At 39.4% G+C, this 144179-nt stretch overlaps 2 protein-coding genes across 2 annotated transcripts; both read right to left on the bottom strand.

Annotated features, from left to right (window-relative positions):
* Positions 1-35117: 35117 nt before the first annotated feature.
* LOC120540150 (5-hydroxytryptamine receptor 3A-like) lies at positions 35118-53426 on the bottom strand. The gene is made up of 5 exons (XM_039770705.1): positions 53259-53426; positions 50394-50438; positions 40401-40510; positions 37890-38059; positions 35118-35344 (listed from the first exon to the last, which is right to left on the bottom strand). The coding sequence occupies exons 1-5, from the start codon at positions 53424-53426 to the stop codon at positions 35118-35120; spliced, it is 720 nt and encodes a 239-aa protein (XP_039626639.1).
* Positions 53427-70049: 16623 nt separating this feature from the next.
* LOC120518806 (5-hydroxytryptamine receptor 3A-like) lies at positions 70050-123191 on the bottom strand. The gene is made up of 7 exons (XM_039741788.1): positions 123110-123191; positions 118080-118189; positions 109340-109509; positions 90588-90748; positions 85271-85481; positions 84963-85193; positions 70050-70402 (listed from the first exon to the last, which is right to left on the bottom strand). The coding sequence occupies exons 1-7, from the start codon at positions 123185-123187 to the stop codon at positions 70158-70160; spliced, it is 1206 nt and encodes a 401-aa protein (XP_039597722.1). The 5' UTR covers positions 123188-123191; the 3' UTR covers positions 70050-70157.
* Between the last annotated feature and the right edge of the window lie 20988 nt (positions 123192-144179).

Here is a 144179-nt window from a genome sequence, read left to right as displayed (position 1 = left end):
GGCTGAATGCTGTGCTGGGGCCAGTTTTTCTTGGCAGTCCAGTTTGAAATGCTGCTGAGTGACAGTGGTGTTTTTTCTTTTTTTACAGCGTTTGAAGTGACACCTGTTAATGGTTAAATACTCACATCATTTTCTCCATTGTGGGTGTTGGGTGAACCATTATGTACATTTTCCACTTTTCAACAGTAATGGTCTTGATCGGTTGTTTTCCATATTGAATGCTGGCTATGAGAAGATGAGCAGCAAATACTTTATCACGCAAAAGCCATAACTTTTATGGATGCAAGAGATGCATCTCAGAAACTTGGACTGGAAAGAGGTTTCTCCAAATAAACCTTATTAAAGCATAATGATAGCAGACATCATTACTCTGTAAATGACCAGAAGTTCCTCAAAGTTGTGATGTTACTATCACAATCTCAACAGACACACAGTTGAGGTTGCCCTGCTTGAATAACAGACATCCAGAGAATAAGTTTCTGAGAAAGAAATGTCTGCCTCAAGAAATTCGAAAAAAGTAAATTACTGCAAAATGCCCTTCTGAGGCACTGCAGTAGCAAATTTCAAATTAATCACACAATGCCTTATTAATTTTAATTGATGTATGAAATGCATGGCAAGGTTTTTTGGGAAACCCTCATTCTTAGGAATGAAGTGCTACTTCCAACTGACGATGGAGATGAGTATAGTATGGTAGGATCAGCTAGACACATTTGCCGCATTTACACTCCCACTGTAATGGGATGTGATTCCAATTTTTCCAAATGTTGGTTTCCACCCCCAAAAACCACATGTTATCTGAGTTTTGAGAGCAGGCTGCTTTCTTATGTTTCCATTTCAATCTTCCATATCTGACCAACGTTTAAACACTAAGTTTGGACTTAATCTCAGTAATACAGCTTATTTACGTCATTTTTGTGGATCATGTGACAAACTAAAATCAGGAATGGGAAGACATAATTTCACAACTGTTACTTGTCTCATTTAAAAGATCTACAGTCATTTGGGATTTATAAAATCATTGAACATGCATTCCCTCCCTAAACCCCAGACACAACGTCCACAGACACAGTAAGGGTTTCAAACCCTTTTATTTAACAACCAAAGTGTACTTTGTACAGGTTTCTTGGTCACACTGCCACAACAGGTTCCAACACCCAAAAGTACAGCACAGCACTTTCGTCAGTACTTTATTCTCTCTGATCTCCGCCACTCCACCCAGGCGAGTGTTGTCCATTTCCTCTCCTCACTCCGTCCCTGAGCTGAGTGGAGGGCTCTTTTTTAACTCTGGACCTGGAAGTACTTCTCTTGCCTCAACTATTGCCTTTAGGAAGCACTTCCAGGTCAGGCAGGACCACAAGATTCTCTGTATCATCACTGTCATACAGCTCCCCCTAGCAGCCACCACATCAACCAATAGGGTGGGCCCATGGGACCACAACTATCATGCTGCCAAGCAGGCATCCATAGTGGGGGTTGCCAGACAGGATGCTACCACCCATTGTATGGCAATACACTCTATTCATAGCTGGCAGTCACCCACTCTGCTGTTCTTCCCAGTTCCAAGTCCATTCTGGGTGTCACTCAGTGGTTATTAGGAGGCCAGTCCCGATGTAGCCGATGTAATGTCCTTCCACATCCAGGTCCAGGCACATAAAGGAGATATTATCATTTCTTCCCTGATCTTCCAGTATTGTGGCCTCCTGGTCAGGTAAGGGAGCAGGAAGTCCATCTTGACTGGGACGCTGGTTTGTCCTTAACAAACTTTTAAGGTATATAATGCCATAACCCTTCTGTTCTGACTCACCACATTTAGAAAATATACTCTTTTTCTAAAATCTAGAAAACTGAAGAGCATTAGCATAAAATACACTGGTATCCATATTTATGCTTTGCCTGTGTCACTATGTTTTAATGCTTGTACAACACATACATTCGACAAAGGCTTAATGTATATGTAAATGCTCAGGCCACATCTAGACCTTATAATATAAACACTACAGATGTCAGATCAGATTTTGATTCAGGCATCCACACCTGGCAGTGCAATTGCAACCATTGTGATTCGCGTAATGCTCTCTATAACTCTTGATCTTTCCGTTCCTGATTAGAGAGAGCCTTAGTGTAAGGTAGGACAAATGCAAAACTAAATTATAAGTCTATTCCTCAGAGGACTCATGCTTACACACACACACACATATACCCAAAGAGTCACACTATCTGCCTGTGGGTTGTAAGATTAGTCTCTTAAATGGGACATGGAAGCAAACTCCCTTGAAGAAGACACCCCAGACTGGTGAACCAGGCTACTGCTACTGCTCTGTATCCTCCTACCTTCAAATTAATCAATCTTCAGTCACAATGAATATCATCCATTGGGACCAAGTACATTCTGAGTTGTAGTGTTTTCTTTCTCTGAGGTGAGTCCTGTGCTACCAGACTGCTAATGGCCCAATTTGGTAGCCATAAAATCCATGAAATGCAGAAAACTTCAGTCACACACCTCTTAACACATGATCCAATTCTACCTCATTTGAAACTGAACATTCAGAGATGCCTCTACATATTTGGGTACCCCGATACCCCACAATGGGACTTTTAGAGCCTGCCTCATATCTCCAGGTGCTGTTCGAGTGCTTTCCTGCACCGGAGTGAGATGAGCACCTGGAAAGGAGTGACAAACCCTTGGTCTGCAGCACAGGAGAGTGTCTGTCTTGTGGGGAACAAGCTAAGAAAAACAAATGATCCCCATTTTCCCCAGATGACACCATTGTCACTAATTTATTTTTATTTGAAGACTGGCCTTGTCAAGCCATTATCATGGCACAAGTGTCAGTTGGGAGGTATCCTAGCAACAGCCCCCTTTTCCATTAGAGTGTGCCAGCCACTATCTCCGTGTAATCCATGTAATCAAGAACTTGGTCCTTTCCTAGAAAAATCAGACCAGCACCCTTTAGTGTCTTAATTATTGCCTCTCATGCAAGTCTTGTCATTCATGAAGAGCATCACAAGCCTAAAGGTGTGTCAAGCGGTAGAGCTTCTCACATGCCAGTCACAGGAGGCATCTATCATTCACTAAAGAGTGTAAATTAAGTCACATGGTCGTCTTGTGCAGCTGCTCTGGAAAAACCATTAATCAAAAAAAGAAAAGAAACACAGCAGTCAGCTCAGATTGCAAAGGGGTCATCTTTGTATTAATTATAAACAGGGAGCTAGCCATGGATGATTTCAGATTAGAATTCCACTGCTGGGCCTCCCTCCACTTATGTTTGCTTACTTTTTGGGAGCGTTTTCCTTTTGCTTTCTTCTTGAGAGTATTGCCCACCCTGTTCACAGAGACAGCCCAAAGAAAGGAATAGTTACCCAGGTCATATTTATTCAAAGCTGTATTCACAGAACAGGAGCTGCTTTACCGTGTTTAGGAGTGTCGAAGAATCCCTTACACTTACAGAAAAGCTGCCAACTGTCCAAAGCTATTGAAATGGTCAATATGCAATTCTAACTTTCATTTTAAAAACTACTCAGAAGAACATACTTCCTTCTCTCTATTGTTTGTTGAATTGCATTGATTGATAATGAAAGTCTTGCAAGTGACATCTGCAAATAAAAGAACTTTCTACATTTCTTATAGATGTGATTTAGTGGTGAGGTTCACCATGGAACATAATCCTTATATCAAAGAATTACTGGGACAGATGTTTCTCACATTAAAAATGAAAGGTTCTGCCTAACTTCTTAAGGTCCTAAGAATTTTGTCTTTAAGTAGAATTACAATTTTATACTCATTAAAGCAATCCATACATTTGCTAATGTTGTAATTAACTGCACACAAATTCGCAAAATGGTGATATATCTCCAAAAAGGCTCACAAAACTAGGCCTGCACATTTATTGGCCTGCTTTCTGTTAGGCTTCACCCTCGGCAGGCTGACCTAAAGCTCCTGTAAAAGGCGATCAAAATACTTTAACCCTCCTAAAATACAGAAAAATGGCTCACAAGTGAGAGAAACCATCAAACCTCTAGCTTGGGAGACAAGTCCAAATGAAGTATCTTTCTTAAGGAAGACATTTATCTGGACAAACAAAAGAGAAACACAAAACTTGCAGAAAGGCAAAAACGAAGCACCGGGTTTGCCTAAAATGGTACCCTACAGCAAACAACTTCTAAGATAAATTCCAAAGAAAAACCCACATCTGAAGTTGAGTTTGCTTCAGTTGGCTTGCAATCATTGTGTGATACATGCTGTGGCCATCAGAGGGTTGTCCAGCTGGCCAAACCTCGACACAGACAGACGCAGACATGAGCTTTGCAACACAGCACATCTTCATTATAGCGGGGAAGCACTTTTTCCTCGTCCCCCACAGCAGCACAGTACAATAACAGTCCAAGCACCAACTTCTTTCTTCCCTTTCTCTTCCTTGTCCACTCCACTCCTCCTCTGGCAAGCTTCGTCCTCTTCCACCCGACTCTGGCTCTCAGAGTGAAGTGAGGTGGCTCCATTTTAGCCCCAGCCAGCAGTATTCCAGGTGGCTTGTTAGGGAGGTCTGGAATCACTCCCAGGTGTGGCAGAAGTCTCAAGTAGGGCTCTTTAGCTCCCCCACGGAACCCAACAGGAATGTGCCAAACTACAACTCCCAAGGAATTTTAGTCCCATGGAATCCTAGGTGCCGCTGCAACCCAGGGGGACTGCCATCTAGCACTGCGGATAAGGCAGTCCTTCCAATATATTGACCTACTGGTAGGGAAAGGGCCTTGGCTGTCCATCACAATGCATGGTGCTAATTTTGTGCGGTTTGCTGTTCTTGTTATTTGACTTTCCCTCTTTATTAATTTTTAATTCAGTTCCTATTAATTGCACACTTTTTAGTTTTCCACTTCTCTGAAGTAAACTGTTGGTTCCATTCACTTGTCTTGTTTCAATTGATATATTTCTTTTGATCTAAACTCTCCAAAGCTTTGTACAGTACAAGAGCAGCATATTATATTCAAATCTGACTGAAGCTACCACTTTTACAGGATTTGGCTACAAAGTGAAATAATATTTATACCTCAGATTCTTATTGTTCCTTCTAATTACCTGTTTCAAATCAATACAGTTTCTTGTAAAATTGTGTTTTGCAGTGGCCATTGACATAATCCAAGGTCAGCCACTAGAAAAAGGAGCTCAAGTGAGCTAATAAGCCCCATAGTTGAAATAAAATCAAATATATTTTATGTAGAAAAGTGCGTAGTTAGTTACATATTACTTCTGATACAGTGGATTAACAGTTAGCATTATAACTGAGGCCCATTTTCTTAGGAAATTCCTTGGGTGAAGCAATTGAACACAGCTAATAACCCTATAAACCCTCTAAACTCTGCCCTTTGTGCACCTAATACATGGACATCCTGCCTCCTAGTGGCCCCTGCCCTCCCACATTGCATGTTCAGCGATTCTCCTAAGTTTCAGAGAGTTATGTGTGGTTTCTCTCTGACACCTATTTGGTTGCCTTTTTAGGACTTTTTACTGCCCTGTAGACTACTAAGGGCATTATCCCTTCCAAAATACTTACCTAAGTTCATAGATGCACATACACATGTATATGCAAATTCATATTTATATATAAATAAAACAGCATGGCAGGAGAAAGGCAGACCTCACGGAAAAAAGCAATTTAGAGCTGACTGAGGAAATGTGTGCAGCCTAAGTGGCAGCAGTTAGCTTCAGTCCACCGATGAGATTCCTACAGCTGTTTAGGAAAACATAACAGAAAAAGTTACTTTTAAATATCTCTTTACCATAACATGAGTAATACAGACACACATACACTAGTTTTGTGCATATTTCTGTAGCCTATCACCATTTTCTCAATATTTAAGGATGGCACTCTCAGACATTATGCCTTTATCAACCAAAAATTGTGGAAGGGCAGATTTACACTGGTTATAAGGTTATAAGGGGGGCAGTTGTTGACTGAAGGAGGTAAAGGTTATTTTTGATTTCACTTCTGTCCCTTTGCCCAAAATGTATGTAAATACAGCAGCAAATATCCTTCCCATGCATTAGGTTCCTAAAAGGAGCTCGTCCCCTGGATGTGGTACTAGAGGCACCCCATTCTCATATGGTACCCTCAAGCATTTACTGATATCTTCCTCCTGTGGCCACAGCCTACACAATCTGACAAGCCTGAAGGAATACAAGCTTCATTTGTTCACCTCACATTTGTGTACACTTAATCCTGTGGGGGGTTTAATAATTTGTTTGAAACCTTGACATTCCAGATGGCAGCTATAAAGAGTACTGTAAATCATTCCAATGCATTCCCATGTAAAGCTAAGTCTAACTAATTTACAAATGAATTTTCAGTCGTGAAGTGCCAATGGAGTGGGGAGACCCCCAGCTGGATGCTTGCTTCCTTTACTAATGTAGCATGGCTGAGGTTAATAGAGAGCAACGTATTGCTGCCCTTTGAATAATGTGCTGCCTAGGAAATAAACCACCAGTTGCTGAGCTGAAAAAGAGACATTTAAGGAAAAGGACTCAGAGCAGTGTATGCATTAGGTACTTACTGCTACATAAACCAAGCAAAGCCTTTGTTAAGGTTGTGCTACACAGCAGTGGTGACTGACAGGTGGACTTAGGCAGGCTGAACTCACAAGTACCTATAAGTGTGACTTGGGCACCGCAACAAAACATTGCACAGGTTTATGTCAAAGCACTTGTGATTACATTATCTGAAGGAAGAGTCCTTGATTGATTGATACAACTTTCATGAAGAAATACTCCACCCAAAAATGTTTTTTTACATACCCCATGTAATTTGTAGTGGTGGCTGAAAAACATTTTTAATCTCATGTTTTTTTGGAGAAAGTACCAAACAATGATTCACATAGAATGGCACCCAATAGTGATCAACTATGGACAATGGCAAACAATGTGAAACCATCCATGGAAAAAGAAAACAAATTCGCATGTAACTCCTGTTGCATAATCCATATGTTCTTTATCCAGTTGTATGACTAAAATGTGCAGAATGCAGGCATTTTTTGATGAAATATTAATAATACAGTACTTCTGAAAAACTCACTGTGTACAATATAAACAAGACACACACATTCCCATACAGTAATACTTTGCTTTTGAATTGAAGATTTGCCTCTCCCCCCATTCATTGGTCAAGAATCCTGTCCTCCGTTCAAAAGCAAAGTATTATGGGGATGCAAATTTCTTACAGAAATTTTTTACAGAATTACATTAGATTAGGTTAAATAAACTTTAAATTTAGAAGTATGTAGTAGATAGTAACATAAAAACCAAAGGTACAGACCCACAGGATGAATAACAAAATCAATCAATCAATCAATCAATCAATCAATCAATCAATCAAGAAAGAATGTAAGTTTTAAGTCTGGGATATCAGAATGTAGCATTGAATTGCCTGAAAGCAGCAGATAGAAAAGATCTCCAGAGGCACTTCTTAGCACACTATAGTGGAATGAATCTGTGGCTAAACATGCTTCAGGAGCGTGCTTACTGTAAGGGATAGATGACATTTTTTATGATGGCATCCAATTTTGCCACAGTTGCTTTTTCCACACCAGATTCCAGTTTGTTGGCCTCCCTAATAAGTTTGTTAATGCATTTTGTGTCGATTTAACTCAGTTGTGCCCATAACAAACACCATTTTCAGGCATAGGGGTGTCCATATGTGCACCTGGCACCAGGACACCCTAGTCCTCAGTTCGATGATTGACTTTGTGGTCATGTCATCGGACTTGTGGCCACATGTCTTGGACACTCGGGTGAAGAGAGGGGTAGAGCTGCCAACTGATCACCAGATAGTGTTGAGTTGGCTTTGATGGTGGGGGAGGATGCCGGGCAGGTCTGGTAGGCCCAAACGTATTGTGAGGGTCTGCTGGGAACGTCTGACAGAGTTCCCTGTGAGAAGTAGCTTCAACTCCCACCTCCAGCAGAACTTTGACCACGTACCAAGGGAGGCGGGGAACATTGATTCCGAATGGGCAATGTGCCGTGCCTCTCTTGTTGACTGGAGCTGTGGCCTTAAGGTGTTTGGTGCCTGTCGTGGTGGCAATCCTCGAACCCGTTGGTAGGTGAGGGATGCCATCAAGCTGAAGAAGGAGTCTTACAGGACCTTTTTGTCCTGTGGGACTCCGGAGGCAGTTAATAGGTACCGGCAGGCCAAGCGGAATGTGGCTTTGGTGGTTGCTGATGCCAAAACTCGGGTGTGGGAGGAGTTTGGGGAGGCCATGGAGAATGACTTCCATATGGCTTAGAGGAGATTCTGGTCCACCATCCAGCATCTCAGGAGGGGGAAGCGGTGCAGTGTCAACACTGTGTATGGTGGGGATGGTGTGCAGATGACCTTGACTTGGGACGTTGTGGGTCGGTGGGGGGAGTACTTCGAAGACCTCCTCAATCCCACTAACATGCCTTCCAGTGAGGAAGCAGAGCCTGGGGACTCGGAGGTGGCCTCTCCCATCTTTGGGACTGAGTTCACTGAGGTGGCCAAAAAACTCCTTGGTGGCAGGGCCCCAAGGATGAATGAGATACGCCCGGAGTTCCTCAAGGCTCTGGAGGTTGTAGGACTGTCTTGGTTGACACGACTCTGCAACATTGCATGTACATCAGGGACAGTGCCTCTGGATTGGTAGACTGGGGTGGTGGTTCCCCCTCTTTAAGAAGAGGGACCGGAGGGTATGTTCCAACGACAGAGGGATCACACTCCTCAGCCTCCCTGGAAAAGTCTACTCGGGGGGGTCCTGGAGAGTAGGGTCTGTCAGATAGTCGAACCTCGGATTCAGGAGAAACAGTGTGGTTTTCATCCTGGCCGTGGAACAGTGGACCAGCTCTACACCCTTAGCAGGGTCCTGAAGGGTGCATGGGAGTTTGCCCAACCAGTCTACATGTGTTTTGCAGTCTTAGAAAAGGCGTTTGACCGTGTCCCTCGGGGAATGCTGTGGGGGGTGCTCCGGGAGTATGGGGTACCGGACCCCCTGATAAGGGCTGTTCGGTCCCTGTACAACCAGTGTCAGAGCTTGGTCCGCATTGCTGGTAGTAAGTCGAACCTGTTTCCGGTGAGAGTTGAACTCTGCCAGGGCTGCCCTTTGTCACCGATTCTGTTCATAACTTTTATGGACAGAAATTCTAGGTGCAGCCAGGGAGTTGAGGGGGTCTGGTTTGGTTGGCTCAGGATTGGGTTACTGCTTTTTGCAGATGATGTTGTCCTGTTTGCTTCATCAGGCCGTGATCTTCAGCTCTTTCTGGATCAGTGCGCAGCTGAGTGTGAAGTGGCTGGGATGGGAATCAGCACATCCAAGTCCAAAACCATGGTCCTCAGCCGGAAAAGGATGGAGTGCCAGCTCAGGGTTGGGAGTGAGATCCTGCCCCAAGTGGAGGAGTTTGAGTATCTTGGGGTCTTGTTCACAAGTGAGGGAAGAATGGAGCAGGAGATCAACAGGTGGAACTGAGCTGTAAGGCAAAGCTCTCAATTTACCGGTCGATCTACATTCCTACCCTCACCTATGGTCATGAGCTGTGGGTAGTGACCAAAAGAACGAGATTGTGAATACAAGCGGATGAAATGAGTTTCCTCCGCAGGGTGTCTGGGCTTACAGATAACGTAAGAAGCTCAGTCATCTGGGAAGAGCTCAGAGTAGAGCCATTGCTCCTCTGCATCGAGAGGATTCAGATGAGGTGGCACGGGCATCTGATGAGGATGCCTCCTGGATGCCTCCCTGGTGAGGTGTTCCGGGCACGTCTAACCAGGTGGAGACCCCGTGGAAGCCCCAGGACATGCTGGAGGGTCTATGTCTCTTGGCTGGGCTGGGAATGCCTCGGGATTCCCCTGGAAGAGCTAATAGAAGTGGCCAGGGAGAGGGAAGTTTGGGAATCTCTGCTGAAGCTGTTTCCCCTGCAACCTGTTCTCAGAAAAGCGGAAGAGGATTAACTCAATTTGCATCTCCAGGAAACTGCAGTGTAGAACAACACACTGGCTACCTGTGATGAAATCATTGAATTCTGAAAGCACAGCTGCCAAAAAAACACTTCCAAAGTTGCCCACTAAAAAGGGAAAACACCATCAAAAATGCCCAACTAAAAACCCAAAGGGCCAAGGCAAAACTTGCTAAAATTGAAGGTTTATTTTCACAAAAAAAGCATTAAGCTCCAAAGAGCACAAATAAGATATTTGAAATGCCAAGGCAGACATAGCAAACAAAGTCCCAATACAGATTCCCAAAAGTCATGGTTGAAAGCAAAGGTTCAAAAATAGGAAATACACAATCTCAATACAAAATCCAAAAATCGTAGTTAAAACGGAGCAGAGGTTAAAAAAATACTAAATACAGTTCTAAAACAGATCGTAAGAGTCAAAAACAAAGAACAAGGTCAAAAATCCAGGAAACACAAAGCAAAGCAATAGCCCAGCAACTTGCCAAAGCACTTGTCACTCCCTGCGCATTCCTCCCTTAAATAGAGTGGAGGGCTGTTCCTATCAGTGATGGGCAGGTGGCTCCACCCCTTGTGAGACCACCCACAAAGCACAAGAGACAAAACTAAGGCCCTTTTCTAACATACACACAGAAAAACATACATAATAAATAAAATAAACATTAATGCAATTAAATGATACAAAATTAAAGATGACAGACATGAAACTGTGAACAGCCAAGAGGAAAATGACACTACTATGGACTGATAGAACATTTTCAGCAGCTTGCTGCATACATCAATAGACCTGACTCTCCCTTGTAAGTACAGTCTGCTCTGATCCTTCTTACACAGCAGCAGTGTGTGATCAGACTAGTCCAGTTTGTTGTTTACGTGAACCCCCAGGCACTTGTAGCTCTGCGCAATTTCCATGTCCTCCCATTGAATGATAACAGATCTTGGAGGCTCTTTGGCATGCAAGAAGTCCAGCACCAACTCTTTTGTCTTTCTGATGTTATGCTCCCTACACCACAAGACTAAGTCCTACACAATTCTCCTGTACTCTGACTCGCCACCATTATTAATACAGTCTATGATGAAAGAGTCATCTAAGAATTTCTGCAGATGGCAAGTGCTGGCATTGTGCTGGAAATCTGCTGCATAGAGACAGGAAGGTAGACAGGAAGGGAGACAGGGACAGGTACACAAATATTACAAACCAGCATTTCTGACACACTGTCCCTTAGCCTGCTGGTCAGGTAGTCCATCATCCAGGAGAGTGTTGGGAAATCAAGATGCATAGCCTTAAACATTTTCCTTAGTTGATTATGCAGAAATTTGTTAAAGGCACTGTAAAGATCAAATGAACAGAGTCCTGCCTGGGTGCTGGCTTTGTCCATGTAGGACAAGTCTCTGTGGAGCATGAAGATGATGGTATCCTTCATACCTCTATATGTCTGATAGCCAAAATGCAGAGGTTCCAGATGTTCTGATGCCAGGGGTTGTGGCTGCTTCAGCACCAGGTACTCATGATATACAAAGTAATTATTAATAATATTTCAGCAAAATAAGTAACATAAGATTTTTTATTTATTTTTATTCACATTGCTATTGTTCAATATTGGTCACTTTTGGGTCCTGGTCTGTGAGAACATGAAATTAAAAGTGTTTTCCAGCCACCACTACAAAAGAGGAGGAGTTCCAAAAGAGTGTACCTTTTAATAATTAAAAACAGAAAACACTTGTGGCCAAAATAAAAGTTTGCATTTTATTCTCATTTCAAGTACATATTCTATGAAACTTCTGGATCTTGCATACACACAGCCAAATTAAGTTTGAGTGTTTTAGAAATCAATCCAGAGTGGGTTCCTGTTTTGTTTGAGGTGCTCTCTCCCTCCCCCCTGCCTCCCACTCTCATAATTTTATAATTGAATAAGCAGGTTTGGAAAAATGAATGAATAGAAGTTATTTTTTGTATAGCAACTCTCCTTACAATCAACTCTATGTCTCACGTTTCACTTGTGTAATTTGGGTTGGCTGAACACTGAATACTTGTTCTGGTACTATGTAATACACCAAAATTAGCTATGGCAAATGCTGCCAGGCAGGATGTACATTAGGAAGACAAATTGCATCATACTGATGTTAACCAGTCTGCTGGTGTTAGCATTCTCCATTACTTTCTGAAATCCACTGTCACACTCTTCAGCATCTCTAACCAGTACGTCTTCTCTCAAAGCATTTATTCTCTTCCTGAAATCCCCCTTGGGTCACTCTACAGTAGTATTAAGCCCTGCTCAGCCCACTCCCACTCAGTCATCTAGCTCTGCCCAGCCTCTGTCCAGGCTGTTGCCACTGTGAGTAGCTGTCTGCTGACCACTATATTTTCTCACAAACCCAGAAATGGTCACTGTGTAGTTATAATATCACTAGCCAAAGTTCCCGGTGTTGCCTGGGTATAAATAAATGTGCAAAAACTGCTTTTTGGCAATTTAACATGGCTAAATAAAACCCACAATGTGATAGAATATTCTTAAGGAAAGGCAATGAAATTGCTACCAAAATTAGCTGAAAAGAAAACATTGTACCTGTGATGAGATCACACACTTTGGGTACTACAACATTTTGTGCACACTGCAGGCATCCTCCACCACCCAGCCCTAGTGCATACCTGCTGCCTGATGGGATTTCTAGTCCCTGTGTTGGCACTGATTTTTTTGGGTTATCCCTTCTATTACAACCCCTCTCCCCAATACATCATATAGTCTGCATTTAACATTGGACCAATGGCAATACACATGCACAATTTCATGCAAGCAAACACCTAAAAAAACACATTCAATTTTATTTATATACATGGTAGTTTTTTTGGGAATTGGGACCTGCCACCATTTTTATTTTCAGAATTTCAAGATATCCAAAGGATTAGTAAGGGAGTCCTGGGACCCCACACCATTTATTGCACTTTGTTTATAACACAAGATGAGCTCCACATGGGAATTTTAGTCCACCCTGCAGGGCTGAGGTTTTTTATAAAGATTTTGCAAATCATTTAATTATATCAGTTTAAGCCCCTGGATTGCTCCTATAGATAATGATTTACTGGAATTACAAAGTGGGCTAGAGGGAGCATTGTGACTCAGTGATCAGCACTGATGCCTCACAGTTTGCACATTCTTCACCTGTCTGCATGGTATTTCCTCTGACATCTGTGTGTAATCTAATTTAGTAGCGCTGTAGTCTCAGTGACCCATTGTGCTGGGTTCATTTGTACCTACCCATTCATTGGCTGTAGGGTAAATGCATGTTTTTCTGTGTCTATGAGGTACTCCAGTTGTCTTCACGTGTCACCAAAGATATGAATGTTCATTTAATTGGTGATTTCAATTGTTGCACAGTGGGTGTCATGCAAGTTGGCTCTATAATGGAATAACTCCAGTCTACAGTTCCTTTTGCCATATTTAGGGCTTCAGGAATAGGCCCCAGCCCACCCAAGACCCTTTACTGAGAAAGTTGGAAAATGTAATATTATATAAAATGAGACACATGACCTTCAGCGTTTGTAGTGACTGTGCAAGTTGTTGTAGTATGGTATTGTAATGCCCTGTATCAGGCCTGCCTCCGGTGGGGGGAACAAACGGGACTCTCGTCCGGGGCACTAATGGAAGGGGGCCCCTTCATGCTTGATTTTTTTTATGCTGATGTTGTGCGCGTAGATATATATTCGGACAATTATTCAAGTTACATGTAATAGAAAAGTTAAATCATTTAGCTTACAACAGTACAAGAGAGTGTTTTAATAGCCGCACGCTCCATGCAAGTAGAGATCGTGCTCGTGTCATGTGAAGCACACTTGTCAAAGGGGGCCGGCAGCGGCACGCTTCTCAAAGACAAAGGAGAGCTGACGCCGACGTCCTTGAGCTTGATGTTGTGTAGTATGTTCGTTGTACAGAGTACGTTTATAATGGATTGACTTCGTCGCTGTAATTGAATACTTCCGTTTCACACACACAGGCGCTGTTCTGTCTCAGACAACAGCGATATTGTTGTGCACTATCGTGGATGTTGACGTGTATGGTGTAGCAGAAGTTCATCTCCGTAGTTTGATAATTCATTCGCTTGGGTGTTTATTGTTGCTTTTAAAGCAGTGACGAGCAAGTTACCATACTGATTGTACACCATGTAGATAACACTAATTGTTAGTATATATTAAAATGTTCAGATGTTACTCCTATTCATTGCATTGGTATAATTGTATTGTTACACGTTAGATAATACATAGGCCTATCTCATTAATGTATTGTTTCAATTCCGCTACGACCTTCCGTTAGCACTGGCTTTCCTTCTCGCAGTCAAACTTTGATGTGCGAGAAGGCTTAACTCATCAAGTATGGTATTCATAAATGCAGCATTGTCGCTGTTGGATAAACTACATTTGGATCATTTTGTATACGTATTTGAAGGTTTTGGCATGTGGGGACCCGGGGGAAGGCAGAGGGGCCCACACATACCCAGTTGTGTGGGGCCCAAATATTTCTGGTGGTGGGCCTGCCTGTATCCCTGTGTTTAGTGCTGCTAAATCCAAAGTCCAGGGATCAAACTTGCCCTGTTCACTGTCTTTATGAAGTGAGCACTTTCCATTTCTCCCACCCATCACCTTCCAAAGATACACAGGTTAGGTTGATCGCAACAACAACAACAACAACAACAACAACATTTATTTATACAGTATAGCATATTTTTATACAAACAGTAGCTCAAAGTGCTTTACATAATAAAGAATAGAAAAATAAAAGACACAATAAGAAAACAAAATAAATCAACATTAATTAACATAGAATAAGAGTAAGGTTCAATGGCCGGGGGGACAGAAAAACAAAAACTCCAGACGGCTGGAGAAAAATAAAATCTGTAGGGATTCCAGACCATGAGACTGCCCAGTCCCCTCTGGGCATTCTACCTAACATAAATGAAACAGTCCTCTTTGGATTTAGGGTTCTCACGGAAGGGCTTGATGATGATAATGGTCACGTAGACTTCTGCCTTTAAATCCATCCATTGTTGTTGGAGCATCATGAAGCTTTGAGTAGGTGGAGGTGGCGCAGGCCACCACCACAAAGAAACCAGAAAAAGAAACAGACTCTGAATTGTCCTTTTGTGAGGCATGGACTTGTATGTAATCCAAGTTTGGCTGCTATCTTGTGGCCAATGCAGTACAATCACACTCAGTCTGTCCACCAGCTTCAGGTGGGCTAACCATCTTAAGGAAATGGATGAATGGATACAAACTGTGGCAATTCTATCTCTTCAGATGTCACATTTTCAAGAAGAGATTCTCATTTGTCGAAAACTATTCATAAAGGATAAGGTCCACAAAAGGGTTATGCCAGGAATTAATTTGATGGGGGATGAGACAGTATATGAATTATAATTCCACTTTGGATCAGTCAGTATTTTTTCAGTCTCAAATCCACCCACCAGCTATGCCAATGGGATCATGCATACAAATATTGTTAAGAACTCATATGTGTATGACACATATTAGTTGTCATCGAGGTCTCTCAGGTGACAGTACAGCTATTTGACTGTGTTGCTACATGTGAACTCTTCACCCAGTGACCCATGTGCAGGTGTCTCTTCTGTGCCCCTGTTGACTTATAGAAAAATTATCAAATTACCAGCAAGGGATCTTCTTCCATATAATTTGTATTGGGACTTTCTGCTGTCCCGTACCATCCCTGGTGCCCCCAAACACACACGTCACCCTGTATTTGTTGTGTCTTTTTAGATAGTGCAGTAATTTTTGGTTTAGTAAAACCTGCCTTAGTGTAACCTTTTCAAACCTGCTTAATCCAGTTCAGGGTGTTTAATGTTAAATTTAAGACCTCAGAGATGCATGAGTTACTGTTGAAACAGTTGGGGTGCATATGTTAATTTTTTATGTGGTTTTATTGGTTTGGTAACACATGAGTTTGTTTGTGGTCTCCTCCCAGCATAACAAAATAATGGGAGGTGGATGCTGTTATTAAAGCTGAGATCATCCATCTTTATTTGGGTTATGACTATCCTATACAATATTTATGTTTATTATAGTAGCACGAAAGGGCAGACATAGTATGAAAGAATAGAGGAAAGAAAAGGCAAATACAGTCAGTGACATATAAAGGTATTGGACAGGCAACCTATGCCATATAAGCACCAGTATAACCTAATGTTATTTTTCTCTATAGTGCCTTGAACATAGAGCGAGATCACACAAATAAACCTTTTTTAAAAGAGTCACACGCTCAGCCTGGCTTCCTAGCAACAGTCCACCCCGCTGCAGCCGCACGCTTCACAAGACGTCTTCTGCTGGAAATGGCAGTTAAAAGGAGAAAGCAGAAGGTCACATTATCACAAACACATTGCAATAAACCAAAAGGTGCATTAAGTTATTAACTGTGACATTTTCAAAACTGACGTAGTGAGGTCATAAAGAACACTCACAAAACAAGCATAATAATAATAATGATAATAATGATAATAATGATAATAATAATAATAATAATAATAATAACATGCCAACATGTTAGCATAGTCTGATGAATTGAGTTTGTAAGCAAAACTGGATCCTTATATGTCCATCTCACCCCAGCAGCAAAAACCGTTCCTGATTAGCTGAACTGGATGTGTTTATTCAGAACACTCAAGGAAAGAAAAGCAAAGGGAGACATTAAAATGTAAAAGCACACATGGTTTTGGTGCAAAGAGCTTTTATACATCCTGACCAGGAGCACATCAATGGCTCCTCTTGTCCTTACTCCTCGGTACTGTCAAATGTACAGAGAGCAATGAAATTCTTATTCTAATTGACATGCAACACGTTGCCACTCTACGGCACCTAGTCAGTGTGTATGGAGTAATTACCTGAACTCCATCCAAACTCCTGCCTGTTAAATACTATCAAGGTTCTGTGTCTAAAGGTGTTTTATTAAATAAAACTCCATTTATGTTATATAGTGCCTTTCACTAGTAAGCACCATCTTGAGGTGATGCATATATAAAATTGTTCTAATTATGTTCATTTGCAGTACTGGCAAAGTAAGTGATTGACCTCTTTAGGCACACACAGTGAATAGTTGAAGAACAAAGCAGCCACAGGGACCATACAGAGTTGACTCACAAGTTAGCACACTACAAAAGAGATACGCTGTCACATATTGGGGTTGTCCCCTTGTAGCTGTTGTCACACACGTGCGCATGGGAGCCAACCACAGGAACCAAAAGAAAGGAATTCCATGCCCATCCAGGGGGTGGCATAGTGCACTCAACCCTCTTATTTTGTCCCTGCATACCAGACATGGGAAATTCTGCCTGAGTACGAGGATGTCACTTCTGTCTTGGCTCTGAGGACATCACTTTCTGTCCCAGCCCCGAAGACTACATCACTTCATGTCCTAGCCCAGAGGATGACATCACTTCCTTAAACCTCTCTATAAAACCCAACTTCCTTCCTCCATTGAACAGTTTTGTTTTGGACTCACTTTTGTAAACTATTGTACTAAAAACATTGCCTTTTTTGCAGCCAAGATCAAGCACACAGGTGGCTGCCCCAAAACTTTGTCTTGTGTCGAGGCTCATCATTTCACAGTGGTGCAGTTGGCAGGATGGTCTCTGTAAGGAAACGGGAGAGGAACCCAAAGAAAGCCTTGACACACCATCCAGACCTCCAGCTATTAAGGGCTCTGGTGAGAAAGTACCATTCCTGCATTGCTGGCTTGGAGTCAGCTGGTGTGGGTAAGGGGGACCCAAGGTGTGCTTTGACCCAAGGTTTTAATCTAGGACCCTGGCCAGTTGGATGAAGGGCCCACAGACTAGAGCCAGGCTCAGAAAGGAGAACATTGGGGACTGAGTATGGGCTCTCGGGAAAAGGGGCCACTGAACAGAACCCCACAAGGGGAGCCCCAGGTTGGCAGGCAAGGAGAATAGTTCAATGGGAATTTTATCCCAAACTGAATATGGCTTCCCAAGCCATGAGACTATAGGCCAAAGTCGGCTGGTCATGTTAAATAGTTGAACAGGTGGCATGTACATTATTGCTCAGAGCAGTTCCCAGCGAGCTTACTGAGCCAGCTTGGGGACAGCCGAATAAAAAAATGGCCTCTCTGATAGAGATCCTGGAGATAATATGAGTGTGATCCCAGACATGCAGGTGTCTCTATACCTGAGCTCCATAGCCACACTACGAAGCAAACCTTGGGACCTCCTTATACGCAGCGGCTGTCTCCGCACGGTGACAAAGTGGTCTGTAGTAAGACAGAGCGGGGGATGAGTGTGCTCTTGTTAATCCTCTGGTCTTCTCGCATATGGGAGAGGTGATATTAAACGGATTCAAAACACCAGCCCTCTTTGATTCAGGCAGTAATGTTTTAATTGTTGCTTGCCACTTGGTTTTACCGCGACAATGGCTTAAACTAAAGACGAGTCTAACCTGTATACAAGGGGACGTCTGCTGGTGTAAGTCCACCTCCTGCAATGTCAGACAAGAGGAGACAGTAAAAAAACTGGTGGTCATGGTCATGGAAAACCCTCCATTCCCAGTTATACTGGATCAAGACTGGTCAAACAGTAAAAGCAGTATAACCCTTACCACTCCTAAATGTTCACTGGGCCTAGTAATGGACACAGAGACTGCATCCTTGGCTGAATCCATGCCATGTTTACACCCGAAAGAGAGGTAGACAGTGACTTCTAACAATAACGTGGAGACTCCCAGACTGTCGATCGCTACTACATCATCTCTAGACACTGCTGCAGCACATGGGACCACACCCCTTGAGGTCACCTTCGATCTTCTCACAAGTCTGCATTTCAATTAAGGCATACTCTGTCCTTATTTAAACGGGAGCAGTGGAATTATGAATTCCACAAATTTCCTGAAAATGCAGTTGTTCTGATAGACAGCCATCATACAGAGCATCCTATGCCACAAGGTCCTCACTTTGTGCTGAATAATGATCTTTTATATCATGTAGCTGAACACGAGGGAGGTGCTAATCCCCAAGACTTACCGGTGTCAGGTCTGTGAATTGGGACATACCCACCTCCTGGGAGCCCATTTGGGCCCTGAAAAGAAACTTCAGCATATCAAGACCAGGGTCCTCATGTATAAACGGTGCGTATGCACAAAAATGTCACGTGCGAATGTTTCCAAATTCAAATCGCAATGTATAAAGCCTAAACTTGGCGTAAAGCCACGCACATTTTCATGGTGGCTCATACCCTGTCGTACGTAAGTTTACTGCTCGGTTTTGCAAACTGGTGGCACCCGGCATCAAAGCAGTGCTACTCTTCCAGTGTGGTTTCCCTTTCTTTTTTAGATCCACATCCCTGATGCGGCTTTATAAATACACTGAAATTAACCGCATACTGTTTATTAGTTTAATGCATCTGATTGTAATTAACCTGTAACAATATAATGGTCCACAGAATGGTCAAACTATTCTAAATACCGTAGCTGCTTTAACGTTGTTACTCTCACCGCACCTTTTTCTTCTTCTTCTTCTTTCAGCTGCTCCTATTAGGGGTACTCTCACTGCACCACTCGGAGTATTTATATCACTGTATCTGAATGGGGAATAACAGCTCAGCAGCTGATCGGAAAGAGAATTATCAGTATACAGCATGAAGCACACGCTGCCTCAGCCATGCTGTCTATTGAACTGCTCTCATATGGCAAGCGCTTCAGAGCCTTTCCTCGCGGCTCAGAAACAGTTTCATCCCGAGACCTATAAACGCACTCAATCATTCCATCAAGTGCTCCTTGTAGAACGCTTTGTTCTTATAAGTACAATTACCTCACTGTAAACTTGAGATACAGTTATAATATTGCACAACCTGAGCCACTTTATAATGCGCATATTTACATATGATGACTATATCATTTTTACGATGAAATAAAAAAAATATGTTTATTATATTATATAGATAAAACTTTAACTTAATTTAAATAATCTATATTGTTAATAATTAAACATGTGAGGACATGGAGCAGCAGCGCTAGCGAGGAGCTGGCGCTCCGTTCACGGATTGTTCCTGCCTGAGCTGTGTTCTTGCTGGTGCTGATGCAACACTGGAAGGATAGATGGATAGAATAAGTGCACATGTACTATGAAGATATTTCAATGGTCCTTAAAAGTTTTGAAGAATCGGTGTTCTAAGCTTACAGATGGCTTAATGTCTATTACAGAGCTGATTATGTGGTGATTGGGTATTTGGAGAAAGAAAAGTAAGGACAGGAATTGGAGGTTAGTATGTTTGAAAGAGACAGTACTGCTGCAATAAATTATTTCATCGAAGGTAGCACACGGCGCAGCAAGCATATTGCGTGAGACATGAATGATCACTGCGCCACCGTGTTCCCATGTTTAATAACATCCTTTAACTCCTATTATCATGAAAATGATATCACGTATACATCTCAGCATTTATCTGAGGACATCACTTCCTTTCCCGGCCCCAAGGATGACTTTACTTCCTTAAACTCCCTATATCACCTAACTTCCTTCCTCCATTGAGCAGTTCTGTTTTGGACTCACTTCTGTATACGATTCTACTGAAAAACTTTGGCTTTTTGCAGCCAAGGTCAAGTACACGGGGGGCTGCCGCAAACCTTTGTGTTGTGTCGAGGCTCACAATTTCACACTATCTTCTGTTTACATTGAGCACCATGATAACAAGGTAGATGACTAAATTATTCAACCGTACCTTAATAGCTGCATCTAAATGAGAAAAGAAACACTTTCTTGGGGTCACAAATCAGCAAAGGTATGCTTTTGAAAAAAAATCACTTAGCACCAAAGGCTTTCACATGTAGTCAACTGAAAGAAGAAACAGCATGAAAGAAGAGCATCCTGACACAGCTAGGAAGAAGTGGGCTGGTTGACTGACATAGCACTACCTAATAATATCCTCTTGGAGGTCTTCAGGGCTTAGGCAGGGATCTTTACTCATGGTCCTGAAGGGCTGCAGTGGTCGCAGGTTTACGTTCCAACCAGTTTCCTAATTAGAAGACAGTCCTTGCTGACAATGAAACTTAGTATTTAACGGTGTTGCTTGTTAGTGCTTTCATTCATCAGAAACAAATGTTAATTATATTATAAAGCAGAGATCCTCACTCACAGTCCTACAGGGCCACAATGGTTGCAGGTTTTCAATTCAACCAAGTTCTTAATTTACATCTAAAGCAATATGTTTTTTATGGGCTTAATTTTAGTTAACTCACTAACCCTTAATTGCCTATTTTAGTTTTAAGCAGCTGTATTTTGGTTTTATTTGTATCCTGTTTTCTTAACCAGCCATGGTAAATAACAAAAGGCAAACAACAAATAAACTGCCAGCTCTTTAGCTAACCCGGTTCTGTTTACAATGGTAAGTGTGTATCATAAATTATCTGTGTTAATAAAATGTCTAGAAGTAACTGAGAGAGAAAAGTGGAGGATCGTAAAGTGTAAATCTGTTCTGGTCCACAAAACATATGGATAATGTTTTCAGAAGAAGAAACTCTACAATGTAATTAAAACTTGTCTTGGATGAATGAAAGCACTAACAAGCAACACAGTTAAATATCAGTTTATTATCAGCAAGGACTGTCATCAAATTAACAAACTGGTTGCAGCATAATTCTGCAGCCCTCCAGGATTGTGAGTGAAGATCCCTGGGGCCTCAATTTTAAACCTTTGTGTGGATTTCAGTGTGAAAATATGTACTCACCAAAAATAAAACAGGAAAATGCTTACACCAAAAAAAAAAAATCAGATTTATAAAATCTGGCATACACATATTTCTATGCAATTTACCATTTATAAATCACAGTCACCATGTAAATATGCGATGTGGACAGTAGGGGGCGTTGCAGCTCCCCAAACTCAGCACAAACAGGCATGGACAGAGGCTAAAAGGCAAAGAGTCTTTTATTTTGGGGAAGCTTTTCTTTTATAAGGGTTTCTCACCACCTCAGCCACAAGTACAGCAAGCTCAATACAGCACATTCTTGGTCTTTTCCTCTCTTTGTCTCTCAATGCCTCCTATGCTCCTCTCGCAAGCTTTACCTTCCTCCTCCTGACTCAGGCTCTCTGATCTGAGGCAGGCAGCTCCTTTTATTTTAGCCTCCCCTGGAAGTGCTCCCAATCTTTCGCACACATGGTCTTTGAGCACTTCTGAGTGAGGTGGAATCCCCATGATGTAGTGACTCCCCAATCCTGCAGCTCCCCCTGGCGCCCTCCATGGTGACACAACAGGGTGGTTCTCCGGGACCACAATACCCAGCATGCCTTGCAGGCACCCATGTGGGAATTTGAGACTAGGGTTGCTGCCATCTAGCATCCAGGAGGAGATAAAGTCCTGTATAAATTGTCTTCCTCTGTCCTTCCATCTTGAGAGTATCCTTGCCAAGTAAAGATGCTGGTTGTTCTTCACAGCGTATGTGAGAATGTCTTAAATGAACCCTTGAAATTTCTATATGTGGAGTTTGCTGATAAACTTCAAACATATGCATTCATGAAGCTGCAGAACTTCACTGGCTGATAGAGTAGCCTCTCTTTCCTGACATGTCAAGAAACCGCCCTCTGCATTCAAGAGAATATAGTTGTGTTCCACAACTGAGAGTGCAAGATCATGTATGGCATTATAGAGCCTTCATCTGTGCTCTGGAGGCCCTGGAAAGATGTAAGGCACCATTTTCTAAGTGGGTAACAACTTACACCTGGCACATGTAATGATGCGATTGCTGTTATACTGAAATATTCACTTAACTTACTGATAAACTGGCTACCATGTATGGCATCATCATGTCTGTCAAAGCTACTTTGTCACAAAATAAATTAATTATGGATGATCCAGGCCACTGAGACTTGATGTTTGCCAGTCACATCTTTGATGATTTGTGCATTAATAGAATGTACCTGTTTACTGTTAACAAAAGCAGCTTCATTCTTACTAGGTACCTTTATTGTATTATGAGTGCAGTAAAATGCACCAATTACGTTAGGAGAACGGGACACTGGTGAGTTAAAGGCTTCCAATACATTGTGCATGACGGAGAAGAGCTAAGCTGAAATATTCCTGACCAGTCAGCCAGTTTACTGAGAAGGCAGTTGATATAAAATGATGAAAAAACAATTAAAGTTCTTCATTGCCAATGCATAGCATTGGCCCTTTTAATGTTTCCCCTGCCACCTAACCCATGTTTTAGAATAGTATTGTGAGTTGCACTTCAAAATTCATTGGTAGGAACATGTTAAAGTTGAAAGAATCTACTTTAACACTAAATGTGGTCATGGAGGGCCCGGTCAGTCTGACCTGATGCTGTGAAAAGGCAGTGAGAAACAGAGCTGCCACCCGCTGGACGACCACTTCAGCAGTACAATTATTGTGACGAGAGAAGTAATAATTCCATGGAACACAAACGTTAAACAAAGTCAAGGGATCTCCAGGAATAATGATGATGCAACAGATCAGGGGCCTCATGTGTAAACGGTGCGAACGCACAGAAATGTTGCATAAGAATGTTTCCACGTTCAAATTGCGATGTCTAAAACCTAAACTTGGTGTAAAGCCACGCACATTTCCACGGTACCTCATACCCTGTCGTATGTAAGTTCTCCGCTTGGTTTTGCAGACTGGCAGCACCCAGCGTCAAAGCAGAGCTACTGTTCCTGTGTGGTTATCCTTTCTTTTTCTGATGCGGCTTTATAAATACACTGAAACTAACTGCATATTGTTTATTAGTTTAATGCATCTGATAGTAATTAACCTGTAACAATATAATGGTCCACAGAATGGTCAAACTATTCCAAATACCATAACTGCTTTAGCGTTGTTACTCTCACTGCACTTTCTTTCTCTTCTTTCAGCTGCTCCCGTTAGGAGTTGCCAAATTGGATCATCTTTTTCCATATTACTCTCACTGCACCACTCGGAGTATTTATATCACTGTATCTGAGTGGGAATCACAGCAGCAGCTGATCGGAAAGAGAATTATTGGTATACAGCATCAAACACACGCTGCCTCAGCCATGCTTCCTATTTGAAATGTTTCTCACATGGCAAACGCTTCAAAACCTTTCCTGTACGGACCTCACGGTTCAGAAAGAGTTTCATCCCAAGAGCTCTAAACGCGCTCAATCAAGTGCTCCTTGTAGGAATGTTTGGGCTTATAAGTAGAATTACCTCACTGTAAACTTGCACTACAGTTATAATATCGCACAACCTGAGCCACTTTATAAAGCGCGTATTTACATATGATGATATCATTTTTAAGATGAAATACAGCAAAATATGTTTATTATATTATACAGATAAAACTTTAACTTCATTTAAATAATCTGTATTGTTAATAATTAAAGGTTGTTCCTGCCTCGCACTGTATTATTTTTGGAGGTTAGTACATTTGAAAGAGACAGTACTGCAGGGGCGGCCTTAGGCATGTGCAAACTGTGCACCTGCACAGGGCCGCCAAATCCCAGGGACCGCCACGCCAATATATATTGAATATAAAACAGAAAGAGAAAATAACGACACAGCTAAAAACGCAGCGGCAAATTTCGACAAAAGTTAAACGCTTGTGTCATGAGCACGAGGAGGCTATGCAGTGTCCGCAACGGGCGTGGCCATCCACTGTACTGTACATAAGATACCATATTGACATTGGCAGGCGAAGGGATCACAGATTCTTTCTCTGCCCAGGGCCGCCATGAGCCTAGAGCCACCCCTGAGTATTGCTGCAATAAATTATTTCATCAAAAGTCGCGCACAATCACTGCGCCACCGTGTTTCCATGTTTAATAACATGCTTTAACTCCTATCATCATGAAAATGATATCACGTATATATCTCAGTATTTTAGTTATTCAGAGAGCTGTAATATCATGAATGTAATGGATTCTGTGTCCAGTTGGAGGAAGAGAGCCGGTTTAAGAAGCACATAGTGATTCACACACATAGAGCACATACAGCATTTAACGTGCTACTTTAGTTACGATGGTATTTGAGAAACTAGTAGATTAAACGATTTTAAGATGAAGTTTATGATGTTCTACTTTAATGACAAAATAAACTACGTGATTAAAGTGGAAATTTTGAGATTGAAGTTGACATTTCGTGCTTTTTCCCCACTGTGCCTTTTTTTTTCTCTGTACCCTAATAAGCTTTCATATGACACTCAGATGGTGGGCTGCGACTTGCCATTTCATGCTGACTTTGATATCTGACAACTTCTTTTTTATTTCGGGCATTGTGCGACCTTGTGAACTTGAGATTTAGAGTTTCTCCTACACACTATGTCACTCGATCAGCTTCCTTTTGTTGATTATACTACGGTTTATTTGAACAAATAGTATGTTTTTCCCTTCCCTCCACTTGGTATTCACTGAAATTCTTATATTTTCCCCCGTGCTTTTCCCATTGTCTTTTCACAGAAGGCTGACCTTAAGGGCTTTTTGTATTGATTTGCATATTCAAAGTGGAGTAATTCTGGGAGGAGTTGGGGCAGGACAGCAGGCGCGTGCACGAGCATTGCTTTCACGGTGATCGGGATTTATGTAGCGGAAGAACGCGGAAGTTGGCGAACGCATAGATTCCTGCATCTAGATTTGTATGTGCGTAAGCATATTTCGGCTTTTGTGCTTACGTCATGTTATAGTGTGAGTTCTACGCGCGGCGTTATGCATGAGGCCCCAGGTAACTGCACCTAATTGGAACACTTTATACTTTTATCAGAACAAATCACTAATTCAAAAAATGCTTATCCATTTTCAGGACACTTTGACATATGTGAGAATGTCTTAAACCACTGATAACACAAATGAGACATAATAGAAAATAATAGCTTAATTCACTTGCCAGATTTGAACTTTATATAGTGCCTTGTTTATGTTATAGGGTGTTACAAACAGTTAAAACCTTTACTAGATACAGCCATAACATAAAAATCAGTGTTGGATATTAGCTGACATAATTGAGGAGTTGCCGTTGGTTTAAAACAGCCTAAGGCTGTGGAAGACCTTTCCTTTTATTTCTTTTCTTTATTGATTTATTTATTTTTATTTATAATAACTCAGTTCTGTTAGCAAAACAGTTGCTTATGTTCCGTGGTAATTCATGAGGTAATGGAGAAGCCGGATGCCAGCACCCACTGAATCATCCTGGCCTTATGCTCTGTGTGAGCTACAGATTCCTAATTGAGAGCTTGTTGCCATTCCTGGACCAAGAGGTTTTTTTTTATTAAAGATGTCAAGCTTTAGAACAGGAAAAATGGACCAGGGTGCCTCACAGTTGAAGTTAGAGAGAGCTGAAGGAAGTTAAGACATACTGGGTGAGACATTGTGCCCTCTGGTGGTGAATCCACCACACAGATAAATAGATAGATAGATAGCTCTGCTTTGCAGTTTTTGTGTGGTTTGAGCTTCACTCCTTGTATGAGAGGCATCATTAATACTTGCAGAAGAGCAGGATGAATGACACAATGACAAGAAAAGAATGCAAGTCTGTGTCAGTGGAATCAAACTCATGTTTTACATTAAAAAACTGTGCTGTATGTAGTCTGCGGCATCACCACAATGTGTCTGATAACCCCTCAGCCTGCAAGTCACTCATTTGTTAAAATGCACAGATGGAAAAAAGTCTGAGTGATAAGAGCTGGATGATAAAGTGCTATGGGAAAAGTGCTCCCTCTGGTGGTGAAGTCATGTTCTGCGTTGTCACTCATCAGCCAACACTAGCACTAGCTTTGCTCTGTCAGCTGCTGACAGAGGGAGTCTTTGCTGTTCATCACCTTGGACATCAGTTTTTTGAAACTAAGGGAATCCAAACTTTAACTCAACAGAGAGGGTGGGAACCATTTTCTTCTTTAAACTAAAATAAACCACACACAAAGAAAACAAAATATTTCAACAACATGATCTTTTGCAGAAGCTTAATATATTGGACCCAGATATAAATGTGTATCAGTGCTTTCAAAGAGAATTAAATAAAGAGAGAAAGAAGCAAAAATGCATCCATCCATCCATTTTCTAACCCGCTGAATCCGAATACAGGGTCACGGGGATCTGCTGGAGCCAATCCCAGCCAACACAGGGCACAAGGCACTAGGGCCAATGTAGAATCACCAATCCACCTAACCTGCATGTCTTTGGATTGTGGGAGGAAACCGGAGTGCCCGGAGGAAACCCACGCAGACACGGGGAGAACATGCAAACTCCACGCCCGCTATATCCTAACTACAGGGTCTGCTAGAGCCAATCCCAGCCAACGCGGGGCACATCTCTATGTACTTGAAAAGTATTTTAGGTACAGGAGAAAAGTAGACACTATATTTAATTAAGCATTAAGATGTAAGAGTTAGAATTAAAAAGACTTATGCCTACATATTTTTTTTATACTGTATGAGCTAGAAACCACTAATATTTTATTAAGCCAAAAGTCAGATGAGCAGGAGAGCTGGAGAAAAATGGGAACTTGGTTAGAGAGAGAATGTGAACTCTTTGGCCGTAAATTATTGTAGCAAGCAAGAATAGTCCTTATCACAGCGTTTCTCAACCTTTAAGTATTTGCGACCCGAGTTTTCATAACAGTTTTAATCGCGCCCCCCCCCCTAAAATTTTTTTGAAATGTAGATGCATATTTTATTATACCTACTTAACTTTTATCGACTTTTATCTAACTCTATATTTATTGTTCTAGTGTCAGAATGTATTTTAAGTTAATTTGTTTTGGTTTCAACAGATTTTGTTCATATTTTTGATTCTTGTTTTCTTTTTTTCACATCTTCGTACCCCTGTAGGGCCAGAGGTTGAGAACCACTGCCTTATCAAACAGATAAGATAGACAGATAGATAGACTGACACCCCCTAACTAAGAATTATTGGTGGAATCAATTAGAGGCAGGACTAGAGCAATGGAATGCTAGGAGTCAGATGAGGATGAATAATGATCTGTATGATAAGAATTGTAATAAATGTAAGAGTTGCTTTTAGTTGTTTGCTCATTGTTCCATCTTAAATGAGTCTGTATGCACCTCATACAATAAAGCTTAATTCTGCTGTCTGTTCTGAAGTCTCCGAGTTGCCTTCTTTGGGGCTGAGGACACCCGTGCTGCTAATCTGCTTCAATAGTATCTGCCTGAAAACTGCTGAGGACAAGACTTAAAGGTCTACTGTCAAATGTTTACAACTTGAACTAACTCATCATCTAAGCACTATGAAGCACCTGAGACTACAAATATAACAACAGGTCATGTCACTTGCTGGAATTCTCAGATGATTCTGCACTTAAACGGGGATGAGACAGATTCGGGTGGAGAAATTTGCTTTTCGGTGGGAAAAGAATTGTCAGCAGCTTAACATCACCAAAACTAAGGAACTGGTTAATTAACTTTTGATGCACTAAAGCACCTCTAGATAGATAGATAGATAGATAGATAGATAGATAGATAGATAGATAGATAGATAGATAGATAGATAGATAGATAGATAGATAGATAGATAGATAGATACTTTATTAATCCCAAGGGGAAATTCACATACTCTATGTATGGTCACTTTTCAAGGAGTGGATGTTGGGGGGTCAACATCAATTGCAGGCTGGACTTGTCTTGTGATTCAGAGGAACTATATAAGAAAGGTCAGAACAGGCTCTTTTTTTCATTAGAGACTGTACTTGTTTAATATGGATAGTGACATCCTTCACATCTTCTACCACTCTGTGATGGCTGTGTTGTGTTGGCCTGGTAGCATCATTTGAAGACTGAATCAACAAACTAATTAAATAGGCAAGCTCAGTTACAGGACACACTCTGGACCCCCTGGAGGTTGTATCAAAGGAGAGAATTAAAAGAAAACTGACTGGCATTCTGCACAATGCTGCACATCCTCCCCATGAAGCCCTAACACTGAGGACTTTCAACCAATGAATTGTTCAGCAGAAGTATGTCAAGAAGTGAAACTGGGGCTCCTTTATACCAACAGCAATACACCTGCATAATGTCTCACTGGGACTGTGACAGTCAGGTGAGGACATTTCTTTCTTTTAAATATGTGTGTCAGACCAAAGTGTGTGTGTGTGTATATTTATTTATTTAAAAACTCAAATTTCCCCTGGGACAAATGAAGTTCTATCAATATATGCATTTTCAAACCTGCATATTCAGTTCTAGAGAACTGTGGGGTTAGTCTACGACAGGGCACAGACACACACGGAGGCACACACACACACACACACACACACACACACACACACACACACACACACACACATACTCATACCAGCCCATTCACAGTCATGTAACATGTTTGTCCATTGAGATATCGGAGGAAAATGTACCCACAAGAACCAAAGCCATGCTTTGCAGAAATAGTGCAAATGGCCAAACTCTATGGGTTTGGACTAATGCAAGTGCTGTGTAACTGTGCCTCAGTTACTATTTTAGAAATAAATAATAATCCATTTGAATAACATCTATGTTTATTTATAATGGTGGGATAATCACAAATGAAGGTGGCTTGGCTGAACAGCTGTGCTGTTAGAGAGCTTCACTTTGTGAAAGTTGTCAGTTGTTTTATCCACCTGACTTCTAAGTATATAACTGTGAAAACCTTGAATCAGCAGGCACCATGGAAAAGTGTGATGTAAAATTAAATTTTCCTAGGTTGATTGAATTAAACATCTAGTCATGGCTCTGACTTTAATTTTGCACTGTGTATCTTCCTGCTCAGTGGTGCCCCAAAAAGATACATGAGTGACAGACTATGAAGACAACATTGGTGCAGAGAACAGAATAGGACAGCTGAGCTGCTTTCCAAGTGAGCTTGAAATCCTGCGGGTTGAACTCTGAATCACCCGCTCAGGCTGTGTACCACATGCACCAGGATACGATGATGACAACAGAGAACAGTACAAAGAACAGGAGGTACACACGGAAAAGAAAGCAGTCCCACAGAGAAGCCACCACAATCCACTCGCTTTGCATGAGCGCCTTCTTATTCTTGCTGTCCAAGTGAGTCCGAATGGCAAAGATGTCTTCAGAAAGCTTCTTCAAGAGCTTCTGTGTTAGTGGAGGACTCTTCAGGCTGTCAGGGATATCCAAAACTTAAAGAAAGAGTTTGTATGTGGTTAGTGATGACCTTAAGAAGCCTGCAGAAAAACAACCTGGCAGTAGATGTGACACTGGAGCAAGTGAGAGCATGGCTTCTTTACAGAAACTCTGCAAGGTGTAAGCAGCTGGACTTTTCCTTACAAACCTTATGAACTATGAGCTGTCTAATGTTAAGAAGATAACTGCAGGCTCTGTTTTCTTGTTGGTGGTGAGGTGCCCTCTAGTTACACAGTCAAGAATTTCAGGGTCTGTGAATGGTTGCTGCCAAGCCCCTCATCTTGTCCCAACTGCTTATTTCTTTATATTGAAAAAAAGAAAAAAGCTTAAATTCCACAGAATGAGGACTCAAGCCAGTAAATAGATAGAAGAGTGTGGCGGAAGGAACTCTCAATGGCAATACTTTCCAAGATCAGTCCTAGGGACCTCCAGGGTGCAAGTTTTTAACCAACAAAGTTTATAATCAGTGTGTCATTCTTTTAATTGATTTCATTATTTAGTTGTCTGACCTACAAATGTTTCTAAGAAATTCATAAATATTTGTGTTCCTTGCCAGATCATTAAATGCTTACCTTTCTGCTATTTTCTTTTTAATTTTCCTCCTTCTGTAGAGTGCACTCCTTTAATTCTATCCAGATGCTGATGAGTTGCAATGGGTGTCACAGGCCCAGCTGAATGGCTAAGGGGAGCAGTAGCAGTTACTTCACTGCCATTTTCACTTGAACAAATGTTATCCTCCTTTGGGTTAACCCCGGGTGTGACACATGCTAGGAATTCTATATAAATATGGTTAAACCTGATTCAGACTTGGGGTGACGTGTATTGATCCACTTTAGAGCCTTAAGTCTGTATAATTCTCAGAACAGTATTCTTCTGCTATATAGTAGATATAATGACGTCATGCTAGAAAAACTTATATTTTTATGCACACAGATACTTTATGGCAATTCATCAATATTCATGAGTAAGACGGAGTGTTCAACCAAAACACAATGGCGTTTAAAGGAGACGCTGTAAAGCCAGTTTTAGAAGAAAACGTAACCACTAGTTGAGTCAATTGATAGTGATGACAATGTGAATTAGTCATCAGACCTTGACATAGATAGTGAAACTGGTGCATACCGCACCGTACAAACAAACTGTGACATTCCCAGTGAATTTGGTCACCTGGATGTTCACCATGGTGCATACACGTGTGACCAAATGGCCAAATTATTGCAGTCAAGTAGAAGTACAAGAAGGACATTAGCCCCCTAAGCACTCTTCACTTTGCAGTAGCTGTCAATGGCTGTTTCAGGGGAAATGTGGAGGTCACTAAGCTGTTGTGCTGTGATAGCCCATAATAACACAAACGTCAATCAAGCGAATCAAGGCCTTGACATTGTACCCTTTCATGCTCAAGCAACAGAAAAACAGAGTACACAAAGAAACTTGCTTCTACTGTCCCAATTGTGTCAGGTTGTGCATTTGCGACAAAAGATAACTCAAGAAGGACATGTACTGTACAAGCAGTGGACACTAGACATACCTTTCCTATTGTATTTCTGTTGATATTTTGGTATTTACATGTTTCTGTAACACATAACATTTTTTTCTTCCATGCTTTTGGCTCGTTTTTCTGGTGGTAAACATAATGCTAAGGAGGCCACAAAATATTTCTTACAAATGAGGATGTCCATGGGCTTCTCCCCTTCAGCATTTGGAATCAATTAAGGGAGCACACTCAAAAAAGGTAAATTAAAAAAAAAGATGAAATATTTCAGAATTTTTAAAATAAGATCATAAAATAGGGCAGCTCACTAAACAATGAAATTGACTAAAAGTAATGATGCAGAGATTGTGAATTTTCTTGGAATAAAAACCCATAACCACAGCTTTTCCACCAGGACTGAACTTGAGACTTGCTGACTTTATGGTGCTCTGAATCAAGCCAACTGATGCAGCTCAAAGTCTAACCTGAGAGTCGTCTCCCCATTTTGTGTGCAGCTGGGACTCAGACATTAACAGTTGTGTCCAACTCCGGTCCTGGAGGGCCACAGCGTCTGCAATATTTCATTCTAACCATCTTCTTAATTAGTGACCAGTTTTTGCTGCTAATTGCCTTCTTTTGCCTTAGGTTAAATTAATTTGACTCAGACCCCTTAGTTGTTTCTTTTTCCTTAATCAACATCCAAACAATAATGAGACACAAAACAAGCTGCCACATGACGAGTTACCTGTGCCCATCACACAATACCTGAAAATCAAGAAAAATGAAAGTCTCAGTAAAACATTTTTACGGGGTTCTTAGAAAAAACAGAAAATCAACAGTTTTGGAAATGTTTGCTGTGGCAGCAACAAGCCATGGAATTAAATAACGGGTTTAAGTAACAAAAAAAGCCTATTTCTAATTAAGAAACTGGTTGGAGTGAGATTGGTTGGAGTTTGAAGTCCCAATTTAGCTGATCATGTTTGGCTCACTTCACATCTCATTTCTGTTTGGCTGCCATTTACTGAAGCAAAAAATAAATTCAGAAGTCTGAATCCTTAAAACAGGGCTATTAAAATAAAGGAAAAAGAAGTTAATTAGCAGCAAAACTGTTCACTGATTAGGAAAAGGGGTATAATGAAGACCTACAGACACTGCGGCCCTCCAGGACACCCCTACTGTAGGGGAACACTTGGCTGAACCTTTTAAAAAAGCGTAATGTTATCAAAGAACACCAGGGGGCAGTGTTACTCGTGGCCTAAAGTAGCCATATCCTACATAAACAAGGTCTTTTGTTTGTGGATGCTGAGAGATTTTTTTCCACTGGAGTTTTTTTCCTCTCCCCACTGACTATCTGATGCATAGCATAATTAGTTTGCTTGATTTTTTTTATCTTTCTTTCCACATACTACCATTTGTAAAGCACCTTGAATTATACTTTGTATTGAAAGGCACTATATAAATAAATATTGTTGTAGGTTCTTTTTTCTGTGAACCCTAAACACTTCCCACAGGTTTCTGTAGCCAGAAGCTAAGGCTATGAAAATAATAAATGTAAATATCTAGAAATTGTTAAAAAAAATTCTAAAGTAAGAAAGAAAGCTGAAGGCAATGCTAAAAAATGTCAATATAGCTAAAGTGTTCATCTTTCCTATTAAGCTTTCTAAGAATTAAGTGTCAGATGCACATTCGTTATTCTACAGCTCCATCTTCTTTGTCTGTCACCCGACAGCCCTCAGATGGCTGCGCTTCGATGGCAGTGGTTGTTGAATCCTTCTGTCACATGGAGTATCTCCTATTCCCAAAATTTTATTAGGGGAGCCTCACGTGGTAGAAGAGCACACAGTCACACAGACAGACATACAGACAAGAGCATATCATGTGAGACAAAGCTGAATGTACCTTGCTGGACCCCATTCTCCATACCGCCCTTTTCTATATCAGCGGGCTCAGAGCAGATGAGTTTTGCAATGATGCCAAAAGTCAGAGATCGAAGAAAAGGTGGCACTTCAAGCACATTGGACCGTGTCTGATGTAAAATATTCATGACAAAAATTGTCTCCATTAGGCTTATGACCATTAAGGCTAGGCATACAGAGAAATAGATACCTGAGGAGGGACAAAAAAATGTAAAATCACTAAATTTTCTTTGTCACTCTGGAGTGAGAATTGAGAAGGCACAACTGTACAATCTCTCAGTATACAGAATACAGGATTATGAACTGAGCATGTTGTGCTCCTGAGTAGTGCATGTTGGGCAAGTCAACTCAGTGGCACTCATTCTCACTGGTATAGCTTTCAATGCTCACCTGCTGCAAGTCTGATCATTCACTCATATCCACTTATAACAATTTATGGTCATGGGTGATTGCGAAATCTCCTTTACATTATCATATGTATGTGTTAATTGCAATCACTTATTCATATCTGAAACCGAGACTTTCAGCTAACAAGAGCCTGTTGTTATTTAAGGAAATTAAAGAACGGAACAAGGGCTGATTGTGTGACACCAGCCTTATTGAGAAAAGAGTCTTTCGTAGACCACTCAATAGTGGCCAGGTAAAAAGGTGGCACTTCCCCTTCACAATGTAAGTCTAACGATTATTTTACTTTGTGTTAAATGTTTGTGTAAGCACCTCCACTTTAAAATTTCTATTTATTAACTTGCGTCTTTTGATATCTGATAATTGACCATTCCAAGAGGTTATACTTTATGCGATACTATCACGTATGAAAACAAGTCTTTGGCTCCACCTCCACTATGGCACTGAATATCCACTACCCTTCATTTATAGCGTTCACTCTGTGGTCCCAGGCCACTGTCATTTCCCTGCTCTCTTTGTCTCTCTCTCTTTGTGTTTCTACCGTATTATCTCACTGTTCCAGTTGGAACTCTTACTTCTACTAACCAGAATTTTCCTGAGTTCTGGTCACAATAACTGGGTTGAGTTCTCCATGATAGTGCAAGACCTAGAAGAGGTAGGCAAGGAGGCAGTGATCTCTACCAAAGACTGACACTCACTCACCTATAATTGGAGTGCCACCAGCATTGTTGGGCAGAAGGTCATTCATGATGAGTAGGAACACTGTGTACCCAAGAAGGAGAGTCATTTTGAAAGCCCCACGATCCACTCTGTGTAAGGGCAAATAGAAGCTGAAAAGGTCGATCACCATGAGAAAGGCACTGGGAACAATGAGGTTGACTAAGTATAGCAGAGGCCTTCTTTTTATCCTCACCTGGTTGGGAAAAGAAGATGAGAGAAGATTTGAGTTTTACAGGGTGTCAGACTGGATTGAATCCTTGAAGAGGATGCCATTTTAATACCTTACAAAAGGAAAGCCATCTCTACAACTGGTAAAAGCAACTTTCAATTTTAGTGTGGCACTTGTGCCAAAAAGAAAATATTTTTGTTAGGATAGTGAAAATGAAAAAACAGATAAACTAAAACCATAGAAGCACACTTGTAAGATAAGATATGGATACCGGACCATGACATGGTTTTCCGAGTTATTTACTGAGATTGCTGCCTTGTGGCACACTTTCCATGTTATCTCCTCACTCATGAATTGTGTTGTAAATTTTCTAAACCTTTCATCTAAGAGCGAGGAACATAAAGGTTCCTGAACAAAATTCCCATAAGGCTAATAAAAGTAGGGTGTACCTTAAAGATGACTTTGGACCAGTTTTCACCTTGCAGCTGCCATGTTGTTGTGTGAGCCTCTATAAAAAGCAGTTCCCACTCTCCTTTGCTCTGGATATTGACTTTTGATTCGCGAGTGATTTCCTCCGGTGTTTGAAGCAGGTCCAGCACTATATCCTTTGCTGCATACACACCAAAACAGATTGGCTTATCATTGGTGCTTTTTGAAAGTGGAGGAGCACAACATTTGGACAGAAGAGAGATTGAACATAAAGAAGATTTCTTATATCCTGGATATTATTTAACTTGTTCTATTGTCTATTTCAAGCTAGCATGCGCAAGCTGAGCCATAAAATGTTATTTGAACAAATCTATTATAAGCTATCAAAGTTAAATACTAACCAGATTACCCTTAAAAATTGAACTCTAGTATTGCCCTTTAATAATGCTATTCTACAACTGCTGAATAGGTGGGTTAAGTGACTTGATCAGAGAACACAATGAGCCTTTGGTGGGATTTTGAAGTGCCAGCCTTAGCTATACAGCACTACATCTTGCAGTTCCTCAGCCAAGTGCTTCAGGATACCAGACTGTTTAATTAATCCCCTCAAACATTTACTCATTTTTTTTTTTGCAAAATTCATGTTTAATGTATTAACCTTATGTTGATAATGTACCTTTCATTGCAAAGGTAATTCAAAAAATGCATAAAAGGAACCTTCAACTAATTGTATTATTTTTTTCTTTTTTCAATTAATAGTCTTGTATTGCTCTGCTGCCAGAGTGTTTACATATAAAACAGTTTTTATAAAGATACCTCACCATTGCATTGATTTGTATTGTTGCACCATCCATTCAAGGCAGCTTAAGGCACACGGTCAGAATTTACTCTGAAATATGTGGCAGTCTATAGCAGGGCACACTCACAAACACACCCACACCACTCATTGTTTAAAAATGGCAGTTGAACTAACACTCACATACTTAGAATGTGGAAGGAGAAGTGAAGTCTGGAAACCTCTCCTATATCCATTTCATAATTTTAAACACAATGATTATGTCTCCTCTTAATCTCTGTTTTTGCTTAAATTGGAAAGATTCAGCTGCTTCAGTCTTTCTACATACTGTAGTACGTACCTTTCAGTCCTGGAATGAGTCTGTCTATTCTTCTTTGTGCTTTATCTAATGCTGCTTTGTCCTTCCTGTAGCCTGAAGACCAAAACTGTACTTTGTGATCCAGGTTAGGCTACACTAGTGTGTTATAAAACTCAAGTATAACCTCCTTTTACTTGTAATCTTCCCATCATGATATATCACCTAACATTCTATTACCTACTTGATCACTTCTGTATACACGGCCACAGGAACATTTTTTAATAAGGGGAGCTGCTGACTTCAAAGACTATATGGTATACATACATAATCCATCCATCCATCCATCCATCCTGTTCCGCTTATCCGAGGTCGGGTCGCGGGGGCAGCAGCTTGAGCAGAGAGGCCCAGACTTCCCTCTCCCCAGCCACTTCTTCTAGCTCTTCCGGGAGAATCCCAAGGCGTTCCCAGGCCAGCCGGGAGACATAGTCCCTCCAGCGTGTCCTGGGTCTTCCCCGGGGCCTTCTCCCGGTTGGACGTGCCTGGAACACCTCACCAGGGAGGCGTCCAGGAGGCATCCTGATCAGATGCCCGAGCCACCTCATCTGACTCCTCTCTGGGTGGTGGCCGAAGGTGGGGACCTTGACGGTCTGATCCTGGCTACAGAAGCTGGCTCTTGGGACATGGAATGTCACCTATCTACATAATCCACATAGGCCTAAATGACCTACGTACAATACATACATGATAAATTAATGTATGTTTCTGCAGAAGGGCAACCATTTAATTAATTATTTCAATTAAAAAATAAAATAAATTAAAAATACAAACACAGTAGATGTACATTTTTGCAAGTTTGCACACTCTTCTCTCAATCCTCCATACACAAGTGAAGCAAAATGACACCTTTTTTGGGGGGCCTGGGCTGCCTTGAAATTTTGGATATTGAAATTTATTCAGTTGTCCCCTTAGGAAGTCAATACTGGGGGGGCTGTCAAAAAAAGGGCCTTTTAAAGCCTATTGCGGCACTCCTTGTGTGATTTTGGGCTATACAAAAAACAAATTATTGTTGTTGTTCTTGTTGTAAGAGTTTTAAAACTGGGAAAAATACCACTAACTAAAACCAGTCATGATGCCCAATGTTCCATCTCCTTCTTTTACCACAGACTCCCAGCCAGGGTAAGGAATCATCTACTCTGGCTGGGGTGCCAGCCAACCTGTGAAATCTATGACAATGTCCACACCGGGCCAGTCTTGAACCACAAGCTCTTTCGGGTGAGACCACGCACTGTAAAACAATGTCTAAAAATAAAATAGCCAGGCAGGGCATTGAATTCAGGCCCCTGGAGCAAAATAGCGGTATCTCTAACTACTGTGCTAGCCTACCAGAAGCAAAACAAAGTTATTAAATGAGGCTGAGTTTCTATTTAGTGTTATTAACAGTGCCAAACAAGATAAAATTGAATTAAATTGTTGGGAACCATCAATAAAAGTTTTCATTTTTGGAATTTCTAGTGTTTTGGTAACATCAGTGTTTCTTATTTTTAATCGTCAAATATCTTCTTGCTTTCAATATAACCTGGCTCATATTACCTTTGGCTCTTATGCTGTCCAACTCCCCCCAGATGGCTGTACCTGTCTGCAAATAGGAACCCAAGGACAAAGTGCATGTCTGGATGTCAAACGGAAAGTAGAAGATATCCAAGTTGCAGGAGCTGATGATGCGTAAGGGCTTATCGTGAGTGATTCTGCCCGTGTTTCTCACATACAGGTATGGGATCTGCGGAGATAAGTCTTCTTCCACACTGTGGGACAAAATAAAAGCCATCATCTGTTATGAAACAGTTACTGTTTCTTGACCCAATAACGCAAAGTGTAAAGCTTACATCAGAATGATCAATAGAAAAACTCACAGAAAAAAGGCACTTCCTGGGAGTTTCCAGTGAATTATCACCCAGTCATATTAAACACAAGATATGAGCAAGTTGCCAGCTCATCACAGGACATACTCACACAAATGTGTAACGGGTCAATTTAGTGTTATCAATCAATCTTAACTGTGTGTCTTTGGGATGCTGAGTGGAAAAATGGAGAAAAGAAACCTAGAGACAAGGTAGGAGACTGTGCAAAATGTATAGAGAGTGACCAAGCCAGGAATCAAGCCTGAGTTTGTGAAACTGTGATACTCATCTGGAATAGTGTGTGCAGTTTTGGTCTCCATGTGACAAAAAGGACATAGCAGTGCTAGAAAAGGTCCAGAGAAGAGCGACGAGGCTGATTCCAGGGCAACAGGGGTTGAATTATGAGGAAAGATTAAAAGAGCTGAGCCTTTACAGTTTAAGCAAAAGAAGATTAAGAGGTGACATGATTGAAGTGTTTAAAATTATGAAGGGAATTAGTACAGTGGACCGAGACTTGTATTTTAAAATGAGTTCATCAAGAACACGGGGACACAGTTAGAAACTTGTTAAGGGTAAAATTTAGGACGTTTTTCTTTACAGAAAAAACAATTGACACTTGGAATAAGCTATCAAGTAGTGCGATAGACAGTGAGACTTTAGGGACTTTCAAAACTCGACTTGATGTTTTATTGGAAGAAATAAGTGGATAGGACTGGCAAGGTTTCTTGGGCTAAATGGTCTGTTGTCATATAAATTGTTCTAATGTTCTAAAGTAAATATTGCTGCTTTCCTGCCTTGGCATTGTTGGCAAGAAAATTCAATGGGGTGTAGTGTCTACAGACCATATGAGGGAGTAGAGCATGCCTGAGAATCTGGCCATAAATGGAGTGATGTAGAGGGTGTTCTTTGTTTGTCTGTGTATGTGTGAGAGTGGCAGCAAGAGAAGAGGAGGGGAGAGACAGAGTGAGCACAGTGTGTGAAGCACTTAAACAGAAGTGCCAAATGGGTTGCCTCAGACCTCCGAGTGAGTGGTGTGATGCCAGTGGCATCAACGTGCAAGCAATGGACAAGGTAGAGCTGTATTGAAGAAGATGGAGAAGTTAGGAAAAATGAACATTTGTGAGCATATTATTTTGCCTTACGGTGCAACTACCAAGGGTCAGAATTCGAATATATCTCAAAATACAATAAATATTCAATGCTGAAAGCAGAAAAGTAAAGGGTGCACTGATTGGCTGATACGTAACAGTGAAAACTCAGAGCATTCATAATTTCTATCAAAGAACACAGACTATAAATCTTCAGGACAATGTTGTTCCAAATGTTTAATTTCCAGTTTTTGTACATTAGGCAAAAATGCTAAATTGTAATGTACATAAATAACCAATGTGAACTATCCCACTGTAGCGAAATGCACAAGTCCATGCAACTGCTGCCTCACAGTAAGGAGACCTGGGTTCGCTTCCTGGGTCCTCCCTGCGTGGAGTTTGCATGTTCTCCCCGTGTCTGCGTGGGTTTCCTCGGGGCACTCCAGTTTCCTCCCACAGTCCAAAGACATGCAGGTTAGGTACATTGGTGTTTCTAAATTGTCCCTAGTGTGTGTGTGTGTGTGTGTGCACCCTGTGGTGGGCTGGAGCCCTGCCTGGGGTTTGTTTCCTGCCTTGCGCCCTGTGTTGGCTGGGATTGGCTCCAGCAGACCCCCATGACCCTGTAGTTGGGATATGGCGGGTTGGATAATGGATGGATGGAAAATTCAAACACTGGTCACCTGGAAGAGCTTCATTCTTCAAGCCACAAATAGGAACTAAAAAGTTCATATTGCCACACTTATGTCAATCGGCATAAAAAAATTTATACTCCAAGAATAATATTTTTTCTAGATATAAAATCATGGAAATTGTAGAGAAATTGCAATAATGACTAAGTTTTGTTTGCTAATGAACATTTAAATAAGATGGTAACTCCTTATTTTATTTTTACAAAACAGCACCATCTGCTGGGTATTGGGCATACTTAAATTAATGCTTTCAAACCTCTCCTTCCTAAAACTCTTCCATTTTGAATTGTACTATCCATACTTTTACTGAGGAGGAAATGCCTTCTATTAACATTGAAATGGAAAAAACAGGGGAACTAAAATTTCAAGAAAAAATGCATAATCTGAAAAACTGTCATTTATAAGCATTAGAATCATTTATAATACAGTAGTTTATTTTACTTTTAAAAATCAAAAGACATTACTCACAACTCGTAGACATAGATGTCAGGACGCCAAATGTTCTCCACTGGGATAGATACTTTTGCCAATCCATTGAAGTCTTTTGGGTCCCAAACCAAGAATTCATTATACCAAAACTACACAACAAGGCAGATAAAAAAATGTGAGTTAAAAGGAGCTAGGCATGTACTCACTGTATGCAAAAGTGGCAGAAATATGAATAGAGGAAAATTTTGGATGAGGACACATTTATTGGCACAATACACATCTATTACTATTACTTCTACTAATACATGTGTGTGGAAGAACTCAAATAATTAGACTAAAGGTTGCAAGGGACCTGGTCAACATGTCATGCATGCATCCATATTTGTCTAATCCATCCTTAAATAATTTATAGTTATCAATCATAAGGTAAAAACAATATTATAGCTCCTAATGTCACAGTTGGACAGAAAAACAGCACAAGACCCAGAAATGGCTATTTGATTATTTCATATGACATGCTATTTAAGAAATAAAGCTGCAAGATGAACACAGGGTAACAAAAGACAAAGTGATGAGTAGTGATACAGAATTAATGCAAACTCTAGAAAGACTCAAAATACAAGTGAATAGAAATGTAAAAGAGAGGTGATAAAACTTGTACCGGAGTCTGGGAACTTTGATGAAACAAAGAAAAAAGAGAAAAAGACTTTAGGGAACATAAGGAGAGGAAAATGACTCTGTTGTCAGGATCTGGGGATGTTTAAAGGGGCTTTGCAGTTTACTGTACTTGAAAATTTCTGCCATAGATTTTCCTGTTTTTTTGGTTAAGCTTTTGTTAGTCCTCTCTTTTTATTTGTTTGCATTGTGGTGCTTTCTGTGGGGATGTGGCCTGGTCTCCAACCCCGAGTCCATTCATCTTCATCTATTTCTCAGTAATGATAAGTAGCCTGCTGTCATATGACACAATGGTGAAGGAGAAATAAAACACAGGGTCTGTTTTCATTACATGTATGCAGAAAAAATCTACTCACATTCAAGGCATCACCTTGCTTTTTATGTCAGGTATTCACAATTCATGTTTACTAGAATGCATGCATAACTACTGTATGTTCCAAGTAGTACAGCTAAAGGGTGATTGTTTATTTCACCTCTGAAAGTCACTTTGGAGAAAAGTGCAGGAATTTAATGTAGTGCAGCATTTCTCAACCTTTAAGTATTTTTGACCCGAGTTTTCATAACAGTTTATTTGTGCTACCCCTAACATTTTTTTGAAATGTAGATGCATATTTTATTATACCTACTTAACTTTTATCGACATTTATCTAACTCTATATTTATTGTTCTAGTATCAGAATGTAGTTTAAGTTCATTTGTTTTGGTTTCAACAGATGTTTTTTTCATATTTTTGATTCTTGTTTTCTTTTTTTCACATCATTGAGACCCCCTTTTTGTTACTTTGCACCCCACTAGGGGGGCCCACCCCACAGGTTGAGAACCACTGATCTAGTGGACATTTACAAAAATTATTAAAATGTTTGCTTGCATGTTAAAAGTTTTTTGCCTTGTGATGATGTGCTTTTGAACAGCTTGTGTATACCTCCCCACCAGAGCTAGATGTGTCCAAATCAGGATATGTCCAACTGGGTCACCTTGGATATATTCAAGCCAAATTAACCAATATACAGTATATATATTTGAACCAACTTATATATTTTAGAACCAATCTTTTTATCCTGAATGGCCACATCATATATATATATATATATATATATATATATATATATATATATATATATATATATATATATATATATATATATATATATATATATATATATATATATATACACTGCTCACAAAAATTAAAGGAACACTTTAAAGAAACACATTAGATACATCAGATCTCAATATGAAGTTGGATATCTATACAAACAACGACAGGGCAATGTCTTAGGAACAAAAGGATGCCAAGTCTTTTAATGGAAATAAAAGTTTTCTGCCTACAGAGGGCTCAATTGTGTAGACACCCTAAAATCAGAGTGAAATGAAGATGTGGCAGGCTAGTCCATTTTTCAAAACTTTATTTCTGCTACTCAAAATGCTTTTCAGTATCTTGTGTAGCCCCACGAGCTTGTATGCATGCTTGACAACGTCAGGGCATGCTCCTAATGAGACGACGGATGGTGTCTTGTGGCATTTCCTCCCAGATCTGTATGAGGGCATCCCTGAGCTGTTGTACAGTCTGAGGAGCAACCTGGCGGCGCCTAATGGACCGAAACATAATGTCCCACAGATGTTCTATTGGGTTTAAGTCATGGGATCGTGAAGGCCATTCAATTGTTTCAATTCCTTCATCCTCCAGGTACTGCCTGCATACTCTTGCCACATGAGGCCGGGCATTGTCGTGCATTAGGAGGAAACCAGGACCTACTGCACCAGTGTAGGGTCTGACAATGGGTCCAAGGATTTCATCCTGATACCTAATGGCAGTCAAGATGCCGTTGTCTAGCCTGTAGAGGTCTGTGAGTCGCTCCATGGATATGCCTCCAAGATCATCACTGACCCACCACCAAACCAGTCATGCTAAACGATGTTACAGGCAGCATAATATTCTCCTGACCCTTTCACGTCTTTCACATATACTCAGGGTGAACCTGCTCTCATCTGTGAAAAGGACAGGACGCCAGTGGTGGACCTGCCAATTCTGGTATTCTATGGCAAATGCCAATTGAGCTCCCCGGTGCTGTGCAGTGAGCACAGGGCAGTAGACATTTGGACCCTCAGGCAACCCTCATGAAGTCTGTTTCTGATTGTTTGGTCAGAGACATTCACACCAGTGGCCTGCTGGAGGTCATTTTGTAGGGCTCTGGCAGTGCTCATCCTGTTCCTCCTTGCCCAAAGGAGCAGATACTGGTCCTGCTGATGGGTTATGGACCTTCTATGGCCCTCTCCAGCTCTCCTAGAGTAACTGCTTGTCTCCTAGAATCTCCTCCATGCCCTTGAGACTGTGCTGGGAGACACAGCAAACCTTCTGGCAATGACACGTATTGATGTGCCATCCTGGAGAAGTTGGACTACCTGTGCAACCTCTGTAGGGTCCAGGTATTACCTCGTGCTACCAGTAGTGACACTGACTGTAGCCAAATGCAAAACTAGTGAAGAAAATGTCAGTGGCCTCCACCTATTAAATCATTCCTGTTTTGGGGGTCATCTCATTGTTGCCCCTCTAGTGCATCTGTTGTTAATTTCATTAACACCACAGCAGCTGAAACTGATTAACAACCCCCTCTGCTACTTAACTGACCAGATTAATATCCCATAAGTTTCATTGACTTTATGCTATACTCTGATTAAAAGTGTTCCTTTAATTCTTTTGAGCAGTATATATATATATATATATATATATATATATATATATATATATATATATATATATATATATATCCATTTTCTAACCCGCTGAATCCGAATACAGGGTCACGGGGGTCTGCTGGAGCCAATCCCAGCCAACACAGGGCACAAGGCAGGAACCAATCCTGGGCAGGGTGCCAACCCACCACAGGACACACACAAACACACCCAGCACACACTAGGGCCAATTTAGAATCGCCAATCCACCTAACCTGCATGTCTTTGGATTGTGGGAGGAAACCGGCGCCGGAGGAAACCCATGCAGACACGGGAGAACATGCAAACTCCACGCAGGGAGGACCCGGGAAGCGAACCCGGGTCTCCTAACTGCGAGGCAGCAACGCTACCACTGCACCTATATATATATATATATATATATATATATATATATATATATATATATATATATATATATATATATATATATATATATATATATATACTGTATATATATGTTTTTGAAAAGACACTTTTGGCACTGTCTGCATCTTATATATAATGGAGAAATTATAAGCATTCAGATTTACATTACTTTAAATATGTAAGTATCACTAGGTGCATTTATCGTTTGCACTTTTTCTGCCTTCATTGTGTTTTTGTCAGTGAGTTTATATTCTGCGTGTTTAAGTCCAGCCACCAGACACCCGTATAGAGTTCTCCACTCTAGAGTTGTGCCTTTGCAATATCCACTAGTTTTTGAATTTTTAGTTTCTATTATTAACCTTTTCATGATAATTTATTTGTTTTTCCGAATTCTGATTTTTGTCTATTTTATGCTTTGCCTGCCTTGTTTTTTGTCTTCCTGCCTTGTCTTTGTATTACCATTTTGGGTTTCAACTTAAACAACATATTTGTCATTATTACCTACTTGTGAAGACTCCTCCTCGATGAGTCTGGCAGGTCTGCAGCTCCCCTTGTGTTACTGATGTAGGATTTGCTTAACAAGTAAGTATGTTACACTACTGTCTCAATGCTCTATTTTCTTCACACATACTGGCTTTAAGGGGCTTTAATGCAAGCATACCCACATCTGTGGGCAGGATCCACTGGTGTGCATTCAGCTATCACCTTGTTGCACATTAGTCCCATCATCAGGCATGTCGAAGCAGGACACAACGACTTCCGAGTCAATGCTAATTATTTGACATAGTCATTAATTTGTTTAATTTTTTAAAAAGTCTTAATCTGCAAAACTCTAAAAGCAATTAACAACAAAAGTGGGTACAAACGTTTGAAGGAAAAATAAGCAAAACCAATAGGGTTCTTATTTTGGTACTGAAGAACTCTATGAAAATGAAGTGATCAGTCACTGTATTGTCATATACATTTTCCAAATATGTTGTTAGTATCAAAGCTACAATCAGCAAGCAACAGACATTCATCAGATGATAAGGGCACAGACAAAACCTAAAATCACTAGAACAGAGACATCATTATTCCTCAAGATATAATCTGCTGTGATCATTAGCGTACCTATTTTTTTGCAATTGCTCAAGAAAAAAATCTCTTAATTTTTTAGCCTTTTCATAAAAATGTAATTCTACAGTGCCAAGCAGAATGGACCTGATTTCAAAAGAGCTGACTGTAAAAGAAAACTGAGTGATTCTGCATTTGTTCCTCACACTGCAATAACCTAGAGAAATTCCAGCCATGGGTCACAAAGGTCCTTCATCACTGCTTCCCAATCATGGAGAGCAAATGAAATTCACCTCAGTATTTATTAAAGCCATCTCAGTCATTACGATGTAATCAGAAAACCTGCTTTTGTCTCGGACTGGAAAAAAAAAAATAAAATAATGTAACCATCCTGGACTCCTAACCACTGACCTTGAGGTCATGCGGCACACATTCTAATGATATTTTAGCCTTTTTTTAAACTTTAGTTGACATGACCTCTTTATCTAGGGTATGAATGCTTCAGAAATGCATTTTTCACCTGTCAGCCTGATGTGCTAAGGTGTTGAACATTGTCACCTTTTAATAAAGCGCATCATGATTATGCTCACAATTAACAGATTTCCATTAAGTTAATATATAAATATGTCTATTGCCATCTGGTTATTAACACTCCTTGTGGTAGGATTTGCTAAACAGGTTTGATGAGGAATCTGCCAGAAACATGGTGGCACAAGACAGGAAGAAGCCCCTTAGACAGTTCTCAAGGAGATAGAAGAGGCTTACTGACAACAGGAAAACTCCTGCATTATACCAGAGACCACTAGGGGATGCTAAGGCATGACTTTGCAGGATTGTAGGATTCGCACTGGCAATGAGAGTCAGGCTAGACAGGAAATGCTAGATGTGGAAACACAAAGTCCTAGAAGAAGAATAGCCTGTTCAGAGAGGCAACTTGTGGTTTTCTTTGTGCTTATGTGTAATTTGATTTCTCCCATTTTCATACTTCTCTCTATGATTAAAATTGACTTATGTTTTTATGTCTTTTGCCTTAATTTCTGAAAGGCTACCACCAGGGCTGTCTTCTCTTAGAAAGAGTTTGATATCAAATGAATATTCGTTTGTTTTTAGTTATAATGATGTGAGCTTTGTCGTCCATCTTGGGATAAATGATGATATTAACAGGAAATGTGGTCGGGAGAGGCAGGTGAGGCTTTAAGTTAAAAATAAAACTAATAATAATAACATAAAATAAATGTATCCACTGGTCTGTGCTATAAATTAGTTTTCTGTATGATTCCAATGATTATGATCATTTGTATAGTCAAAATCGCTGAATTGGCTCATTTCCTTTTCAAATACACGGGAGTAATGCAAGGTGTGGTAGCGACGCTCCTCACCTCACCTTGGACTGCGCTGCCCCTCACATACTTGGTTGACGTATGCAATTGGCACATGCCTGCTGCTGTCTCTCTGTATGTCGCTAATATAATATAGGTCAAAATTGAAATCTTTTTTTTTTTGTACACCACTCTATACTTTCATTTGTATTGAATGAGTATGAATTGTGGAATTGCAACGGCAAATTTAGAACACATCGAGGGAGCAGAGCAAATGCGCTCTGTTTGCTGTCTTTCGCCGCTATAAATGTAATGTTCTTTGTTAGCCAAATATGTACCTTACCTATTTGTGTGTAAAGTATGCTGATGAGATTTGAAACATAACCCGTAGTCACTGTGCACGCTGCCACTTGAATAGTGAAGACGCTACTCTTTTGGGTTCACATAATTGTAAATCTAACTCTGAAGGAGTCAGTGCCCCGCCAGCCATGAACCTCACCACACATCACTGGATATTAAGCACTCTTTATTAAATGGTTTCTATCCACTCTGAATGTTACTCTGTCCATTTCTGGGTTGTCTGGGGCCAGAGCCTTTTGCACCCATGAAAACAAGACAGGAGCCAACTGTGTCCAGTGTGGTGCTTCATTACTCTTGGACTTTGATGGGCTATGTCCTTTGCTTTTATTTAATTTTATTTGTATTATTATGGCCACTGTTTTATATTGATTATTGCAATGTGTTTTACATTTTGTATTCATTTTTTTAATTTATTCATTTACTTGTAAGTCTTTTACTAGTTAATTGTTTGTAAATAGAGGTTCCCTTATTATTTAACTTTCCAGTAGGGCACAATGATAGCACTGCTGCCTCACAGCGAGGAGACTAGGGTTAGCTCAATTTCTGTTAATCCCATTTTACTTGAACAGGGTTTCGCACTAATCCTGCTTTCTGGAACAGACCCCAGATGTTTGACTGCATTGAGGGGCTCTGTTTTTGAAACTTAAGAGCCTGTACTACAGCTAGTAAGAGGGAATCCCCCCACCGTCCTTGAAATCTAATAATGAATATGCATTATGGACACCAAGGGGCACCGTTTTTGGTAACTTATAGAACATGCTACAGACCTCCATATGGGCTTCAACTGACACTACCTGACACTCTGCATAGCAGTGAGGAATCCTTTTGGAAAACAAAATCGTTCTTCATGCTTTATATGCCTGAGCAGAATGTTATTGTTGACAAATAATTTTCCATGCCTATAGTACAACTACTGAGCTGGCCGCATTTCTACTGAACAAGAGGAAAACTTTCTTGAACGCTGGCCAAAAGTGCTAACAGGCTGCAAAATGGTGAAAAACTAAACTGTTTTTTAATTGTTATTTACTTTATTTTTTAATGTATTTTATCTGTTTATAGTTCTGTTGTAATGTTTTCTTCATTTTATTTTAACAGCTGAAAACATCTGTTCTCCCTCTCTCTCATTTTCTTTCACAGAATAGATAATTGAAAGGGATCACACACTCTTTGTTTTTAATATATGACATGGGAGACTGTGCTCTGATGGCTATATAATTCTAAGCTTTGCCATCACATATTCTGTCCCCCTGTCTGTATTGCTCATAATCTCGGATGCTGTTTCTATAGCTTTTTCTGCTATTCATACATCTATTGCATATTTGCACTCTACTTGCAGTAGTTGTGTAGAGCATGTTCAAATTTTGTCGACTCCCTAAGGTTTGACATTATAAACGTAAATGTACTAGTGTTTTTCTGTGGTTCCCTTAAAGTGCCTAGGAAGATCCTGAACAATAGTTCAAGTTCAGGGGCCTCCTCCCTTATAAGTCTACCCCTGACTGCAGGGCCCACACACTTACACAAGGCCAGTTTAGACCTACCGATTAACATGAAAAATGTGTCTATAGAATATGGCAAGAAGACCCCATAAAGCCATAGGAAGGATGTAGAAATCCTGCATTGAAAGTATCCAGGCCAGTACTGAAACCTATTCTTCTGGAAGTGTGTGGCAGAAGATTACCCTTCAACCACCATTTATTCTTTAAAGTAAGGAGTTATGTCAAAGGGAAAACATTTTTATTCCCGAAAGAATGATATATGTGAAGGTTCCAGAAAGAACCTTTATTTATTTAAATACATAACAGTCTCCATAAATTAACATGCATAGATAATAGCAGATCTGTGGAATACCAATGGATTGTGATTTTGAAAGGATTCTTGATGCATAAAATAACACAGGCTAAATTCAAGTTTTCTTGATCTGATAATGTCCTACTAGGTAACCTACTAAGCATTTAAAAAGTCTGTTTTTTCCACATATCAGGAAACTTTTCAAAGTTCAAAGAACCCACAGAAATCTTCCCAGTGTGAAATATTTGTCAGGTAGTATCTCTAACAGGAACTACACAACCCAGTGAAATGCTACTGACAAATGTTATTTTTAAGACTGTTCACTGTGCCTCCCCTACATGGATTCCATCCATCCATCCATCCATTATCCAGCCTGCATCATTATCCTAGCTACAGGGTCATGGGGGCTGCTGGACAACACAGGGCGCAAGGCAGGAAACAAACCCCGGGTAGGGCACCAGCCCACTGCAGGGCACGCACACACTAGGGACAATTTAGGATCGCCAATGCACCTAACCTGTATGTCTTTGGACTGTGGGAGGAAACCCTCGCAGACACGGGGAGAACATGCAAACTCCACAAAGGGAGGACCTGGGAAGCAAACCCGGGTCTCCTAACTGCAAGGCAGCAGCGCTACCCACTGCACCACCATGCTGTAGATTCCCATTTCTTTAATTCATTTCTTTTTCAAAAAAATTGTGAAAATGTTAATTTTGAAAGCGTTACCTAAATAAAGACTAGGCAATACATCTTGAATTACAGTGTGGTTAATTTCTTAGTCTGGAATCTCACATAAAAGCTTGCCAAGAAACACAGTGTATCATCAACTGATTTCTCCTTAATTGCAGTGTTGCTATTCATCTTATATGGCACTTTATGATAAAACTCACTAGGAACAAATACAATAAACACTTTCTTCTCACTTTCTTCTTTACTGACATTTTACCAGAGATTGTGTTTTGTTTTGTGTATGGTGCTGCTTGGATAGACTCCATTGGCCTCCAGTAACCCTAAACTGACTTAAATGTGTTTAAAAATAGTAATACTAATGGACAGCAACAACAACAACAACAACATTTATTTATATAGCACATTTTCATACAAACAGTAGCTCAAAGTGCTTTACATATTAAAGAATAAAAAAATGTAAGACACAATTATAAAACAAAATAAATCAACATTAATTAACATCGAATAAGAGTAAGGTTCAATGGCCAGGGGGGACAGATATAATTGCTGATGTTCTTCTGCAAATAAAAAATTGTTGTGTAATGCTGTACATGACTTGGCAATGGTTTTCTGCTTAATTGTGATGTGATGAACTAAAGAGAAATGAAGACACAGGATTGTGGACAAGGTGGCAGTTTAATTCACAACAATAATAAAGTGAAACTGACTAATCAGTCTTATCAAAAGTTGATTTGGAATTAAGTATTAAGGAGCGAATAACCCTGACAGTTAGTTCCTCTCCAGACAAGAGGACAAACTCCACTACACTGACCAAAGGCAGGATAGCAAGGTGGGTCTCTTTTCTGAAGATTAGGCAACAAGCAATTTTTACAATATGTGAGAAGAAAGCATCTCTGAAAACTTAGGAAAGAAAAATAGAACAGGTTGCTGTAATATGTTTTGTTATATGTTGTTTCTTTCTTTTTATGTTCGTCCTACTGTTTTGGGGATGGAAAACTGACTGGATAAACTTGTTTGACTGAACACCCCTCAGTTGTCATGCTCTTACCTGCCGGAGCCAGATGTATGTTTTCAAAATGTGGGATTTCTCATCCTAACAGATTCAAAATAAAATTAACAAAGTTGTAAGTAACTCTGAATGAGAACATAGAACGTTAGAAGGTGTCAATAATAATTAATAAATATTAGTACATAATAGAATAATAATATACAAATACATCCAGCCATCCATCCATTATCCAACCCACTATATCCCAACCACAGGGTCATGGGGGTCTGCTGGAGCCAATCCCAGCCAACATAGGGCACAAGGCAGGAAACAAATCCCGGGCAGGGTGCCAGCCTACTGCAAGGCACACACCCACACCAAACACACACTAGGGACAATTTAGGATTGCCAATGTACCTAACCAGCATGTCTTTGGACTGTGGGAGGAAACCGGAGTGCCCGGAGGAAACCCATGCAGATACGGGGAGCACATGCAAACTCCATTCATGGTGGACTTGGGAAGTGAGCCCGGGTCTCCTAATTGTGCGCTACCCACTGTGCCATATACACATACATGGAAAGCTAATTTCTTCACTTGCTATGAATAAACTTACATGGAATAAAAGACAGATTGATATCTAAGGATTAGTCTAGTGTAGAACATAACATAAAATCTCATTGTTCATGAAGTTCTATACAAGATGATGTAGTGTTCTGCTAACAGAAGGTTCCTTGTAACATTCATAACTCATTAGAGGATCAGGTATTCACTTGAGAACTTTGCGACTGCTTCATAGCAAACAGCAGACATGAAGATTGTGTGATGGTATACTTAAAGGCTTGGTAGATACTAAATGTGGAACAATTATATAAATAAGTCAAATCCAGTTTTTGCTATACAGTGGAGTAAATCAGCCTCCACATTACTCTGATGCTGTCCAGGATTTCTTATTAGATTTGGATATTTTCAAGCTGTTGCAGATCTCACTGCAGCTATATATTGGAGTTTCACTCTAAGGTTTTTGCACAAGGTTTAAAAAACTGGAAGACATCCGGTAAGCTCATTTATTTGTTTTATTAAATAAAGACACATTCTGCATTTCATCGATTTTCCATGGCACTGGGCAGTGGCAATGTATTGCCTGATGGTCAGTCATGCAAGTGACAGTTTCACTGCACATGTGACAATATTAATATTGCTAATACTATTGCAACATCATATTAGCTTGGAGAATATCATGCATTCCTCAAACTCACTTGTGATGGGCAATGATGTCAAAGTTAATCTTCCAGAAATATTTTTATAATGAAATCCAGGCCTTTAATTATCAAAGCTTTTCTTCACAAGAAGCACAATACTGGATTTTGCAAACTTTAAAGAAACTTCAAAGTGCTAAATGTGGTATATAACTGTGCAATAACATGTAAGCTTTCATGTGACATAACATTACTGGTAAGTTTTAATCAAAAACCGCAATAAGTTTGACATCTGTTATCCATCTGTTGCATCCAAATATTTTCAAAGCTACTAATCCAATTCTGGGTTTTTATCCCAATAGTGCTTGGTGCAAGACTAGAGCCAAACCTAAACAGGACACAAAGTGTGGGGCCATGCTGTTCATATTCACAGCTTCACTGGGAGAAAAACACATAGGGAGAAAATATAAACTTCACACAGTTTTGACCTCAAAACACATAGTGATCACTGCACCACCATGTCGCCAAAATACCGTTAACTGTGAAGCAAATGTCTGTGCCTGTCTGCAATCCAATGCATTCCATTGGCTTCACCTTGCTTATTTAGGCTTGCACGATTTAAAATAAAAATGGATTGGCTGCAGGTTGTTGTTGTTTGTATTGTTTGCACTTCAGTTACAGCTAATTACTGTGTTTTATCTTCTTTACATCTTTTTCATATCCCTTTTATACTTAAATAGAGACATGTATTGTTATTGTATTGTTATTATTATTAGAGTTCATTAAAGCAGGCACTGTGGCACAGTGGTTGACACTACTGCCTCAAACCCCCAAGGCCCTGAGTATTTTTTGTCAGCTTGGTCACTGTCTATGTGCAGTTTGTACGTTCTCTTCATGTCCATGAGTTTTTTTTTCCCCTCTCTACTCTGGTTTTCTATTGCTTTCTAAAATCATGAGTGCTGGGGAGATTGTGAGTATTGGTGTTTCCATATGTGCGCTCTGTAATTAGAGATTAGCTTAGTCTCCCTATAATCCTCAACTGGATTAATAACATTTGAAAATGTAAATTTCTGTTTTTTAAATAAAAATTACTTTTGTTAAACATAAAGCTTGTCATTTGCAAAACGTAGAAAAAGTAAATACTTGGATTTGAGAGAGTACTTATGGAGCTGGAGGCCTTAGTTTCATCTTTATAAATTTAGGAGTGTTTTGGACACTAGTCTTAGGTGATTTAAAAAATGCAGTATTGCACTAAAATGGAAATTCTAGATTGGTATAAGTAATAAATGTGGAAACCTGCTAAACATTATTAATTAATTTTATTTATTTTTTAAACATTATTAAACATCATTATGTTCCAGTTCACTCATTTGATGTACATACTCTAAAGAATCTCAATGTGTTGCATGATGCAGACCTTGCAAGTAAGAATTTCACATTACTCTACACACGTGACAGCGCTGCTCCTACTGCTTCTTGCAGATAAAATCAGCAGTTCCATTCAGTTTTTGAAATTAAAGTTTGACATGTTGAGGTCAATGACCTGATCAACCATGCTAAACTTTGAAGATCCACACAACACAGTAATGTGAAATTGCCCACACCAATGGCTATCTTTTTAAAAGCTCTTTCAGATGAAGAAGAACCTAATTGTTTGTGTTCAATCAACACAAAACGTCTCACAGTAAGCACCAAGTAAACACAACAGTACAAAGAGATGTTTCTTACCACACCAATGATCTCATAGAGGGTCAAAGTGATGTTCAGCTGCACAGGGGTCGTCCAGTTTCTCACAGGTCTTAGAAACTTGTTGCTTATGACGTCTTTAAATGTTTCAAAAAATTGCACATACTCATAGTTAGTAAAGTTAAGATCTGAGGTGGAGACGATGGTCATCGCTGGAATTAAAAAAAAAAAATTTACAGCCGTCTGCTAGTTTACTTGGAAGTGTGTTAAATATTAAGAAATAACTACTTGTGCCCCGTTTCGAAAAAGTACTTCATGAGAGCCTAGTTTTTGTGTAATCTGGAGAAATATTAATACATCATATCATATCAAACAGAAAAGTAATTTTATATTAGTTAGTTTTTAAAACTAAGAGCTTCATACTTTATGCACTTTGTTCAATGTGACAGTTTAGCCATCTAAGGTAATATAAGTAAAAAGTATGGAAATAAATAATTAATGTATTTTTTGCAAGTAGCCTTTGTTTCTGATTGGTGCCATTTGGTTCAATTGTTATTCTTTTAGTTGTCTCATCTGTCATTCTTATACAACTCCCATGAGTTTGCACAGTTGTAATGGTTCACCCAACTAGTACAGTTGCATACACATTCTTTCTTCTATAACTGCACATAGTCGATTTTCAGGGAATTTTGTTAGTTAGATTGTACAAGGTGATTGTAAAATATATTGCACACGGTGAGATAACTGGATAAGGGTTGAAATAACAAGAGGTTTATAACAGCCCAATCTCCTGGGCATTTTCATGTACCTCAACAGGTAATGCAAAGGAAGTGATGGTGTGCGGACCATATTTGCAAAATCTGTTTCAATAAACATGGATACCTCTTATTTTTTGAAAGCTTTCTAGAATTAAACAGAGCTAGATCTATTTTAAGTATAGAGGATGATAAATGTAATAATATTGTCAACTGGAATGGGCATAATAGCACACCCTGAATTAAGGAAACAGCCAGATAGACACAGAAGTGCATTTTTATTTGCTACAAACTCTATAGAATGTGGTTATGTACACATTAGGTAAAATAATAATAACAAAAGATACCAAAATAACAAGAGAATTGAGTCTCAATAAACCTACCTAAGACAATAGGTCAAAATGTTTCTAGACTGAGAGGTGGCTGATCCACTCCCACAGCCTCTGATTACTCCCATCCCTTATCAGTGTTCCTCATATCAGAGGAGCCCTTATCAACCACAACTCTCCTGACTCCAAGGCCACTGGATCTTTGACCAGTGGCCTCTTTTAGGTCTGATCCAAGTAGTCTTTCCATACTCACTTCTGATCTCCTCTTAAGCACGTCCGAGTCAGACACAGTCACACAAAAATTGATGGGGTTATCTGTCCAGGTCTTATTTTTGCAGCTCCAGGTATCCCTGCCGGATTGCTTGTCTGCTTTTATTAAAAGTGCCAGACAATGCTACAGGGACCTCAATAGCAACAACCTGAGGTCATGTGTTACAAAAGTGGGGAATGTATACAATCTCTCCTTGCATTGTATTATTATCCCTCAGAAAATAATAATAGTTTAAGAGACTTTTTGACACCTTCTATCATTTCTGGAGAGACAGGTTAAATAGGCTTCCCCTTTAGGGTGTCTTTTATTTCATTCAAAGAGTGACGGACACCTGGAATAAGTGAACACTTGGAGTAAAAGAGAGTAGGATTTTAGGCACCCTCAAATCTTGACTTGATGTTACTTTGGACAATCTAGGTGAATGGTGAGCATGAGTTTTTTGGCCTGAATGGCCTGGTCTCTTCAAAATTCTTATGTTCTAATGTTATCCAACTCCTGCTGATAAGCATCCTATCTAAAATTATCTGTAAGAGCCAATCTTAGAAGGTTATTTTTAATGTTAAATTCATATAAGTGTTTGCTTAATTTTAATAATAGAATATCTGTTTCTTATCGCTGCCTAGAATATGGCATAGTCTTTTACCCCCTGAAAGATAACAAGAAATAGAACTTTCTTTGCTTTATCTGCAAAACGGAGTGTTAATTAAGCCAATTAGGAAAAAGTCTTACTGTTAGCCTAGACTATTAGATATGTTTGCAAATAGGAGATGGTATACAGTTTTCTGACATACTTAACATGCCTAAAGTTCAGCTGATTGACCAAACTTAGAGAAATGAAACAAGAAAAATAAACCTTAAACAGAACTTTCTCTAATCCAGAACTTTTATCCTCTTTAATATCATTTTTTTTCTATTTTTGTATGAACTGTTTTGCTTTGAAAAGTTACTAAAACTTTTAAAAATTAAGATATTTGGTCTGTGGAATTATTTGGAATATGCACCACACTATTGAACTATGAAACAAGCTAAAAGCAGCAGAGCTTTGGTAATTTGGGACAAACACAGCAACATAACCTTTGTGATTTATATTCAAATATAAAAAACAATATATCAGTTATTTCCATGATTAGAAGAAGCACATGCCAAACACTAGGTTTAATAAAGCCTTCGTTTTCTGACATTTATTTTTGGAATCATGGTGACCCCAAGCGATCCAAACAGCATCAGTTACACTCCTGTGCTACTTGAGTGAGTTTAGAGTCATAGTGCACTTAAAATGGACATTATGTTGGAGATTTAATGTATGTTATGAAAATTTACAACATTTACAACAATAAACATGATATATATATATATATATATATATATATATATATATATATATATATATATATATATATATATATATATATATATTATGTAATGTGTTTGAATGGAGTGACAGGATAGGAAACTGCAAAAGTAAACAGTGAAAATGGTGTTTATAATACTTTATGAATTAGAAAAAGAACAAGTTTGAAAAAGAAATATTACGAATATATGTGACTCCTAAAAAACTTTGGCTGAGCTGCTCAAAAATGTTTCATTTAGATTTTTTAATATTTCATAGTTGAAATAACAATATAAGTGTGAGAGAAAAATTCTAGGTTTAAAGGGTAAAGTGAGGATTATTTTATGTGGCTCATTCTTCAATTGAAGACAAAGGAAAAGTCCAGATCTCATGTGACTTTGCTACAAGATTAATTTATTTTTTTTGCTTCTGATACTGAACTGTGTGCTGGACTACTAATTAAATTCCTAAAACAGATGATAGCTTATGATATTTTAAAAATGCATTCTCATTTACTAATATTGTGTTTTGCTGTGTGTTTTTTTCTGGTTAATCTGACCTAGACTAATTTTTCTCATTTTAGAGGTTATGGGGTATCATTTTAGAGATTAGGATAGTCGATGCGTAGTGGAGAGTTAAGACAAACATGTTGAACCCCAATGACGCCTATCCAGCGGCTTAGAATTGCAGGGTATGTCTTTAGGAGCCAAATGGTTGCCACAACTCCCATATTTCTCACAGATAGTCTGGGTGTTGTGCTAGGGTCAGTGCTAGGCAGATGTAAGTGGAGATGGCCCACCAGCTCTGCAAGACCAGAATTCAGCACTACAAAAGGGTTTTTAAACTTAACTAAAACTGTGAAATGGGCTGTTCAATGTGAAGAGTAAAGTGATTCATATAATATAAACATCCCAATGCAAATTATAAGTACTTGTAAGAAGTATAAACGATCTAAAAGCAATAACAACACAACTCAAAGCATCTCACACTGGCAAAGAAATAAACAATATTATCTGTCACAAGATATTCAAGAAATATGAAAACATTTAGTACCTTCCAAGATATGTATGAACCAAATAAGAAATTCTAGGACAAAGCAATGAAAAAGAAATCACAGCAGTTACGAAAACTACACTTAACAGATTATATTAAAGTGATCATTAAAAAGAGTCATGACTACTCATGTACTATTTAGATGACATGACATATGAATTATATAATTAATGCAAAAGATAATGAAGGTCATCTACGTAATAAAACTGGCCTACCATTGAAAAGAACAATACAGGACAAGTAAACACACTTTGTTTTCACCATGATAACACATTCTTCGACTCTCCTTCAAGGTGATAACCGGCGGCCACACTTTTTTGTACAAGCTCACAAATTGCACATTATTCTTCTATATAGGCGCTCTTTGCCGCACCCACTCCTAGTGGACACAGCTCCCAGGGGACACTTGGAAAGCTTGTTATGGAGACAATCATATCAAACTTTAGATTATTGCCATTTCTAAACAGGCTTATAATATAGAACGTATTTATTTTCAAATTACCAAATAGTGCAGTAAAAGTTCTACATTGAATGCTTCTGTTGAAACGCAGAACAACCTAAAGGCGGGTTTTCAAAATGAACGGCTTGACCACTATCATGCTGACCCTACTGTTTAGCTCCTTCACTCCCATGGGTGCTACCTTGTTGTTTTCCTCTCCTAATCAGAACAATCCCCAGAGTTTATTTTTCTCTTGTTTCTCTTGGCAAGTCTTGATTTGCTGGACGAAGGTAGCTACTGGAAAATATTTATCCTACCTGGAGAAAGGGAAAGTGTTTTTCCCTCATTACTGTTATTATTGTTTGATATCAGGCAGAGCCAAGACATGGCAGACAAACCAAAAAGTACACCAAGAGAGTTTCTGAGCATCTTTGCACATAAACTGAACAAAGTGAGTAATTTTAAAGGCAGTGCTCCACAGACACATTTATGAGTTATTAATTTATCTTTTTTTGTTTTTTAAATAAGGGGAGTTTTTTTTTCAAACAAAACGCTAATCAGAAGCTATAGAACAAGATAAAGAAGTCATCGTATTGTAGCATTGACTTCACAATAATAAAAACTGACAACTGGACACTGTCATTGAAAAAACTTTCCTCTATCTTCAAAGAAGGCAGCCAGATGATCAAATAAGAATGCAGAACACGTCTTTATTTGCACATTTTATGCACAAATGTCCCAGTCCATAGTGTGAGCAATCAATTAAACAATTCATCTGCTTTTACACTTTTTTTTCTGATACATATACTTCATATACATATACTTGTACATATGACTCTTAATATGCAGAACTTTATTACCTCCTCCAATCAGCTAACGACAGCAGTAATTTCCGACTCATGTCAATTCTCCCATTACTCTGAACACCACTTCATTAAGAGGGGTGTTTTGTGGATTGTCCTATTGATCTTAACACTGCTTCATAGGAGGGGTGTATGGGCTTTCCCATCAGTTTATCCCTATTTTCTGGAGGCATACTCATTACTCATTTATCTCATTTTAACACTGGAAATTTACTTTGGTAGCTTCTCTAAGACAAGGCACTTAAGCTTTAAGTTACATCTAATTAAACAGTAAGTTACATTCAATAATTTTCCTTATGTTTAATGATTCATTCCATTAATAGACATTAAGCCCGTTACAATAACGGGCGCTAGAACAGTAGTGCATAAACATTTGTATGAACAGTCTATATTAAATGGCAAAGGAACGTGGGCCTCATGTATAAACGGTGCGTACGCACAGAAATGTTGCGTAAGAACTTTTCCACGTTCAAATCGCGATGTATAAAACCTACACTTGGCGTAAAGCCACGCACTTTTCCACGGTACCTCATACCTTGTCGTACGCAAGTTCTCCGCTCGGTTTTGCAAACTAGCGGCACCCAGCGTCAAAGCAATGGTACTGTTCTTGTGTGATTACTCATTATTTTCATGACGCGGCTTTATAAATACACAGAAACTAACCGCATATTGTTTATTAGTGTAATGCATCTGATTGTAATTAACTCGTAACAATATAATGGTCCAGGGAACAGCCATAGTATTCCAAATGCCATAACTGCTTTAGCGTTGTTACTCTCACTTCTTCTTCTTCTTCTTCTTCTTCTTCTTTCAGCTCCTCCCGTTAGGAGTTGCCACAGCGGATCATCTTTTTCCATATTTCTCTCACTGCACCACTCGGAGTATTTATATCACTGTATCTGAGTGTGAATCACAGCAGCAGCTGATCGGAAAGAGAATTATCGGTATACAGTTTCATGGACACGCTGTCTCAGCCACAGCAAAACGTTTTAAAGCCTTTCCTGTACGGACCTCGCGGTTCAAAACAGTTTAATCCCAAGAACTTTAAATGCAGCCAATCAAGTGCTCCTTGTAGAACTGTTTGTACTTATAAGTACAATCACCCCACTGTAAACTTGCACTATAGTTATAATATCGCACAACCTGAGCCACTTTATAAAGCGCGTATTTACATATGATGAAATATCATTTTTAAGGTGAAATGCAGCAAAATATGTTTGTTAAATTATACAGATAAAACTTTAACTTCATTTAAATAATCTATATTCTTCACTGGGAGTGTCTTTAAGGATAGAATAATTAAACATGTACTACGAAGATATTTCAATGTTCTTTAAACGTTTTGAAGAATCGGTGCTAAGCTTACAGATGGCTTAACGTCTATTACAGAGCTGATTGTATGGCGATCGGTTACTTGGGGAAAGAAAAGCACTGACTGCAGTGACAGCTACGCCAATATATATTGAATATAAAACAGAAAGATAAAATAACAACACAGCGACAAATTTCGGCAAAAGTTAAATGCTTGTGTCATGAGCACGAGGCGGCTAGTGTCTGCAACATACGTGGCCATCCACCATGCATGACATTGGCGGGCGAAGGAGCCACCGATTCTTCCTCTGCCCAGTGCCACCACAAGCTTAGAGCCGCCCTGAGTACTGCTGCAATAAATTATTTCATCGAAGTGAAACATGTTTAATAACGTGCTTTAACTCCTATCATCATGAAAATGACATCACGTATACATCTCAGTATTTTAGTTATTCAGAGAGCTGTAATATCACAAATGTAATGGATTCTGTGTCCAGTTGGAGGAAGAGAGCCGGTTTAAGAAGCAAGTAGTGATTCACACACATAGAGCACATACGAGTAGAATATCAAATACAAAACAAAGCATTTAACGTGCTACTTTAATTACGATGTGATTTTAGAAACTGGTTAATTAAACAATTTTAAGATGAATTTTATGATGTTCTACTTTAATGACAAAATAAACTACGTGATTAAAGTGGAAATGTCGAGATTGAAGTGGACATTTCGTGCTTTTTCCCCACTGTGTGGCTTTTTCTCTGTACCCTAATAAGCTTTCATATGACACTCAGACAGTGGGCTTACAACTCGGCTTTCCACGGCGACTTTGATATGTGACTTCTTTTTTATTTCCGGCACTGTGCGATTTTGTGGATGTGAGCTTTCATGTTTCTCCAACACGCTATGCCACTCGATCAACTTCATTTTGTTGATTATACCACGGTTTATTTGAACAAATAGTATGTTTTTCCTTTGCCTCCACTTGGTATTCGCTGAAATTCTTATATTTTCCCCGTGCTTTTCCCATTGTCTTTTCACAGAAGGCTGCACTTAAGGGCGATTTATATTGATTTGCATATTCAAATAGGCGTAATTCTGGGAGGATTTTGGGCGTTACATAATGCGCGTGCACGAGCGTTAGTTTTCACGCTGATCAGGATTTATGTAGCGGAAGAACGTGGAAGTTGGAGTACGCACAGATTCCTGCATCTGGATTTTTCTGTGCGTAAGCACATTTCAGCTTTTGTGCTTACGCCATGGTATATTGCGAGTTCTACGCACAGCGTTATACATGAGGCCCACCGTGTATGTGGCTGTAATATGTGTCCCTGTATTGTGTGCCTTTAATCTTCTCTCGCGGTAATACTGGTTTGTATTTCCGTAAAATGCCTGTAATTTTTTCTGACAGTAATACAGTGGAACCAAAGTAGTTTCCCCGATAGGATTGTATGTAAATACAATTAATCCGTTCCAGACCGTACAAACTGTATGTAAATATATATTTTTTTAAGTTTTTAAGCACAAATATAGTTAATTATACCATAGAATGCAAAGCGTAATAGTAAACTAAATGTAAAAACATTCAATAGCACTGAGAAGACCTTGAACAACCGAGAAAAGTAACACTGCAAGAGTTCGCGCTATAGCACTATGAACTGCTCGCTAAAAACACTTTTTTTAAGTTTTAAGCACAGGGAAAAAAATTAACATTTGAAAAATCTGTAATTTAATAAACAACCAAGAAAAGTAACATTGCAACAATGCACATGCACGCCTGTGTGTCTCGCGCGCCTGTACGTGTGTGTGCATCTCTATCATCCGCCTGTGTGTGTGTCTCTCTCTCTCTCTCATGCACCTGTGTGTATGTGTCTCACTCGTGTGCATATGTGTCTCTCTGTCGTGCACCTGTGTGTGTGTGTGTGCCTCGCGCGCCTGTGTGTGTGTGTCTCTCTCGCGCATGTACCTTTGTGTATGTGTCTCTCTCTCTCTCTGTCTCTGCAAAGGGAATGCGCAGGGAGAGATTGAACACGTGCGGCCCCGCACATGCACACTTCACCAGAAGACACACAACACAGTTATTATCACTATAAAGCAATTTCAATACAACATACTTCACGAAACCCAAGCCTCAATCAGTGTTTTCCTGTTACATCACAGACAATGTGTGTAATTTAAAGGAAAATAAACAATTCAAGGCATAATTACAGTTTGCTATTCGTAATTGTCAGCACTTATACTGCTTTTCATTTTTTGTTAAATTAGGGTGATTCATTTCTAACTAAGCAGGGGGCAAAATGGTTACCACTGCTGCTCCATCATTCCAGAGTCCAGTTTGCATGTTCTTCATAGATTACTATGGGCTTTCTTCCCACATCCCCAGAGATGTGCATGTGAGGTTAAATGGTAGCTCTAAACTCGTCCTGTATAACTGCGTGTATGTGTGTATTCTCAAAATTCTATTAAACTGAGAACATTTGACAGAATAAACACCAATAAGGTAGGAACCTGAGCAAATATGGGGATCTAAATTGAGTCCCTATGATACTGGCTATTATACAGTGATGAGGTGGTGCTGTAGATCCACCCTGTATGAAAATCTACATAGTTCCCTGGATCGGGCTTCAATGGAAAAAGTTGTATGTGTGCATGAGTGTGTCCTTCTATGGACAGATGCCCTGTCCAGACATGTGTCCTGCCTTAAACTCAGTGTTGCAAGGATTGGCACCAGCTTACCCTGAACTGGATAAGTAGCTTAGCAAATTGAGGGATGGATGAAGATTTAAGATAGCAAATTTTAAAAAGGGATAACAAAATCACCTCCTACGCACTCTCATTGCTTCAGCTTCCCCAAGCTGCAAAAATTTGATTTAGACAACAGTACACATCACATTATTTATGAGCAAGCCTGAATCTACCAGTGCTAGAATTCTACTTCTTAAAAAATAAATATTCAGACATTCAAGTATTTTATGACAATTCAGCATGGCAAACACCAAAAAGGTATTCAGTCATTATAACTAAATACTCATTAGTGTTTTCTAATTAAAGCAAAAAAAATGTCAGGGCTTGAAAGACTGCCATGACTCGACTGTTAATACTTCAGAGTACAGAGAGCTCTAAAGAGGTTATCTGAAAGTTGAAGACCAGCAGCTTTAAATTTTCTTGGCAAATAAAGCCATTACCATTAAAGTATCTCCTCCTAGACAATATGAAGAGAGGACTGTGTCTTCGTTTATCATGCAGCTGGCCAATCGAAACTTTTAGTAAGAAACTCATAAGGAGAGTTAGAATTAGTGATAAATGTACTAGAAGCATTGTGTCAAAAATGTTCAGAGTAAGATCATGAAGAAAAGTGTGAAAATGGATGTGACTAAGCTGATTACTTTCATGAATTCTGCCAGTTTTGAGAATCCCTTGGTTTAGTTTTTCTTAAATGTTAGTAAAAATTGCCATTATTATTATGTCATCATTATGGGTTCATTTTGTAGCTGAAGGGAAGGTGGAGCCGGAGCTAAGGAAGTTGGAATTGGAAGATGGAGGGGCAAAGCAGCTGACATGGCTGAAAATATTCAGAAGGCCAAGGCCCTTCATGGATGGTAGGGCCAGCAAATAATGAAGTAAATAAAGAAGAGAATTAAAAAACACAAAGGAATATAAATATTAGTATATAATTGTAAGTTACAGTTCAAATGGCCTTATATACATACAAGGTAAGTGTTTTTCTTATATTTATGCATAATATTAATTTGCATTTATGGACCCAAACAAAGTATTTAGGTTGCACCTAGAAAGCATATTATTTAAGAAGAATGACCTTTAAGCTGTCAGCCAGCGTTTCTCAACCTTTAAATATTTTTGTTACCCGAGTTTTCATAACAGTTTTAATTGCGCCCCCCGCTAACATTTTTTTGAAATGTAGATGCATATTTTATTATACCTACTTAACTTTTATCGACATTTATCTAACTCTATATTTATTGTTCTTGTATCAGAATGTAGTTTAAGTTAATTTGTTTTGGTTTCAACAGATTTGTTTTTCATATTTTTGATTCTTTTTTTTCTTTTTTTCACATTTTCAGGCCCCCATTTTTGTTACTTTGCGCCCCCTAGGGGGGCCCGCTCGACAGGTTGAGAACCACTGCTGTAAGACAAAGAGCTTCTCAAAAATATCTCCAAAATATGACAGAGGTAAGGAAAATCATAGCTCTACTTACAGACAGAAGAGGGACAAACATTGGGGCTTCAGAGCAACTGTTTATTTGACTAGTCTTTGTAAACAACCCTTAAGTAAAGTGATTAAAAATCAGCCACCATAAGTTTCTGCTGGTGTCTAGATTAACATCTAAGTTTTTGTCAATCTTCGAACTCTTTGTCAAACCAAACTATCTGGCAAAAGAGCCAAAAATTAAGTTGCAGACATGGAACTCAGCCATTATCTCAGTTTTCCCCATTGCACCAGACATTCGTCTTGTGATGCTCTGTTCCCTTGCTGTTCCTTACCAGTTGTTTGTTTAAGTACCAGTGCCAGTAAGAACCATTACTAGTAAGCTGTGTAGGGCATAAATAAATCCCCACAAGTAAAATTAAATTCAATCCAATTAAAAAATTACCACCATTAATGAGATATTCCAGGCAGCATAAAAGGTCATATTTAAATTTTATGTAGTTGAGGGAATGCTAACACCATTAACCTTTTTATTACAATATTAAGCTGGCAACCATATTTAGAATAAAACCTTGTGAAACAACCACCAGGCCTATGGGCTCAGGTGTAGCTGCCCACTCACACTGCCTACAGTTATGCCAGTTACAGTTAAAATATACTCAACTTACACAAATAGGTACAAATACAACAGCTTGGCATAGCACACCTGCAAATGGAACATTTTAGATAACAGAACATCTTGCTGTAACCATTAAAGAAGGCTCAGTATTTTATTTCTGAATGACGCTGTACAGCTAATGAAGTTTAAATGAAATTTAACATTGAATTATGAAACTGAAATATCAAAGAGCAGAAACCTTTTTAGTGTCTTGTTGCTAAGCTTTACTACACTTTTTAATTATTCTCAGGGTTGGATTTACATATTTTCTTGTTTTTTTCTTCTATTTGGAAGTTTTAAAGTACAAGGAATTAAATTATTTAATTGTTAAGTGAAGTTACAGTCATTTTAAGTAACCTAAAACTACTTCACATGCATTTTATTTTACATTTGTCACATGCCTCTCTGCATTTATAAAAGATTTTATCTTTTATCTTGTATCTACATTTGGATTATTTTACATTATCGTTAAATAGAGCAGTAAATACTAACACGATGAGTTGGTATCTAACTTGGCATACGCCTTAGGAGGGTCATTGACTTTACATTCAAAGCTACAGAAGTGTGACAGCCAGTGAAGCTGCAGTGTTTCTGTCCTTTTCACCTTTTCTCTCTCTTTCCTTTTTTTTAATTTGTAATATTGTTCTCGAGATACATGATGTGTTATCATGCCCGAGGGCTGCAGTCCTAGCACATGTTGGACGTGTCCATGTAGGCTTGGTGTTTATTTTTCTTCCACTGTAAAAGCTGGCCTGTACAATGCTGCTTTGTATCCTTATAAAAAGTCAGAATTTGCCTTTATGCTGCTTAATTTTTTGCACAATTGTTTGTGCCAGATTATTTTGTTTCTTATTAAAGTTTAGTCTGTACAAGGTCAAGTCTGTAAAGCAGCTATGATGACCTTGAAGAAAAGACACTGTAATTTTCTTCCTTCTTAAAATTTGTAGATTCTTCTTCTCCTTCTCACTGTTAAAATGTTTAGTGACCACGTGACATTTTATTTTTTATTTTAAGTCCTACTAGCTGTAATATAGACAGGAGATCAAGCAAAATCCTTCCTGTTTTCTAAAAGAAGATTCTCAATATTCCCTTATGCTTTCTTCTTTTATTATTTCCTAATTCTTGATGCCACATCAGGTGACCTGTTCATTCAAAGTGGTTTAGCATTCCCAATGACAGTTTCTAAACTTTTGATGGTTCTTCCTAGTGACCTCTACTCACATGCTTGACATTTATAAAATATGTACCCTAACCATGTAGCTCTATGAATTTCAGGTCATTGTGCACTTTCATGCAGACATCTACTTACACTTCACCAGTTTAACTTAACTGAATGTTATTGGACTGAAAATGGAAAGGAAACCCTGGAGAAACCTGCCATGAACAGGAAGAAGATGGACGGATAACACATGAAGAAAGCATTGGAATCCAAACACTGTTTACTGTTTACACTCTTCCTGCCTTGGTTGATTTTCAAAACATTTTATAACTCGCTAATTCTGTCCTACTATAGAAGAATTGTGTTTCTTCATAAGGATTGCAAGTTGACTCAAAAAAGAATTGAAAGAGCCAAAAATTATCCTTTGCTTATTTATGTGCCAGAATCAAGAGTGCCAATTCTACATGCCGGTCCTAAGCCCAGACAAATGGGAAGGGTTACATCAGGAAGGGCATCTGGTGTAAAAGTTTTCCAGATCAACATGCGGACAACAATACAGATTGTTAACAACGGCCGCCACCAGTACTGTTAGCCAACAGGGTGCTGGAGGAAATTGAGCTACTGTTGACCAAAGAAGGAGAAGAAGAGGGGGAGGCATCTGAGGGAAAGAGGCGAGGAGGAAGGTAAAGAGAATGGAACTGAGAGTGGGTACTTTGAATGTTGGCAGTAGGACTAGTAAGGGGAGAGAGTTATGATGGAGAGAAGGCAGGTCGATATATAGAGACTAAATGGAAGTGGAGTAAGGCCAGGTGGATCGGAGATGGATTCAAATTTTTCTATCATGGTGTGGATGGGAGGAGAAATGGGGTCAGGGTTTTTCTGAAAGAATAGTATGTCAAGAGTGTTTTGGAAATGAAAAGATTGTCAGACAGAGTAATGGAGAAAAGGACCTGTACCAATTGGCTAGACAGAGTGACCAAGCTGGGAAAGATGTGCAGCAGATTAGGGTGATAAAGGATAAAGAAGGAAAAGTACTCACAAGCGAGAAGGGTGTGTTGAGAAGATGGAAAGAGTACTTTGAGAGGCTGATGAATGAAGAGAATAAGAGAGAGAGAAAGTTGGATGATGAGGAGATAGTGAATCAGGAAATGCAACAGATTAGCAAGGAGGAAGTAAGGATAGCTATGAAGAGGATGAAAATGGAAAGGCTGTTGGTCCAGTAGACATACCTGTAAAAGCATGGAGGTGTTTAGGAAAAATGGCAGTGGAGTTTTTAACCAGATTGTTTAATGGAATCTTGGAAAGTGAGAAGATGCCTGAGAAGTGGAGAAGAAGTGTACCGGTACAGATTTTTAAGAATAAGGGGTATGTGCAGAGCTGTAGTGACTACAGGGGGATAAAACTGATGAGCCACAGCATGAAGTTATGGAAAGTTCGGTTAAGAAGAGAGGTGATGATTAGTGAGCAGCAATATGGTTTCATGCCAAGAAAGAGCACAACAGATGCAATGTTTGCTCTGAGGGTGTTGATGGAGAAGTATAGAGAAGGCCAGAAGGAGTTGCATTGTGTCTTTGTGGACCTGGAGAAAGCATATGAGAGGGTGCCTCGAGAGGAGTTGTGATGTTGTATGAGGAAGTCGGTAGTGGCAGAGAAGTATGTAAGAGTTGTACAGGATTTGTACAAGGGAAGTGTGACCATGGTGAGGTCTATGGTAGGAGTGATGGATGCATTCAACGTGGAGGTGGGATTGCATCAAGGATCAGCTATAAGCCCTTTCTTATTTGCAACGGTGATGAACAGGTTGACAGATGAGATCAGACAGGAGTCCCCGTGGACTATGATGTTTGATGATGACATTGTGATCTGTAGCAATAGTAGGGAGCAGGTTGAGGAGACCCTTGAGAGGTGGAGATATGCTCTAGAGAAGAGAGGAATGAAGGTCAGTAGGAACAATGCAAGTAGGATTCCTGTAAACGAGAGGGAGGTCAGTGGAAAGGTGAGGATTCATGGAGTAGAGCTGGTGAAGGTGGATCAACAGTACAGAGTAACATGAATTGTGGAAGAGAGGTGAAAAAGAGAGTGCAGGTAGGATGGAATGGATGGAGAAGAGTGTCAGGAGTAATTTGTGACAGACACTGAAACGAAAGGTCTACAGGACAGTAGTGAGACCGGCTAAGTTAAATGGGCTGGAGACTGTGGCACTGACCAGAAAGCAGGAGACAGAGCTGGAGGTGGCAGAGTTAAAGATGCTGAGATGTGCATTGGATGTGAATAGCTTGGACAGGATTAGAAATGAGTACATTAGAGGGTCGGCTCAGGTTGGATAATTTGGAGACAAAGTCAGAGAGGCAAGATTGCGTTGGTTTGGACATGTGCAGAGGAGAGATGCTGAGTATATCAAGAAAAGGATGTTAAAGATAGAGCTGCCAGGCAAGAGGAAAAGAGGAAGGCCTATGAGAAGGTTTATGGATGTGGTGAGAGAGGACATGAAGTTGGTAGGTGTAACAGGGCAAGATGTAGAGGACAGGAAGATATGGAAGAAGATGAATCGCTGTGTCAAACCCTAACGTGAGCATCCGAAAGAAAAAGAAGATCAAGAGTGCCAATTAACCACATTAACAAAGCAAGTTAAATGGCTTTTACATTTTTTTTTAAATGTGAAAAAAGCAAGCAGTGCACGCTTCCTATGAGGGTGGTCTTATTTTGTAGTTTAGCAGATAACCATTTAACCGAACCTTTGTACAAGAGCAAAGGATATAGAAAAACTGGCAGGTATTGAATCATCATCAAATATTGGGCAGCTCCATCAGTCCTACTCAAAATAAACAATGGCAACCGGAGCTGCTACCCAAACTACAGGCAGTCAAATGCACATGTGAGGCACATAAGCAGAACTAGCTGGTTCATCCCATAGGAAAATTTTACTGCTCAAAAGTTGATCTTTGACAGCTCACAAAACTTACAAGAGATTTTCATTTATGTTTTGTTTAAAAATAAAAAATATGTAGGCCTGAACCACACTGTCCATTTTTATCATATCTGTACCACCAAGGTGAAACTCATCCTGGACATTGGAGCAGTTTTGGAAAGAGACAGAGAGGGTGATTGGCTGATGTAGCCACTGCCTTAACTGAGTAGAAGTGAAGGGATAATTAGATTGAGCAGGCTGAAATTCTTTCATTGGATGGTATATAATAGGTTGTGTTTTTTTTTTGTACTATCCTTTAAGGAGTTTCATAATTTACTTGTGTTTGAAATTAATGACTCTATATAATACATTGGGCTAACGAGTTGAATTGCACTTTATAAAAAAAATTAAGTGAACTGGAAAAAATAAATAAATTAGAAGATATCATTATTCATGCAGGAGCATGGGAAAGGTGCTATATAAACAACATATATTATTATTATTATTATTATCCAAATATCAACAAAATATTGTTGTAATGCATTTTCACCACTAGGTGGAGCCAAATAATTCTCATTATGTTGTGAATCCATTTTACATTTGGCTGTCTAAATGAAGTTTTCATTTTAAAATACCTCAGTTCGTGGATGGCCATTTTCTCAGGTTTCATACCCACCTCAAGCTCAATGTTGATTCAGAATTCAGATTTTCTCTTAATAATATTTTACAACAAATAAACTTTGAGAATACATAAATGTCTTGAGCTGTAACATAAAGACAATTACTGGCTTTATTGAGTTTTATAAACACATGATATTTTATTTTTGTCTCTCGTTATTAAATGCAGTTGTTATTTACTTACAGATTTTTTGTTGGTTTTCATGAATCCATCCATTTTCATTTAATTTCAGAACCACTGGGGTCTGATGCTCATCCTAACAGCACCAAGTGCAAGGCAGGAAATGACCACTGAGTGTGTTAGTCCATCTCTTGACACATTCACTTGCCTACCCACAGTATTTATGGGTAAACTTGTTTAACTTGTGCATTTACATAAAAGAAACTGGAAAAGAAGCTTTTATGAAAATGCACAGCAAGGACACAAGTGAAACAACAGGGAAGTCAGAAGATTTTCTCTTTTTGATTTCTTTTGTTATCTTGCCCTATTCAATGGTCACCTGTAAATCCTAATAGACTCGACTGGTTTATTGTAATGGTGCAGGGGCATGACACAAACTAAATGTCAAGGATGTGTAAGATCGAGTTCATTGTTCCTTTCAGGACCCTTATCAAGAGTTCTAGAACCATCTTGATTATGTGGTATAACTGAACTGAACCTCATTGCCCCACTGCCCTTATCCCTACAATCTCTTATATGACCATTCTCAAAACTCCAAGCAAATTGGTGAATTTCAGTTTAGGGGAACTCATTCTGCTATCTTCCTCTACAGTGATCTTTAAGGTTACTTCGCCTTACCATAACCTCTTAGATGTTCCACCATGTTAACATTGTCTTTGTCTAGTATTACTAATGTACATTATATATTTTGACTATACCATGTTATAATGTTAATTAACTGTAATGTGCGTTGTGCTGGCATTTGTGTAAATTAAAGGATGGCTAATAGTTAGCAGATCTAAGTATGAAGTCATCACAGAAACCTAGAATCCTGAAGATGTTGAGCCTATGGGGATCCTTCCTATTCTGTGAGCCACTGTGACCAGAAAATACCCAAGCATACCATGCAAACAGTAATAAAGATAATATAAACTCTGAAAATAAAAATGTCCAAGACAATAGACACTTCTTTCCACTCTTCAGCATCTTTGCTCCTGATGTGAAAGTGTTCAAAGGAATTTCTTATATCCTTCACCATGTCACAAGTGTCCTTTAGAAATCGTTCCAGTTCTTGTCCTGAGGCTTCTCTGTTGCCAGTAAGTTCATCTGAAAAAGATTGATGGAATTCTGTGAGGACAGTGGTTTCCCAGATAACTCTGCCTAGGCATCTACTGTTTTATGATTGCTTACAATTGCACTTTAAATGACAAATATATTATTTGTACTTTACTCTTCTAATTTATCATGGAGGCATTATAGAAAGCATAAATGTAACAATTTGGCAAATATTCTGCATTAATCAAGCAGCCAAATATTTTAAATTCTTTCATAAAATAAGCTTAAACTTTCAACCTTTTATTCACTGACTGAGTAGGTCTGATATGGTGTTCTTTTACTTGATACATACAAGGAGGAAATCTCCTCATAAACTGGGATATGCCATTTGAGCTGTTGATTTCCTGGAAAGGTTGTCTTATAAGAATAGTGGGACAGATGTCACCAAGACGAAAATCTCTGATAGACATGTCTCTACAGAACAAACCTTCAAAATTATCTGCCTTAGTGACAGAACGTCTGTGGTGAGAAGAAGAGATACAAAGATGAAGCTATGATCCAGGAACAAAAACTGTGTGAATTTAGCAAGTTCCTGTTGCCTGGTGCCTGTTCTAAACAAACCTCACACATCTACAGCATTTTAACAGGACATGCTGTCAATTATAAGGTAACATCCCCTGGATATAAGAAGGCATGTAAATTTGTTAAGAGAAAAGGACACAGTAAAGTAGACTTGCTCACTGGTAGTAACACAACACAAGACCAATTTGGGACTGATTTGAAAGAACATTAGAAAGAATGGCTGATAAAATTAGTCAAGAACAATACCTTGCTACCTTGCTTGGTGTAATGTACAGTAGATAAAATCACTAGTTTGTACATCACTGGTTGGTTGTGCACATACAACATACAACATATGATGAGAGGTGTGGTATAGCGGTTAAGGCTTTGTACTTTAAACCCTAAGGTTGTGGGCTCAAATACTGAAACTGTGTTACCATGAGCAAGTCACTTGACTTGCATGCTTCCAATTAGAAAAACAAAAGAAAGGTAACCAATCACATCTCAAATATTGTAATTCATTCTTGGATAAAGGTGGCAGCCAAATAAGTAAAGGCAAATGTAATGGCCAAATATTTGTGGACACCTGACACCTAGGTGAGCCTGTTGGTGTGTGCAGTAGCATTAAGAACACCATTCCCCAGAACCAGGTGGCCTAGCCCAAACCCTGAAAAACAGCCCCAGTCCATTATCCCTCCTCCACTAAACTTTACAGTAGGCATTATGCAGTCTAGAAAGTAGTGTTCTCTTGGCATTCCCCAAACCCAGATTCATCCATCAGATTACTAGATAGTGAAGCATAATTCATCACTCAAGAAAACACTTTTCCATTACTCCATTACACCACTCCAGGGGCCTCATGTATAACGCCGTGCGTAGAATTTGCACTATAACATGACGTAAGCACAAAAGCCAAAATGTGCTTACGCACAGAAAAATCTAGATGCAGGAATCTGTGCGTACTCCAACTTCCGCGTTCATCCGCTACATAAATCCAGATCAGCGTGAAAACTAATGCTCGTGCACGGGCCTTCTGTCCCGCCCCAACTCCCCAGAATTACGCCTCTTTGAATATGCAAATCAATATAAATCGCTCTTAAGCTTAGCCTTCTGTGAAAAGACAATGGTAAAAGCACGGAGGAAAATATAAGAATTTCAACGAATACCAAGTGGAGACAAAGGAAAAACATACTATTTGTTTATTTAAACCGTGGTATAATCAACAAAAGGATGTTGATCGAATCACTTTAATCATGTAGTTTATTTTGTGATTAGAACATCATAAACTTCATCTTAAAATCGTTTAATTAACCAGTTTCTCAAATCACATCGTAATTAAAGTATAGCACGTTAAATGCTTTGTTTTGTATGTGATCTTCTATGTGCTCTATGTGTGTGAATCACTACTTGCTTCTTAAACCGGCTCTCTTCCTCCAACTGGACACAGAATCCATTACATCAACCAATCAATCAATCAATCAACATTTATTTATATAGCACATATTCGTACAAAAAAATGTAGCTCAATGTGCTTTACAAAATGAATAGAAAAATAGAAGACACAATAAAAAATAAACATAAGTCATCATTAATTAACATAGAATAAGTAAGGTCCGATGGCCAGGGTGGACAGAAAAAACAAAAAAAAACTCCAAAAGCTGGAGAATAAAAATAAAATCTGTAGGGGTTCCAGACCACGAGACCGCCCAGTCCCCTCTGGGCAATCTACCTAACATAAGTCAAACAGTCCTCTTTGTATTTAGGGTTTTCATGGAAGGACCTGATGATGATGATGATTACATTCATGATATTACAGCTCTCTGAATAACTAAAATACTGAGATGTATGCGTGATATAATTTTCATGATGATAGGAGTTAAAGCCCGTTATTAAACATGGGTTTCACGGCGCAGTGATTTTGCGCGACCTTCGATGAAATTATTTATTGCAGCAGTACTCAGGGATGGCTCTAGGCTTATGGTGGCCCTGGGCAGAGAAAGAATCGGTGGCCACTTCGCCCGCCAATGTCAATATGGTATCTTATGCATGCTGTATGGCCACGTCCGATGCGGACACTGAATAGCCGCCTCGTGCTCATGACACAAGCATTTAACTTTTGTCGAAATTTGCCGCTGCATTTTTAGCTGCGTCGTTATTTTCTCTTTCTGTTTTATATTCAATATATATTGGCATGGCCACCCCTGCAGTTCTTGCTTTTCTTTCTCTAAGTAACCAATCGTCACGCAAACAGCTTTGTAATAGACATTAAGCCATCTGTATGCTTAGAGCGCGGATTCTTCAAAATGTTTAAGGAACATTGAAATATCTTCATAGTACATGTTTAATTATTCTATCTTTCACGCCAGTCCCAGTGAAGTATATAGATTATTTAAATGAAATTAAAGTTTTATCTGTATAATATAATAAACATATTTTGCTGCATTTCATCTTAAAAATGATATCGTCATCATATGTAAATGCACGCTTTATAAAGTGCCGCAGGTTGTGCGATATTATAACTGTAGTGCAAGTTAACAGTGGGGTGATTGTACTTATAAGTACTAACAGTTCTACAAGGAGCAATTGATTGAGTGCGTTTAAAGTTCTTGGGATGAAACTGTTTCTGAACCGTGAGGTCCGTACAGGAAAGGCTTTGAAACGTTTTGCCGTGGCTGAGACAGAGTGTGCTTGATACTGTATACTGATAATTCTCTTTCCGATCAGCTGCTGCTGTGATTCCCCACTCAGATACAGTGATAAACAGTAAATACTCCGAGTCGTGCAGTGAGAGTAATATGGAAAAAGATTAGCCGTTGTGGCAACTCCTAACGGGAGAAACTGAAAGAATAATAATAAGAAGAAGAAGGTGCAGTGAGAGTAACAACGCTAAAGCAGTTATGTTATTTGGAATATTATGGCTATTCCCTGGACCATTATATTGTTACAAGTTAATTACAATCAGATGCATTACACTAATAAACAATATGCGGTTAGTTTCAGTGTATTTATAAAGTCGTGTCAGGAAAATAAAAGAGTAACCACACAGGAACAGTAGCACTGCTTTGATGCTGGTTGCCGCCAGTCTGCAAAACCGAGTGGAGAACTTGTGTACGACAGGGTATGAGGTACCGTGGAAAAGTGCGTGGCTTTACGTCAAGTGTAGGTTTTATACATCGCGATGTGAACCTGGAAAAGTCCTTATGCAACATTTCTGTGCGTACGCACCATTTATACATGATGCCCCAGATGATGCTTAGCATTGTGGATAGTGATCTGAGGCTTTCATATAGCTACTCGGCCATAAAAAAAATTTCATGATGCACAGATCTTGTGCTGATGTTGCTTCCGGAAACAGCCCAAAACTCTGTTGTAAGTGATGCAACAGAGAACGGGTGATTTTTATATGCTATGCACTTGCATTTGGTGGCCTCACACTGTAAGTCTGCATGGTCTACCATTTTGTGTCTTAGCTGTTGCTGCTCCTACACACTTCCACTACACAATAATAGCACTTAGCAGCTGGTGAGGACAGGTCTAACACCCAATGACTTGTGGCAAAGATGACATCCTGTGATAGTGCCATGTTTAAAGCCACTGAGCTCTTCAGTACAACCCCTTCTAATGCCAGTATTTGTTAATGGAAATTGCATGGCTATGCACTTGAGTGTGTGCATCTGTTACCAATGGGGGCCGCTGAAACACATGAACTCAATAATCTGAGGGATCATCCATGTACTTCTGGCCATGTAGTGTGTGCAACTGTTGTTAGTAATTGGCAGTATTTGAATACAGTTACAAGAACACATTCAACAGAAAAAGTAAATTAAAAAAGAAAATGATCAAATATGTTAAATATTTAAAATTAAAGAATAAAACACAAATTCCTGAATTTTGCAGAAATGTAACTATCATACTAAAGAACTTTACTAAATGCAAATAGCAAATTAAAATTAGACATGGGTGACTCATTGGTTTGTGAATTGGCTTAAATAAAAACCTGCAGCAACAATGGTATCCAATAACTGAACTTAAAATTTATAGTGCATATAAGATTTTTGCAACACATACTGTAAGAGTCAATCTTAACCCAGCCACAGGGGATGCACAAACCAGTGTGTTTCTTCATGCAGTGCCAAGCCCGGATAAATGGAGAGGGTTACATCAGGAAGGGGATCTGGTGTAAACATTTTGCCAAATCAAAATGTGGACCACAATACAAATTTCCATACCGGATCAGTCGAGCCCCGGGTTAACAACGATCACCACCAGTACTGTTAGCCAAATTGGGCTACTGTTGGCCGAAGAAGAAGGAGCAGATGTGTCCAGAGGCAGGAGGAGAGGTGGAAGGTAAAGAGAGTGGAACTGAGGGTAGGAACTTTGAATGCTGGCAGTATGACTAGTAAGGGGAGAGAGATGGCAGATATGATGGAGATAAGGAAGGTTGGTATATTGTGCGTGTAAGAGACTAAATGAAAGGGGAGTAAGACCAGGTGGATCAGAGGTGGATTCAAATTGTTCCATCATGGTGTGGATAGGAGGAGAAATGGAGTAGGGGAGTAGGGGTTATTCTGAAGGAACAGTATGTCAAGACTGTTTTGGAGATGAAAAGAGTGACAGACAAAGTAATGATTACGAAGCTGGAAAGTGGAGGTGTGATGATGAATGTTGTTAGTGCATATGCCCCGTATGTTGGGTGTGCAATGGATGAGAAAGAAGATTTTTGGAGTGAGTTAGATGAAGTAATGAACAGTGTACCCAAGGGACAGAAAGTGGTGATTGGAGCGGATTTCAATAGATATGTTGGTGAAGGGAACAGAGGAGACGAGGAGGTGATGGATAGGTATGGTGTCAAGGAGAGGAATGAAGGTCAGAGGATAGTGGATTTTGCTAAAAGTATGGACGTGACTTTGATGAATACGTATTTTAAGAAGATGGAGGAACATAGGGTCAGTACAAGAGTGGAGGAAGATGCACACAGGTAGATTACATCCTATGCAGAAGAGTCAATCCGAAGGAGATTGTAGACTGCAAAGTGGTGGCAGGGGAAAGTGTAGTTAAGCAGCATAGGATGGTGGTCTGTAGGATGACGTTGGAGATCAAGAAGAGGAAGAAAGTGAGGGCAGAGCCAAAGATCAAATGGTGGAAGTTGAAAAAAGAAGACTGCAAAGTTGAGTTTAGGGAAGGTGAAACAGGCACTGAGTGGTAGTGAAGAGTTACTAGACAGTTGGGAAACTACAGCCAGTACAAAAATAGGACCAGGTTTTAACCTGAATAGCCGTGTTGTTCTCCGTGGGAGCGATTGCACGACCACGGGGAGTTAATGAGGTGGTTGGAGCAAGTTGCACCTGCATGTGTGGGTATGATCGTTCTCTATTGCCTCATTGGTTTCCGGCGATGTGTGATTAAGGCACTGTGCCCACTGAGGCATGCGGGGGTATGTATATATACGGGTTGACACCAGGAAAGGGGGAGATATAGATGGATAGATGGATAGATGCATCGAGGTAGAGAAGAGCATGATAATGGAGGTTAAAGGATGGGAAAGGCAGTTTAAGTAGGAGGATCTGGCCACCTAAAAAGAGGGGACAGAACGATCTGGGGCCCCGCGAAGGAGCGTTTGTTGGTGGCGCTCTATGGGCTAGTCTATCCCACTGAATGTTCGAGTAAGTGGGGTGAACAAGGTAGGTGTCCTCCCGAGGGAGCCGAGAAGCGACTATGGGAGCGCAAAGGATGAAGGGAGGAGAGCTGCCCTCGATGGTCTGGCAGTGATGTCCATAGGGAAGCTAAGACAGAGGGTGGCTGAAGGTGTTCGTTGCTGTTGAGTCTCTGCCGGCTGAGGGAGCAATGGATGAGCCGGGGAGAAAGAGAGACGGAGGTGGACCGGTGAGTAATGAGAGAAACTGCATTAAGGTCTGCATTTTTTTTAACCTCAAATTTTATCGGATTTATTTATTGTTTTTTTTTCCCCACTGAATACTTGTTTTTATGGATTATTTATTGAACCTGATGAACTGCATTATTGACTTTGTTTGAACACTGTTTTGTTGGTTTTAATAAAAGCACTTTGGCACTTTCTGGAAATATCCCCTGGCTTCATTTGAGAAGTGTCCTCATTTGCCAGCTCATCTCGGTGACATTACCGACGGTGTCGGGTTTTAGAGCTCCCAGCAGATGGATGGGAGCGTGAACCAAAACCGCATCGTCACAGAGTTGTATGAAAGGCTGGACACTAAGGAGGAATAAAAGGACCTGTACTGAATTGCTAGACAGAGAGACCAAGCTGGGAAAGATGCGCAGCAGATTAGGGTAATAAAGGATAAAGATGGAAACGTACTCACAAGCGAGAAGAGTGTGTTGAGCAGATGGAAAGAGTACTTTGATGGCTGATGAATGAAGAAAACGAGAGAGAAGAGGTTGGATGATGTGGAGATAGTAAATCAGGAAGTGCAACGGATTGGCAAAGAGGAAGTAAGGACAGCTATGAAGAGGATGAAAATGGAAAGTCCAGATGACATACCTGTAAAAGCATAGAGATGTTTAGGAGAGATGGCAGTGGAGTTTTTAACCAGATTGTTTAATGGAATCTTGGAAAGTGAGACGATGCCTGATGAGTGGAGAAGACGTGTACTGGTGCCGATATTTAAGAATAAGAGGGATGTGCAGGACTGCAGTAACTACAGGGGGATAAAATTGATGAGCCACAGCATGAAGTTATGGGAAAGAGTAGTGGAAGCTAGATTAAGAAGTGAGATGATGATTAGTGAGCAGCAGTATGGTTTCATGCCAAGAAAGAGCACCACAGATGAGATGTTTGCTCTGAGGGTGTTGATGGAGAAGCATAGAGAAGGCCAGAAGGAGTTGCATTGCGTCGTTGTGGACCTGGAGAAAGCATTTGACAGGGTGCCTCGAGAGGAGTTGTGGTATTGTATGAGGAGGTCAGGAGTGGCAGAAAAGTATGTAAGAGTTGTACAGGATATGTATGAGGGAAGTGTGACCATGGTGAGGTCTGTGGTTTCTTATTTGCAATGGTGATGGACAGGTTGACAGTTGAGATTAGACAGGAGTCTAATGTGTGACCAGTAGCGATAGTAGGGAGCAGGTTGAGGAGACCCTGGAGAGGTGGAGAGATGCTCTAGAGAGGAGAGGAATGATCTCAGTAGGAACAAGACAGAATACATGTGTGTAAATGAGAGGGAGGTCAGTGGAATGGTGAGGATGCAAGAAGTAGAACGGGTGAAGGTAGACGAGTGTACTTGGGATCAACATTACAGAGTAATGGATATTGTGTAAGAGAGGTGAAAAAGAGAGTGCAGGCAGGGTGGAATAGGTGCAGAAGAGTGTCAGGAGTAATTTGTGACAGACGATTATCAACAAGAGAGAAAGGGAAGGCCCACAGGACGGTAGTGAGACCAGCTATGTTATATGGGTTGGAGATGGTGGCACTGACTAGAAAGCAGGAGACAGAGCTGGAGGTTAAAAGGGCTAAGATTTGCATTGGGTGTGGCAAGGATGGATAGGATTACAAATGAGTACATTAGAGGGTTGGCTCAAGTTGGACGGTTGGGAGACAAAGCCAGAGAGGTGAGATTACATTGTTTTGGACATGTGCAGAGGAAAGATGCTGGGTATATTGGGAGAAGGGTGCTAAGGATAGAGCTGCCAGGGAAGACAAAAAGAGGAAAGCCTAATAGAAGGTTTATGGATGTGGTGAGAGAGGACATGCAGGTGATGGGTGTAACAGAACAAGATACAGAGAATAGAAAGATATGGAAGAAGTCCCGAAAGAAGAAGAAGACTGTAAGAGCCAATCTTAGAATGATTAATGTTAATGTTAGAATTGCTTAATTTCAATAGTAGAATATCAGTATCTGATAGTTACTTAAAATATGGTATAGTCTTTTACCACCTGCAAATTAATCTGAAAAATGAACATTCTGTAAAACTGAGCGTTAATTAACCCAGTTAGGAAAAAGTTTCACTGCTAGCATGAACTGTTAGATATGTTTGCAAATAGGAGTCTGGCAAACAGTTTTCTGACTATACAGTACTACATGTTTTGATAGGAGCATTTGAAAGTATGACTGTACGAACAGACTTAGAGAGAAATTAAATAACATAAATAAGCATTAATCTGAACTTTCTTTAAATTAAGAAGTTTGCTTTCTTTGAAATATCAGTTTTTTCTCTATTTTTGTATGATCTGTTTTGCTTTAAATTTTATTAAAACTTTTAAAACAAGATATTTGGTCTAATTAATTATTTGAAAAAAGTGTCACACTAGTGCCAGAACTGTCCTATGAAGTAAACTAAAAGCTGGAGAACCTTGATAATTTGGGACAAACTCAGCTACACATACTGTTGATATTTATATATATATATATATATATATATATATATATAATTATAAATAAATATATTGTGTTTTACCTCTTGTTTTGAGAGTTTTTTGTTGCTGTTTTTTTTAGTAACATTAGGCCTGAGATAAAGCAAACTAACCTGGTTCAACTCATTTCATTATTTGGCCGACACTTTTATCCAAAGAGACTTCCAACATTTGAGCTACAATTGGTTATAGTTCTTTTGTTTTTCCATTTGGAGCACGTGTGAGTGAAGTGACCTGCTCAGAGTCACACAGTTTCAGGGGTGGAAACTCAACCCACAACGTCTGGGTTTGAAGTTCAAAGCCTTAACCACTGTGCCACACTGCACTATAACATAACATAATAACTGAGCCTATAATGTAAAGGTCTGTGTACCTCCATTTGGATTCTCCGCACTTTGGCAACAGGTTAATTTGTTAAAAAATAATGTTATAGGCTTTTAATACAATTCAATAAAAGATCAAAAAAATAAATAAATAAATAACAAATGACAGTACTGAGCGTAATTACAGCATCAGTCAGTGACTGGTGCAATCCGCTTGTAATGGGATCCAAACCAAATTAAATATTTTGGTTTTCACTTTGTTTACTTAAATAAAGTTTCAAAGTTTATGCATATTTCATGCATTGTGTTGATGAACTTCTGGAGCTTGCAGAATCAAGTTACCTGAGTATTCTTGACCTGCCAAAGAGGTAGTGTCAGCTGTCACTACAGGAGTCTAGTTGTAAGAAGACTGCCTTCTGACAGATTGCTCACTATATTTGAAAATTATTTGAATTTGCATGTGTTCTGTATACAGATTGTGCATGACAATACCAGGGAGGTGGTATTGACTGCAAATCCTAAAAAATGTAAATTGGGAGTTCTTGAAACCTATTATCTAGGTTACTCCATGGGCAAAGTTAAAAAAAGCAATAAGAGAGCCAAAACCTGAAGCAGTTGAACTTCCTAAGTCTGAGACACAACAAGTCAGCACACCTCTGGCAACTGACCAACGCAGACAAATTTCCTTCTTGCCTTTCAGAAGACTAAACCACTACCCACTCTGGGGTGTCTGATGGCATTTACAGTAGTGGACTCAGCATCAGAAGAGGATTCATTGTTGTGGGAATCCAGGATTAGGTGAGAAGTGCACAAGTAGTACTTATCATACTCTTAGAAGTCTGTTACGAGTCTGGAGTAGATTTCTTTTTTGTTTTCTGCCATCAGTGGAATACTGTTCTTAAATGCTGACTTGAGAGTTCTTGTTTGACATCAAAAATACCCACTTTACTCACAATATCTAATTTCAATAATTTGACTTTAGTGACTTGCCCTGCGGTGGGCTGACGGCCTGCCCGGGGTTTGTTTGCTGCCTTGTGCCCTGAGTTGGCTGAGATTGGCTCCAGCAGACCCCCGTGACCCTGTAATTAGGATATAGCGGGTTGGATAACGGATGGACCGATGGACTTTAGTGACTAAAAAATGCATTTACAGTTTAATTGTATTTGATCTGAAATACAAGGAAGATGAAAAAACTTACAGTTGAACCAATCTCGAAGCAGGGAACAGAGTACCAACATTACTCGCACATGTCAGTTTACGGTCTCTGTGTGGAATAAATGGTCAAGACTCGAGTATTAAGGTAAAATATTTGCTGAAAAATTAGATCCCATAAATCAGCATAATAATTTTTCCAATATTCAATTAGTTAAGAATCAGAATCATCATCTTAAAACTGTTATATTACCTTCTGAATTTATGTGTTATTTGTTTGTTGTTTTTGAATTATTATTGTTCAAATCCCTGTCTTTTCTGTTGTGTTTATAATTATGAAGGCTGAATGAAGCCGAGGTTGCACAAGTATCCCGCTAATGCCGGTTGCTGCGTATTCGATACGTTCCAAGGATTGTATTGAAAGCGCTTCTCATCCCATCTAGTGGTCGTAGTGGAAACTACAACTGCCTGATAGAAGCGAAGTGTGGTGTTTCCGTGCGTCTGGATTTTGGATGCTTTCTTCGAGAAATTTTCCACATTTGAGGTAAATTGCGCTAAGATAAAAATACATATAAGCTTATTGTTTTCTTCTATTGCTGATATTTCAGAATAAACTACATGTGACGAAAATTCCGGAAGTTAGACGCCGTTTTCGCTATGTTGCTTTTTCGCTACATTCGGCAATAACGGGTGCATATGAATAATAATGTATTAAGGTGCAATATCGTAGAAATTCGAATTCCTGTGCATAGATTTCAAATGCTTTGCATTTCTATCCTAGTTAATTTCTAGAATTAATGTAAAAATAGCATACTGAGATATAAATGCGATTTCTGCCCTTTATTTTGAGGCAGAACTAAATGAACACATCAACTTTCTACAGGAAGCGAGCTGGTGGACTTCAAATCAGGGTTCCACCAGTTGAAAGTGATGACAGCTGTCTCAGTGATAGTGAGGATAGCGATGAAGACTGCATACTTACACCTTTATCACAAGGTGATGTTTCTGAAGATGAAAGCAGCAGTAATGAGAGTACTGACAATGAATAAGCTTTTCAAAATCTTCTCCCAAAATTTCATGGTCTCCCACAAGATCAAATGTTGTCTATTAATGAGCAAATGGTGCCATTCAAAGGTAGATCTAGTGTAAAGCAATATATCCCCAAGAAGCCATACAAATGGGGATACAAAATCTTTGTGCTTTGTGATACTAAAGGCCTGGTGCATTCATTTGACATATTTGCAGGGAAAATAGATCCTGTACCTGGAGAACCTAACATTGCTGCAAGTAGAAACATTGTGCTAAAGCTTGCACAAGTTATTCGTGGTGCTCTCAATCACTTACTGTATTTTGACAAGTAGTTTTCTTCCTTGGATTTGTTTGTTGCCCTTGCAAACAAGGGAATACTAGCCCTTGGGACTGTGCAGCAAAGTTGCCTGCAAGGGTGCAATTTCAGTGTAGACACTGATATGAAGAAGAAGGGAAGAGGGACATTTGAAGGGAAAAAGTTTGTTGTAGTCAATGTAAAAATCCATCCATCCATCCATTTTCTAACCCGCTGAATCCGAATACAGGGTCACGGGGGTCTGCTGGAGCCAATCCCAGCCAACACAGGGCACAAGGCAGGAACCAATCCTGGGCAGGGTGCCAACCCACCACAGGACACACACAAACACACCAAGCACACACTAGGGCCAATTTAGAATCGCCAATCCACCTAACCTGCTTGTCTTTGGATTGTGGGAGGAAACCGGAGTGCCCGGAGGAAACCCACGCAGACACGGGGAGAACATGCAAACTCCACACAGGGAGGACCCGGGAAGCAAACCCGGGTCTCCTAACTGCGAGGCAGCAGCGCAACCACTGCGCCACCATACCGCCCCAATGTAAAAATAAGAGCAGTAAAATGGTGTGATAATAGAGGGGTTATCGTTGCCAGCACTTTTGCCAATGCCCAGCCTATTTCTATTATAGAAAGATGGGACAGAAAGTCGAAAAAGAAAGTGTCTATAGAATGTCCAAGCATCATCAGCCTGTACAACAAGTTCATGGGCGGCTTTGATGCTCTTGACGCACTAATTGCATATTATCGCATCCACATCAGGTCAAAAAAGTACTATCATAGGTTCTTTTTCATTTTGTCTTTAACAAGAACAACAACTGCTTTTGAGAATTCCATGAATAAGACTGTTTCTCCTCATGTGACTTGTTATTAATTTCATGACATTCTACTGATTTTTGGAAAATTTTTGTAATTTGGATTGTTGACTGGAGGAACTGATCAATAACAGCATCAATAAAATAACCTACATACCTGAGAGTGGACAATTTGTTTAATTACAATTATACCCAATTATGCCTAATGTCGCTAATTTGCATCATGCCTAAATTTATATTTAATATATGTGCTATAGTCAAATTAACAATGTCCACTTAATTTAGCATCTATTTGACAGCAAAAACACAAATAATTTTTTTTTATATAATTGTAAATAAATTCAACAAGGGGCTAAGCATGCCTCCATTCCTTTGCACTTTGTGGGTGGAGCTCCAGGAGGCAGGGCCACTATGACATCACCACTCCTGAGCCCGCTCTCTGGTTATTTAAGGCTGGAGAAGAAGAAGAAACTCAGCAGGTAGCAGATCATTAAGCTTGTATTTAAAGTTGTGTTGCTATTGATTTGAATTTTCTGGTCTTGTGATTAAGTTTGCTTTGTTTTGATGGATGTCAGCCTTGTGTTGTGTTTTTGAACATGCTTGCTGTGGAATGCTTTTTCAGGTAAATCCTTTTTACTCTTATAAGCCACTCGCCTTATTTTTCTGTTCTTGTTAACAAATCTTCCTAATTTTTTGAAAGACTCGTATCTGCAAGCTGGAGTTGCACACTTTATTTCTCTCTTGTGAGACATTTGGATGCACACAGTTGCAGAAATACATTCACTGGTTGTTCACACATCCTCTCCCTTTCAGTGACCTGATCTTGTCAGATTCTTGGCTGTAAAATGATTAATGGGAGATGGAGATTGTCATGGGTAGATGCTGTCTAAAGGCAGGCATCATCGTGTAACTGAAAATGGTGAATACATTTTGCAGATTTAACAGCTTCAACAAGCACATGTAAGTGGAGAGGACATTGGTGAAGTCTCCATATACTGTATCTCTGCTTAGACTGTCACTTTTTTTGATTTACATTACTAATATTGATTCTGATATAGTAAGCAAATGTATGAAACAGGAAGAAGACAGTAAAATTGGAGGGGTTAGAAATACTGAAGAGCTGGCAAACAATTCAAAAAGACCTAGGAAATCATCAAAAGTAGACAAATGCAAAATGCAATTTAACATAGAAGAGTGAAAAGTATTATACACCGATAAAAGAAACGTGGATAATGGATAATAATGGCCTTCAGAAAGCAAGTTCTTGAAAAAAATATAAGGATTGACACAGATGTAACATTTCCAAATAATGTGCATACATAAGATAGATAAAATGCTAGGCAATATTCTAAAACCTGTGGAATATCAAAGTCAAAGTCTGTTTTTTCTGGTTCTGCTGTACTGGCAATCTGCACCCCCCAGCACCTGATCAAGGTACAATGCTGCTCCCTGTATTTATGGATTGAATGGCAGGTGTCCCAGATGTCTACATGACCATCGTCGTCAATTTCTTCCATGTAAAGCCTGAAAACTGTAAGGACTGATCTAGAACTTCTTTGTTAGGACCTCTGCAGATTTTATTTTTTTCTCTAGACTATCTCAAATTTTTTTCTATTTTTTTCAGTCATCCTGGACATTTGACCAAACCTTTTTCTTTATTACATACTGTATAACATTTTTGCTTCATCTTGTTTGTTTATGTTTTATATTAACTCCCTTTCATTGTATTTTGTAAAGCACTTTGAGTTATGTTGTTTGTACGAAGATGTGCTATATAAATAAATGCTGTTAATGTTATTTGCTTTTGTTATGCACAGGTTGTACAATATTAATGAACTAGTGAGACTGCATCTGAAATATTGTGTGCAGTTCAGGTCACCATGCTAGAAAAAAAGTAACAGAATTGAAAAGTCTGCAGAAAGGACCAAGCAGTTGCTTCATGCGACTAAACGGCATTCCCTGCTCTGACAGGATAAGGAAATGAAACCTCTCAAGGCTTGAGCAGTGAAGGTGAAATAGGACCTAATATAAGTACCTTCATAACTTTTGAACATTCCAACTGTAAACACATTCATCTTTTTGTGATGTTCCCTGGTATCCGTGATTTTGTAGCAAATCAGCTGGGACATGTAGCCCAAGACAAAAGATTTAACCCACTGGGGAACAGTCCTGTTCTGAGCACCAAGTCCATTGAGAATATAAGAAATGAAAATGCTTTCCAACAAACTGATAACCAACAGGGCAAGGCAGAATAAGAAGTATCCTCCTGGAAAGGAAGGCAAGGAAAAATTATTAGCAGAGAGCAGACAGCAGAGATTTGAGAGTATATGAATTGTACAGCACCTATGAGGGGCGTTCCTCCAGAATTGTTTGGCAGAATGTTGTTCATCATCAGCAGGAAGACAGTATACCCCAGGAGAAGAGTCACTTTGAAGGCACATCTGTCCAAAGAATGAGGGGGAAGGTAGAAGCTCAGAATATCAATCAGCATCAGGAAAGCACTAGGCAGAATTAGGCTGACCAAATAGAGGGTGGGCTTTCGCCTGATCTTGACCTGCAAAAGGAGAAAAATAGAAATAGGAGTACCTTTAGTTCCATTAATTTCATGTGATATGAATGGAGCCAAGAAAAGAAAGTATTTCAGTGGTTATTGGATCAACTCTCCTAAAGTAGAGGACAATGAAGTGCAAAATATTTATTTCATACTTATGAGCTTGAAAAGAACCCTCAAGCACTGAATGGCAACAATTTAAAGAGGCTTTTAATAGCATCCATCAATTCAATTTTTTACTCTACTTATCCTGATGAAGCATAATGCAGACTAAACTAAAAATCACTGGAGCATATTACTTAATTCAATTTATTTTATTGTCAACATATCTTTACAGTAAAATGAAAAGTGTTTCTTCTGGTCACTGGTGCAGATATCTGTAGCAGCTATGCAATATATGGTACAAATGGTACAGCTAATGTAAATTACTAAACACAACAGTGATTTGTTACAGTTTCAAATTAAAAGTACAGTAAATACATAAGCAAATATCACATGTATCAGACAGAACCACAACCAATAAGACAGTAAAACCAAATTGAACCGAGTGCACGTGGTGTCATGGACAGAGGGCAAGGAGGTGAATAAACTGGAGGTTACTTTAATGGCCTAGAGCTCAAAATGTATATGCACAGTTTCCCACACAAATGTTGGGATTTATAAAAGAAAACTTGCCAAAGGGAGAATATGGTTATATTTACAGCAACTGTGATCACTCCATATGCAACATTTCAGACTGGCTGGGAAATGACAACGCCCTTGATGAAGTTGGGAAATGTTGCCAAACAAGCTAAATAATGACTTACGGACATAATAATTCATATCACTGAGCTGTCAAAATAACGTGCTTACACCACAAAATGATAAATGTGAATGTGACAAACATAATTTTCACATGTTCCATTGTCAAGGGGGTTTGTGCTTCATGGATGGCAGGGGAAAATTTGAGCTCTGTTGATTTGAATTGTGTGGTAGATCAAATGATATGAGTCTAGTAAGTCTTTAATGATTAATTAGACATAGGTCATGATCAACTGCTTAAAATACACTACCCTCTTTTTTTACAACGAGGAGGGTCGGGTGTAGAAAGTGAAATGGCTAGTCAGCTTGGAGAGCTTAAGGATGGATCCTGGTGGTTTGAAAAAACACCATTTCAGCATCAGTGTGTGACCACTAAGAAGGAATTGATGGGTTTTTGGAGGAAGTTGAGCAGATGACTTTGAAACCGAAGGCTCCTCTTGAATGATTGCTTTGTCAGCAGAAGTGCAACCCTCTGACATGTACCCTATAATCTGAGCTTGGTGGAGGTATCTGAAGTTAATAACAAACCCAAGTCCACAGTTTTCCTTCTGAAGACCTTTTTTAAAATTGTAAAATTAGGCAATTTTTTCACCTACCCTTTTCACTTGCTCCCAACTTGGTCTGCTTTTGTGCAATGTCTCCAGAGATTATAAGAAATTGATTTACAAAATACACTACCCTCACCACACATTGTTGAATTGGTAAGAGAGAGAAATAATTAGAGACTGGAGATGATTAGGGGACCATGATGAATAGGCTGTGTTGGGCAATTTAGCCTGGACATCAGGAAACACCCTGTTCTTTACGAAAGATGCCCAGGGTTTATGACTACAAAGAATCAGGACCTTGGTTTTACATCTCATCTGAAGGACAGTGCCATTTTTACAGCACTGCGCATTGGGATCCACATTCAGACCACAGCTTAAGTACCCCTGCTGGCCTCACAAACACCTGTTCTTGCAGCAACCTAAGCTTACAGTAGTCAAGTTGTGATGAAGCCAATGGCTGAACAAACAGTCATGCTAAATACTCAGCCATATAAAGGCTGATCTTGTAGATGTGAATCTGAATGGATGATAGGAAGTTGCAATGTGGTTAGGGAATGCTAGATGGTCATTAATCACAACCCTAAGGTTGCATACTGAATTTGCAGGTATTAATGATAATAAACCAAGCTGAATAAACATGGGGTGTTGAACAGACAGACTGGCTGGAATAACAAGGAGGACTGTCTTTGTTAGTTTGTTCTGCACATGGTGTTCCTTCTTCCAGATTGAGATATCAGTGAGAAAATGATCTTCCAGAGGGAACAACAGGTACAGTGCATCCAGAAAGTATTCACAGCACATCACTTTTTCCACATTTTGTTATGTTACAGCCTTATTCCCAAATGGATTAAATTAATTTTTTCCTCAGAATTCTACACACAACACCCCATAATGACAATGTGAAAAACGTTTACTTGAGAGTTTTGCAAATTTATTAAAAATGAAAAAATTGAGAAAGCACATGTACATAAGTATTCACAGCCTTTGCCATGAAGCTCAAAATTGAGCTCAGGTGTATCCTGTTTCCCCTGATCATCCTTGAGAGTCCACCTGTGGTAAATTCAGTTAATTGGGCATGATTTGGAAAGGCACACACCTGTCTATATAAGGTCCCATAGTTGACAGTTCATGTCAGAGCACAAACCAAGCATCAAGTCAAAAGAATTGTCTGTAGACCTCCGAGACAGGATTGTGTTGAGGCACAAATCTGGGAAAGGTTACAGAAATATTTCTACTGCTTTGAAGGTCCCAATGAGCACAGTGGCCTCCATCATCCGTACGTTGAAGAAGTTCAAAACCACCAGGACTGTTCCTAGAGCTGGCCGGCAATCTAAACTGAGCGATCGGGGAAGAAGGACCTTAGTCAGGGAGGTGACCAAGAACCCGATGGCCACTCTGTCAGAGCTCCAGAAGTCCTCTGTGGAGAGAGGAGAAACTTGCAGAAGGACAACCATCTCTTCAGCAATCCACCAATCAGGCCTGTATGGTAGAGTGGCCAGACGGAAGCCACTACTTAGTAAAAAGCACATGGCAGCCCGCCTGGAGTTTGCCAAAAGGCACCTGAAGGACTGAGGATGAGAAACAAAATTCTCTGGTCTGATGAAACAAAGATTGAACTCTTTGGTGTGAATGCCAGGCGTCACGTTTAGAGGAAACCAGGCACCGCTCATCACCAGGCCAATACCATCCCTACAGTGAAGTATGGTGGTGGCAGCATCACACTGTGGGGATGTTTTTCAGAGGCAGGAACTGGGAGAATAGTTGGGATAAAGGGAAAGATGACTGCAACAATGTACAGAGATATCCTGGATGAAAACCTGCTTCAGAGCGCTCTTGACCTTAGACTGGGGCGACGGTTCATCTTTCAGCAGGACAACAACCCTAAGCACACAGCCAAGATATCAAAGGAGTGGCTTCAGGACAACTCTGTGAATGTCCTTCAGAGCCCAGACTTGAATCCGATTGAACATCTCTGGAGAAATCTTAAAATGGCTGTGCACCGACGCTTCCCATTCAACCTGATGGAGCTTGAGAGGCCAAGGATACAAGGATAGGTGTGCCAAGCTTGTGGCATCATATTCAAAAAGACTTGAGGCTGTAATTGGTACCAAAGGTGCATCGACAAAGTATTGAGCAAAGGCTGTGAATGCTTATGTACATGTGATTTCTCAGTTTTTTTATTTTTAATAAATTTGCAAAAACCTCAAGTAAACTTTTTTTACGTTGTCATTGTGGGGTGTTGTGTGTAGAATTCTGAAGAAAAAATGAATTTGGAATAAGGCTGTAACATAATTAAATGTGAAAAAAGTGATGCGATGTGAATACTTTCTGGATGCCCTGTATGAATCATCACCATAGTACTGATATGAGCATCCATGGGACTGGATGACAGGGCCCACTGAGGTATTGCACAAAGAGAAGAGAATAGGACCAAGAACAGATCCTTGGGGCACTCCTGTGCTTGCCTGATGCACCCTTGACATCTCTACCCATCAGGAAACATAGTGTGATCTGCAAAAGAGGTAGGATTAAAGCCATATGAGATCTGATGGTTAACTGGTTAAAGTGATAAGGAAAATTCAAGCTGGGTCAGGCCGGATTACATGGTGGTGGGTCTAGCCAGCTTTAATATGTTGACAATAGTCAGCAGAGCCATCTCAGTGGAATAGCTCCTCTGGAATTTGTAGTGGTAATTGTCATGGTTCAGTCAGCATTTTCCCTTTTATTCTGGTTTGCAGTACTCATTGAAATATATAAGCATTTGTTTCAGAACTTCTGAAGAGAACTACTGAAATGGTTAAGTAAATAAACAGCAGGAATGTATAAGTACTAGGAGAATGATTGATGTAACACACAACATTTATTAGAAGATGGTTAAGAGATCAGCAGATGTCCTGTAAACAACAAAGATGGACAGTTGTCACATACACAGAGATTTCAATGGTAATAGCTGAACCTAAGAGATATGAAAAGAACAAGAAAGTGTAATATAACAGATTTTTCTTTGGATAAGTTATTTGGGTGTAAGCCAACAAACCAATCAGAGTAAATGTATTCATTAATCAGAACTGCTGTGTAAATTCAGTTTTTTATAAAATGGACCTCTGCCCTTATTTTTTGACCATTCTGTAACATACAGCTGTGATGAATGCTCCCTCTTCAGCATTTGCAGAGATGTAAATAAAAGAAGCAATAGACAAGTTTCCTCCTGCCTGGTTTCTGTCTCAAAGAGGTTTTAGTGAAGACAAGATTTCTTTCTTTAAAATATTTCAAAGTTAATTTCTACTAAACCAATCATACTGTTGTGAAACTGGGGAGTTCCAAAGCACAGGTGCCAAAACACTTTCCAAAGTTGCCCACTAGAGGGGTGCAAATGCTATCCAAAACCCTGAAAAGAAACCAAAAAAAGACCTTGCAAAATCTAAAAGGCTATGCAATATACATGGTAAAATTAAAGTAAATTAAATTAAGTAGACCTTGCTGTAGTAGCCCTAGTACTCCAATATCTTTTTTAATTAAAACTCTAGTCTCCTGCTTATTGCATTCTTTTAGTGTAAATTTCAGGGATTAGAGATAGGAGGTTTACAGGATAATCAGCAACCTTATCTTCAACTGATAACTAATAACAAGAACTTCAAGGAGGTTAAGATTGAGGCTGAGATCTCTTCACTACTAAACAACTGAATCACAAAGTGTCAGTCTAAGCATGTACCAAAACAAAAATGACTTGTAACAATGAACAATAACATATGCTACTCACGGTGAAGACACACATTGGCCACTCATCTTTCTGATAGAAAAATTGCTGGATAGATGCATTAATCTGTCGGAGCTCCCATTCTCCTCTGTCTTGAAGGTTCTGAAGAGAATCTGACAGCAGCTGCTCATCTGACATGTGAACACCCAAGGTGATGTCTGCCACTGCAGTTTAAACACAGTTTGAAAAGTCAGAAATAGTTGAAATTTCAATTTTAGTGACAAGGAAATACAAGGTGTGGCGGATGGCCATCTGCTCAACCCGGCTGGGATGCCCACAGAAGAGGATGGGGGAAGGCAGCTACTGAGGGACACTGCCTCCTCCAAGATGCAAGATGGCAAGTTCCCTGCAGCACAGAGGTGCCCTGGATTCCTGCAGGGCATCATGAGATCTGTAGTTCGGCATCACAGCCCTGCTGGGTACCGTGGGTGCCGCCAGGAGACACTGCAGGAAGATCTGGGGATTTTTATTTTCCATATAGCCTGGAAGTACTCCCAAGTCATGGGGTCGGAAGCCCCAAAGTACTTCTGGGCTGAAGAAAACCTCAAGTCCTCCATCTGACCCAGAAGTTCTGGCAAGTCACGAGGACGGAAGAAGAGAAGCCCTTCTGGGTCAAGGACTATATAAAGGACTACTGAAGACCCAGCAAGTGAGCCGGAGTTGGGAGGTAGAAGGCAGAGCTTGCTGGGAGGTATGGGGGAGAGATTTCAAGAATTAAATATTATTGTGTTTATTTGCTTATTGTGGTGTAGGTGTTTTGGGCACTATTTATTTAAAGAAAAGAAATTAAACCACTTATTGGTGCTTTTAAAATGTATTGTCAGTGTTTGTGTGTTGCGTTAAGCACTGGTATAGGGCCATCTAGTGCTACAAAGGAAAGAAGGACATAAAAAGCAACCATTAAACTCTTGAAAAACACTGAGGAAAACACAGATGCTCCCAAAATAAAGTTGCTTGTGCCACTGGAAACCCATTCCACCAGTGTATTTGTTCTTTTCTTTTGTGAAAAAAATTGTTGTTATTTGTATCTTTTTACACTTTTTAGGCTAAAAATATGCCGTATTTACGCATGTACCACGCGCACAATTGTTCCCGAAAATTAGCTTTAGAAAATCAGGTGTGCGTCATACACACGGAAATGTAATTCTGTAATGTTTACTTCTTCTGCTTGGGCTCGCTTGCTCGCTCTCTCTCTCTCGCTCACACTCTTTCTCTCTCTCTCGCTCACACTCTTTCTCTCTCTCTCGCTCATGCTCTCTCTACGCATGTCATACACCGGGCAAATCGATTTTCGCGATTTTCTTTGTAAAAATTATGGTGCACGTCTTACACGAGGGTGCATGGTACACGAGTAAAAACAGTAATCCTTTGTTTTATGAAGAAACAGGTTATTTCTGCTGGTTGGAATTTATGAAACTATGAAACTTGATGGGAGACATGGAACTAACAACAAAACAAAAGAGAAAATTGGTGGACTCCATCAGGATGCTCCAATTGTTGTGCCTGGCTGGAAACAGGCAGGAATGAAGGTAATTCAAGGACAGGAGATAGACAAGACTAGAACCGTGCTAAGTAAATACACAGGAGTTGAACCCAAAAGAACCAACGACCCGAATTACCAAAGCCAAATGCGTAAACCAAAATTGCTATCAAGAAAAGAATGCTTAACTCTTCTCCTATAAGCATATACAACATCTTAAACACCAGTCAAGGTTTTAGGAGGACTATCTGCAATTTCAGAAACTGCATGTGTTTATAAAGTGTCACTTTGTGATTTCAAATGCACAACATGTATGGACCTCAACTCCTAACAACAGTTAAACCCTAAAAATCCCCTTTTGTTTTAACTAACAATGAGTCATAATTACAGATCACAAAAATATTTTAAAAGAAGAAAAAATGTACAATGAATGCCAAAAGCAATGCTTGAGCTGCTAAATGTATTTAATATGATTGATTGGCATATAGAGAGTAAACACAGAGGTAGAAAAAGTACTCAGAGAGACTGGACCAGTTTTCAAAAATGTATAAATACTATGAAGTTGGTACTTTCAAAAGCTTTAAACAGTCTTCTCTGCCACAAACAGAACTGGTAAGACTACTCCTGGGGTTGAAAACTGGGGAAGCTCAATTCCATAAGCAAAACTTCTCATAACTCAAAGACTGCACAAAGAGTATGTGAAAGAACCCAACCTCTAATCAATCTTAATTCTTTGTACACAGCTCTATCACACTTTCATGAATGGAGCTCTAATTAAGTTAAATGGGGATTTCACGGCAAACTGGAAGCTCCTCACCTACATGACTCACATATCCCATGATGCTGTTTTGGGGGCAAGACAATCCATTATCCTGAGTTGGCACAAAATGACTTTGAAAGGCAGACAGAAAGGAGTTTTGCTATGGAAACAATGAACAGGGAAATGGCCACTGCAAAAATCAAAGTAAAAAAAATCTAGCAGGGTTCCTTATTAACATCAAATCTATTATGGTACCAAAGACCAACACATAAAGCAATTATGTTAAATACACATCCGAACACCAGGAAAAAGCGTTTTGTTGTTTATGCAGAATCTCTGACAACTGGGGAGTGGCAAAGCCAATCTTTGAATAGTCAGAATAGTGACTTCTGTTCGTAATAGGGTGACAACCAGCCCATAGACAGTAAAGAAATATGTGTAAAATGCCAACAGAAAAACAATGTGGTGGCAGGGAAAGATGTTATAATAAAATATTATTTACATTTGCGAAATGTGTCTTAACAGACAAATTGATTCAATAATCAGATTTGGTATCACCCAGTAGGGTAACAGCATTTACAAAAATATGTCCAGTATGACCTAAGAACATTTCTTAAATATCCAATATAGATACAAGAGTTGAACAACAGGCATCCTGGCCTGGATAAAGGAAAGATTTATACCCTGCCACAAGACCATAAGGGAAGAATCAGGTGAATGGGCATGCCAAGAGGGGTTCATTTCTCCCAAATGATAGGTGTCAGTGCTCGTCAGGGGATCAGAACACCTGCAGGGTGGCATGGGAGTTGGAGCCTAGAAATGCAGTCCTGTCATGGTCTTTGTGGACCACCAGAGGGTGCTGCCAGGGAGGACCGCCCTGGTTTCTGCACAACCTGGATTTGCTCCAGACATCTTGGCTAGGGGACCAGAATCATTTCCAGGATCTACTTTAGAAGAAAGCCCGCCACTGCACTTAGGTGAGTCAGAGTTGGGAGGCAGCGGGCAACACTCTTGAAGGTGGAAGAAGAGATTTCTGAATGGTTATTTTGCTGATGATCTTATAAAGAAGGTGTTTATTTCCAATTAAAATCCTTTATTTGAACCTGGAATTGTGTTGGGGATTTCTGTGGCTGTAGTTTGGGGCTCAATGGGGCCCTATATTGGTTACATGAAATTCATTACAAAAGCCTGCAAGACTTTCTTAGTCAGCTTACTTGTTTGTGATCCTTTTGGTCATATTCTTTATTAGGATTGGGAGATGTTATTGCCTGGATACCATAACATTTTATAAGGAGATTGGCACCATTTTTGTATATATGTTCAAATCCACAACAGGGGAAGCTAAGCATGTCCTTCATTATTAGTTTTCTTCATATATGACACTTATATATGACACTTTTAAATTAACCAGCACATGCAAATATTTGTTACAACTGCCAAACAGAACACATTATGATATAAACACACTTTTCAAAATAACAGAAGTGCATATCAAATATAAATATCATTATCTCATCTCATACAAAATAAGCTTTCTAACTTGAACTCCATTTATGTGCAAACATATCCACATCTAATATGTCTTGTACTGCGCTGATTTTATTATTATCAGTTTTCCGAAGAATTCTTGATCTACAGTAAATTAGATCATGCACCATTGATTCTTTTTCCTTTGGAGTGCCTGGTGATTTGTCTGAAATGTTAAAAATGTATCTGACTAATTTAATTGCATTAGTGTACATTTTTTTGGAGCTATCCCATATGATACTCTTCAAGATTTTCAAATATTGCATTCATTCTTTCATGCAACTTTCATGCTTGTTTAATAACAATAACAATCCCACCACTGACTGCAAGGCACGAACGAGCCTAGACAAGATGTCAGTATATCATAGGACATACTCACACATACACACACTCACATTAACTGATCCACCAATCCATCCATTTTCTATGCTTGCTTATCCAGAGGCATGGAAAGCTTGAGTGTATCCCAGCATGCAACAGGCACAACACAGGAATATCCCTGGAACAGGGTGTTATCCTATCACAGGGTGAACACACCCACATACACACATCAGGGGCTAGTTTTGCATATCTAATCCAATTAAATCGTGTTTGTTTAGACTGTAAGCAAAAACTGGAGCACCCTGATGAAACCCATGCTGACTTTATACAGAGCTAATTTAAGTGTTGCCGAAAAAAACGAACATTCAAATCCAGTAAAGTATTGAAGTATCTTTGACAGCCAGAATAGTGCTATTCATAGAACTTTAATTTAGCAACCATTATATATATATAGTATACCATTTGATGAGAAACTGTACTTTTGAAAATAAAAGGTGTCATCTCATCTTGTGCGGTTTTAGTGTCAAAGAAAGGGAATTCCATCAGACCAGTTGCTCTTACTTCATACATCATGAAGACCTTTGAGAAGCTGGTTCTGAAACAGCTCTGATCACTGTCTTCAGAACATTTGGATCCTCTGCAGTTTGACTATCAGGCACATATAGGCGTGGGGGATGCTCTGAGGTACATGCTCCACAAAGCATACTCCCACTTGGACAAAACCGGTAATACAGTTAGGGTAACGTTCTTTGATTTTTCCAGTGCTTTGACTCCATTCTGATTAAATAACTAGGGAGAATACTCAAACCTTAGAATCTTGATGCTTTCATAGTCTCCTGGATCATGGACTATATGACCAACAGACAGCAGTTTACTCAACATTAATAGGATAAAAGAGGTGATGATGGACATGTGGTGTACCAAGGAGCCTCTGAGATAGTCACTATTCTGGAGGAGAATGTGGAAGTGGTGCAGAGCTACAAGTACCTGGGGGGGTCACATAAACAACAACCTGGACTGGTCTGATCACACACTGGTGCTGTATAAGTAGGATCAGAGCAGACTGTACTTTCTATGAAGGTCTTTGGATGCATGCAGCAGGCTGCTGGAAACACTCTACCAGTCCATAGTAACCAGTGTGGTGTTCGTGGGAAGCAACTCGAGTTCAAAGGAAGCACAATGCCTGAACAAACAATCAGGAAAGCCTGCTCCATCACAGGGCAAACACTGGACACACTGAAAGCTGTTGTGGAAAAGAGGATGATAGCAAAATTGGCTACCATCATGAAAAATCCCCTTCATCCCCTCCAGGAGGCACTCTCTTGGAGCAATTTTAGCCACAGGCTCATTCCACCATCTTGTGCTCTCTGGGGGTCATTTCTGCCCACTGCTGTCAGGCAATTCAATGCTTCCACCCTATTTTTTATTAAGTTTATTTAATTTTATTAACTGATTGATTGATTGATTGGCTGTATTATCTGTCCTGTGAATGTGTATTTTTGTTTTTACAGTGTTTCTGCTGCTGGATGCATCTGAATTTCCCCCATGGAATCAAAAAGTTTATCTAATCTAATCTAATCTAAAATTTAGGACTACAGAGTTTTAAAATACATAAAACTACTAAGCAATTAAAATATAATGCCCTTCCTGGCTTCTTCTTCTTATTATTATTATTTTTATTTATTTATTTATTTTAAATTTAAATACAATACTGTTCAAATTTCTCTTTCTATGAAATTCAATGGCTTGCAGGGTTCAATGCAAACTGCTGTAGAAGTAATGATGGGTTTCCAGTATTAGACATTACCTTGTTGTATATATTTATGAGTATAATTTGGCTCCCACTTGTTTTAGCTTCCTTACTGCAATATATCACTCTCTAAGATCTCCAAATTAATTAATGGTTCTGGCACACTCTGTAGCTACAGGCAAATCTGTGACATCCTCATTAATAAAAGCTTCACAGAAATATTTAGACAGGTTACAGCTTCCTGGTTAATGTATGCTAATGTCTACATTAGCTCAAAGGCTTTTTTACATTTACTTCTAAAATATGCAATAAATAAGCTCATGTTTTTCTCAGTACAATATTCTTAATGACATTTTCCCGAATATGTTGCTGGTTATGGATGGTTTTTGCTTATCCTTTATTTATTAGCTTATAATTTTCAATTTAAAATAGTTCCGTATGTGTTTTTCATTTTTACAACGGGAGTATAGAAGAAATACAATTTCTTTCAAATAAATATAAAAGCTCCACTAAAAAATCAGTACAATCTGCAATCTACTTACTTATTGGACCTAAAACCTGTGAGACAGGAAAAAGTCTTTCAGGGCACAGAAGCAGAAACATGCCTGGGTATGCAATAGTCAACACATAACATATATACGTGACATTTTTTTTAGCCAAATTGTATTAATAATTCAAAAATACAGAATCATTCAAGCACTCTTATCCATATTGCAGTATGTTTTCATAAAGACATCTTCAGAAAGACTTGGAATTTTCCAAAAATGAATCAGTTTTGCATTTAGATTCCGTCCTAAAGTGGCAAATTCTCCTTTCCTGTCTGCCTTGTTCTTCCCCGCTAATAAATACAAAGTTAAAACTTTCTTCCACCATCTCTTGGCTAATCAAATCATTTATTACAGCAACAAGGTGTCCTTTAACTTCAGTCAGTACAGATAGCTGAAGAATTTCTCCTTTTCTCATTGCATTTAAAACTGCTCATAATGTGGAACTTCAGTATTTTTGTGTTTTCCACTCCCTGTTGATGGCGGACTCCCTGCTGAAAAGTTTCCATGCCTTTTATAATTATAACTAGTTGTACTGGCCTTCTAAAATTTTTAATCCAATATTCAATATTCTGCAGTCTTGTGCAGGACAATTATTTTGGTAATATGAACAATTAACATTGCTTAATAGAAATTGATTGGGATCTTTCATTGTCAATGGGTATCATAACCATTTTTTCCAGCTTTCTGTCTCTAAGCAGAAAACATATCTATCTTACAGTCAGACTGAATATCATGGTTGACCACATACATTATAAAGACCATCTGATAAAGCCCTAATAATTAATAAATAATATGAATGTTGTTTCTCTAACAGTACAAGGTGAGAAAGATGTCTTCTTCCATTGCTAATTAATAACTAGGCTGACCCGCCTTTTAAGGCGACCGACTTTTAAGTTGACCACTTCTTAACGCAATTCAATATGTAGATCAATTTGATATTTTATACAAACTCGTTTATTTGGTTATATTGCATTTGAGCGGTATTACTTTAATACTCGTAGTTTCTGTTATTTTTGTGATGAAATTTACATTTTTTTTCTAATTGAGGTTGCCCTTTTGAACCCCCCTGATATTTACTACGCGGTGAGGCATTTGTACTCCATCAACATTAATTATTTCCAGAGACATAATTTTGTCTATTTTTCCAGCGCATCGCACAAAAGCAAGGGAACGATGGGAGCACCAGAACTCTGCTCACATCATGTCGCTTCGTACCGCAAGCTGCAAGTAGTAAGTCTGTGATAAGCGGAACACCGCACGCTTTCCACTCATGGGACGGAAGGACAATCCCGACCGCTTTTTTATAGTAAGAAAGAAGAAGAAGATATCGCACAGTCTGAAGTAGAAAATCATCTTTTACCTGGAAAAACGAAACTACAAATCCCATCGTGCATTGCAAAATGGACAGGGCGTGTGTGAAACTCCACGCCTGCGTAGCACTCACGGGACGGAAGGACAATCCCGACCGCTTTTATATAGAAGGATGTTTAAAATTTTCTAGCAATGCTTACAAATTCATTTTGCATACCAGATTGTTTAACTGCAGGGATCACAGGAAACCATCACACAAAGTGTAGCATGGTGTCTGTCTCATAACTGACTTTGCCCTGCAGCTCATGTCTATGTGGGGACAGCATGCTCTCCCTATGTTACTGTCGACTCTGGATTAAGTTCATTGGTAAACCTAGATTTGCTCTGTATGAATGTATGACTGAGTAACTTGTGATGGACTAATGTCCTTGCTGTCCTTTGTAGACACCACATGGGCTAGACCGGCATTGCAGCCAGACGAGGGGATGGTTCCTTACCCATACAGGAGGCTCCTAGAAAGCAGACAGGCATCCCGACCAAGGAAGGGAGAGGAACCAGACTCAGAAGAGATGGCCAGAACAGAGGGACAGACAGCCCACTGGAACTGGAAGAGGTTACTTGGGACTTTCTTTTCCCCCCAGACACTAGATGGAAACAGCCCTCCATGAAGGCACCCATTCAGGAACCAGTAGCCCTGCTGGGGACCATGGGTGCCGCAAGGGGGCGCTGTAGGGAGATGTGCTCCCCAATTTATGGGACTTCCATGTGACCCAGAAGTGCTTCCATTAGGCAATTGCCCAGACACCGGAAGTACTTCCAGGTCCGTAATAAAAGAGACTCCCTTATCCAGGCGAGTTGGAGTTGGGAGGACGGGGAGCAACACTCAGGTGGAGGAAGGCAGTTCGGTGGTAAGAGGAATTGGGAATATTTATTGTGTTTTGTGGATAGAGACAATCTGTCTTTGTGCATGTGTTACTTTATAGAGAAACTAGCTTTTACCTGCGATTTCGTCTGCGCGGGACTCTGTTTAAATATACTTTTTTTTGGGAAATATATATATATGAAGTTATAGTTATTGCCCATGACTTTCTTCGCATGGAACTTCTGATGCCGTGGGAGTGTAAATATTTAATTGCTTTTTAAAGGCTTTCCTTATAAACAATATTTTTTGTTTCTTAATTGGGCGGCACTAATATTACCAGGCTCGTGGGCGAACTTATGCGTGAGCAAGCAATGTAAAACTGACCATGGGAGAAACAATCTTCCCTTAAATCTACGCCAGCATATTTCAAAGTTTGGCTCTGAGACTTATTTATCGTCATGGCGAAGCATACTCTGAGGGGAAATGGCAGTCTCTTAAAGTCAAAGGAGAGGTCATTGGATATTAGAGAAATGCACAGCACGAACACTTTTTCTCCTTGATCACACCCTTTCAAAATAATGGCTTCGATTAAATTTTTATGCAGGGCTTTAACTTGCAGTCTAGTGCCATTACACAGTTTCAGTGGTTTTAAATTCTGAAGGAGCATTACGGGTGTGCCCTTCCACAGAGTAAACCTATGGTATGGAAGACTCGGTGGTTTAAGGGAATTTAAAAACTCAACCAGATAGTTAATGGCTTATTCTGCATTACAGACAGTGTCTATCGACTTGTAGACCATTTCTTCTCCATCAAAGGACTTCAGCAACATGCCATTAATGAACGCAGTTTGATTGTTTTTTGGAGTCAAAATGGCCCATTCACAAAACCATTCTATAGGCTTATTCTGTATTTGAGCATCCCCTTCCTCATTCCATGCATGTGTGCCGTGTTGTTCGCCCCTCTTCTCAGTGGCAGGAAACGTATTGGAGTGTCCCAATTCACCCTCTTAGGGATGGAATTTCAAAAAAATCCATTCTTAGCTGTTATCCAGGTCATTATAGGAATGCACTGTCAAAATTTCAGCCCTTTACGTCCAGCGAATTGGTCTTTGCGTTGTCTGTCAGTCAGTCATGGAACTGCTTTATATACAGTGCATCCGGAAAGTATTCACAGCGCATCACTTTTACCACATTTTGTTATGTTACAGCCTTATTCCAAAATGGATTAAATTAATTTTTTCCTCAGAATTCTACACACAACAATAATAATGACAATGTGAAAAAAGTTTACTTGAGGTTTTTGCAAATTTATTAAAAATAAAAAAATTGAGAAAGCACATGTACATAAGTATTCACAGCCTTTGCCATGAAGCTCAAAATTGAGCTCAGGTGCATCCTGTTTCCCCTGATCATCCTTGAGATGTTTCTGCAGCTTAATTGGAGTCCACCAGTAAATCCAGTTGATTGGACAGGATTTGTAAAGGTACACACCTGTCTATATAAGGTCCCACAGTTGACAGTTCATGTCAGAGCAGAAACCAAGCATGAAGTCAAAGGAATTGTCTGTAGACCTTCAAGACTGGATTGTGTCGAGGCACAAATCTGGGGTAGGTTACAGAAAAATGTCTGCTGCTTTGAAGGTCCCAATGAGCACAGTGGCCTCCATCATCCATAAGTGGAAGAAGTTCAAGACCACCAGGACTCTTCCTAGAGCTGGCCGGCCATCTAAACTGAGCGATCAGGGGAGAAGGACCTTAGTCAGGGAGGTGACCAAGAACCCGATGGTCACTCTGTCAGAGCTTCAGAGGTCCTCTGTGGAGAGAGGATAACCTTCCAGAAGGACAACCATCTCTGCAGCAATCCACCAATCAGCCACCTGTATGGTAGAGTGGCCAGACGGAAGCCACTCTTTAGTAAAAGGCACATGGCAGCCCGCCTGGAGTTTGCCAAAAGGCACCTGAAGGACTCTCATACCATGAGAAACAAAATTCTCTGGTCTGATGAGACAAAGATTGAACTCTTTGGTGTGAATGCCAGGCGTCACGTTTGAAGGAAACCAGGCACCGCTCATCACCAGGCCAATACCATCCCTACAGTGAAGCATGGTGGTGGCAGCATCATGCTGTGGGGATGTTTTTCAGCGGCAGAAACTGGGAGACTAGTCAGGATAAAGGGAAAGATGACTGCAGCAATGTACAGAGACATCCTGGATGAAAACCTGCTCCAGAGCACTCTTGACCTCAGACTGGGGCGACGGTTCATCTTTCAACAGGACAACGACCCTAAGCACACAGCCAAGATATCAAAGGAGTGGCTTCAGGACAACTCTGTGAATGTCCTTGAGTGGCCCAGCCAGAGCCCAGACTTGAATCCGATTGAACATTTCTGGAGAGATCTTAAAATGGCTGTGCACTGACGCTTCCCATCCAACCTGATGGAGCTTGAGAGGTGCTGCAAAGAGGAATGGGCGAAACTGGCCAAGGATAGGTGTGCCAAGCTTGTGGCATCATATTCAAAAAGACTTGAGGCTGTAATTGCTGCCAAAGGTGCATCGACAAAGTATTGAGCAAAGGCTGTGAATACTTATGTACATGTGCTTTCTCAATTTTTTATTTTTAATAAATTTGCAAAAACCTCAAGTAAACTTTTTTCACGTTGTCATTATGGGGTGTTGTGTGTAGAATTCTGAGGAAAAAAGAATTTAATCCATTTTGGAATAAGGCTGTAACATAACAAAATGTGGAAAAAGTGATGCGATGTGAATACTTTCCGGATGCACTGTATATAGACTAGCAAAATACCCGCGCTTCGCAGCGGCAAAGTACTGCTTTAAAATTTTTATTAGGAAGAAAAGTAAACCTTTTTAAACTGAGGGAAAATATACCAATAATTATTTGTTAAGGATCTCTTTGTATACCACATTGTCAGTTCGGCCCTCCGGTTGTAATATGACCAAGCTGTGCGCTGAGCTTACTCTTGAGCATGCAACGTACAGTTGGCCATGTGAACAGTAATCTTGCCTCAAATCTCACAGCTTGTTTTGCTGCTGTCATAATCGGTTTGAGTTTCATGGTTTGCTTCAATTACGTTAGTATTTACAGGACTTGTTGTGTTAAAATGACATTCGGCATTTGTCAAGCATTGTAAGCATACAACCGGTTTCATCAATAACTTCACATCCAGCTTTTGAGAGTTTAAACATTCATAAACATCAAAGTGTCCACTACTCAAATCGTCACCTGTGAATCTAAGATGTTTAAGAGGCATTGGCGGGTGTCCAAAGGTGTAAAATATTTGGCCATTTCGGTATACTTGAAAGCGACAACTGAACAATTCAGTGGCAGCCATCAACTCACATGCAGAAGCATAGGTGAAGGGCTTAAGCATTTCACTCTTATAGTGCTCCTGTGTAGTATAATTATCTCCTGTAACGTCATCAGTCCACACCTTGAACCTGTCCCAGTCATTCAATACATAAGACACAATGTTCCTCCGGATATCAAGAGTGAGCCTGATATGGCCATGCAATATGTAACACAGAGAATGGAAAAGGCAGGCGCCATCTCCGGGCATGGAAACCACTTGGTAAGTGACAGTTCTTTGATCGATGATGATCACCTCGATAGACATGTTAATGGGGGTACGGTTGGAACGATAAAGGAAATGGGTACCTGAACAGTGTAAGCTAAGTCTAAAATACCTATACAATAACTATAATCATAATAAACGAACAATAAAACAGCGGAACTGCCATGGATTAAATAAAAAGGCTGCAGTTATCAGCAGGGAGACGTGAATACCGTGGCGAAGCAAGGAAGGGAATGAAGAGACCGGAGTAACAGACGGCCTTATATAGGCAGACAGCCAACAACGTGGGAGGTGTGGGGATGGTGGACCCAAGGCCTCCTCACACGGCGACCGAGCTGCAGGCTATGGACGTATATATGTACGTAAGTAGGATTCAGTTAGCGTTGGGAACTCGCATACCAAATTTCTTGAAGATGGGCCCATAGGTAACCATTGGAAAGTTCAATAGTTCGACAGTGGCGTCATGCCACCGAAATAAGTATGCACATCAATTTCGGTTAGCGCAGGGAAGCCGCCTACCAAATTTCGTGAAGATGGGGCAATAAATAAGATAGTTTAACATGGCACACGTTTTTGACCGTTATGACTGTTATGCGTAGAATTTCGAAATGAAAACTGCTTAACTTTTGTAAGTAAGCTGTAAGGAATGGGCCTGCCAAATTTCAGCCTTCTACCTACACGGGAAGTTGGAGAATTAGTGATGAGTGAGTCAGTGAGTCCGTGAGGGCAACAAAGACTGTTGGAAAGTTCAATATGGCGGCCAACAGTGGCGTTATACCACCGAAATAAGTACGTACATCGGTTTCGGTTAGGGCAGGGAAGCCGCCTACCACATTTCGTGAAGATGGGGCCATAAATAAGAAAGTTTAACATAGCGGATGTTGTCAACCGTTATGACCGTTACGTGTAGAATTTTGAAATGAAACCTGCTTTATTAGTATAGACTGGTGAATAAACCATCCTTTATTTGAACTTGGGACTCTTGGTGTGATCGTGTTTGGGAGTTTGGGGCTCGCTGACGCCCCGGTTTCATTCACACCTTGTGGTGTTTATGTGGTAAATTCTGTTCTTCACATATCATTTATGAAAATTATATTCACAGATTATAGTGAAAAACGAAGGCCGAGTTTCAAATGACTTACTGGGGATTACTGCTGTCTACTGTTGAATATAAAATACATCTCTGTATGAATTTGAAGTCTGGTTTCAGTCTATATGGTTTCAGTTTTTTAAGCCAAACCAGCGGTACCCAAGAATTATTCGAAGAGACACAGTACCAAAGGAGTCCAGTCTATGTCACAGTTCAAGACAGAAAGCACCAGACTCTAAAAACTTGGACCTTTGTACTTTTGCATAGCTACTGGAAGACCCACCATGCTCTCCCAATCTATCTACTGACTTCACTGGAAGAGTCACCAGAGACATGAATGTCACTGCCAAGGTTAGTAAATCTCTCAACAAGGTCAACACTCTCTCCACAGACAAACACTCTACTGATGGCTGTGCCCAAGAGGTCATTAAAGCCCTGGATCTTGTTTTTTTATCCAGGACACTCACAAGCCCAGACACTCAGACTCCTTGCTCAGTCGCTTGAGATCCCCAATCAGAGTCTCCATTGACTCTGCAAAGATCACCACATCATCAGCAAAGTCAAGATCAGCGAATCTCTCTTCACCAACGGATGCCCCACAGCTGCTGGACTTCACGACTTTGCCCAACACCCAGTCCATGCAAGCAGTGAGCATAGTAGGAGCAAAAACCCAACCCTGATGATCCCCAGAATCAACTGGGAAAAACACAGAGGTTCTGCGTCCTCTCTACACAGCACTCACAGTACCAGTGTACATGCCAGCCATGATATCCATCAACCTTGAGGGGATCCTGAGAAGTCTCAAGATGTCCCACAGCACAGCTCGATCAACTGAGTCAGTTGGTTTACGACAATTGACAAAGGTTGCAAAGAAACTGTGCTGATATTCGCATTTGCACTCCATGAGAACCCTCAGTGCCAGAATGTGGTTGAAGGTAGACTTCTTAGGCGTAAAACCAGACTATTCCAATTGTTGGTAAGTGAGCAAGTGATCACAGATACATCCTATTGTGGATGACGCTAGCAAGGACCATATCCGGCACTAAGAGCATTGTTATCGCCTTGTAGTTGCTGCAATCTAGGCGATCACCCTTTCCTTTACAGATAGGAAAGACAAATCCCATTTTCAAGTAGTTTGGGATGACGCAAGTCTCCCAAATGGAAGCAAAGATGGCTTGTAATGCCAGGGGACAGCCTTACCATCAGCCTGGAGAAGTTCACCCAAGATACCACAGATTCCTGCAGCCTTCCCTACCCTCAGCTGGTTCACCACCTGTGTAATCTCAGTGAAACTGGGTGGTTCACAGCTAATTGGAGGATCAGCCTCAAGAACCGTGGTCCCAGAGATATCCAATGTCCTAGCTGCAGAATCAGCTTTACACAGCAGCTCAAAGTAGCCAGGCCAGCGGGTCATAACTGCAGTGTCACCTGTAAAGACTGTTCCATCAGCTGCCCTGACTGCGACTCTCCATGGAACAGATTTGGCTGTGCTTAATGCTTCAGTATGTCTGTAAACAGGATGTGGGTCACTAGACCATAGATGGCGTGTCACTTGCACACAGATTCCTCTAACAAACACCTCCTTATCTTCCCTCAGAGCTCTCACAGTCATCACAGTTCCCAGTACAGCCTGGAGTTGCCATCAAACGATGTGCTGTGACTTCTCTCAATGATATCCAGAGTGCCCTGTGAGATGAAACACCTCCGTCTGGGAACACCGGTAACACCAACACAACCCTCAGCAACCTTGTCATGGGGTCATGGAAGGTCTCCCATATCACAATAGGATCAGCAGTCACAACCACGTCCGTAAGTTCCTCACAAAAACTACATGCAAACTCATCAGAAACAGCCTGATTTTGGAGTCTGGATAGGTCCATCCTCATTTTCTTAGTAGGTGGTAGCCTCCTGGACCTAAGCTGGATCTTCAATGTAGCAAAAAAAAACTAAATAAATAAAAATAAGCATCAACAGGATGATGCAACCACTCCTAGGCAATAACCTGGACAAATTCAGTCAGTTTTCCACTCTTATCAGCTTTAATTGTAATATTCTTGTATCTCCTTCATAAATCACTAGACCCTCTCCTTCTTTTTTTCATATCAGGTGAATACTGTCCTGCATTAAATAGCATACTCTGACTGCTACCATTCACATCATTGCTTTCTGAACAGCTTGGCCCAATCCTCCTCAAATAAACAAATAATAAAAGTAATATAAAATCTGTAAATCTGACTTCTCCTTTTATTTTACTGAAGTGGCTATCCACTGCACATCTGCCCCCTCCATTTAAGTAATATATTGTGAATGTGTGGCATTCAGAAAAAAACATAAATATAATGACATCTTAATTGAATTTTTAATACTTAAACGAGTCTGTTTCCAAAGTAAAGGTTTTATTTATACTCAAAGGAATAACAGTTTCCCTGGAGTTTTATTTCACATTTTAGACATGTTGTCATATCTCAATGTTGACTGCCCATTCTTGCTTACATGTCAATGAAAACATCCTCATTTCCTATTCCACTCCCAGCTGCTCCTACAAAAGCCCCATCACATTCCCAACTGCAATGTTTTTTCCCCTTAAAATAGCACATGAATTGAGTACACAGCCTAAGGGAACTCTTGAAACAGAGAATGTGTAAGGGAAAAAAGAAAATGGTATTCCAACTAGTAATCACTACCATACATCTGCCTTTGCAAGCAAATTTGCATGCTGTATGCGTCACAATATTTTGAATAATAAATTTGAAAACAATGAATTCTGCATCTGCTCACATCTCTTAATGTCTTTGGGTGAACCCCATGGGTACCACAGGATTTCTAGAGCTATGTAGACCTGGACCTACAACTGTTGAGTTCCAATTTAGAAGTCCACCTCTAACACAAACCTTCTTTCACTATTACCTTCATTTGTCATATACTGTAAGAGGTAAGGGTGTGCATCGTGACTTACAGTACTATAACTACATAAATACAAGCCAATCACTACAAAATATTAGCAATGTCTCATATAAAAACATGTGGCTAGAAAGCTGGAGTTAACGTTAGAATCGTTATTTATGATTAAAGAACCCTTTTGGTTACAGCAACAAAGAAATCGATTTTGCCTGTTCCACTAATAGTCGTGAATCAATTACATTTACTGGACTTCCAGCTACAGTACACATGTGTTCACACATGTGAATATATAACATATTCTTTTACAGAACTTTCCAATTGTGATTTGTCTTGTCAAGGGCCAACACAAGATATTAAATAGAAGGTCATTCCATTTGAATTACTTTGGTTTCTGCTTTAGCTACGAAGCATTTTATTTTATTTTATTTCATTTACATGTAAAACTCTATGTGTCACTTGAGAATATAGTGGAATAATTTCAATGAACCCCTTAAACAAACCAATTTGATACTTACTTACCCAATGAGACCCAATGTCTCTTCGGAAAAAAATTATCTTTTCCCTTGAACTCAATAGCCTGTCATGCAATCTTTAGCGGTAATAACAGCAAGCTGATGTTTCTTTTCTCAGATGTTCAGTTTCTTAATGTGGAAGAATTTTGGTTGGGTCTTTTTTCACAGAACTTCAATGAGAATAGTGGGTTTTGTCTATGAACCTCTTGGTTTAGTATCTTGTATAACATTTCAATAGGGCATAGGTCAGGACTTTGACTATACATTTTGTTAACTACAAGGGGGCTATCTTGTAGTGATCTTAAGTTAAAATAATGTCTAAAGATGTCAACGTACACAAAGGAAAGGTATCTATTAAACTAAAAGGAGGGTTAAACAGAGAGAAACATGATATACTGAGGAAAAAGAAATACAATAATTTTGGAATGAGAGAATTATAGTTATAATGTATATGCTTTCACAAAACAGTGTCAATTTGCTTTAGCCCTCTGAAAAAGCCATACAGTTTGTGAAGTGAAAATTAGCAAGTGGCCAAGCCCATTAATGCCTGTTAGATCTCATTGTGCAACTCTGCATCTAGGTGGAACAATGTCACATCAGCTCACCTTTAAAAAGACCTTAATTCGAAGGTCATGACAAGACAAATGGAAGACTTACAGCATTTGCTTTTTGATACATTAAATAATGACTTGAATGTCTGAACTGCAGAAAAGATTTAACCAGATGGGCAGAACAGATGAATGTTTAGAATCTGGTTGCCTTTAAGCAGCACTAGAGCAGGACCAACATCTCAGACTAGCCCATCAGGGAGATCACTTCAGATAGGCCTCCCATACTGCTGCTGAAACTGTTGTCAGACAGAATCCCTTCATTAATGAAAACACAATAAAGAAAAGGTGTTCATGCTCACACCTTCTTACACAAGCTGGCCAGGAAAATGCCAGGCTATACACAACTGCTGTGGTGTTAGCTTTCATAGAATATGAATGCTGGTGTATTGGCCTTCTGTCTTTTCTGACTTTTGCTCTATAGATCACCTTTGGGATGCCTTGAAGCACAACATTCAGAGACATGACCGTCTACTATCTCCAGGCCCTTCTGGTGGTATGGTGTAACATCACACAACTGCTGACTCATTAACTGTATGTGCTAAAGGTGTCAGTGAGTTCTTCTTCTTCATCTTCCTCTTCATCTTTTGCCACTTCTTTGTGGGGTCCATGCATTTGAGCAGCCTTCTCCAAACAGCTCGGCCCTGCACTTCCTCACCAGTCAAGCCCTTTTCCTTCAGATCTTCCTTTTCTTTATCCATCCACCTCTGCTTTGGCTTCCCAAATGTTCCAATTACCCTGCACTCTTCTTCTCCCTCCCAGTTGAGTGCTTTCCAAACTATTCCTCCTAAGACAATATCTGAAGTCCTTTTGGAAACACAGCAGTCTTTTCTCACCTCCCTGGGCAACTTCCAGTCTCCATACTTTGGTTTAGTAAACCATAATAGGGCTTCCTCCACTGCCGTGTGATGTGGGCATGGCATTATCCTTAATGGGCAGATCTCAAAGACAACCCCCCAGCTGCACATTCGTTCCTTGAGACAGAACAGTCCCAGATATTATTTTTGGGGGCAATGTGGCTCTTATTATATAATCACTCCCACTCTCTATTATTGCCACCTCCAAAGGCTATCTTGAGAACACAACTCATTTAGGGTGCATGTCATCTCCTTTCTCTATGCTCTGTTTACTCTGGCAGGACTACATACATTGTTCCTGCTAGAACCCATACCTCTCTTTATAGACCACATATCTGTCAGGTATCTGCCTTTCCAGTCAGCATTTCCCCTACTAACCACCCTTGACAATTCACATACATATTATATGTATCTTAAAAGCTTGTTTTGTATCCACCTATTAAGAAACAAAAATGAAGAATGGTTTTGAAATAAGACAGAGAAAGAGGTGAAAATCCATCTGACATGAAAGTCTCTTTACCTGAATTATGGCCCAGCTCAAAACTTATTAAAAGACCAAGGTGGAAACTACAAGAGCATTTTCTAGTATCAGTCGGTGTCTAGTTTATAAAGCCACAGAACATAAAAGTATATTGACATACCGGTATGGAGATATGGTCCAAATGTAAATGAACACTTCTGAGTATCAAAAGGAAAGAAGAAAATATCCAAGTAGCAAGACGTCTCAGCTCTTATTGGCTGATCACAGATGACTTTTCCAGTATGATGAATGTATGCATATGACATGAGTGGAGAAAAATTTTCACCAACACTGAAAAAAAAGGAATTTAACAGTTTAGCAAACAGAGATGACTGACTTAAGAAGGCAAGAGGCTTATGAGATTGCATTCTGTACTAGACGAAATATTTCAAATAGCTGCAACGTGTCTGCTATTTATATTTCAAATGTTCAAATTCAAATAGGGCTAAGCAGCATGGAAAGCACAAGGCATGCCTGTTGCCCATTATTGTCAAAAAGGCAGCTGTTTCTGGAGATTACTTCAGCTGAATCGTTTAGGTAGTGGAAGTATTATTAGATGACAGTAATCATGACAACAAAATTTAAATGAACATGACCAGCAGCCAGTTGAGAGCTGATCCTGAAGTTAAGCAAGGCCATGTGATTCCTCAGAGCAATTAAGAATTAATAACACATAATGGAATAATGACTGTTAACATCACCAACTGACATAATAATCTTTACACCCAATGAAAAATTGGGAGGAAATACTTTTGCACAAATATTGCACATTTTCAACTTTAAATTTAGTTGAAATGGAAATAGTACACCTAGTGGAAAGAGTTTATGTGAGATCTACTGGCTTTAAATTTTTATCTACACTCCAGAGATCTTCCATCACCACTTTAGCTGCACATTTTTAAGAAAACATGAAAGATGAGTCCATCACAGAACTGTGAAGACATATTTGTCCCTTCCTGATTTCCTTGGTACATTTTTGAAATGTAATATTTTCAAGTCTTCAAACAAATTTTAATATTTGATACAGGGCACCTGAGTAAAAAAGTAACACATTTTTACAACACATGTTATGTATTAAATTAACAAAGTTACCCAACATCATCTGGCACTGTTTGAAAAAGTAATTACCCAAACACTTATAACTCCATTAGCTGCAATGATTGCAACAAAATGCTTCCTATGATTCAATATCAGTCTTTCACATCTCTGGTTAGGACTTTTAGTTGACTCTTGCTTGATTCACAGACATGGGAAGGTTTATGAGCATAAGCTGCTCTTTTCATATTCTGCCTCATTATAGCTATTGGCTTTAGGTCAGGCCAGCACAAAACTTTGATTATACTTCATTTAAGCCATTTTGACATGATTTGCTTTTGTGGTTTGGACCATTGACACAACCGCACTAGAGCCTTCAGCTCTCAGGACATTCTGTTTAAGACTTTTCTGTTACAGAGCAGAGTTAATGGTTCCTTATATTATGGTAAGTCCTTCAGGTACAAAGGCAGTAAAGCATCCCCACACCATCCAACTGCCACCCCTATGTTTAACGTTCTTGCTGAAGACTGCTTTTTGCTTTATGCCACACATAATGGGACATCTACAGATTTTTATAGGTTTATTTATGATTGTGTTTAAATAAGAGTGGATAAAAGTGATTATATTTAACAAATGATAAATAATATTACTTTAGCATTCAAAATCAAGGCACTGGAGAGTGGTGATATGTTGCACGTTGATTAGTACATGCAAATTAAAATGATTTTGTACTCTGTGCACATTACAATAAGAACACTATAAAGCTAAACATGTCATCCAAAACATTCCAATCTTGTCTTAGATTGTTCATAGAATATCCTTACAGAAAGCTTGGGGATCTTCTGGTTGCTCCCTGATGACCCTTTATGTTCTTCTTGGTTAACAGGAGTTTCCGCCTTCTCCTGTGTCTCCTCCCTGTGTAGTGTCTTTATGATAGTGGAGCTATGAATGGTGACCAGTCAGGAGAAACCTGCGATTGAGTGAATGTTTCTTAGAATGATTTAAGACTTTCTGAATGATTTTAGGTGTGGGCTGGATGCTGGTTTGACTCACTTTCATGGTAGTGGGTCAAAAGAAATGATGTGTATATTGAGCAGCGCTGACTGTCACCAAGCCAGGCTGTCTCCATTCAGCTGACTCCAGCTACCCCTTCAATTGTGTTGATTTAACTAAGGGTGTGAGAGCTACATAAGTATTTGATTAGGTAGAATAAAAATGTTAAGTTTTGTTATTTACTTAGATAATGTATAATTCAATCTAACATGTACTGTTCTTAGTTATATTTATTAACAGATTCTAAATATATAATAACAGAATGTTAATTAGTCCGTTATATAGTGTAACATAGTGTCTGCTAGAAGTATGAACTGTTCAACAGCTTAATCCATTCAAGTGACTGTTATGATGGAATACAGTTTTTTGACTGCATAAATGCAACTATACAGTAACTTCGAGAAACTAAGTAACTATGTAAGCCTTAAAAACAAGCCTCATATACCAGAACTTTTCCCTTTTTTGTGTATTTCCAATTTTTGTTTTTATTCTGGTGTGATGCTGTGGAATCTTGTGCCACACTGAATAATTCAAAACAATTCTGTAGAATTGTGGAACTGTTGGATAAATGCTGCTACAAAGTGTGTACAGTATGTGTGGTGGGGGATGGACTTTTTCACATATTATTAATACAGGCGTTAAACAAATTTGTTCATTAAACAAAATAAGTAAAATTTCATATTAGCTTACTTTAGGTACTCTTCATCTTCTACTAGCTGTTATATTCTTCTAAGACATATTTAAATTTAACGAATCAACATAGACCTCAGTGTTGATGAGTGCAGTGCACCATCTAATGGAATGTATGTTGTAATGTTTGTGATAATAAAATGCATTCCATTTGCCATTCCAACAGATGGTGCATTACTACAAATGTTTGGGGTGTGCTATCAATAGGAATGACCAATGCAATGCATATATCTTTATGAGATGCCATTTGGTATGGGATTTGAAACAGCAGTGTTAATGTTTGTGATGCGCCATCTGTTGGAATGAAAGAAACACAGCAACCAGATGGACTCACAGGTACACAAACACTTATCCTTTTATTAAGGTGGATTTGGTGGGTTGGTTGAAGAACAATCTGTGATAACAGAGCAAATCAAGAAGAGGCATATGCTGTTTCATGGCAATAGATTTTTCAGGTTCCCCTGTTTCTTATGTTTGAAGATAAAGCAGACCATTTATCTTGACTATTACTTGTGATAGTGTTTTTGACTTGAAAGAGAACAGAACGAAAGTGTTCAAAAATCTATAAAAATTGTAGTCTTCTTATAAAAGGTATACTGTAATGACATAATGTACAGAAACAGACATAAGAAAGCCGAGTACTGTATTTGTGTGAATCCCAGATTACAATCATATGTCTTCTGTGTTGGATGGATGGAAAAAGAAATCATTGTTTCTCTTTTGTAAGGCTTGGATGCTTTAACACTTGGCTGGAAGTGTGGTGTCATGGTTAGTACTACTTGTCCTGAACTCATTTTTCACCTCAGTCGCTATCTGATATTTTCAACACTTTAGGCTGAATAGTGGCTCTGCTTTCTCCAGTTGTGATTGTCTGTGTGTTTGAGTGTATGTGTGTGCCTTTTGATGGATTGCTGTTGCCTACAGGGCTTGTTTTTCATTTGTACAATAATCTGCTTGGATAGGCTTTACAACCCTTTCTATAGAAAATGAATGAGTAAGTCAGATGATGATTGTAAAAAATAAAACTACACAATAGGTCCCTAGCAATTACAATGACAAGAACAATAATAAAACCAGTGATGTTAATAACTGTTTAGGTCCAATCATTGTTCATGTGGAGTTTGTATGTTCTCCCTGTTTGCATGTGTTTTTTCTACACACATCCTAAAGATGTCTGTGGTACAGTGACTGGCATCTAGAAATCAGCCCAGTGTGAGTGTGTCTATGCCCTGTGTTGGACTGGTGTCCTGTCCAGGTCTCACTACTGCTTTGTGCTCACTCATTCATTCATCCATTTTCCAACTGTGTTAGCAGCATGGCCCCCACATTCTAACGTGGGCCCCTAGGCCAGGATCTCTGGCGGGCCCTTCACCTAGGGTTAAAGAAAACGTGATACCTAATAGGATTTAAAATAAAATAAGCAAGGTTAATGATGCAAAAACATAAGAAGTATTATGCACATTTATTGAATATATTTATAAAGTAAATATCCTAATGAAAAACTTACAATAGTATCAAAAATGATTGCAAAATCTGTTTTCTAGCTTTCTTTGACGCAAAATTTTCAATGACCTCATTAAAATCAACATGTTTAGCTAAATCATTTTCGATACAGAAAATTGCTAGATGATTAAGTCGTTTTTGACTAGTTGTACTTCTTTGCCATGTTTTTAATGAATTTGCCAATCTTTCTGCTGAAGAAACAGTAACTGGGGACTGTACAAAACAATCTAATAGCGAGACAGATATTTGCAAATATACCTTGAAGTTTTTTGTCGTAATTGCATTCAAAATTCTAATTGGGCTTTTTTCAACACCAAAAACTGTCTTGTACAGTGATCCCTCGCTATATCGCAGTTCGACTTTCGCGGCTTCACTCCATCGCGGATTTTAAATGTAAGCATATCTAAATATATATCCTGGATTTTTCGCTGGTTCGCGGATTTCTGCGGACAATGGGTCTTTTAATTTATGGTACATGCTTCCTCAGTTTGTTTGCCCAGTTGATTTCATACAAGGGACGCTATTGGCGGATGGCTTAGAAACTACCCAATCAGAGCATGTATTACGTATTAACTAAAACTCCTCAACGATATACGATATGCTTGATTGTTTGCTTTTCTCTGTCTCTCTCACTCTCTCTGACATTCTCTGCACCTGATGGAGGGGGTGTGAGCAGAGAGGCGGTTTGCACAGAGGCTGTTTGCCTAGAGGATATGGACGCTCCTCTAAAAAATGCCGCTTTATTGCGGTGTGCATAAGTGCATACTTAAAAGCCCAAAAGCACGTATTGATTTTTTGATTGTTTGATTTTCTCTCGCTCTCTGACATTCTCTGCTCCTGACACGAATTCTTTGAAGAGGAAGATATATTTGCATTCTTTTAAACGTGAGAAAGAACTGTCATATCTGTCTTGTCATGAAGCACAGTTTAAACTTTTGACTAAAGGGTGTTATTTCATGTCTAGAGGGCTCTAATAATGTTAAAAAATGTATTTAGAATGTCGTAAACAGGTTTTCAATGCTCTAACTGCGAAAATATTACATTTATAAATAAAGAATCCTACTTCTTGGAAATTAATTTATCTGTCTGGAGCGGATCAACCGCTATAAACAAGGATTTACTGTATAACTTTGCCGAGAATATTTATAAACAGTGTGGGAGAGTTTCTAAGGGCTTAAAATATATAAAAATAACCATACAAACATATGGTTTCTACTTCGCCGATTTTCATCTATTGCGGGGGGTTTTGGAACGCAACCCCTGCGATCGAGGAGGGATTACTGTAAATACTTTTGAAGTGAAAGATTTCATCCAGTAAGTCATCTGACAGATCTTCTGCATATGCATGTAAAAGTTTTGCAGCTCTTGCGGTGAGTTGAGCATTGTCCAAGTTCTGAAAATTCAAAATGGGTAAGAATAATTTGCATATGGCATCTGATGCTTCAAATCTTGTCTTTAAATCACTGATGATAAAATCCAATACTGGGAAAACTACCGCAATTTTGAAATCATACTCTGGTTCTGTAGAAGGTTTTCGGTTATTTGGAAATTGAGTTTGCACTGCTACTACCTCAGCAACTGTTTTCGCCTCCTGAATAATACTTTCCCACAAGTTTTTCATGTACTCTGGCATTTTTGATATACTGTACTTTTCTAATGTAGGGTTTCCTATAGGAAATTTTCGGACTAAAATAATGGCAGTTGTCGCAGGCCTCAATTTTCTTGCAAAATGCCGGAAATTACATCTTTTTGAAAATGACAGCAATTTTGAAAAAAATAAAAAATTTAACTTTAACTCTTTGTATCTGCAGAAATAAGTGACGTAAATGTTTAATTTTTTTGTGTAGTATTTCTTATTTAATTGTGTTTAAACCTATGTATAATTTGTTTATTGTTTATAATATTTATAAATAAAGAATATATAAAATTATATGACACCAAATCAGCAATTAATTTAAAAATTTTCGACTAGTGGAGAGGTCTACGTTTTATTTGGATTCATAAAATGTCAAAGCGAGAAAGTTGTAGAAAAATGTATGTAGAAATTTTTTTATCTGAAACTTTTTTTGATATTGTTTTTAGTTTTCAAAATATTTTATGCTGAAGTCGACACTCAACGCTGTAAGATCAATTCTTGCGTTCTGTTCATACGTTTTGTTTGTGCATAATATCTACTCATCCCTCACCGGGCCCCTGTGATCCCAGGCCCCCTGGCTAGAGCCCTGTCAGCCCCCCCTTGTGGGGGCCATGGTTAGCAGTGAGGCTGATATGTTCCTTGCCCCAGCCACACTTGCCAACTGATATTGTGGGATCCCAAGGCATTTCAAGGCCATCTAGGAGATATATTCCTCCTAGCAAGCCCTGTGACTCCACCAGGGTCTTGTCCCAGCTTATCATGCCCATAAAACTTCCACAAGCAGGCATCTTTGTCAGATTCCTGAACTACCTCATTTGGTTCCAATCAATGGGAAGGTCAGCGGTTCAACTCTTAGCTTCTCTTGGATATCTGTCCTTCTCACCATGTCTCTAAGGGAGAGCTTAGCCACCCTATGGAGAATATTAATTTTATCTGCTTGTAGTCATGATCTCATGATGCTAGGTGGCAGTAAGGACATAGATCATCTGATAAAGCGAGAGCTTTGCCTTCTGGCTCAGCTATTTCTTCACAACTGTGGATTAGTATAACAACCATATAACAGTCTCCCTATCCATCTCTCAGTCTGACCATCCCTTTTCCCCTCACTTGTGAACAAGGCCGAGATGTAGTTAAACTCCACTCCTTTAGGCACGGTGAGGACAGTCCATGTTTGTCACACTCGGTCACAAGCCGTCCCAATGAGTGCTGAAGTTCACAGCCATATGAAGCCAACAGAATCACATTGTCTGCAAAAAGCAGTGACGCGATTCTAAGGCCAACAAGCAGGCTGCCCTTCCCTATCCACCTGCACCTTGACATCCTGTCCATGAAAACCACAAACAGGATAGAAGACAACGCACAACCTAAGCACAGTCCCGTACCCACTGGAAATGGTGCTGATGTTTATCCAAGTATGCAGACACAGCTTTCAATGCGATTATACAATGACCGGATAGCCCTTATTAGGAGCCCAGGAATCGCATACCCTCCCAGCACAAGAGAATTCCTTAAGGAACTCGGTCATTTTTATTATAACTATAACTTTAAAATAGAGAGGTGTGCCCCAATGCATGGCGTCAATAAATAAGAGAGATAAAGTTAAGACATAGGAATGTGGTAGATATATATGGTTTGCAAATATCTCTTTATGTTTACGTATAAAATGTTAACAGTTGTCTTATTCTGTCACACGATTACTCTCAAACCACTGGGGCCAGCACCTTGAATCTTGGTCCTAACTGAAAGTTATGATGTGATACATGTAAGCAAAAAATGTGGCTAGTAGTAAACTCTGCAAAGTTTTTGGTACGCGTGTCTTTCCTATGGCAAACTGCACAGGGAAATTGATTGAGAATGTGACATGGCAGCAAGAGAAAGAAGAGCAGCGGCATTTTCTGAGCATGAAGCCACTTATGTAAGAGGAAGAAGAAGAATGACAGCTCCAGCATGTGCTAAGCGTTAAGCACATGTGGCACAGAAAACTCCAACTGCTCATGAACTACTGAGGCTGCGGCCTTGACCTTGGGAGTAATGGAGGTCCATGTGTTTCCTTTAGAAATTAATCTTTAATCAATAAATCCTTGTGTCTCAGTAGTATGAATCAATCCTTTGATTTATTAACCCATCTCTTACATTTAATAATAATGACAAAACATTATTACTAGAAACAAACAAACATCAGAGGCTACAATTATGGATATCCTTGCACTTTATTTTCCTCATCATAATATCATGCCTGTTAGAGATTCAAAATCTCCAAGTGCAATCTGCCTGTTTTCAAAAACAACACCCACTATTAACAGGTAAACACTTTCCATAGCCAGAAAAGTCATTCATTTAGCTTACCTAACTAAGCATATTACTTTCATACTCCATGAGGAGAAGTACACTCTTAAAAGTAGTGATTCTTTATCTGCGCTTTATGGTTCTTTATTGGGTTGTATGGTTTCTCGTAAATTCATTGCTTGACAATGCACCATTTCATTCTAGGAGGGGTTCTTCACGTATGAAGTTAGTTGTTTGTGCTTTTAAAAATGTTGTAGTACGTAGAAAAAAGAAAACAAAACTGAAATTATTAACATGTGGTAAGGTTACATTTCAGGACATTATCAGAATAAGAAAATTTAGCCCGTGCCATTGCTACCGGTACATATGCAGCAACAGTCCATTAAATATCATAGGCCATTGGTATTTCACAAATCTTTTGCCATCTATTCATGGTTATTTACTGTATGGAGCCTGTTCTTTCTGGAACCTTCATGTGGATGGGTCTTTTGGGGACCAAAATTGTTTCCCCTATGACATCACTGTGAAGAGCCCCTCTAGCATCTTTATTTTTAAGAGTGCAGAGAACGCATAATTGTAAGTCTGCATCCTTAGAAGTGAATGGATTCAAGGTACAGCCATGAAAAAACATTTCCAAATAAAACAAGAGTGCACTTACAATTCCCAAATGTAAAAATCCGGAATCCAGATGAAGTCAAGAGGCACAATTAGGTGATCGATACCGTCAAACTCTTCTGGTTTCCACACCAAGTAGTCATTAAACCACAGCTGTAGATGCAGAATGAAAAAAAAAAAAATAAATAATTAATTTCTCTAAATTCTTCTGCTTGGCCTAATAGCATCCTGGAGATATGGCTCTCAGAAAAAATATAAATAAATTAAAATCAGACAGTGTTTGAAGGTTTAGAATGGTTGAATTCTTTTTACTATTTATGGATGTACTTGACAGGTCATTAACTTAATTTCTATTTGTATTTAACAAAGGCTCCCAAAATGTCAAGCAATAAACAATGTCAACGTATTATTATGGTTTTTTTTTTCTTAAGCACATCCATTCATTTTCATTTCAGTGTGCTTATGCATTGTTTTATAGACTGAACAGAAAGCAGAAAACAAAACTAAACAAAACATGAACATTCTCGAACAGGTCACGACTTTGATAGCTTAGCTGAGCGGTGGGCTCTTGGTGGGCCTGTCACAGTAGTATTACATAACCAACAACCAGGACTGACATGTTTGTCAGCATTAAATAGTCCATTAAAAACTCACACAACCAGCTTGAAAACTTGATCAATATTAATAGTCCTGTTTGACAGAAGGAAGTGGAAAGAAGGGGAGGTCCCCTCTGAACATTTCTCTTTAAAAATTGTTACGGTTATATAAATTTCTATCTAATTTACTTCAAAAGGGCTGGGGCTGTCTGTTAACATATGTACTGATTGCATCATTTCCTGAAATAAAACATTCTTTTACCGGCTAATTATTTTCCATACATCAAACGTCTACAAAAACCGGCCAAGTGGCCTTCAAAGCCTTGAAGTCCCTTCCAGCCTTGAGAAGCACATGCCAGGAAGGTCTCTCTCTGAGTCTGCTCTGTGTCACGCCTGGTACTGGAAAGCGGCCACACATGTAAACATACATATGTATGCTGCCAAATACCACACTTTTCTGATGGCAGTTTTACCCGTCACCTCAGTTGGCTTTGTTAATTAAACAGGTTCCTGTCTTTAGCACAGTATGTGGTCGCTCAACTTGTTGCCTTCCTTGCCTTAACTTTGTGTGGCTTCTAAAGTATTTGCACCTGCCAGCCCAGATTTTTGACAAAGTTTTTGCTGCACAACCTTGCAAACTTTTGCTACCTGCAGTTATGATCTCTTGCCTTGTTTTAGATTAAAAATTTTTCTTGTACTTTTTATGTGTTTCACACATCCAATTGCTTGTTGCACTTTTATATAATGACCATACCACATGGTCCACTGGTTTTTATTTAAGTAATATCAGTTGCTGCTTTGGTTTACCCACACTGCGTTATGCATCAGTGTTCATAGAAAAATGAAACAGATGAAAACATTTCCTCAAATGGGAAAATACCTGATGAAGGAAGAAGCTGTCAATATTTATCTTGCGTAGGATATTACTTGCCTCTTCTGGCAACAGATATCAAAAGCTCTAGCATGACAACAGAAATACATCCACCCATTCCTTATTAAACACATATTTTTCTGTTCAAAGGCATATGGAGTCTAAGAAATCAGCACAAGACTTGAAGCAGGAATGAACCCCGAAGAAGGCACCTGTGCTTTGCAAAAACTGCACTCATCAAAAATAAGAGCTTTAATATAAATTTTGTGAACATTCCAGCCCAGATCACAGACAGATGCTAAGGACATAAGTACCAAAGCAGTAAGTAGTGGTTGTAAAGTTTTATTTATTATGAATATGTTCTTCTTAAGTTTGCATATGCTGGATTTATGTCCAAGTGTCTGTTGATGGCGTTATCATTTGATAGCCAAGATTCAGCCAGCTCTCTGACAGTTTTAGTACTGGCTTTAAATTTTACTTTCATTATCTCTAACCTGCTCTACATGTGTATCGCACCAATGTTTTTGAATTCAATACGACGTTCTACTTTGTCCTCTACTCTTTGTTTTTTATTTACGGCCCCGGCCATGGTTAAATCTCTTGGCACAAAGTCTCGTCTCACAGGAATTGAAAGTATCTCTCTGAAAAAGTCACGTCTTGTCCCAGGCTAAAAAGTCTCATCTTGTTCCAGGTTTTTTTTAAAAATATACTGTATATGATCCATCCATCCATCCATTTTCCAACCCGCTAAATCCGAACACAGGGTAATGGGGGTCTGCTGGAGCCAATCCCAGCCAACACAGGGCACAAGGCAGGCACCAATCCCGGGCAGGGTGCCAACCCACCGCAGTACTGCATATAATGATTATAATATTTTATAATAATGAGAAAGCTTTATTAATTGTGTTTTCAATTACATATAATACATGTTATAAAATTCTAGCAAATTAAAAGCTTCAATTGAAAATCTAAGCAAAAGTATGTTCCAAGTTCAAATAATACTACAAGCTCTCATAGTTTACAAGCTTCTTTTTCTATGTTTATTCTAAATTATCTTAGAGAATACCACAGTGGACAAAGCTTTGAAGTGTCCAACAGAGAAATAAATATGTCATTAAATTAATAAAAGATTAGGTTGTTTATCTGAAATGTTCCATATCACTAGGTTTTGCTTGCATGGCATTTGAATGTCTTGTTTATTTTAATAACTACAGTATAACACATTCCATTTTAACTAACAGTTTCAGTTGTCTTTATTATTCTAACAATCTATTAAGCTATTTGAAATAAAAATCATTGTGTCTCTCGTCAACCTGACTGTATGACTTCAAAAAGAGTTCCAGATGAATACATTGATAACATGCTAGCACCAAAACAGAAGGTGCTTCAGCAGCACTGCCAGATGGGCCATTGTTCAACTTTCAACTCAATAGGTAGCAGACCTTACTCAAAATATGGAAACAGGTCATCTAACCAAATCTCAGTCAGTCACCCAAGAAATGGTTAACTGTAAACAACAGAATAGTTGTGCATTAACTGTATGAAAATTTCTTCAAGACTCTTCAAGCACTTATAACAGGAATATTAAAATTGAAAGTTAGACAGTGACATTATCAAGACCACCAAGCACATAAAAGATACATAATATACTCAAAGGTGCAATATGTGTTGATGAGTTGACAAGATTGTGTCAGTGATGTAATGTAAAAATCCAGGCATGCCCAATCAGTCGCATATAAAATTAGCTAATTATGATTGCTCTATGGTGGAGTCAGCAAGGATTTATGTCCATCACCTGTCTCTGATTAAGCAGGCGTGTGTGGCAGTAAAAACATAAACTAATTCATAAGGAGCAAATAAGGAATAAACATCTCAGTACTGAAAAATAGACAGCAAAAAATGAAAAAAAAATGATAAAAATACAAAAGGCATTATTGTGCTAAAGACACAAGTTAAAAAGTGCCACAAAAATGCTTGACAAGTTAGAGGGAAAAAAGAGAACCAGGCACAAAATATGCAGCTGAGTCATTTGTTTTTATAGTGACCCAAAAAAATCAGCAAAGGGCTTTAACTGACCCAGACAGATCCCAAATCAAACATCTTATGGTGAAGCCCATAAGACTTCTTTCATTTGAGCCTATGTAGTTATTATGACTAAATGAACTAGCTCCTAAAGAGCAGAAGATGGAGCCTTGAACTAGGCACAAAGAAATTGGCAAAACTTCTAAAAAGTATGTAATGTCAGGTAAGGTATAGGCAATGGAGAAAATAATAAGAACTGGTTCTAATTAAATCAGAACTGTGGATCCTATTTCATTTTATACGGAATTGGAACTAAAACAGTATAAATTTCATTTCAGACTAGTCTGCATTTTGTAAACAAAATAATCAGTTTGTAAAAGCAATAAAAAATTAGTTTCATTAAAAATGCCTGATCTTATTTTTAACAAAATAATCAATTTTTAAAAATGTCAACACTGTATAAGGATGACAATGAGTTTTGTATCAACTCTCTGTATTTCCTGAAGCAACATATTCGAATGATGCTGTTATCTAAGGAGACTTAAAACATTAGAGATGCAATGTGTACATTGCTGCTACTTAAGCTGCGTTGTAAGAAAGTGCAGAAGTGTTCACTTTGGGTGAAAAGTTGGGGTGAAAGTGACTGCCTTTTATTCGAACATTTTTTTCCAATAAGAGTCTCAGTTCAAATTTCAGTTCAGCTTTTTAGTTTTAGTTCAGTTAGTGCTTTGTTGCAAGAATGACACTTTGAGAGGAGTCATGGACATTTAAATGGCGCTTGCTACCTGCTTAGCTGCTGGATACTTTCTAAGGAGCCATGTCTTCTTAAAATCCCTTTGTTTTCTCTTTTTGATATTAAAGTGATATAAACAATAACTAAAGAACTGAGCCATCTGGGGACTCTTATCTGGTACAGAATGAAGACTGCATGAACCCACATAGGTTGTGTAATTCTTTGTATTGCTTATATCTACAGTAATTAGTTATTACACAAATTAAAATATTTTTTAAGCTAAAAGCTTAAACTCAGTGTCTCTAACTGATTTGATGACTAGCATAGCCGAGTTCTGATTGATCATTCCTTGCCTAACTGTGGATCCTTTAGGACACAAGGATGCTTTGTGTGTTCTTCTATTGGTGATAAACTGGGTTGAAGTCAAGGAATGACAATGAAAGATAGCCCCTCCACTTACTGAGCAGCCTACCATTAAAGGTCCCTAGGATTGAATATACAGGGTACATAAAGAGATGTGAGACAGATAAGAGGTTACAGACAACAGGTGTATAGCTGGTTTTGACTTTTCTTCCTATCTGCCATTAAGAGAAGAACCTAAAGGCTACATACCAGGAAAATGAATTGCTGGTAATCATCATAATACACACATCTTTGGGAAAAGCAAGTAAACATATAAAGAAGAAAATAAATATGAATTTTGCAGTCGTTTTAAACAGTTGAAATCTGACTGCTATTGAAGGGGGTCTTTGATGATCCCCAGCCTTCTGCCTAGTGGCACAAACAATGAATGAGAAACTCCATTGCAGAAAAGGTGGACAGAAAGATTTCAGAGTTGTGTGGGGGCTTACCTGTCTGGAGGAGAGGAAGCTAATGAGGATGTGTGCCTTCTCATGCTGTAAAAAAATAAATAAATAAAAAATAAGCATAGGACATGAGCAGTCACACAGTCTATTTAGTACATATGGGTATATGTTCAGAAAACATTGAGATAATTTATATAACAAGATGGACCGTTTCTGCTACTCTACTTAGACACCATAGACAGTTTGACATTCAATTTTCTAATGCACTATTTCTTACATTTATTTTGGAAAAAATGTGTTAGGCTGTGCCTACATGGTTAAAAGCTAAACTTACACATTTTACTGACTCCAGAAAACACTGAGAGGAATGTCTTGTGTTACTTATTTGCCTTTCAATCAATTTGAAATGTTCATATAGGTAGGACATTGTGTCAAATTCTGAAAACTTGTCTTCTTCTTCTTTTGGCTGCTCCCATTAGGTGTTGCCACAGTGGATCATCTTCTTTCATATCTTCCTGTCATCTGCATCTTGTTCTGTTACACCCATCACCTGCATGTCCTCTCTCACCACATCCATAAACCTTCTCTTAGGCATTCCTCTTTTCCTCTTGCTTGGCAGCTCTATCATTAACATCCTTCTCCCAATAATAAATTTGTGGAAAATTTGGTGCCATTAAGGTGCAACTTACAAGTCTAACAAAAGCGTGTGAAACCTGCAAAGTTTAATTTTAAAAAAGGGACAGCCATCTCACTTCAGTCTGACGACAGACATTTGTCAGAAATTAGTAACATTCTCAAATGTCCTATGGTACATTGCTCTAGAGAATGATGGTCCTAAAATCACATACTGTGTCTTCATATGCTGAATAACACCTACATGCAGTGGACCGTGCTTCACCACAAGAAAAACCCACTCTGAGACCCCTAACTCAGCCAGAAAGATGTGTATTGTGTGTTGCTTGAAACTGACCCCTCCTACAACATTTGGTTGGTGGTTCAAATCATAAACCTGCACCTTTTTCACATATTCAGAGAGAGCCAAACAGAACTCTGCTTCGAAGAAAGATAAAGGACTGGCAAGCTAAGACAGTTTGAAAGAACAAGTCTATAAATTTCTGGTGCCCTTTTCCATAATCTTAATCACAGACTTATTCCTTCTTATAATTTGATTTTATTATTCATAATGATACCCTTCCCTGTGACTGTGAAATGGATAAGCAGGTTAGAAAATTGACAGTGTTTCATTTAGTCCTTGGATACAATATGGATATGCAGTGTATAAAAGTAAAGAAACATGTCTTTCCATTGTGACAATTAGTGCATTATTACTTTCATTTTCCAGTTTGCACTTGGATTCGTTATTCAAACCAAATAATATATAAAACTGGATACCAATGTGCATAGTGGAAACTGTTATGATGTCTTATAAAACTCAAAGACATCTTTCTAAATGAACATACAATTAGGCCTGCACATCCAAAATGAACAAAATCCAATTAAATCCCAAAATGGGAGAGGGGAACTATAAAAACCAGGAATTAAAAACAAAAAAGAAATTCTTAATAATAGTAAAGTTTATTCAAGCAGTGTTCAAAAATATAAACAAGATATGGTGTTTCACTAAGTCATAGTAAAATGGCAAGGTGGAGTTTTTAAAAGAAGTACAACTCAGATTCGTGACAGTAGGTGTGTGTGTGAAGGGAAGATGTATGGCTCCCTTAAAGGGGGAATGGGCTAATTAATTATTCATGTGTGAGTGAGAGACTACCAGAAGCATCCCTCATTAGCAGCTCCACAGGTTAATCTACACTCAGGGTATAAAGGTCTGAAGCCAGGGAGAAGAAAAAGTTAGGAATGAAAGACAGAGATGAAAATGAGAGAACCAGCCAAAGTAAGTTAGTGAAGAATCCTAAGAGTGAGATAGTGGTGAGAATCTCCAGACAGATCATGCCTGGTAAAGAACAGAAGGGGCAGGGGAGATCACAGATTCTAGGGGTTGCTTTGTGGATACCAGGGGAAGTGGCAGCGAGAATAGCCTGGTATTAGTGACTCTTGGTGGGTTCTGATGGATATGGCCAAGAGGGAGACAAGGAGACCCTGTTTCATGGCATCTCATATCTCCTGAATGGACTTAGAGCGAGAGCAGGGGAGACAGAGGTTCACTGGAGTAAAGAACTGTGACATAGTTGATTCTGATTTTAACTCTAGGTTTATTTATTGATTTTTTCCTCACTGCACTGTTTTATAGATTGATTTATTGAATATTCTTTATTTAATGGAAAACTTTTATATAACTGCACAACAACATTGTTGATTTTTTGCTTTTAAATCGATATACTGTACACTTTTTGTGCTGTAGCACTAAAACTTGCCCTAGTCCATCTCAGTTCATGAACTACATGATGCTCCAAAAGCAGTTCGTGCCCACTGGCTACTGGCATGTGGCTTCAAAAAAAAGACAAAATATAAAAGGTTGCCTCGAAGAAACAACTCAAAAAGAACAAAATCCGATCCAAAACAAACCAGTAAGGAAACCCAGAAACAAGTGTGGAAGTCAGAATCAACAAGAGGAAGAAGAAGACTTACAATATCCGCAAAATTCAATCCAAAATTGAAGAGAGAAAGAAGTGAACAACACAGGCTTCATATGTGATATGATTTTGCTCCCTGATTTATGCATATGTTTGTATTTTTCTTTTTATGGTCATTTCTGGTATTTTTGAAGTATCATTTTAAATGTGCGTTTTACCATATTATTTATTTCTTGTTAATGTTGTTGTTATCATTATGTTTATGCCAGGATTCCTTCTCTTGATTTAATTTAAATTACATATTGTCTTTTTTATTAATGTTTTATTCATTTACCAACCATGCTACCTGTCAAAGACAGGTAATAGAATAAATTTTAAAAAAATTGACATCCCTTATCCTACATATATTTTTAAGTCCTTTCTGCTCTTGATTGGTGCTCCGTCTACTGAGTGTTTTTAGGCGCCTTGCTCTCCTACCTTCTGCTTTTATACTGTACTTCCCATCTTCGTAAGCGGCTCTCAGCAGGCCTCCTATGCCTTTACTCTTCTTCGTGTGTCTCACACTTCCTCTTTCGATCTTTTTAAGAAAGCCAAACTAAAATAGCCAAACTCACTACTCAGATTGCTCTGAAGGACCAGACACACTTTTATTTTTATTATTTGGTAGATCGTTTCTGTTCATATTGCATATTTAGTATTTGTCTAATTATGTATTCCCTATTCATTTTATTTATCCACTATTTAGTTTCTATGTAGGTAATCCTATGTTTCTTGTGTTTTGCCAGTGGACATCCCCAAGAGACGGGGCCATCATTACCTCACCACTAAAAAACCGCTCTCAGCCTATAGAGGCAGGCTGGGAAAGCGAAGCCCTGGTGGTTCACCAAGTGAAGTAGAGATTTGTTTTTTTGTATGTTGCACTTCTTTTGAGCTTCCTGGTTTTCTTAAAGGAATACTCCACCCAACAAATTATATTTTTTATATGTTACTTAAAAAAATTTCATGTAATGTCTTCATGCAGAATGTGGAAAAAGAATTTTGGCACATAACAGAAGTCAATGATGACCAATGTAGTACAATGGCAAATGAAAATGTCCATGGAAAATGGGAAAAAAAACCTTGCATAATCCACGTCTGTTATCCAGTTGCTTTTTCAAAATGTACAAAATGAATGTTTATTTGCTAAAATATTGTTAGTTACATCTGTGATTATCAGTACGCACATACATAGTAAATCTAAATACTTATGGGAAAGACTTTTTGAACTGAAGACAGGACTCTTGACCGATGAATGATGTGGAGGGGGTAATTCTTCAAGTCAAACCATCTCTACAAATGAGTTTTAGTTTTTCTGTTTGTGTGTGTTCATGGGTTTAAGTAGCACATCCAGGTTTTGGACTCGTTTTACTTTGCTACTTGTTGTGAGGGAGTCCCTGTTATGGAGTGGTGTCTTGTCCATAGATGGCTGTTGCCTTGTGTCTAGTCCTGCAGAAACATGCTGCAGATCCTTGCCACTGATAAAAATAGATTTAGTAGGTTTAGAAATTGGATAGTTGAGAATTTTGGTGCTGTGCTTAAAAAAAATACAAAAAAAAAAAACAGGGTATTGTGACAGAAGTATTAATCATATGCCACACCCAAAGGTTGCAGTGGAATAGTAAGTTTAGCACTTGTCCTTCTGGTTCAAGTCTGCTTCAGCATTATATATACTGTATATGAGATGGCAAGCTATGTGATTAGCTTGTAGTATCAAAGTGCTGACTTTTTGATAAAAAAATGCTGAGAGATTGACCAGCCAATAGAGTACACCCAATCGTGACAACAGAAAGACACTTTGCATCACATTCGCCCACTGCTGCCACTAAATAAATTCATATTACTGATTCTGCTGGACAGCAGTAGTATTTATAAAAGAGTGAAAACAGGAGAATGGCAGTGGTTTGATAACAGGCAAAGGATAATACCTTAATAAACAAGCCCAGGACAAGAAACCAAAACTGTAATTCAAGAAAAGTAGTCAAAACCAAAAATGTTATCAGAAGACGAATGAGAATGCTGAGTTTGTTCTATCTTCAAACATGGACAACCAATACTGTCCTTTATACCTTCATACCTTGTGATGACCCGTGTTGCACATTTTCAGTTGACTGTACTTAACAATAGTATAGCTATGGAATATACTTTCTGGCAAAATCAAATAAATTAAATAGTAAATAAAATATGAAAATCACATGCAAAAGTATAGTGAGATATATAGAGGGGTGGGCAAAAGTAGGTTTACAGTTGTGAGTATGAGAGGTTGGCTATTTGAGCACTTATGAGATTGTACCTAAGTGTGGTCGGTCTGACATTCTTTTGAGTTCATAAAGCTATTGTAATAATCATAACCTGCAAGTCTTGTTTCATACAAACAATTGTAAACCTACGTTTGCCCACCCTGTGTGTGTATATATATATATTGTGATAGATGGCCAGCCGTTCATCCCGGCCAATACCCCCACGTCGCCAGGTGGAGCCCTCACTGCAGCATGGAGGTGCCCCGAATGCCAGCAGGGAATTATGGACATTGGAGTTTTCCTTTACAGCCCTGCTGGATACCATGGGGGCCACTAGAAGGTGCTGCAGGGAGGAGTAGTGACTATTTTCCCTACACCCCGGAAGTGCATATGGACAAGGGGAATGATGTGCTTCCGGGGTAAAGAAAAAGGATTTTTATCTGAACCGGAAGTGTTCCTACTAATGTGGACAGAGAGGGCAAAACACTTCCGGGACAAGGACTATAAAAGACTAAGAAAGACACCAGAGCATTGAGCAGAGCTGGGTGGTAGGAGGGAAACGCGTCTGGGAGTGGTGGAGAGTTTATTATTAGTGTGATTATTGTGTATTTAATGAGTATTGTGGAGGAGAGGGTGCCTTGTGCACTGTTGTTAATAAATATAGTCTACTTTTGGACTTTTACTTGGTGTCTGGAGTCTTGGACAGGGGTTCAAGGGAGCGATAACGCCCCCTATCTGCCACTATATCTATACTAATAAAAGGCAAAGCCCTCACTGACTGACTAACTGACTGACTGACTCACTGACTCACTGACTCATTCACTGACTCATCACTAATTCTCCAACTTCTCGTGTAGGTAGAAAGCTGAAATTTGGCAGGCTTATTTCTTACAACTTACTTACAAAAGTTAAGCAGGTTTCATTTTGAAATTGTACACATAACGGTCATAACGGTCGATAACGGTCGACAACATCGGCCATGTTGAACTTTCTTATTTATGGCCCCATCTTCACGAAATTTGGTAGGCGGCTTCCCTGCGCTAACCGAAACCGATGTACTTACTTATTTCGATGGTATGACGCCACTGTCGGCTGCCATATTAAACTTTCCAACATCGTCAATTTTCCATCTTCCCGTGTAGGTAGAAGGCTGACCCCATCTTCACGAAATTTGGTAGGTGGCTTCCTTGCGCTAACCAAAACCGATGTACATACTTATTTTGGTGGTATGACGCCACTGTCGGGCGCCATATTGAATTTTACAAACGTCACTAATTCTCCAACTTCCCGTGTAGGTAGAAGGCTGAAATTTGGCAGGCCCATTCCTTACAGCATACTTACAAAAGCTAAGCAGGTTTCATTTCGAAAATCTATGCGTAACGGTCATAACGGTCAACAACGTCCGCCATATTGAACTTTCTTATTCATGGCCCCATCTTCACGAAATTTGGTAGGCAGCTTCCCTGCGCTAACCGAAACCAATGTATGTACTTATTTCGGTGGTATGACGCCACTGTCAGCCGCCATATTGATCTTTCCAACGTCACTAATTCTCCAACTTCCTGTGTAGGTAGAAGGCTGAAATTTGGCAGGCTCATTCCTTACAGCTTACTTACAAAAGTTAAGCAGGTTTCATTTTGAAATTCTACGCGTAATGATTATAACGGTCAACAACGTCCGCAATGTTGAACTTTCTTATTTATGGCCCGATCTTCTCGAAATTTGTTAGGCGGCTTCACTGCACTAACCAAAACCAATGTACGTTCTTATTTCGATGGTATGATGCCACTGTCTGCCGCCATATTGAACTTTTCAACAGTCTTTGTTACTTATGGGCCCATCTTCAAGAAATTTGGTACACGGGTTCACAACGCTAACTGAATCCTACTTACGTACATATATACGTCCATAGCCTGCAGCTCGGTCACCGTGTGAGGTGGCGTTGGGTCCCCCATCCCAACGCCTCCCACGTTGTTGGCTGCCTGCCTATATAAGAACGTCCGTCACTCCGGTCTCTACATTCCCTTCCTTGCTTCGCCACGGGATTCACTTCTCCCTACTGATAACTACAGCCTTTTTGTCTAATCCACGGCTTCTCTGCTGTTTTATTGTTTGTTTATTACAATTATAGTTATTGTATAGGTATTTTAGACTTGCTTTACATTGCTCAGGTACCCATTTCCTTTATCATTCCAACCCCCATTACCATGTCTATCGAGATGATCACTATCGATCAAAGAACTGTCACTTACCGAGTGGTTTCCATGTCCGGAGATGGGACCTACTTTTCCATTCTCTTTGTTACATATTGCACGGCCATATCAGGCTCACTCTTGATATCCGGAGGAACATTGTGTCGTATGTATTGAATGACTGGGACAGGTTCAAGGTGTGGACTGATGACAGTACAGGAGATAATTATACTACACAGGAGCACTATAAGAGTGAAATGCTTAAGCCCTTCACCTATGGTTCTGCATGTGAGTTGATGGCTGCCGCTGAATTGTTCGGTTGTCGCTTTCAAGTGTACCGAAATGGCAAAATATTTTACACCTTTCGACAATCGCCAATGCCTCTTAAACATCTTAGAATCAAAGGTGGCGATTTCAGTAGTGGACACTTTGATGTTTATGAATGTTTAAACTCTCAAAAGCTGGATGTGATTTTATCGATGAAACTGTTTGTGTGCTTACAACTCTTGACAGACGCCTAATGTCACTTCAACACAACAAATCCTGCAAATACTGTCGTAATTGAAACAAACCATTAAACTCAAACCGATTATGACAGCAGCAATCCAAGCTGTGAGATTTGAGACAAGATTACTGTTCACATGGCCAACTGTATGTTGCATGCTCAAGAGTAAGCTCAGCGCACAGCTTGGTCATATTACAACTCAGAGGGCCGAACTGACAACATGGTATACAAAGAGATCCTTAACAAATAATTATTGGTATATTTTCCCTCAGTTTAAAAAGGTTTAATTTTCTTCTTAATAAAAATTTTAAGACAGTACTTAGGTATTTTGCTAGTATATATTGTGGCAGGTGGCTGGGTGTGGTCACCAATCAGCCACCTACTTAAGGAGCTGCCGCCCTGCAATCAAGGCTGAAGTCGGGTGAGGAGGAGGAGGACAAGGTCGAGGCAGAGGAGGCGAAGAGAGGCCTGAGTATTTGTGTGAAGAGGACTGTGTTTGTGGACTTTGGGGAGCTGGGGGTTTGGTGGCGGTGCACTTGACTTTTGTATAGCATTGTGTAAATAAACGTGGGTGATGATTAAAACAGTGTCCGTCTGTGTGTGTCCGGGCCGCTATACTTCACAACATATATATAAATGAGTCCATAAATTCTGAAAAGTCATATAATTAGTATGAAATGCAATTACATTATATAATAGAATGTCATCATTTTTTTGTTATCACAGATTTAATTTCAAAATAGCCTTGTTTTTAAGACCATCTTTATTACACAACGTGACTTTTCCAAATAGCACATTTCCAAATGGCTCTTTTAATGCTTGTGAGATTTATTTTAGATAATTTCATCACAAGTCAATCAAGACAAAGACCAACTGGCTGAACCTGTTCATATTGGCAAATCTTTTGCTGTCAATTCCTTTCCCCTGATAGTAGGCTGCAGGCAGCCAAAGATCTTAGCTTCCCTGTATTTGTATTCCAACTGGCAACCATGCAGAGGCAGTCAGAAGCTGTGGTGATTAGAGAAGTGCTCTTCAAAATGTTCACATTGATGTAGAAGTTGTCAGTAGTTTAAGACTGACTGAGCTCTGTGTCTGCACAGAAAATGCTCATGAAGAAATCACATTGGCACACATTAATGCAGATGTGTGTGTGCAGACACACCACTCAGTTGATCTTAAACTACTGACAAAGTCTTTATCATCTTGAATTTTTTGAAGAACACTTACCTGTCTGAGCATTCCTAATGTATCATTAGCCTCATATTGCAGCTGACAGACAGCTCTTCAGATTGGGGGCACTAAATGCTTGAGTGACAGCAACCAGTTAGAAGAAACAGTAATGGACACCCTGCATTCCAATCGTGAACATTTAAGACAATAAAGAGCCCAATGCAGGAGTTGTGGGTTGTTCTTGATGAATCGGGGAGAGTGAAAGAGAGATAGAGAGATAGTGTGCAGGGTCCATCAGATCTACCTGCAGTAGTAGGCTGCATTAAGGAGGGGGACAATGGAAAAGTATGAGTGTGTCTTCTTTTACCAGACATTTCCTGTAGGTTGTAACAAGTATTTAGGATTTTTAACACATAGTTCATTTTGTTTGATAAACACAATCATTGTTTGGTACAATTAGAATATTATAAACTGTCTGTATATACTTAGTCTGTAGAATTAATTACTGCAACTCCTATTGCCTTGATGTTTTAGCCAATTAGTATGGAAATAAAGAAACAATGTGCCTACAATGTGTAAAAGCAATACGAACAGGTTCAGCCCGTTGGTCTTGATTGACAAGTGACAAAATCATCACGAAAAGAGGCATAGTGAAAGAAATGGCGCTGGCATTAAGAGTCATTCGGAAATATGCTGCTCAGAAAAGTATTGTGAAATTTAAATAGTCTTTAAAAACAAAACAATTTTGAAATAAAACCTGCAATTAATTTTATATATATATATATATATATATATATATATATATATACAGTATATATATATATATATATAGTGGAGCCAACGACCCGGACACAGACAGGCGGACATGTTGTTAATCACCACCACACATATTTATTTACAATTATTATTTACAATTTACCGTCACTAAGACTCAGTCCGTGCACAATCCAACCCCAACAAACAGTCCTGGCCACACAAATACCTTTTCTTCGGGCCGCCTCCACACTCCTCTAGTGCCTTGTCCTTCTTCCACCTGATTCCAGCCCTGAATGAATGGAGACAGCCCTTTTATCCAAGTCCTGGATGAGCTCCAGGTGCTTCCGACACTCCCCCGTTGGCCACGCCCCAGTGTGGCGGAAGTGCCGGCTGTTCTCCCTGGTGTCCTTTTAATTCTTCCCCCCAGCACTTCCTGGTGTGGCGGAAGTGCTGAGGTAACAGGTCCCCAAGGCATTGGGGCGCCTCCTGGCGGTGACCACGGGCCCCTACAGGGTGGGGCTTCCATGCCCTCAACCCGTGGCCCCCAAAGCAACCAGGATGGCAGCCCCCATGTGATCCAGGGTGGGCGCAGACCCACATCCGGTCCCTCACGGTGTCCCGGCCGGGTCGTTGCCCCTGGCATCCCTGACAATATATATATATATATATATATATATATATATATATATATATGTATATATATATATATATATATATATATATATATATAGTGATGAAAAGTAAAAATTCCTATCAAAACATACATATTGTCAAACATACAAAAATAAAGTGTCAAAAAGGTACCTAAGAAAAAATTTATGAAAAGAATTGGCAAAGATTCTGTCACTATACAAAGCATTATCTGGAGCAGTGTGCCTTATATCTGTGATGTCACAATGATTTCTGGTCATGTAGTAGCAATAGATGGCACTACTTGAACAAACAGACAAAGTGATGGAAACCAAAGTAAACAAAATTACTTTGAAATGATGTCATCCAAACAAAACAACAAAAAAAAATTCTTCTTGAAAAAAATAACACATAAGTGGGAGAACCCAACCTTCTTAAAAGAAGAATGAAACATTAACAGTAACAAAACATTAATCTAAAATGCATGTCTTTGGATGCAGAAGAAAACCACAGATAACCCACTTAAACATGGGGACAATACAAACAGAGGCAAGGGTGAGATTTAAACACAGGACCCCTGCTAACCACTGTGCCACTGTGCCATCATGCAGCACAATAAATGTGATTTAGTACTTGTATAAAAACAATGTATTGGAAATCAGTGACAGGATATGGTGGCTGCTGTTAAGGATTAAAGGAAACCCTAAGGGACCCATAAATGAAATTCCCTTGAGAAATAAGCAGGGAGAGAGTCATGTTCTAGCAAGGTCTGCAGGGACAGCAGTGGAGTGAATGCACAAAAACAAGAGATCCAACACAGCCCTTTCTGACACGATGACCCCTAAGAGACATTTTGTTTTTCTTCTGTCAAAATACCTAACACTGCCCCCTTCTTTTCTATTACTTCTATAACAAGAAAACAACTTGCGTTGTTTAAATTGGACTGGTTTGGATCAGGCACCTAGTATTTTAACATGACCTCTTAGGCAGACTTGTTCATGTTGAGTTTTAACAGAAAGGCAGGGAGATCTTGAAAATAAAATTTGGATAGCTCTCTCTCTCTCTTCCCCAAAAGTACAAATAATGTCTGTATAAAGATATTAGAGTGGCTAGAGTGTAAAAGAGAAACTGTGTGCAGCCAAGAATGGAAATCAGAGAAAGAAAGAAAGAAAGAAAGAAAGAAAGAAAGAAAGAAAGAAAGAAAGAAAGGTGTAGTAGATTGGAAGCAGAAAAGTAAGCATGTGGCATGAGTTCCTGTGCAGTAGTATAATGTTACTGACACCTTATCAGATCTCTTTTGCTGGTTGTTCTAAACCCTCTGTACACACACAAAAAAAAGCCTTGAACACATAATCAACAAGTGAAACAAGGAAGAAGCACTCAAAACTCCCCAACACTCAGTCGGGAGCATTTAAAGTACCACAGGCTAATAACTGTCACTTGAAAATGTGCTGTTTTTAAAATCATTTTCATCAAAGCCAGCTACTGGCGCTAAGCACATTGTTTAACTAGTTTTTCATTCCCAACTAATAATCAGTATAATCCTGTTATAATGGGTCATTTTTGGATGCTTACTATATTTTAAAGATTACATAAAAGGAAAAAAAAAGAAGAAGAAAGGTACCGACTGCCACAAAGAGGCTAATAATTGTGAAATATGTATTGCAGCCATAGTTAGAAATGTGAATACATACCACACCGAGGATATGGTGAAAGGTTACCGAGATGTTAATGTTTGTCGGCACAGTCCAGTTGGAGCTCGGTCTCATTTTTGGCATCTCCAAAATATGCTGAAATTTGTGATAGAATTTCATGAAGACACCCATATCATAGCTGATTTCTGCATGTGCCATGTCCCCTGCCAAATATATTAAAGATGTTTCTGAAGATTATCGTCATATTATAAATATATGTATACATACATACACATATGCACACACTCACTGTATATATAAGTTACAGCTACTGCTGACCTATTTATAATTGTAACTAGTTCAATAATATATTGAAATTACATAAACAACCTTCAAAAAACTGCTCTGTGTGTATATATGGTATTGTATGAAAGTCATAGGCACATGCAAAAAAAAATTGCAAAGTGAAGATGCTTTACAAAATAAAGGTTTGTTAATATCACAAAATGTACCTTAAAAAGCAGTAAACAAGAGAAAAAAAACAAAACAAAATCAAATCAATATTTGGTGTGACTACCCTTTGTTGTTTGGCTTATTTTTCTTGGATCGGCACAAAGTGAAGATTTATTTCTATGTTCCATTAACATCTGCCCTTAGCTTCACATTTATTACTGTGTCTGATACTAAAATATTACTTCAAGAACCTCTCAATAAATGTCCAGAGGTAAATGGACAAATGTGTACATAAGCACTCATTGTAAGGCAATGCCAAGGTGGCTTAGTAGCAGCTACTGACTTGAGGACCCAATGTGATCAACAATCTGTGTGGAGTTGACTTGTTGTGCCCCATCCGTGTGTGTATTCTGATATGCTGACATCTTCCAGGATCCCAAAGACAAGCTTATCCGTACAATATCAGTAAATGCAGCATTCTGAGTTTTTCAATGGTAAGAGTGCTATAGAAAAGTAAAATTAAGAAATTATTTTTCAACCTGGGTGGCACAGTGGGAGACCAGGGTTTGCATCCTGGCTTCTCCCTGAGTGGAGTTTGCATGTTCTCCCCGTCTCTGTGTGTTTCCTCTGGGTGCTTCAGTTTCCTCCCACAGTCCAAAGACATGAAGGTTTGGTGGATTGGTCATCCTAAATTGGCCCTTGTGTGTGTGTTTGTCCTGTGATGGACTGGCGCCCTGTCCAGGGTTTGTTCCTGCCTTGTGCCATGTGCTAGCTTGTTTAGGGTCCAGCAGACCCCTGTGACCCTGTTCAGGACTAAGTGAGTTAGAAAATGATTGACTAATCGACTTTTCAACCTGTCTTATGATAATCCTCATCTAATACCTCTCTGATTTCTGATATTTCAAAATACTAAACCTCTAAGTCATGATTTTCCTGCTCCTAGACCATTAAGACTTCACTTATATTTTAAGAGTTTTGTTTTAATTTTTCAATGAAGAGGAAACCTTGCCAGCTTTTGAAAATGGTTCTAATGAGATATTGAACAACTTAACTAACAGTTGGCGAATATTCCTCATTTTTTTAGTAACTGTCCTGGGTATGACGTTAATCTGCATCCACCCCTGCATGTCATGTCGGCCCTCCAACCTGCAGGGAAAAACTTGGAGGTTGGTGGCAGAATTGGCACTCCAGCCACCATTAAAAACCTCACACTGGTTCCAGTCCATCTGAACATGGCTACATGCGGGTGCTAATCTGGGTCCTGAGTTGGTTTGTCGTGTGGTGGGTTTGGCAATGCACTGTATCAATGCATGCTCCTAACCTCTCTCTCTCTTAGTAACTGCAGTATAGCAATACACAAATGTGCTTTTTGATTAAATTAAAGTGTCATTCTCTAACCCTCTTTTTGCCAAATGTATTTCTATAAAAAAGTCATGCTTTTTTTTTCATCTCCAAACTAGTTTCGTTAAAGTCAGACATGGTGGTGGAGGGCTACAGTAGCTGCAGGCTTTTGTTTCAAACATTTTGTTGTTATTGCTGTTGTTTATTAGAATCAGGTTAAAATTTTAAATTGACAAAGTCATTTTAACTGAGTGGGTGGCATGATGGCACAGTGGTAGTACCACTACCTCGTATTAAGGAGTTTGTATGTTCTCCCCATGTCCCCATGGGTTTCCACCCACAATCCAAAGACATGCAGGTTAGGTGGATTGGAGATACTAAAATAGCCTGTGGGTGTGTTTGTTTGTGTGTGTGTGTGTATTCGTCCTGAGATGCACTGGCACCATGTCCAGGGTTTGTTCCTGCCTTGCACCCTATGATAACTGGGATGAGTCCCTGCAGACCCCCGTAATCCTGTTAAGGACTAACTGGGTTCGAAAATGACTGATTTTAATTGACCTACTACTGCTATATTTTTGCCTTTTTTTGAGACTTCATCTATTTAATCCCTCTAAGAAAAACCAGCACCTTAACACCACATCTCACTTGTTTGTAAATTGTTCTATTCTCTTTTTCTTAATCACTATCCAGTTTACAGTTAAAGGGGGCCAACACTAACTACTTTTTGGCCCTGTTCAATCTTGTACAATTATTTAAAAGACTATTTAAATTAGATTTTCTTAAAACTAAAATGAACAATAAGGTGCTTAATTAAGAGATAGTTACCTATGAGTTATAGTAAAGAATGGGTGGTATGAAAACCTTCACGCCCTCCTTGATCAGTCTGAGGATGAGTTTTTTTAGTATTACTGCAAACCAACTTAAATTACAGCAAGTAGCAAGTTTCCCCACTTTAAAGCCCCAGTGTTACATTCATTTATAACGTATTAAGATGACGATCGCCTAATATATTATAACTCTACTAGTCACCTTGCATTGAAATTCACAACATATATTCAATCTGAGGATTGACCTCTAAATGTAAAAACACGTGTCCATTAATTTCTCAGCTTGTCAATTTCCTAACCCGCCTATGCAGTGTCGCGGTGAGCCTGCGCTGTAATTATTCTGAGTTATTTGTGACAGCGATCTTACTCCATACCTGGACCTGTCCCGCAGCGGTGGACACAAGGCTGTAAAGACTCTGATGAGCCGACGGTCTATCATCGCTTAATCCATCTTACTGTCGTGGGTGTTTTAAAACTTAAAACATTTGCTTTTAAATTGTCAGCTATTATAGCTTGGTAAATTTTTGAGTTCAAAGTCCTCGCGTGTGTTTTCCATTGCCTGTAGCTTTTCATTACTGAATACAAATTGACAATGGCCTTTCTTCATTTGCCTGCTCACAGCTCAATGGCTCACGTGCAGTTTGCATTTTTGTTCTGGGTTTGCACTTACATCCCAAAGATGTGAGTGTTAGCTTGACTGATGATTCTGAATGAAAGTGTGAGCGAATGGGAATGTCACCTACAATGGCACTGCGCCCCATCCAGCCTTGGACTCTGTCGTCTCCACGAATAAGCTTGTTCTGGAAACGAGTCACCCTATTAAAACTAATGTTAGATGTTTATATTTATTTTCCAAAAATTTCTTAGATGCATTCGTTTTTTTCTTTTCCTTTCTTTTTTGAATGAGGCTTCCTGCTCATATTAGACAGTAATTAACTACATTTTCTTACCTTGAAAAGTCAGGAGAGCAATAAGGAGACTAAACGGACTCATTCTTGAAAGAAGACAAGAGCGCCTCAGCATATACCGAGTTGTGTCCAGTCCTGAGGAACCACTATCTGCATCCAAGGAGCAATCAGCAGACCCGCGATTGCCAGCGTTCTCGAAGCGCCTGCTAGTTTTAGAAGATCTACAGAACTGGAGCACAAGACTTTTTCAGTGGTGCCATGCCTGGTCTGATTAGTTTTTCCCTATTGAGGTTGATAGCGATAATACACTTTAACATCAGACCTTCACCGCGGTCTGCCAAAGTATTTAATAGTCAACATTAACCGCTAGCAGATGATCTTAACTTAATATATGCAAATTTGTGTACATTAATAACCTATTTTTGGGTAAGATGGCGATAATTCGGTGCTCTACATTGTCCAGATCTGTGTGACTGCACCTTGGATGTGCCATGAGCTGGAATGGCGTCCCTTCCCGTCCCATCCCATGATTTGTTCCAGTCCAGATACAGTTTGATGTGCTGCGTCTGAGCCTGCAAACCAAGTATTAAACGGATGGGGAGCGCTTTCCAACTTCAATGTGATTTCTCTCATCGTCCACAAGGTGTCCTCAAAAGAGTGTTTTACTGAACAGAAGGCTGTTACTTTATCGACGCCTTAAAAAGTTGTTTATTTTCCGATTTGATCCGCACTACTTTGCAGTTTTCACCCTGGCATTTTAACCAGTGCTGCTAAGCACCTGTTTTCATGACATAAGCCTGAAGGTCCGCAAAGTTTCACATTACCATCCGGATAGTGTGAAAATAAACGCCTTGTTACATGTGGTAGAAAAGGTGGATGCGCGCTTTCATTTAAAACAAGTTAGAAAAACAAAACTTCAAACACAAACTGATGTTAGTTTACAATTCGATGCTTAGATTCCTTTCCGATGACATGACTTCCGAAGTGGATGGAGGTACAGTACAAGTCAAGCAACAGTTCTTGGCACTACATGAGACGAAGACAGATGGAAAAAAATTGACAGCAATGAGCGAGTGTTCACTTTTAAGTTTGTTTTTCGAGGCATTAAAACATTCTTTCCGGGTACGCATCTTTCAGAGATTGCGTGTGTGCTAATAAACACATTAACTGGTAAATGTTAGCTCAAGGAAGTGTCGACAGTTCTTTCATAAAACGAAACACCTACGCGATTTGGTACCTGCAAGTGAAAAAGATGAGTTCAATTACAAATCAGTGTTTGGTATCTATCGAAAAAAGGCTATTATGACAGATGAGAGGCAAATCGTTTCGTTATTGTCGAAGTTATTGCCTGTAAATACGAAGAACAACCTGCGTAGCAGTTTCTGGGCAGCTGCCAATGCAGAGCGAGTATCTGAATTGCTACAGTAACCGATAAATGCGAACTTTTCTGGCGCCCTGCCCGGGGATTATTTCCTGCCTTGCCTCCTGTGTTGGCTGGGATTGGCTCCAGCAGACCCCCGTGACCCTGTAATTAGGACAATGTGGTTTAATGTCGCAAGTTAAACCCCAGTATTCTCTTATGTGTTGTAGTTGGGTATTCTTTCAGAAGCCACAAGTGTAATATAAAGAAAGGGCAACTTCGAACACGCCTGCTTTGATGCTGACAGTCAATGCTGCAGACACAGCCACTTTGTCATCTAGATTAGAGCGAGAGAGACCGTTATGTCACTGTCACTGGGTGATAAACATCCTGACTATGTCACCACCATGTGGATTGTGAGCTCTGGGTCCCGGAAACCAAGAGATTACCTTATTTTTTTATAATTTGCAATATTTTGTTTTATTTCATATTATTTTATTCTGGGAACCAGAAATAGGCAAACGCAATGACTTATTGAGACATTTTACAATTACATTTAATTAAAACTTTTAAATCATTAAAACGCTCCCCATATAATACTTACAGTCCATAAATAACGTTCCTAGTCCCCACGGTTTTTAATCACTGATTCAGCCAGCAAAGAGTTCCACTAGACTAGGGATAAGGAGTCTGCGAAAACAGACAATTATACAAATGAAATAAAAGTCTAAACAACAAGGTACGGGTAACAATTACTTGATCCAAAACGGGGTGCCGTTTTGCCACTATCAGTAACTCGGTCACAGGTGATGTATCCTGTTCAGAGCACCCACCCTGTCCCCTGGCAAAAATGTAAAGGAGGGCGTGGTTTACTGTTTTCTGTGCGTGCCCTGATCGTAAAACGTCACTGGTTTTGAGATTTGATTGACATTTTTACTAGGAGGGACATAACTGGATACAATTCCCCTTCAGCCATCTGCACAGTCTCTACGACCACTGGTTGCCCTTTTTTCCTCTTTACTCAACTGCTCCCCCATGCTTCTTCATTCCTTCAGTCCTTTCATATTCGACGAGGCTTAAGTTGGCTACTTACAGTATTCGCATCTCCTCATTAGGCTGGCTACTTATTTGTTGCTCCTTATTCAATTACAGACAGCTAATTCTGACATTGTTGTGCAAACCTTGTGAAGCTACATTTGAGCTTTTTCTGGCCCAGTGTGGGTACCTGGATTAAAAGGACCAGCAAATTTGGCGCACTTCTGTACATAACAAATGGGATGCTCTGTGACGTTAAAGGGCACTGTAAAGGGTTAGAAATCATTGAGCCGCTTTTGTAAAATGACAGATGCCTAGTTTTGTTTGTCTAAATGCAGGTTAGGTGGTAGAGTTTGTTTTGGTATTTTTTAAAAATGGAATGACTAAACTAGGCTAACATTTTCATGAGTTATATACAGTTCAATATATATATTTGTGGCATCAACTTATTATGTTTCATGTGATCAGTGATATAAAAACACAAAGTCTTAGTGTGTCTCCTGTATGAGAGAGAGAAATGTCTCTATATCTTTAGAACTGTCAAAAGTAAATGTAAAAGGCTCTAAGCTCCCTTTGTTCTTCATCATCACAGTCTTTGTTGACTTCTAACTGTGTAACTGCATCCATAGCATCTTTATGCTCCATTTCTAGTACTAACGGTTTATATATCCATCCATCCATCATCCAACCTGCTATATCCTAACTACAGGGTCACGGGGGTCTGTTGGAGCCAATCCCAGCAAACACAGGGCTCAAGGCAGGAAACACCTCAGGGCAGGGCACCAGCCCACCATAGGATTTACATATTTTTCTTGTAAATTATTTTGTTTTTGTCCATCATCCAGTGACTTGCATTTTCCATGTCCTTCAGCACTGATGATTCCTGTCCAAATATTATAAGTAAAAGTTGCTAAGATATAGAAGAGTGGAGAATATCATACATATTGTGCCATTTTAGTTTAGAAATGTGTTTTGCTACTATAATTTTGTCAATTAGAATAATGATACAGGCATGATTGTTTAAAAAAGTTTAAGGAACGAAATTGTTTGGGGTCAACCGAAATGTCATTTTGACATATGAGAAGCATGTGTCCCATTCTGGCTGCTGGTTTAAGAACATCCTTCAGTAGTTCAGGCGTAGAGACCAGTCTCCTCTGCCAGGGATGTTTAATTCTCTTTGTCCATCATAAAAATGTCACTGATAAGTGGTGGAAACACACAAAATAAATTCCAGTGTTGTATGCTATGGCTACTGGTTTGTACCTTTAGGTAAAGCATTATATAAAATAACATACTGGTTATCCAATATAGCATTTTAACATAAAAACCACTAAACACACTGTGTGTGTGCCCTGCGGTGGGTTGTCATCCAGCATGGGGTTTGTTTCCTGCCTTGCGCCCTGTGTTGGCTGGGATTGGCTCCAGCAGGCCCCCGTGACCCTGTAGTTAGGAGTTAGTGGGTTGGATAACGGATGGATGGATGGATGGATAAACACACTGTAAGTCTGAGAAATGGAATTTTATCTTTTCCTTCCCAACACAAGTTTTACTCACTTCATAAAAATGTTCCAATGCATAAGGCAATAAATCAATGAGGTAACTTCATATTTACCTTAGGCAAGATATTGAGATATCAAATGCATGAAATTAATATACCCAGACAATGCAGGAAATCCTACTGGCAGTTCTTTTAATATAATTCTACAAATGGTCCATGTGACTCACATATAGGAAATAATAGAACAGAGCAGTTGTATTTTGATCTTCGATGTTAGTTTATATCCATCTTTAGGTTTTCTTTGGTTCTTTCCCCACCATTCCATCTATCCAAAAGACCACAGAATCAGGCTGGGATACTCCTGTCAGGAAACAGTATCTCAAATTTCTAGCAGCAGGTTGCAGCCTGACAAGGCCCTGAAATGGAGAGGCCGAGTATTTGAAGTTCAAAATAGCAAAAATGCCTCACAGGTGAGAGAAGACATGAAAAAATTCTGTGCGTAACATAACATATTCAGTAAAACGTAGCTGGGTTCTACGTCTTTGCTCCATTCATACAGGCAGAGTGATTGACTATAAGACTGAAGACACCTATGACAGTAAGTATAATAATCAGTCTACTTGAGATGTCACCACATTTCAGTTATGTCTTTCAGCTTCAATGGGGTCCCAATAATTCTGACCATGCCATTTTCATTTTTTTAGTTTTTTAAATAATATGCTGTCTGTAATCACTCTATTGAATATGTAATAAATAATGGTGGGTGTCAATTAATTATCTTAGTTTCAACTTATTTCACTGAAAATTGTGCTTTTTATTGTTTATTAATATTTTTTATATTTGAAGGAAACCAATACTTTTGGCCACCTCTGTGTGTGACTCCCAGTCTGTGAATTTTTCCCCATAGGTTTGTCAGTGAGGCGCCATCTACGACTTAGATGCTTATTTCTGAATTCTGGAACAATTCAAATTATTTAAACTAAGTTCCCTGGTGTTAGTGGTTGGCTTAAGACTTTACATGGACAGCTACATGCAATGATATTTGTTCAGCGGTGTCTCAAACTTTTGTTTGAGGTTTCAAAGTGTGTCACATGGAATACTTTTCACAGTTCACATAATAAAAAGTCAAATTGTGTAGAATAAATATAAGTCACACAAAAATAAAGAGTTGGGGAATGAGCCTGTAAATTGTAGTGTGGAGCAATCACAAAGGACTGATACCAGTCAGCTGAGCAGTAAAACAGCAAAAGACAGTGAAAAAATGAAAAGATCAGATTTTATATTATGGTAGGAGGAAGCAGGGTGAGGTCATTAAGGCGGGACAATTGTGAGGTCATTAAGGCGGGGTGGAAGTGAGGTCATCAGGTTAAGACGGTAGTGAGGTCAACTGGAAAGGGATGAAAGTGAGGAAAATTGACTTAGTACTCCGTGGTTCTATAGTAAGAAAAAGAGAAGGCATTAGAACTCCTTACTAACCCTTTTCTGTTGTTTTCATGCCCTGAATTGAACCCTTTTGATCCCCCTAATTGCATGTGTCTGACAATAGCAAAATCAACTGCTTCTCTCTTCTTATATTCCCTGAGTCCTCCTAAATTTCATGTTTTCAGTCAACACCCTTTAAATAAGCAATTATGTTAACATGGGGAGAAACATCAGACAATTATGTATTGTGTTGTGTTGCTTTACACGTTATCTTTTGTATTTTATGCTTAGATGTGTAGCTCAAAAAGTGATAAACATGTATGTTAAGAAAAATGTAGAAAACTTTAGGGTTGAAAAGAAACATGAATACTTTGACTTGGTATTTAAGAAATAATTAGAACTTGAGTGCTTACTTGGCACATTGTACTTCAAAACCCAAGACAAAGCCACCTCAAAACTTGATGCACTGGCTGTCCAGTCTTCAATGAGAAGAGAATTAGTGACAAATACAGTATGGTAAGATTTTTAATAAGTGATTAAAAAGTTCTACCTGCTACCCAGCTTGGTTGCCTTATAC

Source organism: Polypterus senegalus, chromosome 1, assembly GCF_016835505.1.
Source record: "Polypterus senegalus isolate Bchr_013 chromosome 1, ASM1683550v1, whole genome shotgun sequence".
NCBI classification, from domain to species: Eukaryota; Metazoa; Chordata; class Cladistia; order Polypteriformes; family Polypteridae; genus Polypterus; species Polypterus senegalus.
Note: the sequence above shows the minus strand (reverse complement) of the source record. Positions and strands in the feature narration are given on the sequence as shown.

Excerpts from the sequence above, each read along its gene's own strand:
- LOC120540150 (XM_039770705.1), bottom strand. The coding sequence starts at position 53,426 with ATGACCATCGTCTCCACCTCAGATCTTAACTTTACTAACTATGAGTAT. Across the intron at positions 38,060-40,400 it reads GACATCTATGTCTACGAGTT|TGTGGAAGAAGACTTATCTC; the intron begins GTGAGTAATGTC and ends TTTGTCCCACAG. Across the intron at positions 35,345-37,889 it reads GGGTTCCTATTTGCAGACAG|CAAAGGATATAGTGCTGGAC; the intron begins GTACAGCCATCT and ends GTGTGTATGCAG.
- LOC120518806 (XM_039741788.1), bottom strand. The coding sequence starts at position 123,187 with ATGCTTATTTTTTATTTATTTATTTTTTTACAGCATGAGAAGGCACAC. Across the intron at positions 109,510-118,079 it reads GATTTTTACATTTGGGAATT|TGTTGGTGAAAATTTTTCTC; the intron begins GTAAGTGCACTC and ends CTTTTTTTTCAG. Across the intron at positions 85,194-85,270 it reads TGGAGGAACGCCCCTCATAG|GAGGATACTTCTTATTCTGC; the intron begins GTGCTGTACAAT and ends CTTCCTTTCCAG.